We start from the raw sequence: 144,179 nt of genomic DNA on the forward strand, positions 1-144,179 counted from the left end.
ACACACTTCAACCTCTTCAAAAAAGACGAGACATGATATTGGCTTTTATTCAGTTCTTGTAGAATTACCATAGCCACACCAATAACCTCTTGCCTAACCTTAAATCAAGTATTCACCCTAAATTTTATTAATTTACTTTGAATCTCTGCAAATTAGCTGTGTAAACACATTTATGTCCCCACAACATGGGCAATACTTGTACACACACATCACAGGAATTCACACACCTCTTTTATGGCAACATTTGGTGCAGACAATAAAATCAGATCAACAGGGTGTCACTCTTCACTGGATCAGAAGGGCATTATTTCTTCTGAAACGGATGTCTTTTCCCCTGAGATTCCAAAGTTGAAAACAAAATAAATCATAAAGAGCTTTGGGCTGCACAGGACTGAAAGGTAAGAGCATGTTTCCTCTGTCTGTGTGCTTGCGTGCTGTATATAGCTTCTCTTCCTGTTCCTGTAGTTTGGTTCTTTCTAAGTTCTTCTGCAGGTTATCTTAGCACCAGGATACTTAAAAGTGACCACATTGCTGCACAAAAGTGTTTCCTGTTTATGTGGACATTTTTAGGCTTCGTGGGCCATATTTGAATTGGTCATTTTACAGTGTATTGCTAAATTGGAAAGCAGAGATAAAGAAGGAGATTTTGACAGCAGTATGGATTTTAGACTGATCTTTATCTTTAGACTGAGGTTAGCTTAGCTTGGAACAAAGTTTAAATATCCTGTTTAAACTTTTTAGTACATCCATCTGGTTGCTATACATTTAGCAAAATTAAGATTTCACTTTCAAGATGATGCATTGCAATAAATTGTGTTTTGCAATATTTGTAAAATTTTTAAACAAGAGAATAAGTGAAGGATAATAGGACAACACATGAGGTTATCTACCTTTCTATCTGTGCCTGAATGTCTTGGCATCACTCCACAAAATCAAAGATCAACTTAGGTTTGACAGTTATAAAAAAAGAAGTGTGCATACACACACATTAATGGCACAAAGCAATGAGTCAGTGAGTTAGGTTATTAAAGCTTAGGAATTTTTACAGCTACATTACATTTAGGTGTAACTGCTGTTGTCAGCATGGAAGAAAATAAAATGTGTCCAATTTAACCGTTGACTCAAGCAAGTGAACTGACAACTCAGTTTAATTTGCCTAGTCAGCTGATTAATCCTACCAAAGGGCAAATGATGAGTGAGGCTTAAATACTTAAAGGATCATTCTGCTTTATTTCAGTCTGGTTTATTGCCCCTATTCTGTTTCTCCTCTTGCTCTAAGGCTCTTTTTAACTTAGGCCATGCAATCACTTTGTGTCCGTCTCTGTTATTTGACTATCATGCATGTTATGCTTATTTTAAGCATTGCTTAAAAATCAGTGACTTCGACAAGTCAATCGCAATGTGTCAAAGAACCAGTGTAGTGCGACAGAGGCTCTAATAACCAAGAGGCACAAGAACACAAGGATGCATAAACAGAACTATGACACTTTCAACAGTAACAACTAAAGTCTTTCAGTTTGCATTTTTTTTGCCTTTAACCTGCAGACTGAAATGTTAAAAGCATTAACTGACACTCCTGTGTGCCACGGATGTGTCTGTCTGATATTACGCTCTCTGATGTGTTGCTGTTGTCCAAACTAGATCGCTCATGAAAATGTGTTTTTTACTTGTTTAAAGCTGTATAAAGTTAAAGCAAGAAAAGGTCAAGATCTGAAAACTGCGTGTGTTTGTGACTTTTAATGTTTTTCATGTTTAGCCCATCAGGATGGCGACAGAGGAGGATGGGGCTGGGAGAGTCCGACAGCTGCAGGAGCAGCGGATGGGAGTTCAAAAGAAAACGTTCACCAAGTGGATGAACAGTGTCTTCCACAAGAATGGGGTGAGATGGGAAGAAGAAATAATTCTAAGAAATAATTATGCATTGCATATGTAAGTTACAGTGGGGCAAAAAAGTATTTAGTCAGCCACCGATTGTGCAAGTTCCCCCACCTAAAATGATGACAGAGGTCAGTAATTTGCACCAGAGGTACACTTCAACTGTGAGAGACAGAATGTGAAAAAAAAAATCCATGAATCCACATGGTAGGATTTGTAAAGAATTTATTCGTAAATCAGGGTGGAAAATAAGTATTTGGTCAATAACAAAAATACAACTCAATACTTTGTAACATAATCTTTGTTGGCAATAACAGAGGTCAAACGTTTACTATAGGTCTTTACCAGGTTTGCACACACAGTAGCTGGTATTTTGGCCCATTCCTCCATGCAGATCTTCTCGAGAGCAGTGATGTTTTGGGGCTGTCGCCGAGCAACACGGACTTTCAACTCCCGCCACAGATTTTCTATGGGGTTGAGGTCTGGAGACTGGCTAGGCCACTCCAGGACTTTCAAATGCTTCTTACGGAGCCACTCCTTTGTTGCCCGGGCGGTGTGTTTTGGATCATTGTCATGTTGGAAGACCCAGCCTCGTTTCATCTTCAAAGTTCTCACTGATGGAAGGAGGTTTTGGCTCAAAATCTCACGATACATGGCCCCATTCATTCTGTCCTTAACACGGATCAGTCGTCCTGTCCCCTTGGCAGAAAAACAGCCCCATAGCATGATGTTTCCACCCCCATGCTTCACAGTAGGTATGGTGTTCTTGGGATGCAACTCAGTATTCTTCTTCCTCCAAACACGACGAGTTGAGTTTATACCAAAAAGTTCTACTTTGGTTTCATCTGACCACATGACATTCTCCCAATCCTCTGCTGTATCATCCATGTGCTCTCTGGCAAACTTCAGACGGGCCTGGACATGCACTGGCTTCAGCAGCGGAACACGTCTGGCACTGCGGGATTTGATTCCCTGCCGTTGTAGTGTGTTACTGATGGTGACCTTTGTTACTTTGGTCCCAGCTCTCTGCAGGTCATTCACCAGGTCCCCCCGTGTGGTTCTGGGATCTTTGCTCACCGTTCTCATGATCATTTTGACCCCACGGGATGAGATCTTGCGTGGAGCCCCAGATCGAGGGAGATTATCAGTGGTCTTGTATGTCTTCCATTTTCTGATGATTGCTCCCACAGTTGATTTTTTCACACCAAGCTGCTTGCCTATTGTAGATTCACTCTTCCCAGTCTGGTGCAGGTCTACAATACTTTTCCTGGTGTCCTTAGAAAGCTCTTTGGTCTTGGCCATGGCGGAGTTTGGAGTCTGACTGTTTGAGGCTGTGGACAGGTGTCTTTTATACAGATGATGAGTTCAAACAGGTGCCATTCATACAGGTAATGAGTGGGGGACAGAAAAGCTTCTTACAGAAGACGTTACAGGTCTGTGAGAGCCAGAGATTTTCCTTGTTTGAGGTGACCAAATACTTATTTTCCACCCTAATTTACGAATAAATTCTTTACAGATCCTACCATGTGGATTCATGGATTTTTTTTTCACATTCTGTCTCTCACAGTTGAAGTGTACCTCTGGTGCAAATTACTGACCTCTGTCATCATTTTAAGTGGGGGAACTTGCACAATCGGTGGCTGACTAAATACTTTTTTGCCCCACTGTAAATGAATTTATTTAACTTGCATACATGTTCCAGCACATTTGACTAAAGGTTGTTACACATAGTCGTAACTGTACGAGACATAATCAGGATGTTTGTATTATGAGGATGTGACAGTTACAAAGCGATGGGTGCAGTAAATATTATCTCTTAGTTCTTTTCAATGTAAACAACCAAATTTTCAAGCCAACATTAAATGATACGATCGTGGCTCAAGAGTTGAGAGTTCGCCTTATAATCGGAAGGTTGCCGGTTCGAGCCCCGGCTTGGACAGTCTTGGTTGTTGTGTCCTTGGGCAAGACACTTCACCCGTTGCCTACTGGTGGTGGTCAGAGGGCCCGGTGGCGCCAGTGTCCGGCAGCCTCGCCTCTGTCAGTGCGCCCCAGGGTGGCTGTGGCTACAATGTAGCTGCCATCACCAGTGTGTGAATGTGTGTGTGAATGGGTGGATGACTGGATATGTAAAGCGCTTTGGGGTCCTTAGGGACTAGTAAAGCGCTATATAAATACAGGCCATTTACCATTTCTTAAGACCGAAGGAAGGGAATTCCGGAGCAGAGCGGCTGAAAGCTCTGCTCCCCATAGTGATAAGACGAGCAGGAAGAACAACAAGATGAGCGCCAGATAAAGATCTGAGAGAGCGGGAAACAGTGGTGATATGAAACAAATCACAGAGATTAGGAGGGGCAAGATTATGGTTGCACCTGAGAAAGAGTCTTATCTTTTTCAACTTAAGCAAATAAGGAATTAAGGAAGGAATTAAAGTGTCTTTAATCCAGGTGCTGGAGATTTCTTTTTTTATTACAATTAGCCTCTTCATAAGAAGGGTCATAAAAGCTAAGGACCTTTGATTATTATTTTGTGTGTGTTCACACACTAACTACACTTTATTACTATATTAGATTTGACTTTACAATCTCAACAGCATTTGTGCATTTTATCCTTACATGCTTACACTTTCTTCTTACCCACTGCAAGGTTATCAAATATTTTTGAGGCCTCTATGTTGGCCAACTAGCTGTCATCTTAGAGCAAAGTGTGAAGTTGGAAACTAACAAATGCTAGGTTGGTTAGCAGGTTCAGTTCAGTCAGTTAAACCAAAAAAGAGGAAAACACAGACAGAGATGGCTGCTATTTAGTGGTAAGTAAAAGCAATTTATTTATGGACAGAATCCAAAGACAGATAGGCGGGCCAGTCCATATACATCACAGTGATAAAGTTATACTCACAGTCAGCACTTTTTAAAATGAAATGATAACGTTTGAAGCCATGCAAAATCTTACCTTCACACGATTAACGTTTTCTAAAATATAGGCCCTTAAATTACTGTCATGATTATTAATAGTAGAGCCAAAAATCATTTCATATCTATTAAAGATATTAAAAACATAAAAAAACAAACATTCTGCAGTCCCAACATTTTGACTTAAAGATTTTTTTATTTAAAAAAAGTTAATCACTGCAGTAATGTGCAAAATATTCAAAAATACTGCAGGGTGATAACATATGATACTGTATATAGCAGTTTAATACACAATTCTTATTCTTTAATACACACTTTTTGATCATTTGAGTACATTTCCTTACCTCTGTTACGCAGTAGAAAGTGCATTGTGGTATTAGTACTTTTACTTTAGTGAAGGACTTGCTTCACTGATTTTGTTCCAAACTTGTTACAATGTTACAAAAAAAAAAATATCCAAAGACAGAATTACGGTACAAGTTGATTCACAGCAGCTACACAGAAGACACATAATAGTGTAGAGGGAATTCCAGGAGTTGGTAATGGATAGAGAAAGAAATCTAAATTAGAGGTTACAACATACACAGGAAATGCAGTATCATCAAATACTTAAATGTTTAAGTGGAGAGGAAGGATTGAAAAGTAACTGATCTTAAACTGAATTCTCAAACCATTTGAGAATAAATCACACCACCTGTAGGCGTTTGTTTGGTCTAGCAAGTAGATAAAAGAATGGCACCCACACACTTAGACTAAGGTTACCAAATAACTGCAAGGTTTAGTAATATTTCTGATTTGCAAGCTTGAACAACGTGAACATCAAAAATCTGGTACAGTAACGGGGAGCTTCTATGTCAGGTTTGGCTTGTAACTGAAACTGTCCGGATCTCCTGCAGGAGAAATTGGAGCTGACTGACGTCTATACTGAACTTAAAACCGGAGAAGTTCTGATCCGTCTGCTGGAGTTCATCGCCAACGAGAAGTTGCCATCGCGGAGCCGAGGCAAGATGAGAGTCCACTTTCTGGAGAACAACAGCATTGCCATCAATTTCCTCAAAACCAAAGTAACCTACTTTTTGCTTTTTGGTGTCCTGAAAGTGATCCACCAAATTTACAAATATACAAAATTAATCTTATACACACAAACCTCAGTGTACAAGTGTATATGGTTATAGTATTATTCCTCATGAGGAGAACGGTCTTTTCTCAGTATATTTTAATCTTGATTAAATGTTAGTTCTAAAAAGCCAATCAGATTATCCTAAATGTCAAGGTAATGACTTTCAGTTCTTACTGGCAGCTGTAAAATGTTGAACTTCATAGCAGTCTCACGAACGACAGCTTCACACTGCTCTATGCTCTACTGTTAGATTCGGGTGGATTTAATTGGTCCAGAAAATGTGGTGGATGGGGATCGTACACTGATCCTGGGGCTGCTGTGGATCATCATCCTCAGGTTTCAGATTGGACATATTAACCTGGAAGAGGTATCGAATTAAAACTACAGCAGAATTAGTTATCTCCTTTAATTTAAACAATTTATTTATGAATTTAACATATTTAACATTTTCCCTCTTTTTTGGGGTATTTTCCTTTTCCCTTTCCTTTCCCTTGCTCCTCCACATTTTTACTTTTGTCTTTCCATCTTCTTGTCTTTTAAATTTTTTCCATTTTTGCCTTGTTCTCATTTCATCTCACCCCCTTCCCTCCTCCTCCTTCTCAGGGGAACAGCGTAGCTCATCGCTCAGCCAAGGAGGCTCTGCTGATCTGGTGTCAGAGGAAAACATCAGGCTACAATGGTGTTGACGTGCAGGACTTTTCCTCCAGCTGGAGGGATGGACTTGCCTTCAATGCTCTTATCCACGCCCACCGGTAGCATACTTGTGCACACGCATTTTTGTTGTATTTGTGAGGTCCCTCATAAAATATTTCCTAAAATATCCTCAAAAGTCAAAAACTCAAATGGAAACTCAAATCGCTTCTCACAGAGTAAACATACATGTGTCTGTCCATCCCAGACCTGACCTTTTTGACTACCACCGTTTCCATGGTGATAACCCCCAGCGTAATCTGGAGCATGCGTTCACTCTGGCAGAGCGGGAGTTCAGTATCATGCAGCTTCTGGAGGTGGATGACATCATGGTCGCTCATCCTGATGAAAAGTCCATCATGACCTACGTGTCTCTGTACTACCACTACTTTTCCAGGATGAAGCAGGGGCAGACCATCCAGAAGAGACTTGCCAGGGTTGGATTCAGCACAAACATAAACACAGCAGCATTGCATACAACAGAAAAAAAGATCAGTCAGATAATAAATAATATGACCATAATAGCATAATACATAATATTAATTGAAGCCCAAGTGATTCTAAATTTGTGTATAGATGAGTGCATATAAATATATACGACACATACAGACATGCACATGTTATAGATATTAAAGGTGACATATTTCTAATATAAGGCAGAATTGTTTCTGTTTAACTAAACGTGCAGTAAAAATAAAAAAGAGAAGCAATGGGGCAGAGAAAGAGTCTGTATCAGTCTGTCAGTCCATCTTTTCAGACTCAGTCGGCTCTTGTAACTTGATGTTGATTAGCAAAAACCGAGGCTGGTTACAATGGAAAATCTAATCTATAAGGCAGGTTTATTTGTCCCTAAACTCAGATTGTGGGTCATTTTTTTCTTTAAATAATGTGTTGCTTGACATAATGTCTGTCATACCGTTTATAGTGTGGACTGCTCTGCCCCATGTGGTATTGTAACCTGCTCTAAATAGTATAGATTACTGCTACAATGACAAGCTGCTGCTCACACAAAACACAAAACACAGCTGGTGGGATTTTTATTTTGGTAGATAAGAAGGTATTAGTAGCTCAAAGGAGAACCTTTCATAAAAGAGGGGCTGTGGATGTTAAGAATCACATCAGATCACATACAATGAGATGCTGCTGGAGGCAGCAGCAGGAACTCATTCAGAGAACCTCACACCTTTAACACACCGAAGCTACAAGCCTTTATCTGCTTCACACATGTTCCTTCTGCTGTACATGATAATAACCAAGTTAAACTGTTTTGGGGCTGAGTGTTGTCAGATGTTTTTTTAAGGTTTGCATTTTGTTTATTTGGACTGAGGGTTATGGTTGCAGGAGTGAAAGTGCTGTGACTGAACACTGATGCTGCTGTATTGCTTCTCATTCTTAAATAACAACCACATTAGTTAATGGGAGGTGAAACTAATATGTTTAATTTCTCATCTTAAGTCGCGTACACAATGGAAGTGATAACTACAGCTTTGAAAATTATGTTAGAAGCCACTTTTATATTTATTAGTATTTTTGCATTGATAGGTAGGCAACTATAAATCAAAAATTAAGCAAGCCAATCATGTGATGTAATATAACAGCCATGCATTTTAAAATCAACATTGGCTCATATAGCTTGTGATAGTGATAGTGCTCAGGTGCAGTGACCAGCATTTTCAGAATGCCAGGAAGTGACTGACAGCAGCCTTTTGCAATAAGATTGAGCAGTTTCAGATGGACACTTTTTTACCCCAGTGGGGTTGAGGGGACATCAAGAGGGGCAGGTGCAGGATGCAGAATTACAGTTTGCAGAATTAGAGTCAACCAGCAACAATGGGGATAGCCTATTAACAATGAAATCATTAAGAAGGCAAGATAGGTAATTTAAGGATTAATTTAAATGAGCAACTTTTCTTGGTTGCTAATTCTTTGGTTACGAACAATATTTTTGTCTTTGATTTGCCAGTCCAGATTCCATTTTAACATATCAAACCAAAACACCCAGAACACAAAAGTAGGACTTCATTCTTTTCTCCACAGATTGTTGGGATGCTCATGGAGCTGGATGGCATGAAGATCCAGTATGAAAGAATGGTCTCAGATCTGCTTCGCTGGATCAAAACTAAGGTAACAGGTCAATCCCAGAAAAAACACAGGAATATAAGACAAAAAAACAAAACAATTAATGAATTAAATTTGGTGATTATTTTTTGACTGAAGATGGTGCAGCTGAATGACAGAAGATTCCCAAACTCTTTGAGGGAGATGCAGAAACTGATGAGCGCTTTTAAGACCTACAGAACTGTGGAGAAACCTCCCAAATACCAGGTCAGATGACCCTCACATTTTAAATTCAGCGTCCTCCTTTGTTCATCTCCTTAAAGTTAAGTCTTGTTTTTCCAGGAGCGTGGGGCAATTGAGGCCCACTTGTTCAGTCTGAGGACTCAACTGGCAGCCAACAACCAATGGGCTTATAATCCTCCCGAAGGTACAGAACACTAACAGTCAATTATAATATAAGGGCTGCTATGACAAAGATCGCTCATGCTGTTGTGTATTTGTAAAGGTAAAACTCTGAATGACATCGAGAAGAGCTGGGCTATGCTGGAGAGGGCGGAACATGAACGAGAGCGAGCCCTACAGGAAACGCTGCTACGCCTGGAAAGCCTGGAGCAACTTGCACAGAAGTTTGCCAGGAAGGTAACGCCACTCTACTCATATGAATGTCTTTGTTACAAGTCTCCCAGTTTTGATCGTAATGTTATGGAGTTGCCTGACATACTCCTGAGTAAATTATAAAAACAACTTTGTGATTACAAATCACTGTGTTGTGCGTAGAAATAAATTTCAGTGAGTTTTGGTAATGTTAACCTCAAAATGGATGCGACCTTTTGACCACTCTTGTTCCGCTGGACATATATGCAAGATCTTGTTATTTGTTATTAACAACCCCACAGAAAAGTAGATACACACAACACAACAAAAAAGTATAATTTTGATTTAATTTTAAACCTTTTTCTTTATTAAAATAGGTATATCAGTTTGGAATCTGTTCAGAATGGAATACCCTTTACTTAAAGCTGGGAAATGGGGACAAACGTGTTGCTGTGATTTTGTGAATTTGTTTGTGTAATGTTAACTTAAAATGGAAACCACTTTTTGGCATCAGAAAGGTTAATCTATGCAGACAAACAGCATTCAAAACCCTGGATCTGATATTCAACTTTCTGCCTGTTTTTATGGCTCCTTAAAAAATCCCCAATAGACTGCAAAATCCTTCCTTTTTGTCTTCTCAGGCAGCTCTGAGGGAGGGCTATCTTGAGGACACACTGCGTCTGATCCGGAGGCAGGACATCCGAGGTCTGTCCACACTGGAGGAGGCTCAGGCAGCTGGCCGGCGTCTGGAGGCCTTGGCTACCGATGCACTGGCCAGGGAGCCACGCTTCACGGCCCTCAGAGACATGGCAAAATCCATCGAGAAAGGAAACTACCACAGCAAGGAGCAGGTCATTGGGAGGTGGGAGGATGAAAACAATGACTTTGTGTAACCTTAAGTCTTTCTCTTTTTGAAGGGAGAAGAACCAAGAAGTGACATTAATTAAAAAAAAAAACAACTTGTACTCTACATAATAATATATTTGTTTCTAAGGGAGGAGAACATTAGCCATCGATGGAAGGACCTGCTGCAGCAGCTCCAAGAACAGAGGATGCTTTTGGGAAATGTAGTTGAAACTCTGAGCATCCTGCGGGACATTGAGCTTGTCTCCCAGGAACTGAAAGAACTACAAGTGAGCTTATTATTCGAAATTTAGTTATAATGACGACACTGGAGTTTTACTTAGATTGTACTGTGAGAGAAGTGGGGTGACTTTAATATTACTGACTGTCCCCTCCCTTATCCCATCTTAGTCCCAAGCCAGTTCCTCTGAACTGGGGAAGCAGCTGACGGAGGTGGAGTCTCTTCTTCAGAAACAAGATCTCCTGGAAGCTCAGATCTCAACTCATGGTGAAACCATCACTGCAATCAGTAGCAGAGCTCTGAAGGTACGCTAATAATTGGCATCTCATGTCCTATTAGTTCACTGTTTGGGGAATTTGTAAGGGTGATTTCTGTCAGACTGACCCACCTCCTTTCTCTCACTCAGGCAAAAGTAAGGGATGGGCAGCAGATTCAGAGCAGAGTGAGAGCTCTTGACACTCAGTACAAATCGCTGGTGTCTCTCAGCAGCAGCAGGTTTGCTTTAGTTTTCTCATTTACAGCATGAGGGAAAAATCATTTATCAAGCAACAGGTCTAAACGTGTAACATTTCTTTGTATGTCCAAAATGGTGGAATAGAAAGTCTAATTAGTCTGATATTCTGTTGCTACATCTCTCACCTGTGCTCATCTTGCCTCACATCTTTCCTTTGCTGTGTCAGGAGGAGGCAGTTGGAGGCTCAGTTGAGGTTGTTTGAGTTCCTCTATGACTGTGAGGAGTTGGAGGCCTGGATCTATGAGCGCTGGTTAAAGCTGCAGACGGCTGGACTTGGAAGAGACCTCAACCACATCCAGGTGGCCGAACACAAGCACAAGGTGAGCCAGAAAGCTGTGTATACGGACACTTGAGCCCATAAGGTTCCATGCTTTGGACTTTGACACTGTGAAGAAGTTTTGTTTGCTTTTTTACACAGGCACGTGTGTTACAGTGGTTTAAGGGTGTTCTTTGTGAATGTGTTAGCTCTGAATTATGTGATGAAAAGTCAACTTTTTTGTGCCTCTTGTGAAAAACACAGGATTCATATTATTTTACAGATTGTCAAAACTTTAGAAATGTTACATTGTTATTCTTTATTAAAAAAAGAATAACAAAAGCTTATAAAGCAGATACATGTTTCTGTTTTTTTTTTAATGCCTTAAACTAAAGCAAGACAGGACTCTAAGTCAAAAGATTAACTTAAAGAGGCAGCTTTTATTTGCTGTGAAAACTAAAACCAAAATACATGAACACTGTCACTCGGCGCAGACTGAAATCACAGAAAACTGAATTTTATTTACACACTCCCGGTTCACTATACACAGGTGAAGGAGAAGGGGGCCAAGGTTCCCAGGGGTACAGGGAAGAATCAGGAAAAGTGTCCTCTCTTGCTCCGCTCCACACGAACAGAACAATGCACTTGGAAAGGTCCTTTCCTCACACACGCCACTCTCACTGCGGCACTCACGAACAGGCTTCGGTGTCCAAACTTCCAAACCGAGCACGAAGAATCTGTATACAGAGATCAGGAATTAACACGGAAAACTGTCACGAAGAGAGCTCAAAACTGGCTGAGGCTAAAGTAGCACTGACGAGCGTTACTCAATAGTCCAGCAGCGAGGTGCTCTCAGTCACTGCCTTAAGTAGCGAGAGCAAACAAGGTGAGGAGCCACAGGTGATTGCTTGCAGGTGGTGATGGCCAGGGGCGGGAGCCCACAATGAACTCCACCCAGGCAGCAAGTAGAGAGAGAGAGGAGAGAGAGAGGAGAGAGAGAGCGAGACAAAAGCAACACACATGTAGCCACACAGGGCCAGCCGGGCAGGCACCATGACAAACACTACACAAACAAAAGATAAACTAGAACTAACAACTGAACTGGACTAGACTTGACAACATGGAACTAACACCAGAACACAGCTTACATGGAGAACACGACAATGAACAGAGTGAGACTAAACACTTAAATACAGATGAAGGATAACAAGGGGATGGAAACAGGCGGGAACACAGCTAGGACTAATCAAACCTGAGAAGACAGGGAGGAAGCAAAACTAAATACACTGAATACAGGACAAAGGACTATCAAAATAACACAGGAAACAAGAGACACACATTAAGATGTAAACACAGGAAACGGGGGGAGCGAGGGTCATGAAGGGGAGACAGATAATAATGGATTGGATTTATATAGCGCTTTTCAAGGCACCCAAAGCGCTTTACAATACCGCGCCATCGGCCCAACACCAGTAGGCAAGTAGGGTAAAGTGTCTTGCCCAGGGACACAACGACCAGGACAGAGAGCCCAGGGATCGAACCGGCGACCTTCCGGTTACAGATGCGATTCCCAACCCCCTGAGCCACGGTCGCCCGATGAATCAACACGGAGAGAAAATTTAACATGCGCGAGAGACATGATAGACTACACAAGCAACAAGGACACAGGGGAGGCCAAGCACAGAACCATGAATAATATTAACCACAAGAATGTAGAATATTGTGTAAAACATAATCTTAAAAAGAAGAAAACATAAATCCTGAGCTCCGACTCACGGCCCTGACAATATAGAGTTGGACCTACAATAGGTTGCATGCTGTGTGGATTGTTGAGGGATTATGGACCTAAAACCAGGATGCAGGAAACAGTGACTAAACTCTAAGCAAGTTTTAATGGTGATAACCCAGAGAGTAAACCAAGCCAAAATCCAGAAGCTGAATACAAAAAGCAGGAAATCCAAAACATCAAGGGACACTTGGCATCAAGGACGACAGAGACAATACAAGAGGTAACGAGGTAAATGTTCGTCATGTGACAATTGAAACTAATCTTGAGACAAGCGAAGTAGGAATAAAAACAAAGCACAAGTGACAAAAGACTATAAAAATAAAACAGGAAGTAACAAAACACCAACACAATGACTCTAACAAACAAACAAACCGAAATAAGTGAAACAAAGGATTAAGTCATCGGGAATAACCAATCAAACTAAGACTTAAGAATTCAAAAATACACAAGCTGAAAAAAGTCCAAAGCCCAAGACCACGAAACAATATTTGCCAAGTTTTAAATGAAATGAAAATAACATAAACAAGAAACAGCAATGCAAAGAACAGAAGTGCATCTAAACAAAACAGACAAATAATAACATTTAAATTCTGGTTTAAGTCATGTAATCTGGTTAATCTGACTGTTTTTAGGCTGAACATGACCCCACCTTGAGAATAAAGGCAATTTAAATCTATCTTGACTCTAAATGCCACTTCAAATAAATCATAATTTGATAGGTGCTGGAGGCAGAGGTCCAGGCCCAGGAGTCTTTGTATAAAGGTGTCCTGGGTCGAGGTCAGGATCTGCTCTCCAAACAGAGTCAGGAGAATCAGCAAGCTGTTCAGAAGTGGATCAGGACTCTCAAGAAGCAGTGGAGCCACCTGACTGACGAGGTGACGGGACACCGCGACAGACTGCAGGCTGCCGCTACCATAAAGCAGGTGAATAATAGTGGCGAGCCGGCTCCTTATCGCAAGCCGTGGGTTTTTTCCCCCTTTCTCTCACCCTCTCTCTCACACACACTTTTTTCCCGCTTCACTCCGTACACGAGCCTTGTGCTTTGCGCTGGGCAGAGGGGGGAGGGGCGGTAGTTACACTCGCAGTAGCACAGGAACAGAGCGGGAGGGAGAGAGAGAGAAAGAGAGCCAGGGACAACAACGTCACATTAGAAAGGTATAGTAATCATCCACAACTATTTTCAGTTGCGGATGATAAAGGATTCAGAAAGTTTATTCATGCAGGCCCATATGACAGAGAATGTGCATCTTCTTTTTGTTTTCATATTTTTTCTTATTTATATTTAATTGTGTTGTGGTTTGCAGTGTTTTGTGTTGTTTCACTTTAAATTTGTTTAAAAGGAAAAAGCTGAAAATTTAAATAGTTAAAGTTGAAATGTGAATAGTTGTTTTTGTTTTATATGATTTATTTATTACATTTTATGTGGAGTGAATAAATAAAAGTATATTTAGGTAGCTCTGTTTTGAAGTTCAGTTAACGCTAGAAATGTGTTTTGGAGTTTGTACGTGCTTTTTCTCTAGGGGCCACTGTATATATTTATATTTATATATAAATAAAACCACTTTTTTTTTACATTAGTAATTCCTTTTGTGCATAATTTTATATTATTGTTAATAATAAATTAATTAAATCAACAAAACAACCTGAAGAGCCGGTTCGGAGCCGAAAGAGCCGGTTCTCTAAAAAGAGCCGGAAATCCCAACACTAGTGAATAATGTGTCATTAAAGGCAGAGAAGAAGAAGAGAAGATTGAAAAAAAGCTGTTTTTGTTTAGTGTAGCTTCTTTTTGTCTGTAAACTCCTATCTCTGCTCACAACAAACACATTTTTGAGGTATTACTGTTTTTTTACAGTTAGTCTAATTATTTTGCAGTCAGATTTTTACCTGTGTGCTGCTGTTATTGTGTAGGTTCTAACCATCCTGTCACGTATGTTATGTTTTATTTTCTTGTGTGGTCTTTTGGAACCTGCTCTTGATCTCTATAGACATGCTCTAAGACAGTAACCTTTATTTCTCTGACCAGTATTTTGCAGATGTGGAGGAGGCTAACTCCTGGCTAGGTGACAGGAAGCCACTGCTGATAAGCGAGGATCATGGGAAGGACGATTCCAGCACAGCATTGCTTCTTCAGCGCCACCTTCGTTTGGAGAAGGAGATGGCAGCGTATGCCTCAGAGATAAAGAGACTGTCAGAACAGTCAAAAACTGCAGCACAGCTGACGGCGCTGACTGCACAGCAGGTCATTCTGCATGCTTTATTCAGATATTGTTTCTGTCAGATAGATTTTCCTAACATTTCTTATGTGTAGTTATTAATGAGTCCTTACTAAAATAATATAACATAGTTGAAAGATGTTTCTCCTATGTGTTCCTTACTTTTTTAATCTTCATTTATTGGCTGTTGTAAACTGTGATATCAATAAACTGACAAATAGCTAATATTGGCTCTACAACACTGACTGTGATAGTAGATGCAAAGCTATAGGCAATATTTCCTCATCCCTTGTAGGCAGAGCCTCAGCAAGGCAAGATGATCCAATATAGCGATTCCTCTGGGGAAGAGGAGAAGGAGTGGCAAGGAGCACGAACCTCACTATCCAGTACCAGAGGTGGGAAGGGCCCTGTAAGCATCCCCCCTCAGAAAGAGGAAATCAAGGCCAAAGTCCGCTTCAGATACAGCAGAGGTACTGGAGTACTTAGTGTCACTGTTGTGTTGCATAGCATGATAAGGAGTGACTGCTACTCATACATGAAAACACAAGCCTATATTCTGCACTAAATAATCTGCCAGCACTACACTGTGTTATTTCATTTCTCATTTTGATACAGAATGCCCATTTTTCTCTTAAAACAGAAATCTTACTCAGGTCAGACCAAGTCACATAAAAAATATTCATTAAATATTTAGACAAATTTATAGAGATGCTCTTGTTTACAGAGAGGACCAGATAACAGGCCAATTTAAGAGGAAAAATATCATGCATTATGTCCTTCTCTATTAACCATGTCTGAAAGTGGCTTTACTCCAATTCGCTATTTTCTGTAACACAGGCCAGGTTAACACAGGTTTACTCTGTGGTTTACTATGAAGAGCAGTAATCTGTGCTAAAAAAAATGATGACAGAAAATAAGGAAAAGCAGATTATGTAAATTGTAACTGTTTTCATTTTTGCATTTCTAAAATGTAGCCAAGTGTGTTGTGATGAACAGACATGGGCTATATCTGAAATCACACAACAGAAAAACACATAGTAGATACTTTATTGAAATGTAAAGTATAAACTAACCTGATTTCAGGTCAGTTTCCGTGGGACCGCAATGAGATTGTGACCATCGTCAGCAGTGAGCCGGATGGAGACAGAGTTGTGGCCAGAGACAGTGGAGGAAACCAGCAGTCCATTCCCAAAACCTACCTGAATATGCTGCCATCCAGTGTATGATCAATACTGAACCAGTTCTTTGGTCAGATTATGAAAATATCACATCTCGTTAGTGGACATGCTTTGTTAGTGGGCAGTGTGAAAATAAATTATTATGTATTTTTTTAAAGTGTCAATAACTTTATCACACCCTCTTCAGGTTCCTCCACCCACTCCACCTGCCTCAGCCAATGATATGCCAGAAAGCTCAAGCAAGAAACTGAGTCGTCCAAGGCGAAAACGCTCTATGCGTCGCGGCACAGCTGAGATCCAAACCACATTACTGCCAGACCCCGAGTACCAGAGAGATACTGTGGAGAGCACACAGGGCAGGTTGGACCAAGAGTACAATTTCTTGTACAACCTGGTGAAGGTGAGAGAAAGGAGCAGTATACAGAATATAAACTGTTTACTTAGTTATGTGGGAGGTTGTATTAAGATGACAGATTATTATACAGAAAAGGACATTCAGAGTAGCTGTATTCTAAAATCAGATTTATATTTATATTGGTTTTCAGACAAAGACAAAGAGCCTGGAGGAGATACTGCGTCTTCATCGATTTTACAACAGCTGCCATGAGTTTGAGTCATGGATGGAGGATAAGGAGAACATCCTCAACACCTTCAGCACTGATGGTGACAATCTAGCAGTGGTTCAGGCCAAATATGAGGTGAAGACTTCTCCAGAAAAACATTTCCAAACATATCGTACAAGACTTATCCTACAAACTGAAAACAGGGGATCAACTCATCTGGGTGAAACAAATGTCCCAATACCTCATGATTTTTCTAATTTGTTTAATCCTTAAATGCATCTCTTAAAAAATATTAAGACTACGTCACAGCCCATCATTTTGTTCAGTTAAGATCTCAGCATAAACTGTAACAGCAGTCAGGTGTTTCCTTTTGCTGATGGTGGGAAATTTAGCCTTGTGGGTTTACTTATAAATGAGTAAATAATAGCACATGGTGTTGTCGAAGCTGGCTAGATGGATTCTGATACCAACAGATTTGTAGATGAAGATCAACCTTAAGTTAAGCTCATAAATCATATTATTTATTGGGAAGGAGAAACTTTTAACCTCTAAAGCCAGAAAATCACAGGGTAAATACTGGCTTCCAATTGTCACTTCTGTAGGTTAATCAGAAATGAAAAAATGTGGCTTTAGGTAGAATACATCTGATAAGGCAGCAGTTCATATTAAGTGCCACTGAGTTTTCACTGATTTTCTTCTGTAGCATCAATCTTTCGTTTCAGTGATTTTCACCCAAACAACAACTTTTTTTGTTGCTTTTTTAAATGATTAATTTGAGATTTTTTCTGACTTTTGGACATATTTAAGAGGCCTGATTTTTTTTATTTTCACTTCTTCAGAATAAACTCAGACAAACTCAGATTCATAAAATATCTGAATACTTTGACTCACCCTTGACTTTCTGTTTTAGAACTTTCTGACTGAGTTAGCGAGCGGACGAGGTCAGCTGGACGATATCATCAAAATGGCAGACGAGCTGGTGAAGAGCCAGCACAGTAAACAGAAAGAAATCCAATCCAGAAAGAGGAGTGTTTCCAAAAGGTGCAAAAAAAGTCCAAATCACTCAAATCAGCACAAGGACCCAGATACACAAACTAGATCCTGTGAAAAAGTGATGTCTCATTGTTACTGTTATTAAAATGACAACAGTGAAGGACCCAGTAACAACGGCTTGCTATTATAGCAACATGCTATAATAAAGTGCCTGGGCTGTAGGTTGAGTACAGGACAGCATTTTGGACAGTTTTGGGGCGCCAGAAGCTCCTGATGACTGTGTGACAACTGTGTGATAGTTCTGGGTTCTTGGTGTGTTGCAGGTGGGATTGGATTCAGCAGCTGAAGGATGACAAAGGAAAGGAGCTGCTGAGTACGGCAGATGTGCAGTCCTTCCTGCATAGCTGCGAGGAGGCTAAAGCTCAGCTGCAGGGTGAGCTGTCCCAGCTTGACGAAGTGGACGTGGGCTGCACCCCCTTCACTCTGCTTGCTGAGGAGAAGAACCAGATTCGGGCCCTTAGAGACATCAAGATGCTTGAGGGGAAGATTGCTTACCTGAAGAGCGTTGCAAAGATGTATGGTCTGATATAGTCTGTGGGATTTTGAGGTGTTCTGCAGTTGTCTCAGTAGTACTTAATTTAATCAAAAACACTTTAAAAGTAATTGATGGTTACAAATATGTTAAGCAACCAACCAATCAATCAATCAATCAAACAATCAATAATAATAATTTTAGAAATGTGTGTTGTAATTTGATAGAAATAAGTCATTGTTGTTTTGTATTTGATGTTCATAATGATTCATCAGTGATGTGATATATGTATATAAAGGAAATTAAAAGAGCCATAGACGTGACACTGAAGGTAGCTGCAGTTTTCCTGAGAATAGTTTTGTGAATTACTTTCACATGAATGGGCTCATGGATTGGCCTACACTGGTCTGTACCTTGGTACATGGGCTTTGATGTGTTCATGTGTTCACTGCTCTCCAAATATCTATTACAGATGATAATGGTATCTTAATTTACATTACGAATAACACAGAGCTGCATTAGTCTGAAAGGTTTCAAAGTTAAAACACTTTACATGAACTTCTAGCTAAAAGTGTTTTTTCTAAAGAAACTTCACGGTGGAGTACATCTCCATTCATCTCCACTCAATTTGCTCACATCCTGTGTTACAGGAAGCAGGACTGCAGTCCGGCAGAGAGTGCGGCCATTATGGAGGAGGTTCGAGGTTTGGAGGCTCTGCTGGATCAGGTGACATTTTCCTTCTTTGTTTTAGACTGACTGGAGTGTAGTAGCCAAGAGTGAAGGTGTTCAAACTTCAGTCTGTGTTCCTACAGAACATCTCTTTTGTGCTTGCAACATTTCGTGTTGATTTGCATTGACACTGACATACTCGACATCATTATTTTATTAATAAAAGTGAAGATCTCTTATTTTTTGTATGTACAAAGCAGGTGGTATAAGACTGAAAAGGTACAGCGTTTGGGTCATTATAATTAGGTTTGATATTCTGATGAACACAGACTCAGAGGCTGTTACTGTTTTATTATTGTTATATTATTATTAAATGTTTTGAGTAAAAAAATCTAAAATAAAACTACAAACTTAAAAAAAAGACATTTTTGTACAGGTGAAATGTCAAGCATCAGACAGACAGCACCAACTGGAGGAGGCCCGCAGGCTGCAAAGTTTCCAGCAGGAGGCCAAGGAGCTAGAGCGCTGGGGGGGTTCAGTTCAGGAACGGCTCCTGCAGGAGGAGACAGCGAGCGATGTGGCCTCGGCTGTCACGCTGCTGGAGCAACACCAGGAGCTGCAACTAGAAATGGAGACACAGAGGAGCAGGTAAATAGCAGAAACTGTGCACAGCATTCAGTGCTTAGTGTGTTGTTGTTCCATTCATTGAATTGCATTCATTTAATTCTATTTAATTCGAAATAAATTAAATCTGCAGCATCAGTAAATTTAAATGCAAAGTGTTTTAGCAGTGGTTAATAGGAATTTAAAAAAATTATGATGAAAATTATTATGATTAAAAATTATGCTAAAGAATGTTCAAATCATTAATCCTGTGCACGTATTTTTTTTTAACTACCATAACGCTTGTCCATAATGAAAGCCATTTCTATCCCCTTCTGACAAAGGGATTGAGAAGATTGGCTCATGGACATCATCATTTAAGTGGACTGTGTCTCTCCCACTGTGTGTGTTTTTGCCAGGCTGAAGGAGATGGAGAACTTAGGGAAATCTCTGCTGCAGGGATCATCCAATGGGAAAATAGGCGGTGTTGACATCCAACAAATCCTTGATAATCTCAGTGCTGAAAGGAGTAGGCTGGAGACGCTGTGGGCTAGTAGAAAGAAGCATTTGGAGCAGGGTGTGGAGCTCCAGAGGCTGAACCAAGAGGGAGACCGGATTGAAGCAGCATTGTCTGGACATGAAGCCCGACTAAAAGTCCAAGATCTTGGGGTGAGGGTGCTCATTTCTCACCTTTTTACATGGTCCAGCTCCTTGAAATGTTACCCTTAAATTTGAATCCTAAATAAGTATTTATAGAAATCTGTGAAATTGCTATAAGTAAAGATTATAAATAGGATGTTCTATCATAAAAATGTCAAAATAATGATTACATTTATTGATGCAGGACTCGGTAGACAGTGTGCACAGTCTACTGGGGCGACAAGATGAACTTGAAAGTCTTCTTATGGCTTTGGATCAAAGAGTGGATAAATTCGCTGAGCGCAGCAAGGAGCTTATCGACCAGCAGCACTTTGCTTCAATACAGTAAGAAAACACAGCAGAAATTGTTCCATAAAGTGGGCTGTCAACTCCATAATTTAATTCTTATGCTGTACTGGAGTAACTTTGCATATTTTGCTTTTAAAAATAATCCTTCTTTGTCTAATCTTAAACCTATTTATCATATACTGAGCCATGGCATAGTCCCGACATTCATCCATGTAAACAAGCTGATTTAGTTCCCTTTATGCCAACTTTCTTCTCATGGACTGTTCCCAGCATACAGAAGGTTTTAACAGGGTGGGTGGGACTAAAGAAATAAGAGTAGAAGAAGTTAGGGATAAATAGAATTGGTTCTATGAATTGGGTACTATCACTCTGTTTGTAAATCGTTCTACAAGTAGAACACACATCACTGCAAAATTAGCATAATGCAAATCTAAGCTCATCTGCTTGCTACTTCAACCTAACAGGAAAGCTTTGATGCAGTATGCACACAGTTTGCAGAGCACCAAGGCTGTTTCTTTTCCATACGACATGAAACCGTGCCATCTAGCTGTCAAATAAATTACAACACCACATGTATACCATCTCTGCTACTTTGATTAAATGGCTTGTGAGGGGTCATGCCAATCATCTTCTCAGGCAGATGGCGGGGAACTGTTTATATTATTAGTTAAATTGTCCCTCTAACAACCAATATGTTCAAGTCAATAACCTTAAAATAAACTGCGTCACCAATCTTTAAAACCTCAATGTTTTTCTTACAGCATTAAGGAACGGAGCAGGAGCATCCAAAAAGCCAACAGGAGGCTGAAAGAGAGCTGCAGGAAGAGGAGGAACCTACTGCTGGACTCCAAGAAATACCAAGTACTATTGTCAAAATGCTAAAAACAAGAAAACATACTTTACTTTATGTTGTTTATTGTGTCGAGTACCTGCACTGATCATAATATCTACAGGAGAGCGCTCAGATGAATGTTATAAGTTCTTTAATAATAATTATAAGGGTGAATTTGCCTGGTGTTTCGTGTGGCAGGAGTTCCAAAGAGATGCGGATGAGCTGCTGTTGTGGATGGAGGAGAAGTTTAAGGTGGCAGAAGACGAGTCCTACCGAGACCCCACAAACATCCTCTGGAAGCTGAAGAAACATGAAGCGGCTGAGAAGGAGATGCAGGCCAACCAAGTCTGGTTGGATAGACTTGTTCAGGTAAAACACCTCTAACTTTTCACCCAGCATGATGACTTCTGTAGAGGAAACAACAAGTGTTTGACAGTGACTCTGGCAACACATGCACAGTTGCATATATTGAAAAGACGACTTGCACTTTGGTGAGATGTCACTTTCAGTACATATGTGTGTGTTTGTGATAAGCTGGGAGAGGAGATGATTGCTGAAGAGCACTACAACAGTCAGAGCATCAGCAGGAAGTCTTCTCAGCTCACGAGTCGGTGGAAAAGACTACAAGACAAGATGGCTGACAGGGGGGACAGGCTGAGACAGGCGGGGCAGCAGGAGCAGCTGATGGAGCTTTTGCAGGTAAACTACTGATGGAGAAACTGGATAAGACGTTTGTGTGGTCCAGTTCAGTGATGTTGGTGCCTTTTATGGCTTTTTGAGGAAATTACCAGACAAATAATGCTGTCTGTGTAGCCCATCCAAGAAGTTTGTACTTCAGTCTTGATTTGTGAGATTGTAGCATTTATTAATGCTAGGTAATCAGTTAATTAGCACTAATATATGTATGAATGCACTTTGCCAACCTAGCCTACCTGCATTAATTGATAACTTTACACCCCAGCCTCTTGTATGCCTCAAATATGCTCACCACTGGCTCCCAAAAAAGCAAGAAGAACACAGCTTAACTTTGAGACTTCACAAGCCTTTAGGTGACACTATAACTGACCCCTGTCTTTTATATACAGTTCATAGTTTCTGGCCAAATTTAAATTTACACTAATTTTAGAGGTCAACTGGAGTAAAAAATTAAAGACCATCCTTCCCAGGAGAAGTAATTGCTGTCCAAACAGAGCTCCATTCTCAGAAAAATCTTGTACTTTTCCTCCACAGGATGCCAAGCTGAAGATTGAGGCCATCCAGTGGATGCTAAACAATGCTGCCAAAGGTCACGACCTGCGCTCCAGTCGACAGTTGCTGAAGGTGAGGACAGGCCTGCATTGATTTAATGATGCTGGGTTTTACAGTTAGACATCAGTGAGTACTTTGTGTGTGTGTGCTCATGCAGGAGCATCAGCAGCTGGAGCAGGAGGCCAAGGAACTGGCAGAGAAGATCAACTCTATTGTGAGCAGGGCCAAACACCTCGCTTCCAACCACTTTGACTCTCAAAGGATCCTCCAGGAGACAGACGCCTATCTCACTTTGTAAGTTACTTTGAATCTTCAAACAAATAGATATTTGCATTTATTGCATTTAGAGTAACTTCAGTGCATATAAAACCAAGTGCATGGTGAAGAAAAGAAAGGAGTACAAACAAGATCAGGTCAGGGTGTCTCAGCTAAGAAAACGATCTGTTGAAGTAAAATGACAAAAGGCAAAATAACAACAAAAATAAAAGTGGATGACAAGGACGCTCACACGGAGACAAAATCTGAAAGACACAGATACATAGAATACAATTTCCTATGTCACTTCAGGTTTTATCTGTCATTGTCTCCTTTGGGGTATTTTATTCTGTGTGTAATTAAAAAGTAATAACATAAATATAGTCCAGTGCTCACTTTAGGTTATCATCATCTTGACTTTATAACCTCTGTGTGGCAGATTCAAGTCCCTGCAGAAACCTCTGGACGAGCGTCGAGCACAACTGGAGGCATCTGTGTCGTTGTTTGGATTTTATCATGATGTGGATCTTGAGCTCAACTGGATCTCTGAGCATGTTCCTGCCTCTGGATCTACAGGATATGACAAATCTCTGGCTGGGGCCCTCAGCCTCATGCAGAAACACAAGGCACGAGCTGGGTTGCAGTTCTTTATCTATAAAACCTCCCCTTTTCCTTCATTTGTTAACTGAGCTGAGAGCTCAGTTGGAATTACAATGGACTCAAGTGATTTGACACATTCACAGGGCTGTGTTTTACTTAACATTTGCTCATGTACTCGTGTGTTAACCCAGGAGCTGCAGGCCGAAGTGAATGCACATAGAAAACACCTGAACCACATTCTGAAGAAAGGGCGCAGCCTAGCCAAATCCAACAAGTCAGAAAGAGAGGCGGTGCTGCAGAGGTGTGGTTGTTTTTTTTGTCATCAAAAAAAAGTTTCATGTGCATTGGTGCATTGTAGTGAATCTATCTTACGCTGACATTGCTTATAAAATGCATTAAAACTAGAAACCATCACAAAATAAGCATTTAATTAGACAAGGAAAATGGTATGTTAAAGAATAAGTTATAATATAATAAAATTGATAAAACATTATCAAACACATTACCTTAGTCCACCAAATAATGAGAACAAAATAGACACCATTGAATGATCTTGTCCAAATAGCTTGGTAATCACTCCTGTCTTTGAGGCCTAACACTGATGCAAAGATGGGATTGTTTTCAAAACCCAGCACACTGATCTGAAGGAATAAATTTAAATTTAATGACATTAAAACGACCAATTCCATGAGAGAAACTGGTCCTTTCTCTAAATGTAGGATTTTGGATTTTTAGACTGCAAAGATGCCATTGGCTCCAATGTATGCAAATGTTTCATAATTTTTGGGAGGGGTTATGTTATATAGCTGGGCACTTGACACAACTTTGAGAAGGTATTTGTCTGTACAGTTCAAGTGATCTGTAATAAGTACGGTTTCAGTTTGGACCAAATGTGTTCTGGCTTTGTGGAGCAGTGTAAATTTCTGCTGTTTTGCAGGTGCGACCACCTCAATACAGAGTGGGAGGAGCTTGAGGATGCCTGCAAAAAGAGAGCAGCTCACCTCAGCAAGGCTATTACCAGAGAACAGGTGAGATGGACAAGGATATTATATATTGGAGGGAAGTGAAAGTCTGATACTGACACTCCATCATCAAAATACTTTTAAGTAAGACACTTAGTTCTGCAGCTGTCTAACTGGTCATTTAGAGTTAAATTTTGAAGTATTTTATGCTAAACCCAACCAAAACAAAACATAAACTGCTACATTTTCTGTGTGTGCCTCATCTCTAGCTGCTGTTGGACTGCTCAGAGCTGGAGTCCAGACTCGCAGAGATGCTCAGTCTGGTGAACATCGACGACTATGGCAAAAACCAGCTGGCCACACAAAGCCTCATTACTAAACACCAGGTATATCACACACTCTCACTGTGTACACTTTGCTTAGTCGTAAAAAAAGGACCTCATATGATTCCCCTATCGATTCCTGACGAAGAAATCAAAGAACAGCGTGCAGATTGTACAACAACAGAATCAGTAAACAGTGTCCTTGTGTTCGTGCAGGTGCTGGAAGGACAACTGGAGGTGTTGGAAGCTGAAGTAGAGGCATTAGGAGACCAGGTAGAGCAGGCCATTCAGAACTGGAGCCTGGAGGAGCTCAGCAGACCCTACAGTCGAATCAGCAGCCTGAACCAGCAGCTGCAGCACCAGGCTGGACTCAGGTGAGCACACACTCATATTGTTGGATTACTTTCTCTGCTTTTCTCTCACAGATTGTTTTTTGAGTCTCTCTCTTTCGTGATATTTTTCCTAATCGTTGTTTGTTTATCTATTTACTGTGTTTTTTTCTTCTTTTTTTCCTTTTTTTGTTTGGAAAAAGTGCAATATTTACATAAGGCAGTTGTTAATTACAAAAAATGTAGAAAGAACATACGTATGTGACAGAGAGAAAGACTTATACAGTAAAGTGCTGATCTTTAATATCTTGACCTGCTTCTAGGTGATTTATATCATTTTTCTCCAAACAAAATGATATTAGTTCAGATGATCTGTCTCTGACTTAGCGGTTTTATTGTTGGCTTTTTTATTGTGTCTGTGTACTTGTGTGACTGACCACCCTAATGTCTCCTGTTAGGGGTCAGAAGCTGAAGGAGGTCCTTCAGCTCCATGAATTCAGGCGAGAGTCTTCAGAGCTGGAGGACTGGATGAACCAGCAGAGACAAACAGCTGAGTCTCAGGACCTGGGCAATGATTATCAGCATGTTCAGGTTACATTTCATTGCACAATGATTGTAAATATTAATTCTAGTGTGTTTTTGGAGGCTGAAGGTAGCTGTAGAGTTGTGTGTCTGTGGATTATGCTTGCAGTTGGTTCGAGGGAAGTTTGAAGGCTTCCTGAAGAAGCTGGAGGTTGGCGAGGAGAGACTACAGAACTGCAGAAACCTGGCTGTTCAGCTGATCCACAACAAACACCCACAGAGCTCTGCAATCAAAGACACTCTGCAGCAGCTTAGGTAATCACACAGCCACAGTAGTGAGTCAGTTATTTTATCTGTGAGGCATCCTATTCCTTTTCTTGTTTGTCTTAAATGCTGAAATTGTTGGTTTTGTGTTTCAGTAAGCAGTTTTTATCTGTGTCCGTCCATCCATTCATCTTCTTCCGCTTATCTGGGGTTGTCCCCAGTATCTCTCTGAATGCTGTTGAAGCTCTGCCGGAGGTGTGAGTTGAAGATCTCGTGGACTGGGGCCTAAGGCGTTCTCAGCAGACCCTCACTATATATTTAGGTGCGCCAGGTCTGTCCATAATCCTCCCCCGCCACCTGATCCAACTCACCACCAGTTGGTGGTCAGTTGACAGCTCAGCCCCTCTCTTGTGTCCAGAAAATATGACTGCAGGTCTGATGATACGTTTACAAAATCAATCACTGACCTTGGCCAGGGCCCAAGCTGTGTGTTGGGATGAGCCCGACTATATCTAGCTGGTATCTCACACATAACTCAGGCTCCTTCCCCACCAGAGAGGTGACATGCCATGTCCCAATCGCTAGTCTCGGTAGACTGGGATCGGTCCACCAGGGCCTCTGCTCCTGGCCGCCACCCAACACACATTTGCACCCGACCCTACGGTGCCTCTGGCGGGTGGTGGGCCCATATCCCTTTTTCCTGGCCAGGCCAGGGCTAAGACACTTGCCCTCGGGCACCCTGCCCTTGTCTGGTTCTAAGGCGGGGCCCTGGTAACCCTATCCCGGGAAGGGTGAACTGTTCCCTCGATCTTCCACTCATAGGGGTCCTTTGAATCGCTCTTTGTCCACCTTATGTTAGTTTTGATATTTATGTTTCTGCAGTGCATCCTGGGAAGATTTGAAAAGCTTGGCCAAGGAGCGTCAGGATCAGCTACAGAAAGCTGAGGAATGTCACCGCTTTTACCAAGACCTGAGTGATGCGCTAACTCTCATCCAGGTAGCTATGTTCATGTAGAAACTGCTGTCTGACTCCTAGACATGTCAGCTGGGTTTAGATCTAATTACTTTGAAGACATCAGATCCCATGAATGGATTATGGCATTGAAATATGGAAATATAAAATGGAAGATGGAAGACAGCACACCCATCAGAAGCACGCTCATTCAGTTTAGTTCAGTTCAGAAGAATGAAGAACTGTTAATAAGAGGAAGGGGACTGGCTGTCCTCCCCTAAATTATTATAGAAAATAAGACATTCTGATTTGGTTTTAGGATTATCTGTGAAAGATGGGAGATAAAGTGTACATCTATAGATGGAACCAAAGAAGGAAAACACTGCAGTGCTAAACTTTGAGATATCATTCAGATCACACAAATATAAAGCGTTTAGCTTGTTTGGCACGAACCTAACCAGCCCCGCCTCAGTAAACCACAATGAGAACAGGCCAAGAAACATGGAGGTGGGAGGGAGCTGACAGCTGGAGCTGTAAAAGTTTGAAAGGTGCAAAAGAGATTGCATTTATAGAAACGCTATGGTGTACAAAAACTAAACCCCATCCAGCAACATAGACACAGCTGTAAAGAATTTCACTTCATCTATTTGTCATTGTATCTGAAGTACAAAGAACAGAAGGAAGATTAAAAGTCCAGATCATAGACTATACATGAAATGTGAGCATCAAGTAAGTCTGGTTATCAATCTACATCAATAAATGGTATGGTTGCAACACAAGGATAGACATACAGTGTCTGTTGATTATTAGTAGCTAACAGACTAAAAACCACTCGACACAGCTGAATCCTATTTCACAGTTACACTACACATCTGTCATTTTCTACTTTATGGGATAATGTTTTTTTTATCGATTATGTTATTGATGGTCCCCTGTGCAACACTTAAAACTTCTGTTCCTGTCTCTCTCTGTAGGAGCGACACAAAAGCATCCCTGACGATGTGGCAAAGGATTTGCATGGAGTGACGTCACAGCTGAGGAAACATGAGGCCCTGCTCCTTGAGCTTGCCACCACAGAGGAACAGGTGATAAAGTGCTAAATTTGTTGACCAAGGACATCATATAGTTAAGAAAAGATGTTTAACATCTGATTCAGCTTAAATGAAAAGATCACCATGGAAACAGTCTCTTATGGGTTGTTAACAGGCTAGGGAGCATTTCTAAAGTGGTTTACAGTCAGTCTAACCTACAGAATGTATTTTTCTGCCCAGTGATACATAAAATCACTCTGAAGGGCGGCATTTCTGACATCATTACTATAGAAATGTAGCAGAAGGAAAATCTGTTCAATACTCACTGATGATGAGCTCAATAAGACAGAGTGGAAGATGCTGTCTGACAAAATGACAAAGTGCCATTGGCTGGAATGAGACATCTTAATGTATCTTATCTCTTTCATTTCTATAGTTTCAAGAGCAGCTGGACTCTGTTGACTCTGTCCTGGAGCTTTGCACGCCCGAACTGAGTGTTCGCCTACAGAAAGTGCAGGACGAGGTGGTGGAACGGTGGGAGGAGCTGCGACTTCTTGCTGAGAAGAGAGAAGAGGAGCTCAAGCGGGCTTCCCAGCGATATCAATTCCTTAGCATGGTGAGGACAGATAGATACAGGATGCAGGTCTGAAAGTCTAAAGTAGTACTTCCTTGAGTTGTTCAGTAGATGTTTTGCATCTTTTTGTGGAGGTTTTTCAAGTGTATTTAGGTATAAGGGGAATTTTATCCATTTGGATTTTGTCCCCAACAATGAGCTTACTTCTGTCATCTTCCCCACTCTTCTTCTTCAGGTGCAAGACTACTTCCTGTGGTGCAGCCAGCTGATCAGTGCAATGGCAGTTGAGGAAAGCATCAGTGATGTGGCTACCGCTGACCTCCAGCTGGCTCAACATCAGCAGTTATGGGCTGAGATGGAGGCAAGACAGGAGACCTACCAGCAAGCTCTGGACATGGGAGAAGAGCTGCAGACACAGGACAAAAGCAACCAGAAGGAGGTAAGGAGGAGAAGTAAGATTTTGGAGACTCTGGGGATAGCTATATGGCACTTTTCTCATTTTATGGAATACAAACAGAAAATAAAAGAAAGAAAAGTCTGCAAGACCAGAAAGCAGATTAAAAAATACAGCTGCAAAATACAGAAAATCACAACTTCATTGTACCCTTCAAGCACTGTCCAAAACACATTGTGTGCATGAAAGGATTTAGGATGCTGAAGCAAACTCATCTCTGGAGATCAGCTTGGCTTTAATCATTAAGCTCATCTGTTGTGGCCTAGAGTCATATTCTGATTGATTTCAGAAATAATCATAAAGTTACGGTTACCATTTACCTATTAATGAAGTCCATGTTTGATAAGTATAGAAAGAGTTTGTTATCCCAGGGTGAGGAGGGGGTTCGGGTCCTGGGATAACAAGGGATAACAGCTCTTTAAAAAAGAGCTTAACCTTAAGATGAGATGAATCTGAATTTTTTTTCCCCACTGTTGTAAGGTAGACATTGACACAGTCTAGTCAGAGAAATTAGACTTTTTGTTGGGTGATGATTCTCTTAGGTGTTGGAGAAGATGGACGCTCTCCAGTCAGAGAGAGAAAAACTGGAGGAGAACTGGAAGAAGAAACAGAGCTGGTTAGAAACTGTTCACCTGGAGCAGATCTTCTACAGAGACGTCAACAGCATGGAGAAGATGTCCAACTCACAGGAGGTACACCTGCTGTATTTGTTCAAGAAAAAAACCCTGCAAAATAATGATACCATTGATGGTGAAAACTTCTGTCATGTCTCCACAGATCCTGCTGAAGAACAGCACTCTGGGAAATACTGTGGATGAGACAGAAGGTTTGATCAAACGCCATGAAGCTTTTGAGAAGCTGCTCAGCTCGCAGGAGGACAAGGTCTGTACTCCTTCTGAGGGTTGGTCCTTTCCCCTACAGTTAAAACAAAATGCACAGCTTCTTTAAAGTCAATTGGAAAAACTAAACCATTTAGTGACATGCTGAGGTAGAGTGAATGATAATACTCTACATTTTATAGTAATTACCACTTTCTACCTTGGTTGAGCCCCTGCTCATTTAAATCTACACTTCCCGCTCTCTGTTCCAGCTGTCATCTCTGAAGGAGTTGGCTGAACGTCTGAGGAAACAGCTGAGCAAAAAGAAGAGCGGACAAGTCAAAACCAGACTTAAAGCTCTCCTCCAGAGACGAGAGAAAATTAAAGAGCTTTCTGCCAAACGTGGGGAAGAGCTGGAGCTTTCCAGGCGTCTGTGCATTTTCAACCGAGATGTCGCAGAGGTAACTTGCTAACCAGTCAGAACACTGGGCAATGTTTGGTAGCTGGATCCCCAAATATCTTTAAGGTTTTTACAGTGTTAAAAAATAAGGTGTGATTGACGATAACTGACAAATGAAAAAACTCAGGTCTGATTTCCAGTTCAATTCTCTGTTTATAACACTGTTTAACCGTCCATCTACTTCTGTTTCTGTGCGTCAGGCAGAGGAGTGGGTGTCTGAGCGGATGCAGAAGATGGCAGAGGACAGTAAAGCTGACCTCAGCAACCTGCAAACCAAGATGAAACTCCTGCAGAAACATCAGGTGTTTGAGGCTGAAATCCTGTCTCACCATGAGATCATCAGTAATGTACTTTTGGTAAGAACAGCTCGAGGGCCAGCAGTAGGGCAAATTAATATGAAACCACAATAACAGAAAAGATTCAGCGGGAGTGAAAAGATCTGGGAGTGATCTACTAAAAACGTGCAAACATATGAGCAGATTTCATTTCAGTAATAACTAACATGAACAGACCTGCTGAAGGTGTAAGTAATCTGCCAAAAGAATAGCTTTGTGAACACAACCCCCCCCCCCCCCCCCCCCCCCAAAAAACAAAACAAAACAAAACAAAACAAAAAAACAACAACACAAGAGCTGGTCATGTTGCACAGTTCTGTGTGTGCACATTGCTGAATAAAGACACAATTAATATTGCCATGTAGCTAATAGTAAATCTGACTCCAAGTGGAAAAAAGTGGAAAACATGTATAGCAGTAATGCCACTTAACTTTAGGTTTAGGATTGTTTGACGTGATTGGACACAAAGAGGTGAGATGATAAGATGAAATGTTAATATGGATCTTTTTTTTAATTTACCTTTCAGAATTACCACTTACAGACATGATTTAGTGAACCTGTCAGTGTTGGTTAGATTGCGTCTTCAGCTTTGTGCCTTTGTGTCAAACATCTACATGCAGCCTGCTTTGTTCTTTGCTTCTAGGCTGGGGAAGAACTTGTATCTCTTCACCTGAGGTCCAAAGAGGTAAAGAAGAGTGCAGCCACACTCGAGCTTCACTGGGAAGAGCTGAAGAAGGCTGTGGCCATCCGTGGCAAAGCTCTGGAAGATAACAGAGCCTTCCTGGAGTACCTCCAGAAGGTGGAGGAGGTGGAGGCCTGGATCAGACAAAAGGTAGAGCACAGATAAATGGATGGAAGTGCATTGCTGTTAACATGGGGACATTTGTTACTTTACGTCTGTGACTCTGTGTTTCAGGAGGTTATGATTAATGTTGGAGATGTTGGAAAGGACTATGAACATGGAGTCCAGCTGCTGAAGAAGCTCAGTGAGTTCAGGGGAAGTGAAGATAAGGTAAGTAAACTTATGTTGTTCCAACGTGAGCTGCGAGAAACTACAGCTATGCTAGGCTGCAATGATAGTTACACAAGACACAGAGCTCAGTGTTTGATGACTCAACCTTTTGATGGCAATAGTGAAGTCGGACAGGGCCTCTATATACCACAAACAGGGAGAAGATGAAGAACACTGCTTTTAAATGCTTTGCTCTCTAGTGTTCTCCTCAAACAGGATACGAAGAGCTTAACATGACTAACATTACTGATATTATAGAAGGAATAGCTCAAACTGACCACAAGCCACACTGTTTTAATATGTCTGAAAAGTGACAGCCAAATCTGTAATCTGCAGGACGTGACAGTGGATGATGCTCATATCAAAGCCATCAACAAACTGGCAGCCAAACTAGAAAAAAGACAGAGTGCTGAGGAACTGGTGACTGTGACAAAGAGGAGGCAGCAGCTCAATGAAAGGTAACGTGTCTGAAGATCTTCCACTCGCTTCCACTCATGTGTTTTTTTCCCACTCATCCAGATCAGGGTCACAGTGGGGCTGGAGCTAATTCCAGCTGCTCCACAAGAGGAAGGGCATATCCTGGACAGGTCACAAGTCTGTCACAGTCACAGGCTAACACAAGTGCCTACATGGGTACCCATGCAATTATAGGGAGAACATTCACAGAAGGCCCCAGCTGACTGGTGGATTTCAACCCAGAACTTTCTTGCTGTGAGGCAACAGTGTTGACCAGCGCACAAACAAAATAATGCATCAAAGTGGTTCTTCTCCTCCAGGTGGAGCAAATTTCACGTTGATCTGAATAATTACAAGAACCAGCTCGAAGAAGCTCTGGTGGTCCACAGTCTCATCAGAGAACTGGAGGAGGTCAGAGACAGAGCTAATGAAAAGGTCAGGCAACTGTTTTTTTAACCTTGATGCTGCACTTCTAAAACACAAAATTATTACACTGTAAAAAATTGCACACTGTGAAAAATGTCAGCAAAAACAGAATGCAGTGATTTGAAAATCTCAAACTCATACAGTATTCACAAAGGAACATGAAAACAACATTCATCTAAAACTCCAGCAAATGGTCTCCTCAGCTGCCAGATGGACTGTAGTTAAAAGAAGTCAGGATGCTGCACAGTGGTAAACATTGCAATGTTCTAACTGTGTTGAAATGCTGGACCTGAGCTGATGTACTCACCTTTAATCCTGTCCGTCCTTCGTCACTCCCAGTCAGAATCTTAACATCTTTTCTATTTTTTATTGTGAATAAAATATGGGCTAATGAGATTTGCCAGTCATTGCATTCTGTTTTATTTACATTTGACCCAGCATTGCAACTTTTTTGGAACTTGGTTGGTATTTTGAAAAGGTTCCTCCTCGCTCTCTTTAGATGCTGCTGCTGCAGGATCAGGATTGTGGCTGCGATGTGGACAGTGTAGAAAACCTGATTAGACGCCACGAGGAAATAGAGAGAGAGGCTGGAGTTATCCAAGATAGAGCAAAGGTGAGGCACCCAAGGCTGCAACTGACACGTTCATTCTTGACTTTAGGAATTGTAACTGGAAAGCTTGCATGTAAGCTTGGTACCTGTTCACAAAGATGGTCACAAGTAGATGTTAAATAGATTAAAAACAAGACAAAAAAGCAAACCTTGACAGATGGAAACAAAAATCAGATGAATCTAATCTTGTCTAATCTTTCATCAAAAAACTAAATGCAGTTTTATAAGTCCAGCTCATTTGCCAAATTACCACCTCTATGACTAAAATGACTGACTTACTTCTGTCTCATCAGTCTCTGGAAGAAGGCTTGTTGGGTGATGTGAGTGCTCAGTCAGTGATGAGCGACAAGCTGAAGACCAAACAGAAAGAAGTCCAGAAGACTCTGAAAACTTTGGACAAGGAACTCAAACACAGGTAACTTTAATCTACTATTAGAAGCAACAGTGATTTCAATTATTTTAATTGCTGAAAGTTTTCAAAGGTCAGAGCATTGGGTAATTAACAGTGAAATAACTATGTAGGCACCAATGAAGTTTGCCAATGTTTTCTTTGCCATCTCTATACCTTGTCTAAAATCAAGCAGTCTGGCAAATTCCTTGAATTCCTCGCAGGATTGTCACTCACCACTTTATCTAGGCTACCGAGCAGCTTTTGAATTATCTGTGTGATTGTTGTTGATGGAAAGTGTGGTATTTCCAAAACCACGGAGTAGCAATCTGTGATTATCAGGTTGTGTTGGTGCTTACCCTCACATTGATCCATAGCAACTTTTTCCAGGGTTGTTCTGGGAGCAGCTTGGATATTGAGTTTAGTTTAGTTAGTTTAGATATGAGAGGTTCTTTTGGTTGACTTTTCAATTCATAGCACACAGGTAGAGCACCGTCTTTACCTGTGCTCGTCTTTCGGTGCAGCTCTGTGTAGACAGCTGTTGTTTTATCGTTTCATCCATTTTGCTGGTGGGTGCAGGAATCCCGTCCAACACTAGCCACACAGCATGCCACATCGCACTGAGTGTTAGCCAGAGGGCTAGGTGACAGGTTGTGATAAGCGTTTTCACTTTAGCATACTCCTATACTGGATTCTCATGTCTAAAATCATGGGAACATGTTGGGACTGTAGTTGCACACTGTTCCAGGTGTGGTATGTAATGAGAGGTACTGGACTAGCTGAAGCTCGGTCTGTCTAAACTAGCTAGGCCATCGAGGTATCCCTCAAACTTTCTACAAGCCCACACACCTGCTAAAGGCTTTTTTTCCCTCTCACTAAGCATGCAACATGTTAACCACTGGACTTTTAGAGGCCCAACAGTGTTTTACATTAGTAAAAATCAAAAATACGGATAGTGATCAGAAGAACTCCCTCAGGAAAAACTCAAGAAGAAATGGTCTTTTTCAGAAAAGAAAAGCTGCAGGAGGCTCACCAGTTGCAGCTTTTCAAGGCTAACCAGCGCCTCCTGCTGGAGTGGAGTCTCAAACAAAGCAGTGAGATGGCAGAAAAGGGACTTCCCAAGACCAGAACAGAGGCTGACCGGCTCATTGTGGAGCATCAGGACTGGAGGGTGAGCACTGTGGCTTACTTAAACTTTACTACCTTAATGAAGTAAATGCCAATTTTAAACGTTGCTGTTTTTAGACGGAGATTGACGCTCGTGCTGAACGCATCGACTCTGTCAGGGACTTTGGTCTGGGTCTCATCCGGTCTGGTCACAGCTCTAAGTCAGAGATCCAAAAGGCTTTGAACCAGCTAGAGGAAGCTAAAGCTGGACTGGACCGAGCCTGGTTGAACCGTAACATAACCTTGGAGCAGGCCCGTACACTACAGGTGACACAGCAGCGGCCCCCAAAATAATTTAATATGACTTTTTGATGTGAATAATGAATTAATATAGTCTCATTCATATTTATAAGTATATTTGCAAAATTAATTTGCTGAATAAATCTCAGATTTAATTAAAATAAATATATTTCATGTATTGTAAGTTAACCTGGTCCTCTTAGCATTACACTGAATAATCCTTAATATAATTGACGAGATCAGACAAGATCGGGCGTTCTCAGGGTGGTATGGCTGTTCTGTGACTGCAGCTCAGGCGGTAGGGCAGGTCATCTACTGATCCTCCTTCAGTCTGCATGCCAAGTATCCTTGGGCAAGATACTAACCCCAGATTGCTCTCCCCAATGCTACATTTGCTATGAATGGTAGTTAGGAAGCACTAAGAACCTTAGCAGACAGTGCTTGTGTGATTGGATGAATGTGGCATGTTGTGTAGAGTGCTTTGAGTACTCTGGGAGAGTAGAAAAGTGCTATATAAGAATCAGTCCATTTACCACAATTGACACATATGATTGAGCTACTTTACATAACTGAAAAGTTTCAGCTACCTTAGCAAGGTGGATTTTGTGTCTTCTTGTAGTTAGACATAAGACAACTATGAGACACAGCTTTAGCAGTCAGATTAGCTTTTGCTGAGCTCTTCTCTGTATCCTTCAGATCTTCCTGACCTCTGTAGAACAATGTGAGAGCTGGCTCAACAACAGTGAAGCCTTCCTGTCTAATCAGGACCTCGGGGTACGGATGATTTGCTTCAGAATCATACATATATAGGAAAGTACTCTTATGCTGTGAAAGCAACCTATTCTTTTTGCAGAGCTCAGTGACAGAGGTAGAAACACTGCAGAGGAAGCAGATTCAGTTTGAGGAAGCCCTGGAGGCTCAGGGAGACCAGCTGGACCAGGTAGAGAAGCTGGCCCAGGAGATGATCCAACAAAAGCACTATGATGCCAACAACATCAGAGCAAAGAGCAAAGCACTGACCACCAGGTAGTCATCAGACATCTCAGCCACACACTTTCCAATTAAAGCAAGTACTGTAGCTGGAAATAATGTTTTGACTCCTGCTTGCTCACCTGCTGTGTTTGCGCAGGCGGAGTCAGTTGCAGCGGCAGAGTAGATCTCGTTACAAAGCTCTGGATCAATCCCTCCAGCTGCAGCAGTTCTTGTCCAGCAGCTACCAGGTAACTTTCTGAACTCTGCTGAAGCCTAATTTGTATTGTTCTTCAGGGGTCTATAGCAAATTTGTGTTTTCCAGGTATGTGTGTGGCTGAATGAGCGTAACGCCATAGCACTGGATGAAAACTGGAGGGAACCAAACAACCTTCAGGCAAAGCTGTTAAAACATCAGAGCTTTGAAGCAGAGATCCTCGGCAACCGCTACAGGGTGGAAACCCTCACTAAGGTGGATTTTCTTAAGTGTCTGTGTATTTCCCTGATTACAGCTCTAGCTGCAAGATGTCTTGGGCTGGACAGTTAACGGTTTATTCCTGAGAAGTGTCAAAAAGATTATCCCATCAGAATTTTTGTCCTATTTAGACCATCTCTTAGATTTTGCTAACATTTCAGACTTTATTGTTTGTTTACACCATTGGGAATATAAAATGTTGCCTATTGGGTGCTTTCCAGGAAGGAGAGAAGCTGCTGTCTGAGTCTCTGTCTGCTGAAGGAAAGGTTCGACCTCGACTCAGAGAGCTGACTGACAGCTGGGATACTCTGATCCACAACGGCAAGGAGAAGAAAACTAGACTGCAGGAGGCCTACCAGGTACTTGCCCAGTCATGTTTAATGTTGCCCTTAAAACTATAACTTAATTTCAACTTAAACCTACTCAACTTTAATCCTTAACTAAATCTTCATAGAAAACATTAAAGATTTCTTTCATGCTCATTGCCCTGGAATTGTAGGGAGGCACATAAAGTTCTCTGAATGCCCTTTGTGTGTTTAGGCATTGCAGTTCCAGCGTTCATTGGATGACATGGAGCAGTTCGTGGCGTCAGTGGAGAGGGAGCTGGCCAATGAGGACTGTGGCAGTGACCTACCCTCTGTGAACAGACTGCTGAAGGAACTGCAGGGGGTGGAAGAGGAGATGGATGGACACCAAGACCGAATCCAGGTGCAAGCGCGAGGGTGGACATAATGCTTAGTTGTTTTAAATCCTCATAATTTTGAGTTTTTAGTTTGATTTTTTTTCATTACTAATTATATCTAAGCTACATACTAGATTACTTCTATAATGATATTATAGCCGTCATGGTCCTGGGTCTTTGTCCCAGGGTTTATGCTATGGATTGTGTGAATCGGGTTAAAATGATATTCTAAGTTAGGCTAGGTTCTCTGATTGTTTCATGTTCGGTTTTCTTGTAATTCTGAGTTCTCATTCGATCATTTAGTTTCTGTTTAGTTTCTAGCTCTTAGTAAGTAAGCAAGTAAAATTTTATTTATATACCACCTTTCAAGACAAAGATCACAAAGTGCTTCACAAAGAAATACCAAGGCATTTAAAAGAAAAAACAGACGAAAAGGTTCTTAGTGATCATAGTTTTCCCTGCCTCTGAGTCTAATCTTCTCCTGTCAGTCAGTCTTGTCTCTGTGTTTATTCCTGTCTCCCCAATTGCTGCGTCTTGAGTTTCTGTCTGTGGGTTTCCTGTGTCCTGTGTCTAGTATATTCATTTTTGCTTCCTCCCTGTCCCATTATGCCAGTTAGCTTCCAGCTATGTTTCCCATCCCTTGTGTATTTAGTCCCCTGTTGTCCTCTGCCTGTTGTCGCGTCATTCCACATTGCTGCGTGTCTCTCCCATGGTCCTCGTTTCTCCTAGTGGTTCTAGTCTAGTTTCTCTGTTCCTAGTTTTCTAGCTTCATAGTTCTTTGTTTCCAGTTTTAAGTTATGTTTACATATATCCCGTGTCTCAGTGTTTACAGCAAAATAAAGCTGCCTCTTTTAGTTCATCACCTTTGTGGCAGCTCCTGCCTGCCACACAGCACACTCATGACAATTGCCCACCCTACTTCACAACAAACATTAATGTGAAATTTATTTTAAAAACCCCACCATATTGTTAACATCAGCTAAATGTTAGTGGAGACACATTATTCATGTTAATGACTATATGTTTAACTCAGTTTTAAGTCTAAAGGGAAAAATAACCTTACTTATACTTCTTTGGTTTCCAAACTGGCATGCCACACTAGAGTTGCCTGCCACCATCATGGAAAAAGAGCATTGTAGATTCACTAAAGTGTGACAAATGTCAGCTTGCTTTGTAAATCCACTGCATATATGAAGTATATGTAAATGTATATATTTTATATATCAGGGTCTGGTGGACACAGCAAAGAGCTTCCACTCTCAGGGTAACTTCCTGGCTGAGGAGATTCAGACCAGAGTGGCACACACCATCAACAGGTTTGTAAACAGTAGATCATTTGCACTGTGAAGAAATCTGGTTGTATACATAATGTAGCCGACTTCCTCATGTCTCTTTATAACCTTGGAAGAGGTTGATGCTCTTCCAAGGGTATAACAACTGTTATAAAAATTAAAATATCACTAAATGAGAAAAAAATGTTTGAAATGTATTTCACCGGTGTTGGTCTTTACTCTGACAGGTACAACAGTCTGGCGCAGCCCCTGCAGAGACGTAAGGAGAACTTGGAGGCCTGGCAAGTCCTGTTCCAGTTCTACAGAAATGTGGAGGAGGAAACGGCCTGGCTGAATGACAGACTGCCCTCCATCACTGCCAAAGACTTGGGCAGCTCCCTCAGCAGTAGCCAGCAGCTGCTCCACAAGCACCAGGTGACCACTTGCAGAGTTTACTGACAGTGAGGAAGGAAGAAAACATATCTAAATTAATTAATATTCATATTATTACAGACATCATAATTTTAATAAGACATTTATAACCTCCTGGACTTTATTTGTAGCTCCAAATTGCAATTGTTTTTATAGTTAAGGACATCTTTGATTACTTGTTTAGTGGTCTGGTCATAGGTTATTAAATAGCATCTATGGTTCAAATTGTTCCAGGTTTTGGGTTACTTTTGTTGTGTTTATTGAAAAATATAATTTGCAAATCATTTTTTAAAGACCTTGATGCAGGAGATCTCTGGACGCATGCCATTGGTCCAAGCAGTTCAGGAGGCGGGGCATAGTCTGGTAAGGATCTCTTTGATTTCGGCATTGTTATAGCTGGAATGTTTAAGAAATGATCCGGGAACCTTATGTGTTCTTCTCTCAGGTCAGGGGCCGACACTTTGCATCTCACGATATCCGGGAGCGTCTGGAGGACTTAAAGAGTCTGCATGAGAAGCTGACGGTAGAGGGTGAGAAGAAAGTGAAACTACTGCAGGAGGCAGTCAGCATACATGCCTTCCTCACAGAGGTAACAGACACATGACATAAAACTGAGATTTAACGTATAAAGGTCCCCCTTTTTAGATATATTATAAAATATCTGAAAAATAAGTTTTGTTTCAAGTATCATAAACCACAGACTGTAATCACTCACATCCTCAGACCATGCCGCAATGTTACCGACTGTGACTCCATCAACATGCTATGCTGCTCTTGTTCAAAAAATAAAAGTGGCGCCTTCGCCTCAAGGCGCTTTATATTGCAAGGTAGACCCTATAATTTTACATACAAACAAAAACCCAACAATCATATGACCCCCTATGAGCAAACATAACTCCCTTTTAACAGGAAGAAACCTCCGGCAGAACTAGGCTCAGGGAGGGGTCGCGGTCATCAGCCGTGACCGGTTAAATCCTGAATTGATATTTAAATAGAAATGTATTTTGCCAGAAATACCTTTAATAATATATTTCTGACTGTCTGAATCAAAATTGAATTGAATCAGAACCTCGTGGATGAAAATCAAATCCATTTTAGAAATCTGTGACAATACCCAGTCCTATGTATAACCGCTCATTACTAGCAACACTGTAGCTGACTGTATATAAAAGATTTAAGTCATACAATTGTACAAATTACCCTCTGAGCAGGTCACTATCACAGGAAGAGACAGAACACCATGTACTCTCACGGTCAATTTAGAATCAACAACTAATCTAACAAGCCTTTTTTGGACAGTTGGACTGGTTTAAGACATTATTTTATGTTATGTATATAATCACAACAAAAAAAACTGTAAAAGAAAAAAAAAAAACTTTACCTGTTATGTGCCTATTTTTGTGTGTTTGAAGGTTTCAGAGCTCCAACTGTGGTTAGAGGAGCAGCAGGTGGGTTTAGAGTCTCGAGACTGCGGGAGGAGTGAGGAGGTGACGGAAGCTATGCTGAGGAAATTGGACTCTGTGGCTGTAGAACTGGACAACCAGAGGAGGACAGTGGAGAAGCTGCAGGAGAACGGTGCATCGTTGCAACACCTTAGACACCCCAAGAGGTAAAGCGGTGTGTAGTACGATGCAGTATCATCATTCTGCTTGGGTTTTTTTTTTTACATTTTGAAACTTAAAAGAAAAGAATGTTTCTGTTTTTCAGCCACCTGGTCAGTGAGTCTCTCCCAGCTGTCGTTGAATGTTTTGAGATGCTCCTCAGACTTTCTGCATCCCGTCGTGCCGCTCTGGAAGATCAGCTCCGTCTCTATGTGTATGAGAGAGAGGCTAAAGAACTCCAAACATGGCTGACCTCCAAGAGAACGATGGTAGAGTCCACCGACTGTGGACAAGATCTGGAGAATGTGGAAGTGAGTCACGTAGAAAAATAATCATGGGTTTCTTGTGCTTCATAGTTTTTAAAAAGTAGAATGGTTGAGCCATCAGCTATCAATTGCTGCTCCTGTGAAACTAGCTCCCAGTTTGGGTTGTAAGATTAGATTTCCAACTTTCTTTTTGATGATGCTTATAGTCAGGGCTGGATCAGTTGATCCTAAACCAGCCCTTAGTTATCCTGTTATAAGCTCAGTCTGCCGGGTGACTTCCCATCATACACTGAGAATTTGTTCTGTACTCATTTATTTTCACTCCTCATGTGTTTATACACCACTACTGCATGGCATTAACTTTTCTCTTTCCCTTCACCTACTAACCAGTCATGGCAGCTGGTTGGCCTTTTTCTGCTGGAAGTCTCTTCCTGTGAAAAAGGAGTTTGTCATTCCCACTCTTGCCAAGTGATGCTCTTAGGGGATCAACTTAAAATGACTTTTGTTGGTGACTGTCGTTGTGAACTGGTGTTAAATAAATAACTAGCCTGTGCTAGTGCGCCATAGATATAGTCAGGCTTGCCTCAATTCACAGCTTGGGTTTAGGAACCAGTGTCCAGGAATAAGCCTGGACTCTAGTTTCCCTTAGTGAGAGGTAGCGGGCAGGGGTGGGTATACTTTTATCACTCTGGCTTGTTGCCTGTATGTTGGTTCACCAGTGCACAAGAGCATTGCTTTTCTGCACCTTCAGGTCGGGGAAACGGTCCAGAGACAGGAGCAGAGCTGTTAGTTGCTCACCATCTAGTGACCACTGAGGACACTGGAATGGACAGACCTGGCCCCCCAGATGTGTAGTGAGGGTGCATAAGCCGTGTCTGACAGTGGACGTATTCAGCTTTATTAGCTTGTGGGACTGTGGCTGATAGATATTGACAGGCCAAGCGGATTATGGCTCTGTCAGGAGCTGAACCAAAAGAGTTTGGAAAGAGTTTTGTGAGCCCACCGAACAAGACTTGATCTGCCTTAGTTGACCTCTCTTACCCAGGCAATTCCAGCAAAACATCAGGTGATTCTGGATGAACATGCAGCCCTCTTCTGGACTGCGCCCAGCTGAAGCTAAGCTCCAGTAATGCTCAGGTTGTCAGGAAATAAACAGCTCATCTGATTTCTCTGACTACAGCTGTTTTTTCCAAATATGTCCCCAAGGTCCCCGAGGGGCACAAGGTGTTAAAGCCCTGATACTCTGCTGAGTAAAATGGAGGTGGCTGAAATGCCAAGAGTTGGATTGTGGGGCATTTGTATGATGTCTCCAATTTTTATTTGTGTAGAAATTCATAAAGTCATTGCTAGTTAACGTTAAATGAGTACTCGGCTCAACAGAACTCTCTGTCACTCCGGTCCGGAAAGCTGGGGTTGTTCCTGTTTTCTTCAATCAGTGATAAATATTAGTTTTATGGAGGGCCCTTTTTTTTGGGGGGGGGGGGGGGGGGGGAGAGCCACTAATGGGAAAACCATTATTGGATTTTTTTGTATTTGAAATTTTGTTTTCTTTTTTCGTGATTTCTTTTTTTATGTTTTGGGCTTTAAGAAGTATAGAGAGTAGACAGGTAAGCAGGGAGTGATTTGGGAGAGGGATAATGTGACACAGAGAAAGGTCTGTGGTAGATTCAAACCCAGATGAGCTATAACAGCACCTATTGAACTAGTTTTTCTAACTGTAGAATCAGTGACGGGACTTTAAAAAATCTGTCCATCTTCTTATCTTGGGCGACCGTGGTTTGCCTGCACCAGTGTGTGAATGTGAGAATGAATGAATAGTGGAATTGTAAAGCACCTTGGGTGCCTAGAAAAGCGCTATATAAATGCAATCCATTATTATTATTATTATCCAATTCAGGGTAGCAGGAAGTTTGTTCAAACTTATGAAAACAGAGACTCCAAGTTATATTGATTGCATTTGTTTGGGTTTAGTTTCATATTTATTTATTGTAGCATATCAGTTTTTGGCTTGAAAAAATCTTAAAAAGGAAGAGACTTTACTGGCACACAAATAGAGAAAATGGTCAGTTTGTAGTAAATATTAAACCAATGTTCTACCAGGGTGTATATCTTCTGAAACTCTTAGGTCTCAAACTGCTAATATCTCCCTCTTTATTCATTTCTTAGCTTTTTGTCCCTTCTCTCCATCTATAGGTCCTTCAGAAGAAGCTGGAGGTTCTGGTTTCAGAAGTTTCCGGTTTGGGTCGCAGCCGACTGACCTCAGTACAGCAGCTTGGCCGAGGGCTGCAACAAGACGATCAGGCTCGCAGGAGGGATGATGCACTCAGCAGGCTGTGGGATGAGCTCAACAGTAGCATAAGGACCAGAGAACAGGTATAGATCTGATAGATCAAGCTACCTTTGGATGAGTTGATCTGGGTTAGAGGTTGTGAGAATGATGGTCTGTCCTGTGTCCTTCAGAATCTGCAGGCAGCAAGGGAGATTCATCAGTTTAACCACGATGTGGAAGAACTGAAGGGCTGGATGGCTGAGAAGGAAGCAGTACTGGACTCAGAGGACCTGGGCCACGACCTGCATTCCATCCAGACTCTGATGAGTCAACATGAAGCATTGGAGGTAGGAAATGTCCACCAAACACTGCATCAAAGCTAAGTGGTGGATGCATGACAGCTGAATGAATGTTCCTGCCTCGTTGTCTGTCTTTTCCATCAGAGGGACCTGGTTCGAATCTCTGAGGAAGTAACCAGGAGTAGAGAAGTAGGTCGCACACTGAGCAAATCCCAGCCTCAGGCCAGGTCCTCTGTGACTCAGCGGCTGGATGACCTAGAGGACTGCTGGACCAGTATCCAGGACAAGGCCTCCCTACGACGGGCCAGACTGGGCCAGGCAGAAGATGTGCAGAAATACCTTTCCCAGTGGACTGAACTCATGTAGGTTCTGTCAATGGAAAAAAAAATTATTCACACACTACCCAAAATTCAAAAACACTACAAATAGTATTAAGTAATTATTAAGTTTAGCTTTATTTTTCTATACAAACCCCCAAAGTATTTGTGTTTCAGCCTGGTCTCAAACCAGGGACCTTTCATGTGTTAGCCAAATGTGTAAATCACTACACTGTGGAGTCCAGTTGGTAAAGCTCATTGACATTGGATTAAACTGCTTTAGAATTTTTATCTGCAAGCGGCTTTACACCCCAGGTCTTCCTTTCATGTGATGTTTGACGACATCAGTTTCATATCAGTTGTCAGTTGTTGTCACCCGCTCTGTTCTGGGGTCATGTGCCCAACTCCACTTTCCATGTATGTGCACAGAAGAGTGTGCAGGTGCCAGAAAGCTACTCTGCCAGATATAAGCACAAATGAAAATAACAACCTCTTTGTTCCTACCAGCAGATTACCAGCTTTCTCTTTCAAAGAAGCAGTATTTTAAAGATTGCACATTGTCTTGTGTTCCAGGGCGTGGCTGAAGGAGATGCTGTCTCTGGTGAGAGGGGAGCCTCAGAGTGGTGAGGGAAGTGACCTGGAACAGCTCATTAAAAAGCATGATGAGTATCGCGTCCAGATTGACAGACAACTAATCAAATCACAGGCCGTCAAACAGAAAGGAAGTCGTCTGATTGAGGACGGAAACTTCATGTCTGAGAAGGTAGTTTGGCACATCAAACATCAACAACAATAGAAATGACTCCGAATGGCTGATATCCCTCTGTATATTCCTCCTCTCAGGTGGAGCAGCGTATCTGTGAACTAGAGGAGCTGGAGATGCGGGTGGAGAAGGTTTGGGAGGAAACCAGGCTGCTGTATCAGGAGGATCTGGAGATTGTCCTTCTGCAGAGAGAGCTGGAGCAGGCTGAGCGCTGGCTGAGCTCCTATGAAAGCACTCTGATGGCTGAGGAATACGGGGTATGCGAATGCTGAGAATTGGACAGAAAAGTGAAATGGACAGATGTCTCTATGGGTCAAGCACACTTTTCACTTTTCAACTCTTTTGTAGCGATTCATGGAAATTGTTGCCCTGTATCAGGGTATATTTTTGCCTGTAGTGTGTTAGTAATGCAGATAAATGCAGAGGTAGGAGGAAAAAAGATATCTAACATAAAATGATTTGCTCCTTGTTGTCCATCGTTCAATATGGATGCGTTTTTATTTTACCCCTGAAGGAAGGCCATGTTATACCTGTTATAATAATAGACTCAATACACCTGTTTGAAATAAACTGAAATTATTTTTGAAGGAAGATTTCAGAGGATGGAGTCCCCAAGACGTCACTCAGAACTCGTGGCATTAAAACGTCTCTTAACCAGAACATCTTCTGTGGTTCCTCCAGGATTCTGTGTCTGACGTTATGGAGCTCCTTAAGAGGCAGGAGGACTTGGAGGCCATGATCCAGGCCCAGAGTGACCGTTTCATTGCACTTCAGAAAAAGAAAACACAGGTAACATTAACAACAGGAAAGAATAGAGTTTCATAGACTAAATCAAAGGCTTTTTCCCCAAACACTGGTTTTCTCTTTCTTTATTAGGTACTGAGATCTTAAAAATGTCTTAAAACCATTTATTTAGATTTTTGTAGTGCATGAACCCTGTTAAAAACACTTTCTTTTTTATTGCAGAGGGAAAACAGACTGGGTCTTCATGGAAATGAGGAGAAGGACCTCCAGTACAGACAGCCTCCAGCTAGAGTTTCCTCCCTGAGAAGTAAACCATCAGAACTAAAGACCCCACGGATCTCCTCTAGAGACGTTCATGGGGCCAGCAGTGGCAGGCAGACAGACAGAACAATCAGACCATCCGTGCTGGAGAAGAAAGCAGAAGCTGTCTCTAGTTCTCCTAGCCCTCTTCTCAGCCCACCACTAGGACCTGGATCAGATTCAAAGATTATTAAAAAAGCAGAATCGGCTGACAGCTCTGATGAGTCCGATGAGTCCAGTCCCAGCCCGACAGTTAACGCCGGGAGAAGGCAAATCAAAAATTCACACCTAAATTCTAACACTCCCCTTGGAGAATCAGCGGATTCCTCTTCACAACCGCCTCCTCAGTCCCATTCACTAAAAGAGACTCGGCCTAGGTCCAAACCACCTGTGGCTCCAAAGCCCAGAATTTCCTTTTCAGAGCAGGCGTTTGGCTGCCGCTCTGATTCTCCGAACCTTCCAGAGAAACCCACCACTCCACCAAACTCACCTTCAGCAATCAGACGACTTGTTGCCCCCACTGAACCGCCACCACCTCCACCTGTGAAAGAAAGATGTATTCGCCCTAAATCACCAACATCAAGGCAGCCCGATGTGCCTGGCTCTCCTGCTCCACCTGCTGCTGATCACATTACACCACCCAACGCCCCGACGGCTGCACCAATCACAAAGGAGGATAAGACGTGAGCATGCCCCGTTTCCTGCTGCTTTGACATCGACTGGCTGATTCCTCAACTTAAAAAAAAAAAATGTTACTGCAGTGGTTTCATCTCATAGCAAGAAAATATATATTAATCATCCATGGGATCAGTATGCTGCGCTAAAGAAATTGCACACACATAATTATACAAAAAACATTAAAAAGTAAGTTAACTCATGGTTGACCTTATTCCCCCCTCTCCTAGACCTCAACAAAAGTCTTTAGATCTAGCAGAGGGGCAACCCGAACCTGAGGTATAAACTGTCTTATTCATTAAATTAATAAGCATCATCAACCACATGTTCTCACACCTGTCATACTTACTGCCAGGTCACACCTGGGGAGCCAATCAGAATGGAGGGCGTGTTGGAGATTAAGCTGAAACAAGGAGGAAACAAGGTGAGAGACATGTTACACATCTGTAACTGATGATATGATCTTTATAAAGATATCTAAAAACGAAATTTCATATTGGGCATGAAGTCAACGTGCTTCTTTGTTTGATACATTTTTAATTTTATTTACACATCTCTATCAAACTGGATGGACAACCTGATGGAAAAGGAGCTATTCGGCTTCCCAGTTGGATTTTCCAATTTTTATGTCTTGGTGGTTGCTAACACAGTATGAAATCATGCTCTTTATAAGGTATCCAGTTGTGATTTTGTTGCTGTACTGAGTAGCTGCTTAACGGAGGAAGATGCTGTACTCAGGATTGTTTCTAAAGGCTAAAGAAAATAATGTAACATTATAGTGTTGCCCACTTAAAGTGAGAGGAGATAAGCAGAGTGAATTGCTCTGTTGTTTTCCTCGTACATCCACACCCTGAAGACTGCAGAAGCTGATACACATTGGTGTATTTTTAATGCCATTAGCCAGTAAAATGAAGGTCTTTTATTACTTTTTGAAACCTACTTTGAGTACCTGGATGATTTATGCCAGTTTTCTTTTTGCCACTCTACCCTTCCATTAGCACCGGTGGTTTGAGAGACACCAGTGGTGCTCCTTTTATTTCCTTTTATTCCCGAGAACCTTTTTGGGTTATGGCAGCCTGTTTGTTGTGCCCACTGTTGAAGCATTGGCTGAGGCTCCTCTTTTGTTGCAGGGTCTGGAGCACTGGGAGGAGGTCTTTGCTGTTCTGCAGGGAGAGACTCTCAGCCTGTTTAAAGACACAGCAGCTGCTGCACAGGTAGAGAACATTAAAAAGCCACTGCATCACTGACAGCACTGCCTACATGACATGACAGCAGTTTGGGTAAAAACAATTAAGTCCTGTCCTGAGTGCGTTTAGCACCATAGCAGATGGACATGTTTGATGGTATCATGTGTCCTTGACACAGCGATCCCATTTACCTAGGCTCCCCTGAGGCTGGGTTTGTATCTTCTCCCAAAATCAAACTGAGGATCTTTCTTTCTTTTAAGATGAATGTGTGAGTGTATCCTGAGAAATGACGGGAAAAAGAAACTCAACAAAAAACAGCATTTATTTGTTTAAAGAAAACATTAAAAATAATAAAAAAATAATAAATTCACACATTTCTTTTTCTAACGTATTCAACAATGAAGCAAATAAGGGCTTCCATTAATAGAGATGGCAGTCATGATTCTCTTTTTTTCTAATTCAGTCCTCATTTAGAATTTGAAAATCTCTTCATGCTCTGAATAGACGCCACCATAATCAATGCAGAAGCTAACTTTAAAGGTTTTCAAAATATTTTGGTAACTTGAACAAGGGTTTTTGACTTTTATCCAAATCTGGAGATTTTTATTTTTTCTTTCAAAGTGTTTTTAGCATGATCATCTTTATTGGAAACATTTTCATATATTAAATTCAACTTCCTTAACTTCAAGTTGCTTTCAAACAATTATGTTTATGCAATGAAATGAAATGTCTGTTGGAGTCAAACTCAAAATATTCCAAAATTCAAAGGAACTTGCTGCCAAGGCTGCTGTTTTTGTGTTCTTCAGACACAGAATAATTACTCGCAGTTGAGCGTAGGTCGTGTCTAATGCATACTCAGTGTGTTACGAAAAGGAAAATATTGCAGCTTATTTTTCTACAGGAAGGATTATAACCACAGTGTTCTCCATCTGCCTCTGCACGTTCACTAATAATCTCAGTGAGGTTACACTGTTTAACTCTGTTGTGCTTTCACAGAGGACATCTAGGTGGCCTCCTATCAACGTAGTTGGAGCAGTTTGCAGGGAGAATCGCTACTACAGAAGCAAGGAGAACACTTTCAGACTAATGTAAGAGCTGCACGCTTCATGAACAGTGTAAACACAAGCACAACACAACATTGGAGCATTGGAAAGTTGACTTTAATGTTGTTGCTAAAGTTAGAAATCACAGCTTCTCTATGCTGTATGACTGTCTGATGTATAGGACATTCTGAAACTTCATATTTACACTTAAAATTGGCTACTATATTTTTTGGACTAAAGGCGCACTTAAAATCCTTTAATTTTCTCAAAAATCAACAGTGCAGCTTATAATCTGGTGCGCCATATGTATGAAGTTGATGGTTGATTGTTAAAGCATTGCGGCTACCGTAATCAGGAGCCTCGAGGATCCCTTCCAACATAAATGAATACAGAATACTAAACAGCAGTGACTTTTGTAGGGTTACTGAAGTTGGACTAGCTGGTATATAATGATGTGCTACATGATCGGTAGTGACACAGCTATGTTAGCATAACATAAACACAGTGAAGCTGGAGGATGAACGCTAACTTTTTTCCACTCGATAAAAGTTAAGGTGAGGGTTCCTGATGGTTAGAGACAAATGCAGTTGCATGGCAGGATGCTGTAAACGGAAACCTCAAACTTCAGTCAGGAGAACTGAGATAATCCATCCACACTATGAGGTTAGTCATTAATATACTGCAACAACATGGGAACAGAGCAGCTGTGAGAGAATTCAATGTTAATGAATCAATGGTACGGAAGTGGAGGAAGCAAGAAGAATGAAATGAGTAAAGTTTGACTTATCTGACTGCTTTGTTTCACTTATTGCGCCTTATGTATAAAAGCAGACCAGATCATTGACAGTGCGCCTTATGGTCTGAAAAATACGGTATTTGTTTCTTAGCACTGTGAAACTATATTATAATTTTGAAAATTTGTGGCTCACCACTGATCTTTCAAATAAATTCTGCCCGTGCCATACTTTGGTCTCAATTATGCATTTCTTTACATCATTATATGCCGTATTTTCTTATGCAAAACATTCTTAGGAAGACTTATTTTTCTGTACTTGTGTTGTGCTTTCTCTCTCTCAGACTGGAGGATGGCAGTCAGTATGTATTTACAGCATCAAGCAAGGAGCTCCAGCTCATCTGGATGAAAAAGCTCCAGAACTGTCCAGAATCTGCCAGCAGTGACTCTGACGACTCTGGGTGAGCGCTCACTCATGGTTGATCAATTTTAATAGACCTAAGACAAAGCTCTCTCTCTTTTGGATCATAAGTGATTACTCAGTTCAACTGGAGAATGTGAAATATTTGAGCTTAAGCAAAAAAAATAAAATAAAATAAAATAAAATAAAAGTTGTGTATCTCAAGGTTGCAAATGAGAACTGAAAGAATTAAAAGGAAAGACACAAGTGTTAATGTCAAACATGTAACCTCATCATCTACTGAAACAAGACTAGTGATATAACCTAAAATCACTATCACTCAATATCAATAAAAGCTGGTGATAACAACATATTTTTGGTGTTATTACACAAACCTTTATACGAATTGTTCAGTGTATTCCTACTCAGATGGTCCTAGGACAAGCTAGGGTGCTTCACCTCCTCTTGGATCTGTTGTCATACTTTGGAAAGTCCAATCACTTTAATAACAATAACAGGTTGTTTAAAATCAGAGTAACATAGAAGGCCTGTCTGTTTCTATTTTCGTTTTGATAACACTTTAAAATTAAGCTTGTTGATAAGAGAGCAAAACAAAAACAAAAAACAGAGAACAAGCGTGAGCCGTGAAGAAAACATGACACAAACGAGGCTTTCAGGATCAGTCTTGTGATGTATGCCACTAAGTGGCTGGGGAACTCTATGTGGTTGCACATCGATGAGAGGGGTTGGCCCCCAGTGCAAGATGTACATCATGTATTTGGAGCTGCTACCTGCTTTTATACCTCTCGAGCCCTTTTGTCCTGTTCTGGTCCAGCATGTCCTGGTCAGCACCGGTGTTACAACAGTGGTTTCTTGCATAAACATGCAGGTCAGGACATGCTCCCATCCCCTGTTAAAGCTGCCTCGCTCTCTGTTGTTATGGTGCAACATTCATTCTCTCTTGCCTCTTGAGAGGGCAGTTCAGTTAAAGGTTTGCTTTCAACTATGGTGGCAATGATCAAAACTGTGAGGGCTTAATCTACAACGGGTGTGTGTGTGCCTATGAATGGCAAGTGTAGGTGTGTTTTCTCTTTCCAGTGCTCTTTTACAAATGGAATGCAGCAGCCCTGTGAAGTCTCTGTGTCCTGTGATGTGCCACATAGTTTCATTAAACAGATTCAGGATGTTTGTCTGCTTTGCTGACAGCCAGGTATAAAGCTTTACATAAACAGATACACTGCCACTGGATTTTGGAGGCCATTTCCCTAGCATAAAGTACCAAAGGTCTCTCCTTGCCTCAGTGTGTGAGACCACATACCACCAGGGAATGGCAGCCTTATCTGTTCCATTTAAAAGGGTTTATATGTGACAAACCCAGAGGGTTCATATGAGAGGTTGACCCAAAAGCAGACTCAAGAGCTGACTTTTTGATCAGGCACCAAAACAAGGACTATCAGTACACACGTGCACACATACACACAAACACACGCCTGTGGAGAGATCTCTGGCAAGCAGTTGTGAAACAGAGGAAAGACTGAAATGGTAGAGGAAGGGTTTTTGTTGTATGAGAGCTGCAGGGCTGTTGAGGCTCTGCAGAAAAGGGTGGAACGTCAAGCTAATTAAGCAGTGAGCTAAGACCTTCTTCAATAGAGTGTATGAAGGTAGCCGTGGTTTGGGGGGTGCAGGACTGATCTGATTCTGGTGAGGACCAGTCTGCTTGAGGAGAGGAGGGCTGTAGAGGCTGTGCAAAGGGCCCAGGTTGGAGGTCGTTAAGTAGCGACATCATATTTTTTACAGTTTGGCTGAAGAAGGGAGGCGTTGGTTGGCATTCAGTGGGTGCAACAGAGGAGTCCAGCAATTTAGATGGAGAGGAGTTCTCCAGAGAAGCAGGGCTGTTCGGACTATATTTAGGAGTATTAGAACAGGAGAGTGTATCAGGCTGTGGAGTGACAGGGAGGATTGACCACATGTCATCCTGTCAGTGAAACCAATAGGCTCTTTTTGGTTTTTAAAGAATGTGTCAGGGGAGGCACATAATGTGGATAGAGAAGTATATACAGGAGAAGCAGGGTTGGTCTGATTTAACTGAGGACCAGTGAGTGGAGAGGAGGGCTGCTGGGATGGAGTCAAGCTGTTCCACCACTGACAGCAGTGCTTCATCAGTGTCACTGACAAAAGTGGCCTCTTTCTGGAGCTGAACGGGTGCAGCAGAGGAGACCAGTGATGCAGATGAGGCACCCCAACCGGTCGCAGCAGATGGCCGCCCCTCCCTGAGCCTGGTTCTGCCGGAGGTTTCTTCCTGTTAAAAGGGAGTTTTTCCTTCCCACTGTCGCCAAAGTGCTTGCTCATAGGGGGTCATATGATTGTTGGGTTTTTCTCTGTACCTATGAAGCGCCTTTTGTTTCAATTGAATTGAAATCCATATGAGAAGCTGGGAGGACCGGATTTACTTGACACACAGGCGCATCAGCTGCTGTCTGTGTGTTCTGCAGCTGCACACACGCTGACTGCTGATCAGGAAGGTTGGTAACAGCTGGCTGTCTCTGTGGCTGCTCAAGAGGCTCCTTCGCAACTGAATAGGAAGAAGATGGCTGTGTCTGAGCTGGCGTCACACAAAGCCTCTTGGCCTGTTGATCTTCCTGTTTAGGTTCAGATGCTGCACAAACAAACACAAACAAAAACACAGTAAGTCTTCTTTTGTTAACAGATTTCCGTCTTCTTTTCATCACATTTCACATGAAAAAACGTCGTAATTCCCAGAAATCTCCTCTCACCTGTGCTCAAGGTGCGATTTCGTGTTCTCTTCCTCTTTTTGCCCTAAAAACAAAAATATGAGAATTTTCATCAGTTGATCCAAACTCTGTGCACTGGTTGTTTCATAATTCAGTGCAGTGATGGGCACATGTATGAACTGCATGTTAGCACTTTGGACATACGTAGTTTTCTTTGGTGGACCAGTCTGGATGCTCTGTGGCGTGACGGCATCTCTCGCTTTCAGCCTGATCAAAATATTTCGCTTGTTGTTCTTTTGAGAGAGACCTCCACTGAAGACAGACAATCATGAGAACCCACTGTCAGCATAGATAAATACTCAGCTACACTGTTACTACAGGGCAGCTGGCACACATGCACAAACATAAGCATAAAGCATTAACAGATGCATAAATATATGCAGAGTTACACACTTACCCTCTTTGCCACAGCTGCATTTATGGCTGCACTGGCAGTTATATTCAGTTCCACCATCACCTTTGGCCTCTGCTCCTTCAGGTAAAGCATGAAGGCGTTTGGTGGCTTCTTTATGTACAGCCGGTCCGCATCCTGTTGGGCTTCACATTTCCTTTTTCTACAGGAATAAAACACAGAGTCAGTGCACATGTTAGCATTGTGTACAGCTGTGAGCAAAGTAGTTTAAAAACATGAGTAAAGCTGTGAAACTGAATGTAAGGAGGCACCATTAAAGGAAGTTGATTACAGTAATGCAAGCAAACATCTGCAGAAAAAAGACTGATATCTGGAGATAACTGACACAAAGCACCACAGAAACTTACTTTGGAGTGGAGGTGTTGGATGGGGGAGCAGGAGGGACAAAATCCCAGACTGGAACACCGTGCCTACACAGATGCAGAGACGGATACGAGATAACAGAGTTTATGAAGATACAGATGTTCAGCAGCTGTGTACACTGGTGTGTTTGTGTGTTTTACGTACAGTTCTCCAGCAGGATGCAGGTACTGGATCATGTTTTCTGGAATCCCGAGCACATTACGCTTGAAACACACAAAACACACAACAGATGATGAGAAAAGCTGGAATGCTATGATCTATCCACTCGGTGTAGGAAGTGATCAGTGGGAGGAGAAGATGTGCATAAAACTACATTCATACATAGCTGGACTTTGATCTCCTGCGTTATTCTTTGGAATTATGTTTCACTGGCAGCGACTAAGTTTACTGTTCAGCAAAGCTTCACACCACATTTATACAAAGGTGAAATACAAGGAAGCTGAGAGCAGAGTGATGAGTCCAACACTTTTAAACATCTTTATCAATAAAACTTCAATGAGACCTGTCACTACCTCTGGGTGTCTCAGCTGTCCCTGGCTGACTGTAGAGGTGAGCTGGTGCTGAGACCATGAGTGGAACCAGCTGCTGAGTCACAGGAGGAGCTGGTTCTGGGAGGATGTTGCTAAAGAATCCTCCAGTCTGAGGATCTGATGCTGGCTGAGGGGGAGCAGGTGTCCCAGAGGGTAGGATGTTTGCCCCAGAATGCCAACTTCAGGAGTGGAAGGCGCTTCTTCTGACTGCATTGTCTCTGAAATATGATTGTTTTCGTCCCTGAGGTCCATTTTAGAGACAGACGGGTTGAGGGGGTCGCTCAGAAGAATGACAACTTCTTCTCTCCGGGATCCTGTGGCACACATTCATAAAAGTGTTATATTTAAGTGTTATATTTGTAAAATAATTCAAACCAAACTGAGAAATACAAAAAAACTAACAAACTAATTAATACTTCAAACGATGCTAACCTCAAACTTTGTTAACTCTCATTACTTCGCTGCATTTATATAACAGCAATTGTTCTTACTTTGTAACAAACAGTTTAAAAAGATAATGCACTGTTTCACAATTACAGTTATATATAATATAATGAACAGGTTTCAGTTGTTTACCAAAAAAATGTAAATATCATATATATGTATATACAAGAATCTGCAATTCAACAACACTAACAAGGTACATGAGGACTTGGAATTTGATTTTTAAAAAATACATTTGCTGACTGACGGGTTTTAATTTTGCATCAGCTTAGCCAGTTACAACATTAAAATAATGACTTTTCTGATTTAAAACCTGATTAAGCTGACCTGTACTGCAGAAGGAAATAAAAAAAACTGTAGAAACAAGTTGCTCTGCAGATTCAAGTTTTACAGGCATTCGTGTTATGAATTAATACAATATGATGCATTGTTGAGATGAATTCACCCCAAAGTTTGATTAAAATGTAACAAGAATGTGCTGTATGAAGGCAGTTACTGCCTACAGGTTTATTTAAATACTGCAGATATATTTTAAAGTACATTTTTCTGATAATACCATTGCAGTTTTCATTTAAATTTTAATTCGATACTTGTTTTTTTTTTTTTTTTTACACGATGTGAATTACTTAGGCTACGTTCACACTGCAGGTCTTAATGCTCAATTCCGATTTTTTGATCAAATCGGACTTTTTTGTCTGCTTGTTCACACTACAAATAAAATGCGACCAGCAAACGCGCTCTAGTGTGAACGCTCAAAGCGGCCCGCATGCGCAAAAGAAGATGTCACACACAACGCGCTCTGTTTAGACCCAGAGCAAACAATATTGTTTGACTGATGGCCCTTAATATAAAGACTTCGGACTTTACGTTTCCCAATTTTTGCTTTAAGTTATTTTGTTATTTACATAATAATGTAGATAACCTAATAATGATCCTTATTGCTGTTTTAGAGGAGCGCTGCTTCAAAGGATAGCTGCAGATTTCTGTCAGAATCTGCAGATTATACAGTACAAATAAAATGTTCACGTTTCTCCAACGTTGTCTTCCCAACAGTTTCACTGACATCTACACAGGATGGCCAGGAAGCGTTCGCGATGTCTTCTCTGGCGCTGATAATTGGCGTCTGTCTTGTGTCAGTGACGTAAAAGACAGATTTAATGCGACATGACCGTTCAAACAGCAGTCGCTTTCTAAAACATCGGATATGTATCGGATTCATTACCACATACGAAAGTGACCCAGATCGGATTTGAAAACATCGGATTTGTGCCGTTCACACTGTCGGATACTGATCGGATATGGGTCACATAGGGTCAAAAAAGTCGGATTTGAAGCGCTTTCGCCTGCAGTGTGAGCGTAGCCTTAGTTCACTGCTGAATCACACAGTAGCTCGATAATTCAAACTTTAGTTTGTAGACTTTGTTTACACGTTGAGGGACACAGTAAAACAGGAAAAAGGCTTTTCTCAGGGACTCTGGGGCAGATAGTTTATGTTGGGCCCCGACTGAGCCCACAGTACATGTCAGGGTACTTATTCCCTTAGTAACCAAATTGTAAGCAGAGAGACAAAACCATGCTCAGAAAGGTTAACGCTTGTTTTCAGTTTTGAGTGTATTGAATATTTCTATTACAATATGCAAAAAGTCCATCAGTTATTGAAGGAAACAGCTGTCGGATGTTGCTTTACACTGTAAAAAAGAATTCTGTACAAAAACAGTAATGTGTTGTTTTTTTTTTAACGGAAGTTGAAAGACTTTCCTGTAAATGGTACAACGGAAAAATCGTCTTATTCTTAGTCACAATATATTTTCTGTGTCATTAATGGATTTTTTCTGTGAATAGAAAAACTGAAAATTCTGTTTCTATTACTATTTACAGTCACTTCTTTTAACTTTAACCCATTAAATGTACGTTTTTATATCCTTAACCATACATTTCTATACAATTACACCATTATACACCATTTGCTTGTAAATTAAAACTTCTTAAAATGATCTGTGCACAAGTAGTACACAACAACATTGGTACATTTAATGCTAAATATTCTTTTATTTTATTTTATATTGCTTGTTCTGATGAAGACTTTTAACCTGTCAACAGCAGCTAAGTGAATAAGGATTTGTGTCCATGAACCCTCAGCATTGACAACACTTAAATGCCATAGTTCAAAATCCTCAATCCACACCTTTTGTCCCCTGTGTTCAAAATGCTCTTAGCTGTTAAAGTAGAGGAGAAAAGTTTGACATATTTCACAGCCATTACATGTTCTCTCAAAAAGAGGGCACAGTTACTTCCCAAGCAAAAACCTCTGCTTGTGCTCACAAACCCTAAATCGCAACAAATTAGACAATAATAAGACAAGTGACTACAAAATGACACCGGAGGTTGGTGAAGAGCAAGCATGAAGTGAGAAATTGTGTGCACACTTTCTAGTGATACCTTCATTTACCTGTGTGATAAAGTCCTGAATGTAGCGTGGTAGTCCATTAAATTCCATCTGAGCTTTAAAGATCAATTTATTCTGAGGAAAAAAAGAAAAGAAAAGAAGTTTTAAGATGTTCATTTTTTGTTGCTATTGTTTACATTTAAGATTAAAAAAAGGAATAAAAATACAAAGTTTAGTATTAGGTGGAAAATGACTTGAAATAAACTGAACTTGTACACCTACCACTGAAAGCCAGCAAGAAAGAACAGAGTTTTGGTTTTGTTTAGATCTGCTGTGGATTATCATTATTAATTTTCCTAAAATAAATGTAGAGTTGCAAACACATAACAGCATTCCGTTGCAATATAAGCAGTTTATAATTAAAGTAACACGCAAACCTTCACAAACTAAATCAATCACAACATTAAACTCACCTTGTTTTTGTAGACAAGGTGATCAGGCTTTTTGATCCTCTCCTGAGACCAGCTGCACTGCACCATCAGCATCTTATATCTTCCTTTTTCACTCAGTAAAGTGTTTCCTTTTGTTGGCTCTGCACGTGCAAGTGTGTGATCACAGGTGAAATAAGGGATATTTTTCCATTGCAGGTTTAGAGTGTTTCATTTAGTGATAGCTGTTGATCCACTTTTCAAATAATCTCTAAGGATCTGAATTTTTAAGAAAGACACAAATGTCCCTGCTTATTATTAGCTTGATATAGACATAACAATTTACAATATGTCAGCAGCATCCCCACATGGCATATAACACCCCTGCAGACCAGCACTGCGCCTATATTATACTTTAGTCAACATATAGTTATAATTTAACTACAATTAGCTCAATGGGGTCACAAAAATTTCCCACATACTTGAAATGATCTACTCAGCATTACAAAAATTACATTTTCAAGAGAAGTTGGAGTAAAAATGTGTTTACAGGAAAAATGTGTCTGTCTACAAATATTAACTAAACATTTTATGTGCTACAAAATGGACATAATGATAAATGTGCTGAGGTGAAACGAAACTTTCAATAATATCACCACTATAGTTTGTTAACCAGGGGCGATTCTAGGATCAGAGCTTTGGGGGTGCTGAGCACCCAGAGAGCTGCCCAGCCAGCCAAGATACACTTTACTCGTCACAATGAGACTTCTTCCCTGTCTCTTTCGGTCCCTGCATCCTCCCTGTCCTCATCGTCTGTTGTCTTCGTCTCCTTTATCAGTCATCACAGTTTTACCCTCTCTGTGCAAGTCTGCAAATTTCTTTATTAAATCATAAGATTCTTAAATTCATCAAGTCTCTCTGTGCCTGGGTCCTCGTCACAAAACATGACATCACTGTTTTGTACATTTTAACACAATTGAATCCCACATTTGTGAAAGAAAAGCAAAACACTTTTTTGAAAAGTCTACAACAAAACCATCAAATCTGATAAAGGTTATTTAAATGCTGCAAAAGAAGAATGGATTGGAATAAAAAAAAAAAATACATATCCTAACCTTAATTACTGCGGGAGAATAATGAATGATGCTCATAGTGAGTAAGAAGTAAACTGAGTGCATTTTTTGGACAGAGATTAACTTTTAATGTGTTTGTATAATATAATACAGATACATAAAAAACACTCCCGAAACAGAATAAATTCTTACAAATACATTATTACAAAATATTAATAAAAACCTATAAAAATGGAGGCAACTTTGCCTGTGGTAGAATGTATACAATGTATGAAAAAATCTTTACTGCAGATACTAATTTTGTGTTGTAAGATTTCATGCTTTGGTACTTGAGAGAGCTTGACTTTTTTATCAGGTGGTACACACTGTAAAACGTTTGAGAAACACTGTATGTGTGATTAAGATTAAGGAACTGACCTCCCAGCCCATTATTCCGTCAGTGGGCTGGTTTCAGTCATTATGCTAATGTACTGTTTATAAGGTTGGGGAAACCTGCAGTCAGCTGAGACTGAAGAAGTCACTTGGATGGGTGACGAAACGTTTCTCCCACAAAACACTACGTCCAGATGAACAGAATCGACTTTTGGAGAAGTGTATGTGTGCTTTTGGAAAACATTTAAAGCTGCTGTACAGAATCTTTGAAACAAGCTTAAAACATTTTTAGAATATAAACAGAGCATCTGCTTCTCTTTGCAGCTCCTCACTCCACCAGGGCTGTTTGGCTCTTTCTGATAGTGTGCAAATGTGATGTACGTATTGCGGCAGTCATACAGACAACTGGACGGTCCAAAAGTTGGCCTACCTATTACTGGCTGAGGTTTTAGTAGAGTTTTGGCTGAACCACATAAAAATATATCATTAATTTTAATCTCCCCAATCCATTACAATGTTATGTCGGAATGTTGTTAAAGAGGGTCAAAAATGTTTCAACCCAGTTTGTTTTGCAGATTCTGTACAGCAGCTTTAATATAGAACCAAAATACATCAATGACCTCCTGACCCAGTATGAACCTTCCAGATCCCTCAGGTCATCTGGATCTGGTCTTTTATCAGTTCCCAGAGTCAGAACCAGACACGGAGAAGCTGCATTCAGCTTTTATGCTCCTTATATCTGGAACAAACTCCCAGAAAGCCTCAGATCAGCTGAAACACTCAGTTTATTTAAATCCAGGTTGAAGACTCACCTGTTCTCAGCTGCATTTGAATAAAGCACCAAATCCACACTTTTAAGCTTAAATTTCAAAACTAACATTTTAACTACTGATTTTATCTACTGTTCTGATTTTATCTGTTTTGATTTTATATACTGTTTTGTTTGTTTGTTTGTTTGTTAATTAGTTAGTTAGTTTGTTTGCTTGTTTTAATCAATTTTAAATCATGCTTTTTATTTGTTTTTGTTTCTAATGTCTCTGTAAAGCGCTTTGAATCACCTTGTTGTTGAATTGTGCTATACAAATAAACTTGCCTTGCCTTGCCTAGGGAGGACACAACTTCCAGATTGTGTGAGTAAAATCAGGTTTTTTCTCTTTGTCAGTTTAACAGTTTCTGTTGTGCCCGTCACTGTTCCCTGTCTGTTTTCTTACCTGGTTCTTCCTGGCCTTGTACTTTCTCTTCACGTTCCCCTCTTTCTTCTCTTTGGACTGACAATCATACACAAATAGATTGTATTCAATTAGATGCAAAAATTACATTATTATATAAAAAAAACTATTAAGATCACTAATAAAAAGTCCTCTCTCAGTGTACTTTCAACCGAAAGGCAAATAACCAAACCACATGAACATCTAATAAAAGATATAAACATTAAAACACTGATCCAACATTATTCTTGATTAACGGATCATTTGATTTTACACTTGTACCTGAATGTGGCTCCTTTTTTTGAAAAAACTTCCTTATATCCATTATGAACTTGGCTGTCTCTGTACACACACACACACACACACACACACACAACAGGAGTTATAAGGTTAATGGGCATTCAGTCAGTTAGCTAGTTAGTATCCATTTCAAACAGGACAGTGGTAACAACAGTAGGCTGCATTCAATTATAAGTTTTAGATTTTAAATAAGCTGTATAAATTTCAATGGGAGCAACAGGACGGTCAAATGTCGCTGATTTTACTACAGAGCAGGACGGATTATAGGGTAGCAAACATCATTGGAAAACACGTTTTCAACACTGCAGGTTACCTGGTGTAATGTTTTTCAGCTAAAAAGAAACATGGCCTGACTCCTACCTAACTATATAAAAAGTAACTTAGGGTTAAATGCAGCTAATATGTCCTGTTTTAAGCCAGGCATTTACCCCTCCGCTCCGCTGCGTCTCAGCCACCATCGCTCTGGCAGAAAGGGTGCTAGAGCCAGAGCAGGGGAAAAACGAGCTGTAACAACAAAGTTCTGTATGCTTTTTATATTTTTAGTAGTGTGTCACACAAACAGCAAATATTGTCAAAAAAGTAAGACATCTTTGGGGGTGCTTTGATTCAATCGCCCCTGCTGTTAACTATCAAATTAGTCTATGCTGGTCAGCTAGCTAAAAGTTTTTATGTTAGCAGCCTAAATCACAGGCTAACATTAGCATTTGTTAGCCAGTCAGGATGGTCTGAGGCTAAAACTAGAGTTAGTGTAACTTTGCCTGAAACCCTTTAAAGTCTTCAGTAGAGGCAACTGTAAAACATAGTTAGCTGTCATGTTAAATTTAAATAATAATCTAAATAATATGCAAATGTACTGTTTATAAGATTGGGGAAACCTGCAGTCAGCTGAGACTGAAAAAGTCACCTGGATGAGTGACGAAACGTTTCTCCCACTGAAAACGCTACGTCCAGATGAACAGAATCAACTTTTGGAGATTTACTTACCTGAATGATTGAGAATGCATCAAGACGATGACAGGGAAACTATTTCAATTCAGTTCAATTTTAATTATATAGCACCAAGTCACAACAACAGCTTTATATTCTAAGGTAAAGCCTCTACGATAATAGAGGGACAATGCCCTGTAAGCAAGCACTTGGCAACAGTTCTCCCTTTTAACAGGGAGAAACCTCCAGGAGCACCGGGCTCAAGGAGGGGTGGCAATTTCATGGGTTGGGAGTGAGCATTGGAAGACAGGACTAAAGACTAAATTGATCAGACTAAAACATACTCTTTGTGCTATCTGTCCACCTTCCTGGCTTGAGAACAGTAAAATATTACCTCTAATATACTTGATAATAGATATCTGAGATTCTATAGATTCTATATTCTGTAAATCACAGGTTTGTGCTAAATGTCTGTTTGTGTTGAGGACCAGGTATTGCTGAAAAAAATCAGTTCATGAGCTCCAAAGTGCTGGTGTACTTCTTCATTTTTCATAAAGTAAATTAAAAATATAACTTGTCCAGCTCCAGATGGACACCCTGTCAGAGACAATAGCACTTTCCTATGGCACTTAATTAAAAGCAGCTTTCAGCGACAATAGCCAACTGTGGCCACAAGATGGTAGTAATGTAAATGCTAGGTGCACATATTAATGAACATGCAAGGAACTTTATGACAGTGCTGTCTGAGCTGAAAGGAGAGAGATCGCTTTACTTTGGTACATTTTTATTGAAGTCTATTTTTAGATTTGACAGGGCAAAGATTCAGTTATTACAGACCTCCAAACCTCTTGTGATCTTCAGGTTGGCTCAAGTATGTAGCGAGCTTCACCTAATATGCTTCCATGGCCAAGCAGCTTTATCCAAACCTTACATGGTAAAATGGTCTGTATTTGTATAGCGCTTTACTTGGTCCTAAGGACCCCAAAGCGCTTTACACTATACGCAATCATCCACCCATTCACACACACATTCACACACTGGTGATGGCAAGCTACAATGTAGCCACAGCCACCCTGGGGCGCACTGACAGAGGCGAGCACCAAGCACAACACAAAGTGTCAGATGCACTGGTGTAAAGCACCTCTATCGGTCTCTGAAGCAGTGGAATACCTGATCTCTTCTCTGTCTGGTATGACAGTGTGAGCCGGAAGAACTGCACATGTCTGACAGCATTTTGCCGTGTGTGACCTTTCCTCAACCTCGTGGAAAGCCTTCACAGCAGAGTTCACAGCTGCAAAGTGTGACCTGACATCATATGAAACCCTATGGATCACACAAGTTCATATGTACTACTATGTACATATGATTTGGGGATATATAAATAAAACTGAATTCAATTGAAATGAAATTGAATATGCGTGTAAAGGCAGATGAGTGATTACTTTTGGCAATATAGTAAATGTCACCTGCCTTAATAGCGAGGTATTTTCAGCCAGGACATGCAGTGGCATGAGTAAGTAGTGATGTGACCAGCTAAGGATTCAAATAGTTGTAATAGTGAATAAACTGTCTTAATTAAAGTATATACATCAAGATAATGATAATATTAACAAACATATGAAACAACAAAGTCTTCATTCAGATGACATTAAATCATCCCGTAGTTATCCTGCTATGAGCTTATTACAGTGTTCTGTTGAATAAATAGGATTTTCTCTCTGTTAATTTTAAATAAATGTACCTCAAACTATTATGAGGCACAGCTTTCCTTTTAATATCAAAGTATTATTTAAAAACTATTTATTTTAGCTGTGTAAGCAGCCATAACATTTCTGCTTTGGTCCTGTGAATTCTGTTATTAAATTAAGTTGCTGGAATGGACAGAGTCCCTAATACAAAGCATTACAGGCATGGTTTTTGGGGTCAGAGAGGACGGTTGTCAGTCACACGTGTTTGATGGAGTTTCAGGCTGGAATGGTTTCCTTCAAACTGTGTAAGATAATTTGACTTTGACTTTCACATCTACCTATTCACACTGTGCACTGTGGGGACACTGGGCACCTCTGAGGTGGGTGAGAGGCCAAAGAAATGAAACTCCCCACCAACAGGATTTTTCTTTAATGAGATACTTGGACAAGGTGAATTACATTCAGCGGGCACACAATAGTGGAAAAACACACGGTGGCACAGGACACAGCTATGGCTCTATTCAGCCGTCATGCATTGCATCTGCTTTCGTTTGCTGCATGGTGATGAAATATGGAGCACTGCAGTGACTGCATGACTACAGCAGTCACAAAATACACTGACGAAGGGATTTCTGTGGGACAGATTGAGTACGTTTATTTAACAGGTACAGAAATTGACATGTAAAAAGGAAATGCTGTGGTTTTCACAGCAGTTAGTGGTGGGGTTATTTGTTGAGGAACTGAATGCTAAAGTCCTGAGCTCAGACTGGGATTGTTGTTTTGAACTGTGGACTAACCAAAGACTATTTTAAAAGATCTGGATGTAGTCTTTGGTCTAGATCGTAAATCCTATTGAATAACAATTCTTTACAATTCAATATCTGTAGATATTGTCCTCGTGTTCTGAGATCCATCTGCTTACTCCTTTCCAGCCTTATCCTCTTTTCTAATATGGCCACGTCTTTCCCCAAAAAACATGATAGTAACAGCCCAAATGCCAGACTTGAGGCTTCATAATGGTAGTCCACAAAGGAAGGATTGTGGCATGGAAACTGTGTGCTTGCTGGATAACAAGATATAGCTTTTAAATTAAATAAACTTGGGTTTTTGTTAATGCTGATTTGTTTTCCTAGTATTTGCCTGCTTCAAGGCTTTGTGTTAAGCTAGAGTGACCATGTAATATCCTAGTCCTGTCAGCCAAAAATTCACAGGATTTCTAGAGCATTCACAGGATTCCAGAACTAGATGTAATAAAAATGTAATGCATTATATAGTATATAATTGAGGCATAACATACTCAAAGTATAGGCAGTACAAGCACAAGCACTGGCTGGCGCCTCTCAGCAGGCTTTCAGAAGTTAGTCAGGTGGAAAGAGAAGAAGGAATTGAGTCTTCTAAGGGAGCGAAGCCTTAAAGAGACAGGTTGTTTCAGAGGATGAACCAGGGGCTGACTGTAGGGCTAGTCAATGATAAATAAGGAAGTAAGGATTTTTTTTTACCTGTCAGCCTGAAAGGCTTATGGGGATATTGTTCGTACCCTGCTGGGCGGCCAGGCAGCTATAGGCGAGAGGTGTGGATAATTCAAGAATGACGTGATATAGGATTTTCAACTTATCATAGGTGCATCTACTCAAAGTCTGACCTTCAATTTATTTGAGTTGGTTTTTTTTTAAAAATCTAGCACCAAATCACAATAACAGTCACTTTTATATGTACCCTACCATAATACAGAGAAAAGCCCAACAATCAATGACCCCTGTGAGCAAGCGTGTGGTGATGGTGTTAAGAAAAATTTAACAGGAAGAACCCTGGCAGAACCCGGCTCAGGGAGAAGCAGCCATCTGCTGTGACCAGTTGGGGGGTGATGGGAAGGAGACAGGACAAGAGGCATGCTGTGGAAGAGAGCCAGAGATTATTAATAACTAATGATTAAATGCAGAGTGACTTCTAAACACATAGTGAGTGAAAAAAAATGTGAGTCAAGAAAAAACCTCCACCTGACCTCAAAAACTTGACCTGAAAGTCATATGTCAAGGTTTCGGAAAATCTTGTGAACAAGGTAACGCCACCTAGGATTGTCAAACTGCTACTGAAAAGCTTGCATGAGTTTAAATATCCTCTAGCAAGATTGTCTAAAAGTTTTTATGAATGCAATAACTCAAGACATCACCTAGGAATTGTACATTTTTACCATATATGAGGCTGAGGGGTAGCACTGGTGGCCACCAGTATTTTTTTTTTGAGTGGCCTCGCAAGTAGAGACAGAAATGACTGTAATAGTTAGCCCTTTAAGTAGAAAGCTTGTATCTCAGATCTCCCCCTGAATGTTGCCAAAGACTAGTTTGAGAATCATGTAAAACAGTTACTCAGAGTCGCATGGAAGGGGTATAATAGATACACTAAAATTAAAGATGACTTGTTGCTACTCAGGAGAGCGTCATCTGTCAACCTCAGTTTGGAGAAGCTGGCTGAGTCTCCAGATGATTCCTCATCAACCAAACCTCTCAGCAGGAGAGCTGAGAGCCTGGAGAGACAGTTATCCTCAGAGGGCCAACCTCCACCCAAACCTCCCCATACCTACTACAGCAGACATAACTATCCTGATGGAGGGGAGGTCAGGACGGCAGGTGAGACGTCACAGCAAATTTAACTGGTTTTCAAACTTGTCTCAGTCAAGTTTCAGCTTCTGTCCCATGAGGGCCAAGAAAAAGGATAGACTGCTGTAAAATGTGCATTTAGAACCATGTTATGTTAGGCAAGTGTTACACCAGTGCCAGCTTATGTGCACACTGACTTTCACAGGATTTATTTGCACATCACTGCAGAAAACATACCTTAACGTTTGTTCCACATGGTTACACACTGTTTCAAGGATGGAGTTCATTTCCAGATATTGTTAATGCACGCATATTACAGGTTTCAAATGGAAATGCAACCTTGGAGTCAGAGTTGCTGAAGATTTTATCAACGCAAACTCCTTTTTTTCATTTTGTCAATCATTTGGATTTGTAATCCATGCATTACTATAGTTTTTAACGAAGCACTGAACAGCGCTTAGATGACTTCTATGTCAATAATTGGCCTGATTGTGACTTGATGCACTGCAGATCCACAGAGTCTCCAAAGCCAGCCGTCAGTGCCTCCTCCTGCTTCTCCTGACCCCCAGGACCCGCCAGCTGTGAGCCCCCAAGTAATAGAGGACCCTGTGAACAAAGACAAGCCAAAAATGAACGTCTTCAGAAAGTTTTTTTCTAAGAAGTAACACTTTGGTTTCCATCCATATATCTTGTGATGCTGTCCATCTCAGTCTCGTTTCAGATTTGGAATATTTTTGTTACCATCAACAATAAGGATACAAAGTCTTGACATGACTCTGCATGAAGTTTCATAGAAATCACATCATATACCAAATACAGATTTTCTTTTACAAGTACCTCCAGCAAATGAAAGGAGGTTATGCCCAGCACAGACGAAATGATAAAGTAACGGCTCATACCACTACTAGATTTGTGACTGGCTGCTTATTTTCCATATTTGCTGATTATCTGCTAGCAGCTGTGCAACCCACCTCCAGCCCAGCTCCTCTTTTTCATATTGTCTGACTTAATCTGTGCTTCTCTGTACTGTACTGGGTCTTACTGCTGCTCTCCCTGTCTCTGTCATTCTGTGTATACACATGGAAAGGTAACGTAAATAACTGCAAATGAAAATACCATAATCTTCTTTTACTATAGAAGTTCTAACTAAAGTAGCAATCAAATACAAAAAAAACCCCAGCAAAAAAAAAAAAAAAACTCCTTAAGAGATTTTTGGAGAAGCACTTTATGCCATGGCCACAGTAAGGAAGGATTTGAAGCAGCCAGCAGGTCAGCAGTTCTACAGACAGATGTTAATGATGTGTTTACATCACCTCTAATGAGAATCTGCTCTCGGCCTGATCCCAAACAGTTTAAAGTGACTCCATGTGAAGACTTTGACTGCACGACATGATCACTACTTTATCAAAATTGACACTTGCTCTCATACAGAATGATTGACAGCAAATCAATTCAAGCAAATTTGTCACATTTAACTGGAGAAAAGATTCGCGAAGATATCGTTCAGCAGAGATGACGCTCTGCATTTTCACACAAAGAACTTTGGCTAATGATTCAACTCCATTTATTTATTAATGAGCAACAAATCCAAACATCTCCAGTCTCATTTTCTCCTCCATTCAATCAGATCAATAAGTGAATCAATAAAAATAATGAGTCAGATTGAAACTTGAAGAAATCATTTGGCAAAAGAAATTAAACTCAGTTGAAGTGTTAAAGTGAGAGTCATTCAATAAAACTGAATCAAAAACGTGATGTAACTTCATCATTTATCTGTATCTGTTTCTGCAGATCAGACTTCGACAATGTTACTTATCTTTTTCTGTATTTGTTTGATTGCTCTAAGATTGTTTATTGATGTGTTTGAATTGCTTTAATAAAATGTATCCATGTTTCATTATCAACCATTATTGAGCTCTTTCTCTCACTGGAACTATGGTAACGATTGGCCACATGTTAAAACTTCATCAGTGTGTTGACTCACAGCACCAGTATGTTCACATGTTCAAAGGTCATCTGCCTGGACTTCAAGGGTCACGCAGAGAACATTTGACCATCGTCATCTTAGATTTGAACTCTGTGGCACTGGATTTTGGTGTTAAAGGAGGCAATTTAACTTTACTGAACACCATTTTAAATATCCAAATACTTAAATATCTAAAAAGAAAATGATTATTGCTAAATGTCATGCACCAACCTTTGGGACTGAGAATTAAGCTATTGATGATGTGCCAAAATCTCCACTGGCTGTTTGAGGCTGTCTCCAAAAGCAGTGGGAATGACAACATCTCAGCCACAAAGTGGTTGCCAGAGTAAAACCACAGAGCATGAGCATGCTGAAGCAAATTAATTCTTCAAAATTGCCAATGTTCTGAAAATGTGATCACTACAGACCTCCAAACTTCATGTAGCCTTCAGATTAGCTCAAGAACAGTGCATAAAGAGCTTCGTGAAATGTATTTCCGCTGCAACCAAGCATTATGCAAAGAGTCAGATGAAGTAGTGTAAAGCAAACTGCCACTGGACTCTAGAGCAGTGGAGACGTGGTCTGTGGAGTGACGAATCACGCTTCTCTGTCTGGCAATCTGATGGACGAATCTAGGATGGCGGTTGCCAGAAGAACTGCACATGTCTGACTGCATAGTGCCCTGTGTGACGTTTGTGGAGGTGGTGGTATGGGTGTTTGAGCTGGGCTTAGCCCCTTGCATACCAAAACACTTTGGACAACTTCATGCTCCCAACTTTGTGGTGATGGTTTTGGGATGGCCCCTTCCTGTTCCAACATAACTGTGCACCAGTGCACAAAGCCAGGTCCATAAAGACATGGATGAGCGAGTTTGGTGTGGAAGAGTTGAAGTTGTTGTAGCTGCAAAGGTGGCTGACATCATATTAAACCCCAATAGATTAAGAGTGAAATGTCCCTCAAGTTCCTATGCATGTGAAGACAGACGAGCAAAAACTTGCTTACGTTTTTCTGAATTCTGTTATTTTAGATATGTTACTAAATAGCCAACATCTGTTATGAGTTATTCGGAGCACATTAGTTGATAATATCATTTAAATTTAGTTCCTATTGGCTTCAAAAAACTGACAGCAGGTAAAACATTAACTGAGAAGCTGAAGCCTTTATATGTCAAGTCACATATGAATGTAGTCCCAAAATGTACATTTTAGGTTAAACATTTTTCATCAAGTATTTCCACCACATTTTTGATAAAATATAACAAAATCAGTAGTAGCAGTACTTTATTTGCCAAAACTAAAAGTTTGTGCTTTTTTCCTAGAAGTAGGTGAAATGATCGTTTCATTTCAATTCAATTCAATTTTATTTATATAGCGCCAAATCACAACAAAAGTCGCCTCGAGGCGCTTCATAGATACAGAGAAAAACCCGGTTCACTCTGGCACAGCTGCCTGCTGGCAGAGCCGGCGGGCACGCCGGTGCAGCCCCCTCTAGCTTCTGCTCGGTGGCTACTGGGTGACGCCTCGTCTGGGGATCCTCAGCCCTTCCCATGAGGGTGGCACGGATGCCCCTCCGGTGGTCCTCCTTGGGCTCTCGCACTCTGGATGTCTGGGGCCTGGATCTCCTCCATGCCTGCTTCATGCCCTGGGGGACGGGGCTATGGCTCTCTACATCCTCTTGCAGACCATTACATGTGGAAACCATTTGAATACAAGCGCGCTGATCCACACAGGTGTGCACACGGGTGTTCACTATTCGTAGACTTAAATTACACCTTTCTTGGCTGCTACTTCAAAGCACATTGTGCGCTGTCTGTCCTGCGTGCTGCACAACAACACTGAATATTTAGTATTTACTGCTGTTTACACTTAGCTAGATTAATGCGATGGTGTTGTGTTTAGTATGTTGCTTTGGTTTTTTTTTTGCTTGTTTTCTATTCTTTCTCTCTCAACAGGTGATCCAGGAGATTTTATTTTATTTTTTTAAATTTATTTATTTTTTCCCCTTTCTCACTGTCCCTCTCCCCTTCTGTTTTTCCTTTCCTTCCTCTTTCTTTCTCCCTTTCCTATCCCTCACTCATGTCTGTCCCGTCTGTAACAACTGAAAATAAAATAAAATAAATAATAAAAACAAAGGTCGATCAAATGGACCAATGCGGCAATGCCACGATGATCCATTTGGCAAAATAAATCCATTGGGTATTCTTGTTGGTCTTCAGACAACAATTCGGACGGCTAAAGAACCAAATGGGACAGGCAAAAAAAAAAAAAAAAAAAAAAAAGATACAGAGAAAAACCCAACAATCATATGACCCCCTATGAGCAAGCACTTTGGCAACAGTGGGAAGGAAAACTTCCCTTCAGTGATTCTTCTAAATTTAGATCTACATGTTGTGAACTATCCCATGAGTGTCATCTGCTGTGACAATACTCTTCCTACAGTGGCAGTAATATGAAGTGGAATGGCTAAACTGATCATGCCAGTCCCTTGTAAAGTTTGCACTGACAAATTGTGGGGTGGTTGCTCAGAGCAGGTCACCTACTAATCACAAATCAGCCACAGTTCTGTCTTCTTCTTGCTTGGTCTTAATATCAGCACAAAAACAGAGCCCACTTACTTTCCTGCCTCCCCTTGCAGTCAGCTCTGTTCCAGATCTGAGAGTCAGAGTGTAACCAAAAACCTTTTCTTTTATACTTTTTTTAAATTAATTCTAAATTATTTCAAAACCTTTTGTATACTCTGGGCAACTGAGCAGGTCAACAATGCAAAAAAGGCATGACATTTTGGGGGAGGAAAAAAACCCCTCCTTTCCTGGTAATGTTATAACAGTTTCTCTTTCATGTTGTTATTGTGTGATGGTAGCACAGCTGGTCTCATAGCAGGATGCTTCCTGGTTTCTACCTCCTGGCTGGCTGAGGCTTTTTCTGTGTGAAGTTTGCGTGTTCTCCCTCAGCTCAGATGGGTTACCGTCAGGTGCTCTGGTCCTCTTGCAATTCAAAGAGATGCATGTTGGGTTAGTTGGTGATTCTAAATGAACCACAGGATGTGAGTGTGTGTTTTTGTCTGTGTCTCTGTGTTGACCCTGCTACCTGTCTGCTGTGCATCGCAACTCTCGCCCTGTGAGCTTGGTCAGACTCCAGTCCCAACATGACCTTATGGTTGGATAAGAGCAGATGGACAGACGGGTCATGTCTTCCTGTCTGCAGAAACTCTCACTTGTGTGAAGCTCCTCTAACCGAAACGTCCTCTTGGTGTCGCTGTCGGTGCAGGAATGAGCCTCACACCGTGTCTGTCGTCCTCGTGGCGTGAACATGCGGCCTCCAGTCATCTGGTTGTATTCTTTTGAAGTCTGTTTTCAGCGTTTGTCATCGATTGAACCATTATATCATTTTGAAGTCCTCCGCACCAACACGTGGTGTTCGTCCACAACGAAAACCTTCCTTGAATAAAGCGCGAAGCGCGTTTAAAATAGATATAAACAGTCACTGAGCAGACTCCAAAAATATGGAAACAAATCGTGAACTTGTGTGCATCATATATCTGTTGTATTTGAATTGATTTTAATTGCACAGATTTTTCATTTAAAGGTTGCCCAAAAATGAGGAATGCGCTCATGATCACTTAATGAAAAAACTTAAAACGCAATTTATATGTTAAACAGCCAAATTAACGTGATCGAGCTCATATTTATTCCTTAATAAACGAAAAAGAGGGCATTTTATCAGTTGAATGGCTTTAAAGGTGTGACGTTTTCTTTAAATCTGTACATTTTTTGAAAGCCTATATTCGGCTTTATTTGTGGGGCTTCGAAACATTCAGCCAGTCCAAATTGTTTTTAGATGGGCTTCGTGCTGTTGGATTGTACTGCTAGTATAGAAGTATGTGACCGACCATCGGGCTTTACTGTTACCGTCCATTTTTGGTGGTGTTGGACCTATTTGTGTCCCTCCAGGCCTCCGTCTGATTCCCCCTTCAGCATTCAGCTCACGGCGCGACAGAAAGACAAGAGAAACCAGCAGAGAGCAGAAACAGCAGGAGCCCAAGGACAGGAACAGTGTGCAGAAACAAGTTGAACTTATCCAGAAACCAGATACTGACGATGGCATTTTAGCTCTCTCATTTAAACTTCATTGTGTTTCTGTGTTCGGCTCTAATGTTGCTTTTGACTGCGCGTCATAGGTGCTCTACTTTTTATACGTTAAAGGTGCTTTGGGCTATAGTAAAGTTTACTGTCATTCAGCTATTAGAGGGTGTTCTAAAGAAGAAAGAAATGCATCAACCTGCTTTTTTAAATTTATTGTTTAAAAAGAGCGCAGGTCTTACCTCTGTGAGTGGACTATTGCTTTTCACACTGAAGCTGCTTGCTGGTTTTAAAGGTTTATTTCCTTTCACCTTTTCCAAAGTAATCAAGAATTCTAATTCAATTTCCCTCATAGATAACTGAATAAATATATTAATATACACGAGAAATTATATATAAGAAATTATATATATATATATATATATATATATATATATATATATATATATATATATATATATATATATATATATATATATATATATATATATATATAAAATACAGGAGGTTAAAGTTCCGTCCGTATTTGAACTGTGCATTATACCCGGCTAGGTTTGCACATTTAAATATTGAATCTGATATTATTCCAGGTCAAATGTTTAGACGGCAAAAAGCAAGGTTAGGGTGACCAAGTGCTTCACTTTATGTGGGACTGCACAGCATTTTCATCACCTTGACCAATCTCTCCTCCTCCCCCTTTTCCACATACGATGTCCCACATTTTGATTGGCTGTAGTTTACTAAAGTCAGCAGTCAATCTCACAAGAAACGTGTGGCTCAAAAAGAAATCCACAGATCAGCGGACGCATCCAAACAGCGGATATAACAGCGGTGCCGCTACTGTGAAAAACAAAATACACTGATGTACAAAGAGAATATCATCAAATTATTAAAAACAAACAAACACGCATAATGTTGCAGTGCATACTGTTTGTGAGCTATTTGGAAAAAAAATGTATGAAATGAAACAGTGAATGAAATAAATGTGTAGCCTGTATAGTTGCATGTGAGCAGTTCAACCACCTCTGCAGCATCGTAACCCCACAGTCTCTGCTGCTGGTCGCTCTATGTGGAGGTTGTTCTCTATATTCCAGGTGATGAAAAAATCGTGTTTGTAAAAGTATATCTTGTTCACAATAGGCCTGATCCAAATAAACCTTTTATTCCTGTTAAAAACTCTTGAACTCGGCTTACTATAAAAAGAGACTTCCCAGCAGTTTAAACGGGGTTACTGTAAGATCATTACAGCTGTAACATCAACATGACACCAGATCTCCGTGTTAATGTAACAAAAGTAGCAAGATTGGTGTGTGAAAAAAGAGGGCGGTATACTATTAAAACCCAGCGCGCGGTGATGTCAGGATTTTATTGACTCACTTTAAAAATAAAGCGATATTTAAGTTACTTTCTCTCCTTTGCCACACTTTCCGCAGGGACGTTTTAATCAGTTTCACTCTCGCTTGAGTATTTATGGGATACACTGACATGATTTAAATATTTTATTGCATATTATCGCCTGCTGTTAGAACTTATATGTGAGCAGACGCAAGCAAGTTTGTCGTTTCAAACAATTTGGAATTTTCAACATTTACCAGAGAAAGTTTCAGGTGTTTGCTTTTTGCCATCACAGTCTCATTTTTATGTTTTCCAGACACGAACTTTTAATCACACTACTGCTTGAAAAAATAACGACGTTATAAGACTGCGCACGATAAACTGAGGCTCAATATGAATGCCAACAGGAAGAGTGGCATTTGTCTCGGTGCAGTTCCACTTTCCACTGCAGGGTGGCATCATCTCTCCTTCTTTGAGCTCTAAAGCCAATCAATGGCAATACTGATGTTAAGAAATCACACAGCGTCATGTGTTCAAACATTCACACTCTAAGGCAGTAAATTCTGCAGATTAGCTCCATCGTCTTTGTGTAGGATTTAAGGGAACACCGATTATTTTGGTCGATCCCCCCCCCCCCTCCCCCAACAAGGCATACTATAGGGGACAAAAATCAAATGCCCGTGTTTAAAAAAAACACTTTGGGAAAATTACTTTGTTCCCCAAAGGAAAAAGAAATACTTATTATCATTATCTAAATAGACTTGTGAACTAAAATGTCTCTCTGATATCCTCTGCTCCTTCTTATAGAGCTGCAACAAATCCCTGAAACCACAGTAAGACCCCCTAGAACTCACTTATGACTCCTTTTGATAACCAAAAGCCTTTACAAGAACCCAAGGAACCCTTTATTGACAGAATGCCCCATCCACCCCATAGACACCATTAACAAGCTCCCAGACTTTATTAAAACACCAGGTTTAACTTAAGAAAATCTGAAAGCCGTCAGCGCTTACTGAAAAAAAAATCGAACCACCTAAAAAACTCTTTATTGAATCACTCAGTGCCCAAATAAACAGTCTTTCCCCAAGAAGCAGCCCCAAAACCCCCTTTAACCATCTCTTTATATTCTGCTTAGCAACCCCACAAGAATTTCCAGATTCCTGATATGGAACCAGAAGTTCCTTAGTCACATTCCTGGACTGAACTATGGAACTTCAGGAACCCCCTTCATGCTTTTCTTGGTCTGAGCTTTTTCTTCTTTACTGTCCTCTTTCGGTTGGTATTTAGCGACTTTAAGAAGGTCTTGACCTTTATTAACCTCCCCTTAAACTCTTGAGCGCCAATGATCACCATTCCCCTCCTTAAGAAGCTCTTGGATCCCAAATAACAACTCTTGAGACCCTCATAATTGAACCCACTTCTACAGTAAGCAGCAAAAGAACCTTAAAACTTTCAGATCCCACTGAGTCCCCGAGGATGCCCTCAGAGACTACCAAAGCACCTTAATGCTTTGCAAGGTCAGAAGTATTTTATTATTTGTTGCCTCTCCCTTTCAATTCAACCAGAAACACTTAAAATGAATAAAACAAATGCTGAAAATATAATCTATAAGAATATAATCTTTTTCTTTTAGTGATGGCTGAAATCCTAATTATGATCAGACAGCTGGAGGTCGGAAGTCTCTTTTGCGTTTTTTTCGCTGTAAATATGCTTGTTTTTTTTGTTTTTTTTTTTTAAACTGATATATCATGAAAAGTAGAGCGATGCGCAAAAAGGTCATAATAAAAATATTTCAGTCTTCTAACAAGGTTTATTTAATGTTTCATATTCGTAAACGATTTAAGGATGTAAATGGAAACTTGTTCCCAACAGAATTAAATAAAAACAAAGAAGATTCACTTTAATCTCTTGCATAAGAAAGTTTCTGACGCTCCTATTTTGCCGGAAAATTTCAAAAAAGTTTATTTTGAGTTTCTATATTCAGAACTTAGCACTGAGTGTACTTTGATGGTTCTTTTTTATTTGTTATACTTTAAAAAAAAAAATTTCACGTTGTTTAAAGTGTTTCCCAAGTTGCTGAGGTCAAGTTTTACTGTATCTTATCCTTCATGAGGGCGTTTGCCCCCATAAAAGAACTCAATTTCGTTTTCAGTCCCCCTTGTTAATCAGCCGTTTTTCCACGACCTCTGGATTCTCCAAATAGTAACGCTCATATGGTTTTATTTGGAGTTTTACTTGTTGCCACTTTCTTCAATGCTTATTTTTGGCATTTTAAATTACAAGGACAATAACTGGATCCTGGTTTCATTTGAATGCCCCAGCTTTTTAATTTAAACACCAGCTGTTACCCGCCCAAGCAAATGTTAGAATTAGCATCTAAAAGTCGAGAAAAATTAGAAAGAAGCTGTTGTTACGTGAATTTATTTTTTATTAAAACAAACAGATTTACATCTGGAACCGCAGAAACTACCCCTCCTGGCCTCTCTCCGACGAATCCACCTGCTGCTTTTGTTTCAAGGGACAAAACGTGTCCTTAAATTTCTGAAACAGGCGCTTTGCTGAGATGCTTTTGGACAAACTAACACCAGAGAGCACCAATTTTTATTCATCCCTGTTTTTGTCCTTCTGAGACTGGATGGAGGGTTTTCTCTGCGGCTCCTCCTCCTCCACAACCTTCCCCTCCTCCTCCTCCTCAGGTCTGTTTGGATGCTGCAGAGTCTCACAGCCCGACAGACACAATCAGGAATTTACCTCAACACATACAGACACAACAAGGAAATACAGCGACAACACGGAAGCGCTGCAGAAAACATGCAAGCTGAGCCGAACAGTCCGCTCACATCCTGAGCTTCTCTGAGCAAACAGCCAGTATGTTCAGTTAACAGACAAGCTCATAAACAAACAGCACCGAGTTAGATTACGCTGTCAAAATAAAAGCATAATGGAGAAAAGAATGTCCCTCTAAATACATTTCCTTTATGCGCGCGTTTTTACGCACGAATAAAACTAGTGGGAAGAATGAGTATCAGTTTTTGGCACCTGCTTGCACTTGACCAACACCCTGAATCGTCTCATCATTGGTATTATTATTTGAAGGGAAAAAAAAGCATTACATGAAGCTGAATCTATCCTGTATTATAAAAACTATGGTAAGTGAATGAAAGATCCAAATGAAGAAAATAAAAAAATTAAAAAAATTACAGAACCTTTCCATGAACGTTTTCATCCAGCAAATTGTTCTTTTTGGTTCTGTTTATTGTAAAAGACCAGTCAATAATAATAATATGGCATTAAATCATACATATATGAAATGTTCATATAAAAAATTAAATTCGAATTTAAAAATGATTTATTTTTAGCAAAACAGATAAAACAAAAACAAAATATAAAGCTTCACAGACGGGAAATACCATAATAATAACATGACCGGTGATGAACCTTAATGGTTTATATAACAAAATAATTAAAAACAAAAAAAAGGAGATTCTGACAAACTGATGGAGTTTATTCAGACTTGTAGTTTCTGAGAATGTGTTCAGTGCTCAGTTTCTTCTTTGTGCGTTAAAAACCTTCCAGCCCGAAATAAACCCGCTCACTTTGCTACAAGTCTTCTCCTGCCTTGCTTCAGTGATGAGCGCCCGTCACTGACAGACTGCTTCACCTTTTCACAGAAAATAAATTCATATTTGTGGTTGTCTGAGAAGCGCAAACGCTTCCGTGACAATTCAGTGTTTCATGCGTAAAAACAGCGGAGCGTGTCCGAGCAGCTGGTTCATTTTTTATTAGAACTACACAAAGAATTACGTCAGGTGTATTTAATCCAGCGCGACTCTCTTAAAAGTCGCTCTTTGTTAATAAATGAGCTTTCTCCTCTTAAATTGTAGGTTTTCTGTGTGTCAGCAAGCTGAGTCACATTTCTGCCGAAAAGTCTCCACTTTGGATGAAAACTGTGAGTTGTTGGCAGATTTCCACATAATTCACGTAAAGTTAAGAAATTCAAAGTAAAATAAAAAATATGGAAAAATGTTCAATTAGCTTTATGTGGTTTCGTTTTGGACACCTCGATGCTCCAATGATGTCAAAAAAATGTGTGTGTGTGTGGGGAGGCTTACAATTTCGGTTGTCTTCCCCTCGCACACACTGACATCAAGATCCTCATACCACCTTAAACGTGTTAAATCAACTGTTGTGCACTTTACAGACTGACAGATTTGGCTGAGTGTGTCTCCCATTAAACTATTTAAGGTGGAATTACATTCTGAAAGGCTTTTATTTTGTAGACTTAACAGTTTTTTTTCCTTTTGTAATTATCTGTTCCAGACAACACGTGAGGGTGTTGTTGAGGGGGAACATAATATATTTATTTTTTGCGCTCATATGGAGAGAAAAACTTCATTGTAGTAGCAACAATACTTGTGATATCTGCATGGAAATATTACTATTACTGTGCTAATAACAGCGGTGTAGCTGTACTCATTTCGTCAGTAATGACAGTGAATCAATAAAAAAACCCCAGCAGTGCTACTAACAAGAGGTAGTTGTGTAGTTTCAGGGGCTGAAGCAGCTGCATATGGCTGGAAGTACTACAGGCGTATTTGAGTGGATAGTCGTGTAGTTGTTGTGGGAACACTTAGCAGTAGTTGCAGTTTATGCATGAATTAAATGAACTCCAGTGAGACCAGAAACAATATCTGACTCAAACAACAGCAACAACAACAAAGTGCGTAAATATTACTGCACAGTCCAATTCGTGTAGTATCTGTAAAGCCATATGTGTTCTTAGCGGTTTACTATTAACATACGATAATAATGTAAACATTTAACAATGTAAGAACAACAGCGGTATCTATTCACTAATTTCCTCTCCACTGTGACACTTTGAACTTTTTTCATTTCCTTTTCGCAATCATTTCTTCGCGGGCTGGCAACCAAATTCTGTTATAAATGTAAACACATCAACCCATAAACAGCGTCCCCGTCTTTAATTTTATGAACGTTAAAGCGGAGGCAGATAAGGCAGATATTGTGGACTTCATTGCCTACATCCCTCAGTGCCGTTAGAGCAGCAGTAAATGAAGGAGCAGGGGTGCCGTACCAGTCACAGTATATGCGTATAATTGCAACGTATCTTATTTTATTTTGTTTTATTTCTTCGAAGGAAAAAAAATTACATAAATCCCTATTTGAAATGTTGTGTTAAATTATTTCACATTTTTCTGTCGATGGCGGTTTAAAATAAAAATAAAAAATAAATCTGTGAATGCGGCTTGGTTCTAGCTCTCGGCGGCCCTCGGCTCTCCACCCTTTCCCACACTCCGAGTCTCTTCCTGCCTCCGGTTCACTTCGTGCTGTTGTTAAATTCTCCTCCGCTGGGAGGAAAGTAAGTGACTACTGAAACCTTCCTTAAAGTGGCAGATTGAAATGACACCGTGTTTATGCCCGGCACACATTTTACGCACGGAGAAGCGGCTTTTGGAGAAGCAGCCCCGCAGCCTTTCTGCGCAGCGCAGTCTGCTGCGATCTGACACATAAATCACCTCAGCCTGTCCTGACCGTGTCCGCGTGCCCTCCGGATCCCCTCTCCTCTGTTTATTTTCCCGGGATGTAAACAGTTTTGGAGACGCCGAAGGGGCAAATATTTGAATCGGAGGAGTGTAAATATGAGGAGCGGCGGGGATTTGGGTTTACGCATGCACGGTGTGTGTTTTCCAGCTATGGTTTTTTGGTTTAGGTGGGGGAGAGAGTGTGAGAGGGGAGGGATGAGGGGAAGGCACACGAATGTTGATAAGGGTGAGTGTGTTTTCTACGCTGTAAAAAGTGTCCGATTTGGCGGCGTAAAAAGGCTCTAAAGTTTCATTTTCTCTATAAAAAAAATGTCAGGTGAATAAACGAGTGGGTTTTAAAAAATCTCAATTTTTTTATTCGAGTTTAATCCGTTTACAGTTCAAGGGTATGATTTCGCAGATGAGATTAATACGAGGACAGGGAGCACGAGTTTGAAGAAGAATAGTCTAACATCCAACGAAAATTTCGAAGCAAACGATTCGCTTTGGAAACCATAAAAACAGACTAGTTCCTGTCGCAGTTCGATGTTCATTTTGATCAAATTTCGATTCGTTAGGACAGAAACCATGAAATGTATCGGGAAGGTGGGCATTTTTTGCAGCGTGCAAGGCATTGGTGGATGTGTGTGTTTCCCTGTGCGTCATGATTGGCTGAAAGCGCAGAGGACGCCTTAATATTTAATACTAATGTTCCCCTGGTTGGCTGAGGACTGGAAAGGTCCAACCAATGTTTTTTTACTTGCTTTAGTGGCTGTGGCTCCCTAATTAATTGCAGCTATCTGTCTCCTATCGATGTGTGTGTACATGTGTGTTGTGTGTGTGTTTCCTTTTTTCTCCCCAAACCGAACATGAAATAGTTTGTTGGGCTATACTTTCTTTCTTCCTATCTATCCCCCCTTCCTTCCTTCCCGTCCTGGTTCGCAGGCAGAGACAGGACAGATTGAAACCCAGCTGTGATCGTCGCTTTTGGTCGTTGCCATTTTCCCCCCTTATTGCCCGGTGATGTTGGATATGGGAGAGCGCAAAGAGGTGAAAATGATTCCTAAATCGTCGTTTAGTATAAACAGTTTGGTGCCCGAGGCCGTTCAAAGCGACAACAACAATCACCAGAACCAGCATCACCACCAAAACCACCTTCACCACCACCACCAGAACCACCACCACCGGCCCGGCGCCGCGGACGAAGCCGAGCAGAAAGCTCCTCTTCCCGTCGCGCAGCCGGACGTTAAGGCGGACTCTAAAAGTGACTCCTCGAGACAGGAGAGCTGCCCGGACGAGAAGGAGAAGCAGGAAGAGAAAAAGGACGCAAAGGACGGAGACGGCGGCGCTGGAGGGAAGGACGGAGAGAAGAAAAGCGGCAAGTATGAAAAACCTCCTTTTAGTTATAACGCTTTGATAATGATGGCCATCAGACAGAGTCCGGAGAAGCGGCTCACTCTGAACGGCATTTATGAATTCATCATGAAAAACTTCCCGTACTACCGGGAGAACAAACAGGGCTGGCAGAATTCCATCCGACACAATCTCAGCCTCAATAAATGCTTCGTCAAGGTGCCGCGGCACTACGACGACCCGGGCAAGGGGAACTACTGGATGCTGGACCCTAGCAGCGACGACGTTTTCATCGGCGGCACTACCGGGAAACTCCGACGGAGGTCCACCACGTCCCGAGCCAAGCTGGCCTTCAAGCGGGGTGCTCGGCTGACCTCTGGGCTGACCTTCATGGACCGAGCCGGCTCCTTGTACTGGCCCATGTCCCCCTTCCTCTCTCTACACCACCCGCGGGCAGGCGGCGCCCTCGGCTACAACGGGACCTCATCGGGATACCCGGGTCATCCCATGTCCTACAGCACCATGCTCACCCAGAACATGAGCAACAACCACTCGTCATTCCCATCCTCCAACGGGCTCAGCATGGACCGGCTGGTCGGGGGGGATCTCCCCTACGCGACGCACCACCTGACAGCGGCGGCCCTGGCGGCCTCGGCGGTACCCTGCGGCCTCTCCGTGCCTTGCTCCGGGGCCACTTACTCCCTGAACCCCTGCTCGGTGAATCTACTGGCCGGACAGACCAGTTACTTTTTCCCTCATGTCCCACACCCGTCCATGACCACGCAGTCCGGCGGCAGCGGCGGCACCTTGCAGGCCGCCCGGGCTTCGGCCTCCAATTCCCCGCAGGCTCCGTCCTCCTCCTCGCTGCCCTGTGACTCTCTTAGGCCCGCTCTGTCCGGCTCTCTGCCGGCCTTCTCCTCAGGACTTTCCGGGGGGTTGTCTGACTATTTTACGCATCAGAACCAGAGTTCAACCTCCAACCCGCTTATACACTAACACCCCAAACCCTCACCCCCAGCCTCACCCCTCCACTTTATCCCACCTCACCTCTCCATCCATGCATCCATCCCCTCATTCTGCCCTGAAGGAGTGAGAATCTTTAAGTGACTGGAACTGTAAGTTGAACATTTTACACTGAACATTTACATTGTACAAAAAATGACAAAATTATTATAAACTACCTACTATAGAAAAAAGAGAAGAGGCTTAAAACTGCAAAACAAAAAAGAGCAGCACTGAGAAACTAACAGAAAGCAGCCCTGAAGTTTCCAGGTATTTTTTATTATTATTATTATTATTATTATCTTAATTGTTATTATTATTATTATTATTATTGTTATTATTATTATTATTGCTTCTTCTTCTGCTCCATCTTCTCCAGCAGTTTTAATTTTTGTGTACATAATGTCTGTTCCTATAAGTGTCCGGGGTTTGTCTCTGTATAGTACTGTCAGTCAGCGACGTGCAATGTGATCTGAGATAAAAAAACAAAACAAAACAAACAAAAACACAAAAAACAGAGAGCGTGAGGAGAGCTGCAGGCTGATTTTTTCTGTTATTATTATTGGAGGAGGTATTACTTTTATAGAATATGTATTTAAAATAGTTTCGTCTAATTTTAAGATTTAAAAAGGTAAAATAATAATAATATCTCTGATAGCCTGTTTTGCCCGCATTTTTGCAGTATTATAAGTATCATGCGGGGTTGAAGAAAAGCGGCGGAGAGTGATTTTATTTTACAAAATTGAAACACATTTTTTATATATATTTTTTATTTTTTTGTTTCTAGCGACTCTGCCTCCCGCAGTTTAAAGTCCCGAGACTGTTTCTCCACTCGTTTAATTTCCCAGTTGAAAACTGCTAATGTACTTTCTATAGACCAAAGAATCGGTTTTTTAGGATTTTTAGAGTCAGTATTCAGCTGCATAACACTACAGGCCTAATGTGGAAAGAATTAAGGACTGAATGAATGGATGGGAGAAGGTGTGGATGACGGAGTGAATGATGCCTCCCTCACTGCAGAAAATATCCATTTAAACGAGATTTATATTGCTTTTTTGCAGTCTTTTTAAATTAGCTGAAACGTAAATGGAGTTTGGTGGCGCCGATTTTTTTCAGCGTCATCAGCGAAGGATTGTTAGTGCTGCTGGAGAGATTTTTTTTGCCTCCTGTTGCCTGTTTTTTTTTAAACCTTTTGAATTTAACTGCTCGTGCTATAGAAAATTCAGATTTCAAGGCTGAATATTGAGCACAAATTTCTCGTTTTGCTGATGGATATTTTCCGCAGTGCAACCTGTGATGTGCTTTCTTTGACTGTAAACGTGATCGCCGATAAAAACGGACGTTCACGCTTCTTTTCCTTTTATTTACTTTTTGTATTATTAGTAAAAAAAAAAAAAGCGAGCGAGAGAGAAATGTCTATTTGTAAGTTGAATGTGGGCTTTTGCTTTTCTGTTTTTCTATAAAAGGAGGAACGATGTAAAAACCCGTTTGTTTGACAAGAAAAAAAATGCCTCATTATCTAATACTACTTGGAATGATTGTCCTTTAATTGTCGTCTCTAAAAAAATTTTCATGGTTGTGATACTATTGTGGTCTTATTCTTATTCCCGTGTTTGTCGCTTACAAAAGTTTAAAAAAAGAACAAAAAAAGAAAAAAATAATCATAAAAAATAAAAATAAAAGAATAGGTTACATTCATAACTAATGAAAATCCTTTTGTCTTTTTTTATTCCTGCCGTCCGTGTTTTCACTGATTTCACTGAAAAGCACAAAAATCAATTTAGGATTATTATTGTTCTTTTTTTTTTTAACAGCAAAACCACCTTTTTTCTTCTTCTAGATTTTAACTTAAATTTTGGATTTTCTTAATCAGATTCTGAATTATGGTTTTATGGAGAGCAAACATCATTTGATTCATTTGTGGGCTAAGGTCGATATCCCACCTCATCCACACGAGTGTTTCCGTTTATGTTTTCCTGGAGTTTTAGTTGTTCTTGTTTACGCACACATCTGGGATTAAAAAAAAATTCAACCTGTGCGTTACAGCTTTTACACGTGCAGATTTATGCGCGTCTCGGTGAAAAAACTGTCAAATGATGCAACCGGAGGTCGCGTTAAGGCTGCTGAAGCCTGACTGTGTGAGGGTCTTTTGGTGTTTCAGGTTGTGACATTTTCTCCTTCTGAGCAGTGAAATCTGAGGCGCTGGAGGCTGTGGCCTCTGGGTTTGTGTGCAGCCCCCTCCACCCCCCCTCCCTAATAATGTCATCTTTGCACTGTTTTATCATCATATGTCTGTTTGGTTTAAACTGCTCACAGCTCAAACCACCGTACACTAGTTGTAAGGAGCTCCAGTTTTTTCAGTCTTTTTTTCCAAAGAAAAGTCAGGATGTGAGAGCAGATTTGAGCGCTGTGTCACTGATGCGTTTTAGTGTTTTAAATGCGGCTTTTCTTGCTCACTTTGCTCAGTTCTGTTTGTTTTTTTTAAGCCCCAGAGCAGAAACTTTCTGGATATTTTCCCCTTTACATTTTCAGATTTGACATCTTTCCTAAACAAGAGTCAGCTTTTGCAGGCTAATTGTGGTCACTGGTGTTCTTTCTTTGGCGCTGTGCAGTGTTTTCGTCTGTCTGTGGCTTTTTATGTGTTAACAGGTGATGACTTTGATGGTGAGATGACTCTTCTTCTCTGTTTTTTAATCATTCTGCCTCATCTGATTTTTTTTCTTTTTAAGAATCAGAAAAAGATGATTTTTTCCCCCTTAAATTTAGAGATTTGTGCATTTTTTTCTTGGTCAGGGGCCAAATGGTGATGGCGCGTTTTTTCCACTACAATTTCTGATATTTCCACCGTCAGGAGACTTTCTTTCTTCTTCCCCTTGGCGCTACTGTGGTTTAGATTTTGAGTATTTCAGATGCTGGTGGCCGGGTTTGCGCCTTCTTGAAGCTATTTTACAGCTGAAACTTAAACAAGGTTGAAAATTTACTTCTTAAGTTTGGAACTATTTAATGTTGTGTGAAGTTAATTATTTATTTTTGTGGTGTCATATTTGTACTATGCAACGATCGGTCTGAGATCCACATGTATGCTTCATGTATAGGTCGCAGATGCTTGGTTTGGTTTTTAAATCTCTCCAAATAAACACACACACACACACACACACACACACACACACACACACACACACACACACACACACACACACACACACACACACACACACACACCTTACATTTCAGATTGTGTTAATTCGGTTCTTCAGTAAACGGGTTCACATATCGGTTTTCAGTATTTTTGCGCTTCTGTGGAGAAGAAACATGAATTAAATCCAGCAGGGATGCACGTGCTGGTCGTGAAGTCTCACATTTGGAGATTTTCTCTCTTTGTTACCTGATGCTCTGCGTTTAATTCTGTGTGGCTGCAGCTTATGTGCCACTTTCTGTTTTGTTCTTTCGCTTTTTTGGGGGTGTTTGTGTGTTTCATTCAGGAAGTCTGATTCAAAGCTGAGCGTGTGCGTTTGTGTTGTGCTTTCTGCTGCTGCCGGGATCAGCTTCAGTGTCTTCTTTGAGGTGCTCTGATCGCTTTTTGTGCAGTTGTCGTGATTCCGAACTCAACCTGAAATCAGAATTCTACTTTCAGCCCTGAAAAAGAAAAGTGAGATCTGGATGTAGAGATGTGTTTGCGTCCTCCTCCTCAGCGCTTATGAGCAACGCCTAAAGACTCACAGTGTGTTCAGATGTCGCTGTGATCGCGTGGATGTTTGTTGTTGCAGCTGGTGTGATTTTGATCCGCGGCCTGCAGCTTTTCTTCCTCTCTCTCTCGCTCTCTCTCTATGCTGGTGCACAATCGCCACCTCACATTTTTTTTCTGCAGGTTTGTGGCGTAAAGCCGTAAACTGAGCCTCTCTGTCTGAGGCGCTGCAGGCCTTCCAGCTTATTCTTCGTGTTTTAACATTTCAGCACAGGCTGCACACCCATATACATTTTTTCTTTCTCCACTTTCAGGAGTTTAAATTCTCTAGAGTCCACTTTAGTTGGTGCCTCATGCTTTCTGAAGCCCGTTTTCTTGCAGTGTTGTTGCTAAATTCGAATAATGTTTGCTCAATTGAAGGAAAAAAACAAAACAAAAAACAAAACAAAAAAAGCTGTTTCGATGTGAGGATCGTCCTTCCTCACCTGACAACACGTTCTAACCTGAATGAGTCTCTGTTCGGTTTTGGATAAACGCTATCACGTGATTTGTCCTATAGTGGAGTATAGTAGGTCTATCCCCTCCATCCATCTTAAAGCTCCAATTTTCTGTCTCAGAAACAACAGGTCTTGGTGTTGTTGCAGAATGTTGTTTCCCGTCTTCCCTGTCGTTTGGTGGAAAGATAATTCATAATCCATGCAGATGTGAGAGTATTCTGCTCATACAATAAGCCTGCAAAGCAAACACTGAGTTTCTAATAGAGTCAGTGTGAGAAAAATGTGATATTTATCTTATTTAGTTAAAACAAACTCATAAAGAAACCTCACAACAACAACAACAACAACAACAACAACAACAGGTAGTGCAATTATTTCAAATAATGACAATGACAGAATAAGGATTATTGCCCTCATGCCTGTCTGCTGCCCACAGGTCAAAGGTTAAACCTCCATCCTTTTTTGTACTTTTCTTAATATGTGTTAAAATAGCAACCATCTTAAAATCTCTTCATTTCTTTCAGTGGAAATTATTCCAAAAAACAAAAACAAAAATCCCAAAAGAAACAAAACAGAGTTCATTATTATTATTGAATGTTTTTGCTTTTTAAACAAAATTCGTGTCCTATTAAGAGATTTTGGATCATGAAATATTTCACTGCTGCACCTGCAGTAACTAAAGCAGGAGGTCAAAGGTCAAACCTTCAGACTGCCTGCAGCTTCCACAGGACGCAAGTGCGACCCATGTGTAGCAGACGTGTAGTGCTTGTGTTGAACCTGCAATCAAAGTAGCAGAAAGTGGAACAAAAGAATGAAGATGCAATGACGCTAATAGTTGTGTCTTTCTGCTTTTATTTGATAATCATTTATTTTTTCTGTGCATCACCGCAGCGGCTGCTAGCTTCAGTCTGAGTGCAGATGGCTCAGGATCTCCTCCGCCTTTTTATCGCGCACAGATCTGTCGTTTGGAGTCGCTGAAAACCTTCGGCTGTTTGTGCTGTTTGCTGCTGCGGCTTTAGTGCTCAGTGGATCAAGTGTGATCTTTCATTCTACAGCTTCAGGGTTTATTTTGCGGCTCGATAGCTGGTGTTTTGCTACTCTGTCAGAGGCCTTATGCATGCTTGTTTCGGCTGCCTGGTGAACACATTTCATCCAGAAGGGCTCCTGGGTTTTCTATTTATTTATCAACTTATTTTTTTATGTCTTGATAATGATTATGATTTAAGTTATAGGAGACATTCATTTACTTATTTCTTCAGATCAGAAAAGACTCACTTTAAAGTGTTCAGCATGGCATTTTAAAGGCACAATAATGACTTTTGAGGGATTTTTTGCCTTGAGAAGAAGAGGAAAAGAAAATAGAATGAATGGAAATTTTAAAAAAAAAATGTGATTATTGGACAATCAGTCAGTCTGGCCTCTAAACCGCAAATCAGTCCTTTAATGGAGAAAGTTTGTTACACAGTAGCTCTTCTTCTAATCAGAAAAATCTCAATTATGTGAAGTTCTGAGCACATTTAGTCAACAGGTATAGAGCTTACATGTTTTTATGAGAAGAATAAAGCTTCTGAAAGAAAATTGCAGTAAAAAATAATTCCTGTCACACACACTACTCTGAATTTGGTTTAATTTGTGACAACGATTTACATTACATCTGGGCATCAAATCAGAGTTTTCCATCACCAACAAGAGGATAACATATGAAGAAAGCCCTAAATGTTTGAATTTGACTAAACAGATTGGACCATTTCACGAGAATCTCATTGTCAGTGATAAAACGCAACAAAATCAAACACTTTGAAATGTAGGTTTTTAAAACTCTAATTCCTTTGGCACTGAAATGAAACGCAGTTAAGGCGCTGAACAGTGTCGGCCTGTTGCCATCAAAACATCTGATTAAAAAACAGAAAGAGTCATTTCAGTGTGGACTCTGAGGGGCAGTAAAGTCCATGAGGACAACGAAATATTTTATTATTTGATATTAGAGATTTAAAGGATAAATGAACATTCCCAGTAGGTGTCTTCAAAATAGCAAAAATAACAACATTAATTTGTAAGGATTAAACATGTGATCTCATAATCCAGGATTTAATTGTAAGATTTAGCTTTATCATGAACGAAAATGGGAAATATTTTGAGAAACTAGATCTGGTGGTTAGGAGATTTTTACAGTCTGAAAAGTAGGAATAAAATTCAGAGTATCTTGGTAGTTTGGCATTAAATAGAAAAACACAAAGCTTGGCAACCCCCCCCCCCAAACCCCCCCCCCCCCCCCCCCCCCCGAAAAAACCCCCATCAGGCTTTAAAATCCCAGATTTCTTGCATAATCTGATATAGCTGTATTGATGTTATTCCTGCATCATCATAATAATGCTGATCACCATTGCAGCTGGTCGGTGAATCAATAGCCAAGAAGCTAGCTAATGCTTAAAAAGATCATTAGTAAACCAACATGAATGATCTAAATTTGGCTGCCAGCAAACCTAACTCGACACATTAATTTCCACACAAATAAGCTATGACATCACAACAGTATGATTGGTTAGTTGCAATGTCGATCCTGGACCAACATTTCATTACTATTTTATGGTGGTGCAGAACAACACAATGCAGAACAATGTTGTAAATCCACACTCACAGACATGGTCTGGAACCAAATTAGCAAATAGAAAACAGAATCACTGAAACACTATAATTCTGATCTCCAAGGATATTTATTTTTTAGAAAAAATAAAAAAGCACCCACATGATTGTTTTATTTGAGATTTTTATTTTCCCACTGTTCTCTCTAAAGGCTGATTTATAGAAATCTTAAGAGCTTAGATTGTAAAAAGTGAGTTTGCTACTTTGTGAAAGAAATAACTCGAGTTATCACAGATCAGGACTTTTAAAACCCACACCACAGGTCTGCTCAAACAACTAAATACTAAGGAGTTCTCTGTAAAATGTGGGTCATTAAATCTCAAATCAAGGTTTCAAATGTTCTGCTCCATGTTAATTATATAGAAACATAGCAGATATCTTACATTAGGAAATAGTTAAGGTCCAAACATCAGTATCTGAAACTCAAATCACTTCAAAACTGGATTCAGTTTTTTTTACCCCCTCAAAAGCTTGTATATTAGGCACCAAGTTTGATATACTAATAAAGTAACTGGGTGTTCTTGGTGACTACAGAATAAAAGTTTTTTGTGCTCTAAAATCCATTTCAGGAGCTCTTTTGTACCAAGTTATGACATTTCTGAAAAATACAATAAAATAAATAAATAAATCCAATGGGAGGGGGGTGATTTAGAGACTGAGTGTATATGTGACCAACACCCTGGATGTTTGGAAGCAGATTAGAACACACACCAAGTGCACCGTACTACCTTAAAGAAACCAGTGTGAACCTCTTTAACTCAAATCAAGGTTTGAGTTTTTTAGTCCCATAACACTCGAAAGCTTGATTCACAGCTTCTTCAAAGCCAGAAATCTTTGAACATTTAACTGCACGTTATCGGTGAGTGTTATTCAAAAATATGTTTGGGATGCAGTAGCAGGCTTTTTAGTGTAAAATAACACTCCAAATCTTATTTCGTGAGCATCTTCCTGGCACCGGAGTTTATGATTGAAAAACAAAATTGTCCAAATAAATATGTCAGCGGAGATTTTTAATGGCCCATAATCCTCCAAATCATTAAAAAAATCTTGTAAACTTGCTGGAAAATGTTAAAAAGAACAGCAGGTTATTGGTAAATACATGCCTCAGAATATCAGCATGGGCCTTCAAAACATCACAAATAGGAAAACCGAAAAGACACATGAAAGACACTGGCCTTGAAAAAACCCCATGTCTGATCAAACGATCTAAAAAAATAATAATTTTAAAAAAAGTGAACGTTTGTGGAGCAGCAGCAGCAGACGGTCGGTGTCTCGGTGTGTCGTGGTCTGATCCAAGCGCTGCTGTTCTCTGCAGGCTGTTTGGTGTTTGAGCCTCGGCTGCTCTCAGATCAGCCCACCATAACAACAAAGGCGGACTTTCAGCGGCAATTTGTTCGTTTCCTAAAAGAGGGCTGCGAGTTAAACGAGTCCCACTGTAACGCAAGAACTAACCCGTCCCCCCTCACCCCTCCTCACCCCCCAACAATGGAGCTGCCAGGGAACCCAATATCTGTCAGGCTGATGCTATCTGTCCCATGTTAAATGGGGTGACCAGCAGTCAAAAGACAAAAGAAGCAACAGAAGGACACAGGGGAGGAGGGGGAGGAAGTGAAGATAAACTTTCCCTCTTTCTTCCATTCCATTCCGTTCTCTTCCTTCTTTTCCTTTCTATCTTCTCCTATTTTCCTTCTTTCCTTCCTTGATTTTATTCCTTATTTCCTTCTCACACCATTCGGCCTTCCTTTCTAGGTTACCCTCTTTCCCTTTTATCTCTCCTTCCACCCCCCTCTTGATTTTCTTCATTCCTCCCCTTGTTCTTTCCCCCGTCTTTCCTACCTATCCTCTTTCCTCTTTTTATCTCTTCCCTTACTTCCACCCTTTCACTCGACTTCCTTCCTTCCTTCCCTTTCCTCCCTATTTTGCCATTTTCCTTCTTGTATTTTTTGTCTTCCTCTCCAGTCTTTCCTCCCTGCTTTAGATTAGGCTTAATCTTATTTTTTATCGGTGTCTCTAAAAGAACTTAAAAGAAATACACAAACGAAACTAAACCCAAAACACTGACGTAACATTTGGCATCACAGACGAAAACAGTAAAGACACAGCGGGACACGTTTGACTGCAGTTTGTAAAGATACCACAGATAACTGGCAAATATTGGCGACAAACAGAAAATTCAAATAATAAGGTAAAACGGATACAATAAAATGAAATAAAACGGATTGTATGTCAGTAGACCATATGACAGCAGTTTTTACTCGTGTTCAGTAGACCGCTTTTGTGGAAATGCAGAGATGTTTTATCTATCTGTTTATTTATTTTGTATCCGCCCAAAAAGTTCCCATTAGTTCAAACCAGTTTCTGCGACTGCTATAAATTCACCGACACTCACCACCTGTTATAGATAAGCAAACAATGTTAGGTTTATTCTTCTCTAGTTATCCTGAAATAGATCCTAAAGACGAGGAGCTTAATTTTAGAAATAGCCTGACTTTACTGGTGTGTGTGATCCTCCTCTCCATGGATCTGAATGGTTCAGACTGCAGGGATTGGCTCTTGGAGGGCGCACAGGATTAAATTCTCAGGGCGAAAAGGTCAGCTGACTGTGCCCCAGGGTCGGCACCAGAGCATATGAAGTGCATGGCCAGCCACCTTTGACAGAAGGCATTTGGCTTACGTCACTTTGCCATTTACAATAAAATAAAATAAAATAAATGTGCTTTCGCTCACACACTCTGTGCCCAGAGGTTACAAACCAAAATGCAGCAATACCCGTTAATATACATTTTACAGAATACTACGGGAGTCATCGGGCCACCTTCACAGGGAAACCACAAATCATGAACAGGTATACATAATAACTCTTTACGCGTAGTAGGCTCACTGATAAAAGTGGTTACAGTCAGAGAAGTGCAGAATCACGTGTCTTAGATTGCGCAGGCAGGAAACGAACAGGAGAGACCTTTTCTCTGGGCGCATGCGGAAGGAGATCAATGAACTCAGCACACACCGGGACAGTTTCCTGTGAGTGCAGTCAACACATTTCCATTTGTTTTCCCATTTTCGATAGGATCATGCTTCAGAACTGCACTGGCTGATGAATGACCCCTTTTTTAGCTTCATAGTGACATGAGGGCTGCTTCCCAAAATCTGAGCGATTACTGCAGAAGCTCGACTGTGAACTGGAATCGGAGATCTGTGCGTTTTTGGGGGAATTTATTATTATTATTATTATTATTATTATTATTATTATTATTATTATTATTATTATTATTATTGTTGTTGTTGTTGTTGTTGTTGTTTAATGAACAAACTACATGAATTAATGTATGTTGTAGTTGAAATATACCAGTAGGATGGCCTGGACCCCCGAGGCCCGCCCATGACGCCCACGCTGCTGTGCCCATTCACCATCTCTGTATGTCAGGGGAGAAGCTCCTTCCTGGAGCAGCTTTGTCCTTACCATTAGCGTCAAGTGTCATGTCTCCTTTTGACTCCCCAACAAACCAAGAGCCGGATATGGTGCCTTTACCCCGATATAGAGCTGAGATAAATAGTGGACCCAACTGGAGAAGTGTTAGAACTGACTTTGTTTAGGCAAATCCACGAAGGAAATCAATGGCCAACACTTTTGACAATCTAATAATAAAGAAAAACAAGAAGCCTTTCTCATATCCTCTGTGGAATACGTGAAGACACCGAGGCATTTTGAAGTTGCATTAACTTAATAAAACAGATCGTAGTGCGTCCTGCACCCCCCCCCCCCTTTTATTTTACAGTGTATAAAACACGCGGTCACACAGCAGCTGTGGTATGATATTCGTTGTGGTAGTTTGAATATAAAGAACTACATTTTAAACAGCTAAGAGGTACCACGCAGATGTTAATCAAGACGCTTAATGGAGATGATAAATTATATTTCTGTACTTTATAATTGTAGACAGAAACCAGTCACGAAAAAGGTCAATTCAAAGTAAATATAGAAAACAGAGGAATTCTCAATTTCTTTGGGGCCTATAGTTTAGCGAATATTCCAAACATGGCATCAGCAGCACACTGTGTATTAAAACCTGATATAAATGAAACAACAAAGTTTTTGTTGTTGTTGCTTGTTTTATTGACATTATGACTTTTATTAAAACACACCCAATATTCCAGGCTGATTTCTGCTGTTTCCACATTTTTTGGAAAAATATAAAAACCACAGCGCACATAATCATTAGAATTTTACTATTTTCAGTAACAGCTATTTAGTTTTTAAAACCAGTAACATTTGACAACATTTTACAGAACATATGCGTTTTTAATAATAGTTTGCTAATTGGCATTTTTTAATCAAATGTATGGCATATGAGCAGAAACAGAAACAATAATGAATACAAAAAGTGTTCCAAAACACTTAGGCAAATAAATAACAGGTTAATGAGTGTGTGTGCTTCAGAAGGTGACGCGATGGTCTCTCTCTCTCTCTCTCTCTCTCTCTCTCTCTCTCTCTCTCTCTCTCTCTCTCTCCCCGTGTGTGTGTGTTTAAAATGAAGCCTCTTCTTCTTTTTCTTAATTTGTGAAGCTGTTTACACGCTTTGCTTTCTTGTTTTCGTCTTTCTCTCATTTTCTACCCAAATATATATTCTGCTTTGGTGACTCGACCACCACGTGACCATATGTTCATCGGTTGCACCTGAACGCAGAGAGGAGGCGTGTGACGTGAGCGTCAGATAAATTCACAGCATTTTTTTTCAAATCCTCAGAGCGATTTTATACGCACCACCGAAACTCCGTGAATCAGTCCACTGTGTGTGTTTGCAGTCATGTTTACCGAGGAGGTGATGAAGCGATTACACAAATAAAAAATAAAATATTTTCTTTGCATGGAGCCAACTAGCTCATAATAAAACTTGCCATAGCGCTTTCTGTATTGTTCTCTCGTTCGCTGATGTATTTTTTAAAACATATTTTAAGATTCTCTGTCTCACACTTACTCAACAGCCTTCTGTCTTCCAATAAAGGTTCCCGTAATCTTCATAACTCATAGCTAGAGGACGAGCTCATTTGTCATTTTCTTGTATAGTCTTTTCATAATTTATGAGTTATTAATCAGATGTACGACACTTACGACTTAGGGGGAGGAAACATTTTCGGTCAATGTTTACATTAACAAATAAAGACAAAAAACCAACAAAAAACCCCCATATGTATTAAACATAAAAGTCACGTGAATGCCGGGCGTAAAATATCTGATCCTGAAAAGTTCCCTGAGGAGGACCACCAGACGATGAGTACTTCCATTTACTTACGCCTCTGTCAGTGCGCCCCAGGGCAGCTGTGGCTACAATGTAGCTTCCTGTCACCAGTGTGTGAATGACTGAATGTAGTGTAAAGCGCGTTGGGGTCCTTAGGGACTAAGTAAAGCGCTATGCAAATACATACGAGTTAATTTTCTGCAGTTATTCAATTCTTTTTATTTTCACTAAAACTTTTAAGAAGAGGTGTTTTGTGTTGTAAAGTAACCGTCGTACAATATGAGACAAAAGCAAGCAAAGAAAAACAAATAAAAGGAAAAGAAAAAACCAAAACCAACAAACAAACAAAATAAATAAATAAATCAGGGGCTATATGAGCAGCACTTGGCGACAGCGGGAGGGAAGAGCTCCCTTTTAATGCAGCAGAACCCACGCGGGAGGGGACAGGAATCTGCTCTGGGAGTGATTGGAAAGAGAAGAGAAAAAAAGCGAGCGCAGAGAGGCAAGAACAAACACAAACTATGGGACAGAGATGACAAATATTTATGGCATGTAGCAGTAAAACGCACTGGGGAGTGAAAAGAGGGAAGAGAAGAAATGCTCTGTCCATCACAGGAAGTCTCCCAGCAGCCTAAACCTATGGCAGTACGGCAGTAAGTAAGCAAGGCTTTAGCTGTGCAGTGGACGGAGAAGCTACGCAACCAAACATTACAACCGTACAATCAACTTGACGTGGTTACTTTAAAGGCTGGAACCAGGTCTGAGACCACTGACGATCAGGTGCATCAAGGTGGTGATAAAACGCAGATAAAACTGCTATAAGACTGAAGCAGTCTGCTCTCAGTTTTCAATTAAACTGGGTCAAGCCAGCACTCACATGGAGTTGGTTTGTAATATCGCAATCAATTGTGCAATCTTGTTCTCAAATATATTGCACTGTGTTGTAAATCTGTTGCATGTAGTTTCATACATTTATGGTAATTTTTCGTCCAGACAAATGAGAGGCGACGAAGAAGAATCAATATCTTTATAATAGAGCTCTTCTCTTAAATCAGGGGTCTCAAACTTAAATGAGCTGTGGGCCACTGCTGACACTATCATCTCATTGGAGGGCCACTTTAGTGTTCAAGTAGTACACCCCCCCCACCCCCAAAGAAACAAACAAACAAGAAAACACCCATAAATATGTCTGAAAATGTACTGTTTTTTTTTTTTAAATTCCAAATATTTTATAACAAGACAAAACAGAACTCTTAACTGAAGCCTTTCATTGAACTACCAAATAAACAAATTGATCCTCTCTTTCTGGCCAGACACGTGGCAGCACTTCTGCAATCATTTTGTTTGCATTTAACAAAATAAAAATGCAGACCTAAGTGTACACATTAGGCTTTGACTTTCTCACTGAACTAACACAGCCAATCCCTCCACATGTTTGTGCTCTCTGCTCACATTGCCTTGATACTAAATCATTTTTTGCTTTTAAAATAACTTATTTTAACATTGCACTCAACAACATAGAAATCCTCCCTAACAAAAAAGTAACTTCAAAGGCCAAATTGCGCTATATCTCTTCATGTCAATATACGGCTGCAAAGTAGGGGTGACATGGGCTGCAAGTTTGAGACCTCTGTCTTAGATGTATTGATGTAGACTGCAGACTGAATTAGAACAGAGATTTAGTACAGGGTTTATAGCGTTTTGCTTTATTACAAAGATTCCTCCATATAAACCCCAAAATTGTATATACCAGCTAATATGTATGATGTGTAAGTGAACAGAAACCATTATTTACTGCCTTCCCTGTTTTAATGACGATGCTGTCTTGTGCTGCGTGCATAAATACACCAATCTCTGTGTTTTTTAGTGCTGTGTGAACCTGAATTGAAGTTATTTAACAGAGTTGCTGTCACACAGCCTGCAGTTAGAATTTGCTATGAAGGCGTCTCTGAAGAAATGTTATGGGCAGTTTGTTGGCTTTGCAACTGATGGTGCAGCGCAGTGCTGTGCTGATAAAGAGAAGCAGCCCCACTCCTGAGTGAAAAAATCAACACTAACCTGACCATTATTCACTGTGCCAATTTTAGTTAGAACTTGCTGTCCATGGTGCTATAAAACAAGAATGTTGGCATTCTTTTCATATTAAATATTAAACTTAACTTGAACAGCTGGTCAAATAGTTGGAAGTTGACAAGGGATTTAATTCTGGCAGATGTTTGTGCTGCTGCATTTGATTGCAAGTATCTGAAGAGAAAAGACTGAGACTGGGAATATTGCGAATATTAATTTAATTAATGCTAATCCTAATATATTGGAACACTCTGACATTAAGCTGAAACACTAACAGTCTCACTGATAGCTACACTTTGACTGACATTTGTAACAGTACCTTTTTAGAGAAGTAAAAGAAACAAAGAAACATGAAGGTTGCTCTGTGTGTGCGCTGCTGAGAATAGGCAGGAAGAGATGTTGAAATTGTTGTAGTGATCTCTTAAAGCACAACACACTGGAATACTGTTAAAAGGAAAACGCTTCCTTACTTCCAAGCTTTGTTAAGTTGAATTCAGCTCTGTTTCAATAAATCCAAGGATTTTCCCTGAGCAGGAATGAGTGCAGCTCAGCTCTAAACACTATGAGCGAGACCTGAGTAAAGAGGGATATGACTGAGTGAAAGTTTTGGCACTTCACTTATAGGTTTGAGCCATATAACCCTGCCAATTATGCACTCATTTGGACAACATCTCCCCCTCTTCTTCTGAATAAATGAAGACTCCTAGAGACTGCTATGAAACACACATTAGGCACAAAACAACAACAGGCTTTTTGATGTTAAATTGCCTGCCCAAAACCTTAAAAACTCAAGTTTGTATGTTTCACTATATGATGAAGGATAGGAGTTGGCTCAGGGTCATGAGCTGCAACTACAGTAGGTCATAGAATGGTACTGTCATAGTAAGTAAGTAAGTAAGTAAGTAAGTAAGTAAGTAAGTAAGTAAGTAAGTAAGTCAGTTTGTGAAATTTCATTGGTCATATATTCCACATACACGCTACAATACTGTAGGAGGTATTATTGCAAAGTGGAAGTGTTTAGGAATCACAGCAAATGAGTCAAGTGGTAAGGTAGTGAAGTGGTAGGATGCTTAATGCTTAAACTCCAGTCAGCTAAGGCTGGATTTCCAAGCCTCATCTGGTGTTAACAGCAGCACAAGAACTATGAGCTTCATGGCATGGGTTCAAAGCAGGTCCTGTAGGTGTACGTTTGTCTATATGGTATATGATACTATGAGACACGATGAGGCCAGGATCAAGCTGGAGTTTGTATGTGAGATCTAAATTCAATTCTGGGTTTAAAAGGGAAACAATGACAAAAAACCTAAGGATGATTAAGGATGATTATTGGATGATTATAGAGAGTGTTGTTTAGCACACTGGTCCAAAACCTTCCATAAGTGATCAACTGGGCAGTGTACTCATGCCTCTTGGATGTGGCATCTGTATATGATCAACGCATGATAAAGGCGGTCACTCAGATCAGAATTTGGTTGAGCTGCAGTCACCCTTTCCTCTAAGGGGACAAGTGGACACAAAACATTGCAGAAAATGTATCTCACAGCACAACAGAGCCCCCACATCCCATAACTGTAGGAATCAAATGTTCAGCGTTTCCTTCTTTCCTCCAGCTGTTTTGATCTAATTTACAGATATTTGGGACAGCAGGCTAAATTCAGAAGTGTTTTCAGGCTCTGTACATACCTGCACATTTTTACTGTAAACTGAAGCTGTTTAAATAAATAAATAAATAAATAAATAAATAAATGAAGTATACTTTATTGATCCCCATGGGGAAATTCCTCTCTGCATTTAACCCACTCACTCAGTGAAGCAGCAGTTTCATAGGATTGACAGCACTGCAGTAAAAAAGTTTAAACTACTACATCCCAGTTTGACTCTAAAAAAAGGTATAGGTTCACATGTGACATATGAACATACAAGCAATCTGGGTTCATCATGTCCAGATAAAACCAAAACTTAGCTAATGTCTTTCATTCATGGCTAATTCTTTTTATAATAATTACATAGAAATGGTCTGAGCTGTTGTCTGGATTTATGCTTTCTGTTTGTTTATTTGTTGGCTCATTTCTTTCATTCCTTCTTTCCAAGCTGATTTTTTGATTTTTTGCCTTTGTTAAAAAGACAAAAGGGCCACAGTTTGGATCACTGGGATGAGCGGGCGACCATGGTGGGGAGCGGCCGGTTCCCCTCTTTCTCCTCCCAACTTTCCTGTCTGTCTTCACTGCACTGTCTAATAAAGGCAGTAAAAAGCCAAAAATAAAATATATAAAAAATTCTTGGCCACAGTTCAGTTTAAATAAAAAAATCTACCCATTTAATTCAATGTAATTTTGTTGCATAAACACAAATGTACCAGAATCTGGACAAATTAAATGTACTTGACTGCTGTACATTCACTTTGTATCAATCACATTTTCCTTAATGAGGATTTATTTGACTAAATAAACCCTTAATTTTATATATTTCAGTTTTATTTTACTCAAAATTATTGTTTCAGTGTAAAGAATCTTTTTTTGTGTGTGAGTGTAAATTGTCTTTACACCTGTTCTAGCTCCAAAAGGAGCTGCAGTGAAATGCTTAATGTTAAATATCCTTTTCATAGATTCAAATGAAATACTTAAAGCATGTTGTATTTTATTTAAAGATGTACGTAGACTTAGAAGCAGCACAGTGTAACTTTAGTTAAAAAGTTACTGGCACTTTAAGGAAACAGCAATGTTGCTTAGATACAAAATACTGTTCTATGAAATATTTATGTACCACAAGTAGTTTATTAATATTGCTGTGATTGTAAAAACTTTAAACCTGCAAATGTATACATTTTGATATGCAGTGTTTTGTTCCAGATGTTCTGCAGCTTTTTCTTGGAACGGACCGTGTGACTGATCGATCTCCCCAGAGAGCATTTATCTGTCAAACTGTGAGGGTACCCTCGAGTTCAGATGCAGTCTATGCTTCTGTATGTTTAGCAGGTTATGCTCAAATTCTTCTTCTTGTTTTGAATTTGAACAAACAGGAAACACTGCAAGGAAAATTTTCTGTGATAGACGGGCCCAATTGAGCCAAAACTGTCTTCTAGAGATTACACTTTGCACTTTGTTTACACCAGTGACTATAGAGACACCAAGGCGTCATGCACTAGAAAAAAAAAAAAGAAAAAAGTAATTGCATAAACATATCAAGCTTTAGTCATTGTACCTGAAAAATGAAGCCAAGGCAAATGTGCCAAAAAACTGCAGAGGCCCTTTGAGACTGGCTTCAAAAAGGAGTCCGTTCCCATAGACTCCTGTGATCAAATGTCCAATTCTACAACACTAAAAGCATGTTTAGAGCCTGGTACAAAACAGCTGTAGCCTCTATGGATAGTTTCCTGCTTTGTAACAACAAACTGAAGAAAAACCACCACTGAATGAAGGGAAATGAAAAAATAATAATCTTAAACTTAATAATCAAGGTAACAGATGCATAAACACGGAGAAAGGATCAATAAACAGACATAAGTGATGAATAAAAGACCTATAAACTGTGCACATGAAAGAATAAAAAACCAAAACATAATCGACGACACATTAATGATTGTTTGTTTTTCCCGATTCCTGTTTCCTTTTGCTATTGCTAGTTTTTCTTTTGCAAGGAGGTTACATGGCACCTTTTCTGTCTCTGTAACCATGGTCACAGTTAGCTCTTTCATGCTTACTGGTTTTTTATTGGTTTTAGTGATCAGGTTAGCCTGCAGGTGCCATGTGACCTCAGGGTAGAAAAAAAGATGATCTGAGGGCAAGAGAGATATAAATACCAAACGATAATTAGAATTATCATGTAGTGAGACCAAGTATGGTTTTGTGTGGATACAGTGGAAATATGTGTGTGTGTGTGTGTTTGCGTGTGTCTCAGAACCCACTCCATTATTTCTTTCAGCCACATATGGCCGGCTGCCAATCAACGACGATTAAGATTTGGGAATGTCAATGCGCTGTTTTTCTTTCTGCGTTAAATGGTTAATCTGGATTTGATTGGTACAGATGAGGCCTGGACACACAGACACACACACACACACACACACAGACACACACAGACACACACACACAGACACACACACACACACAGACACACACACACACACACACACACACACACACACACACACACACACACACACACAACAGGCGCTCAGAATGTTCAGTTAACATTCTTGTTGCTTAAATCACTGCAAATACTACACATTTTTTTGAGTCTCGTAAAACAAAAGTCCAGACTTATATGAATACAGCAACGCCACATAGTAGGCTGGAGTCAAGTGATTTGTTTGTTGTAAAGCACTCTAAAGAATGACCTATTTGCATGTTTAGGCAACCTATCTTACTAGCTGTTATTATCACAACCTAAGACAACACTCCAACTCTACTGTCTGAGAATCAGAGCCTCTAAAAGTAGCTTCAAAACTGTAAAAAAAAAAAAAAGCCTCACAATAAGAAGTTACTGGGTTTAAATCCAGCCCTGGGCTTTCTGTGTGGAATTTGCATGTTCTTCCCGCATCCAGTGTTGGCGTCGTTACTCAAAGTAATATATTTCAAATGACTTTTCTTAAAACGAATGCGGTGTATTGTTTCATTACTCACCAGAGCAAGTAATTTGTTACATTACTCACTACATTACTTTCATGTTACTCCATAAAATGACCTGAAACTCACTGTAACATATTTGAGTTTTTGTGTATGTACACAAAAGCCATAACATAAAACAAAGACGCCTATAGAGACTTTAAATTGATTAGCACAGTGATCCTACTGTTGAAACATGCGCAGGTGGAAATGGAGGCTGCACCAATGCTGTAAGTCGACTGCTAATCACTGCCTTTGTTATTTGTTGAAGTTCATGGTCTTGCTGCTGGGCTGGGGTCTGTATGCGGTCAGTCTTAACATTATTCTGCATTCTTGGCTAGCTTTGTGTTAGCAGATGTTTGCTTGTGTTAGCAGTATTAGCAGCGTTATGTTGTTGTTGAATTTCACCAACCCTTTTCTCTATTCCGCAAAGGCTGTAGATCACTCCACTGACTTTAGTACAGTTATGCGTTAAATTACAGCATAACTGAAAAATGCAATGTGATTATACAATAACCTGTTACAGCCAACGTTGCCTGTATAGATTCTCTCTCTTAGATTAGTTGGAGACTGTCAATTGACTTTAGCTGTGAATGTGGGTCTGTCTATATGTGTTAGTACTGGAACAAATTGGCAACCAGTCCAGGGCATACCCTGCCTCTCATACTATTACAGCTGGGGTAGTCTACAGCGCCCCCCATGACCTTGAACTGGGTAAGCCGAAGAAGAAGGATGGATGGATATAAGGGGTCTGTGTACTTTTTAAGGCTTGAGCTGAATGAGGGGCGGATACTGAGAGACACTTTCTGTTCAGGAGGTCAGGGCTTCTCAATCATAAACTAGTGATTGAGACCATATCCTCAGCAGGAAAGTGTTTACTGGGATTATAGGGAGCTCATTTTCCCATAGCCCTCTATATAATTCAAATTATTTTGTAACCAGTGATATCGCCCCCTGTAGACCATTAGGTTTAAAGGCACTTGTGAACTCGATTCCCTTTTCCCTTTTTTATATAAATGTAGTCAGTGAACACTGTGTTTAACCTTAGTGCTATGACCCATTCCTTTATGCAGTGCTTACAGAGATGTGGACTTTCAAACGTGTGTGTAAAGGGCTTAAATGTCTCATGCACTTGACAATTCGACCATATTTGTCTCTGGTTTGTGTTCCCCACACAAACCAATTATACTCTTCTAAAAGGAAGAACAAGAGCTATTTTGTTTGCATTTTATTAGACAACTCAAAAAGAGTAAACAGTGAGCAACCGTTCAACAGAAAGCATAGCAGAGACATCATGAAATATATACGGAGATCAAAACAAGTGCCTGGTGTTTTTTTTCTGGCATAAGCTCAGCAGACAGTCAATAATCCAGGACAGACTTACATCACCTACAGTATGTCTCTGACTTCAGATACCATACATCTAGGATTGTTTATTTTTAAACATTCACTATTGAGTCAGGGTGACGCTATAAACAGATAACAACACAATTTCATTTTTTAAATGAGGACAATGTGTAGGTGTAAGTAGTTCATCTGAGCAAATCCACAAACAAATAACAAACCAAAATACTGTCTTTATTGTTTCAAGAAAAAAAAACATTTTTGTAAAAATATTTTGGTTTCTCCACACTGCTTATGACCTTATATGGTTAGCAAGCGAACATTTTCGCCTCAACGTTGATGTGCTAGAAGTGGGAAAAACATGTAAGTGTAAAGTTAAAAAAGGATTTGAGCAAGTTTGACAAAGGCCAAATAGTGATGATCAGAACAGCTCCATAAAGGCAGCTTTTGTAGAGTGTTTCTGATCTGCTGTGAATGATATTTGTCAAAAGTTCTCCAAGGTAGAAAGTGGTGAACCAGCGACAGAGTCATGGGCACTCAAAGCTCACTGATGTGTGATTGGGGTCTTTAATAATCAGACCCCATTCTATCTTAATGACCTTGTAGTACCATATCACCCCATTAGAGCACTTCGCTCTCACACTGCAGGCCTACTTGTTGTTCCTAGAGTATTTAAAAGTAGAATGGGAGGCAGAGCCTTCAGTTTTCAGGCCCCTCTTCTGTGGAACCAGCTTCCAGTTTGGATTCAGGAGACAGACACTATCTCTACTTTTAAGAGTAGATTTAAAACTCATTTTTGCTAAAGCATATAGTTAGGGCTGGATCTGGTGACCCTGAATCCTCGCTTAGTTATTCTGCAATAGGCATAGGCTGCTGGGGGATTCCCATGATGCACTGAGCATTTCTTCTTCAGTCCGCTTTCTCACTCACTATGTGTTAATAAACCTCTCTGCATTGAATCATACTTGTTATTAATCTCTGTCTCTCTTCCACAGCATGTTTTTTTTTATTCTGTCTTCCTTCTCTCACCCCAACCGGTTGTGGCAGATGGCCCCGCCCCTCCCTGAGCCTGGTTCTGCCGGAGGTTTCTTCCTGTTAAAGGGTTTTTTTCCTTCCCACTGTCGCCAAAGTGCTTGCTCATAGGGGGTCATATGATTGTTGGGTTTTTACCTTACAATATAAAGTGCCTTGAGGTGACTGTTGTTGTGATTTGGCGCTGTATAAATTGAAATTGTAAAAACTGAATTGAATTGAAATGTGTGTGATGAGCAAAGGCTGGCCTGTGTGGTCTGATCCAAAAGACGAGCTACTCAGATTTCTGAAAAAGTTAACGTTGGTTCTGATAGAAAGGTGTCAGAACACACTGTGCATCATATCCGGTCTGACGTCATTAGCTGTGTCTGGGCCCAAGCTCCGCTGCAAGTTGCTAAGTCAAACGATCACTAACAGAGTTAGAAGTTAGCAAGGAGTTAGCTCACTAATTTCCATCTAAATACAATATATCATGTTCTGACTGAGAGATTTCTGAAACAAATTAAGACGTACAGCTCTGCTATCACTTCCGACATAAATGAACACAGGGAAGTAAACAGCAGTGACGTTTTGTAGGGTTACTGCCAGACAAAGGCTGGTATAAAACCATGTGCTGCGTGATCGCTAGCGACACAGCTATGTTAGCATAACACAAATGGTGACGCTGGAGGAAGAACGCTAACTTTTTTCCACTCGATAAAAGTTTCCGATGGTCAGGGACAAACGTAACTGTATTCCGGAATGCTGTAAACAGACCAAACTTCAACGAGGAAAACAACAGGTAATCCATCCACAATATGAGGTTAGTCATTAATATACTTCTGTATGGGCTGGGCTGTAGTTGCATAGTAAGGTTTTAAAAACTGAGCTTTAAAACGAATAATGGTAATAAAAACCGAGAGAGGCCAACAGTGATCGCTGACTGATTTTTAGATGCTTTTTGAGATTAATTAGAACAAGACATGAAGCATTAAAACATGTTAAAAACACAAAAGCCTTATTAAATGCAGGGTAGTTTGGGCCCTGAAGCAGGGTTCATCATGTCATCACTTAAAGACTGGATTTGTGTGCTGTTTAGCCAGCAAAAGGGGGGCCAACACTGTGTTAGGCAGGTGGTCATAATATTATAGTGGATTGGTGCATTATGCAACCATTTACTGAAAAATGGAGATTTCTCAGTAAATCTCCATTTATACCAAGTATACTTTACGTCAATATACTTTATTGACGTAAAGTATATACTTTACGTCAATAAAGTATAATATTAATAATATAATATTGTATAATAGTAATATAATAGTAATAATATCAGGATGTATTCAAACAGAACAGTTTGTACCCCATCTTTGATGACTATTGCTAGACTTTTATTTTACTGTTTCATTTTTATTTATTTATTTATTTTTGCTATTTAGTTTGGAAAAAGATTGAAGAAAGTACCATAAGCTGGGCTAAAATATAGTTTTTCCACAATGTTAATCAAACGTCTGAGGGAAAGCGTTTCCCAATTGCAACAACAGTCATATGGCATTGATGTTATATTTTTTCAAGTGTTATAAGACTTCTGATTACGTTTATGAGACTTTATTAGTTAAAACGTGGCTTCCAGGATTCCTGCTTAGGCATCATTGCTGTATGACACTCAAAAACAAACAGCTGACTTTCTTTGAAATGATAAAGAATAAGAATCATAAGGAATTACAGCAGAAACTTGATCATTTTGATGTCTGTGTTTTTGGCAAATAGCATGACAATTTTAGATACTATTGTAATCAAATCTTTTCTGTAAGAGTAAAACAGCATTAAACTAAAAAGTAAAGAACACAAGCACTGAAAAGTCCTTTAAAGGTAAAAATCAAATGTGACAAATGTTTTCTTTTTCCAGCTCTCCCACCTTGTTAAAGTCATCTCTTAATCAGTTCTGCTGTGTACCCATGCCCAAGTTGTGTTCAGTGATGTTGTCATTACTTGCTGTTAATGATAATATAGTTAATGATCATGATAAATTAACTGATTGGAAAACAGGTAAAAAAACAAAACAACACAAAAAAATCACCATTCAATCCAAACATCATCAAATATACTTTTTACGCTTTTGTCGCCCAATTGTTTCAGCTCACATTATTATAAATTGATGTTATAGGAGGAGTGAAGCATATGTGATACAGTATGCACACAATATACCTCAGTTTAAATAAAGATAACAGTAAAAGCTGTCCAGGTTTGAATTAAGCTGAAATGTAATACTGTGTGCTTTGGTGTGTTTTGGGAGGGGTGGTGGTGGTCGGTGGTGGTAGTTCATGTGAGCGAGCAAGAAAACACTCGACGGGTCGTGAATAATCGTTTTAATGAGTGTGTAAAAGCAGGCGGCTCAGTGAGGGCCTGTCGGGTTAAACAAACTCTCTAAATCCGATTGTCAAAATGAAAAGTGGTGTCGTTTCACCCCCCCCGTTTCCTTCTGGCTTCCTTTGGCCGACCCACTCCCCCCACCTCCCCACCCTTGCCTGGTTCAGTCATGCCAATTACAAGACATAATAATATTTTCTTAAACCCGGTGTGATCTTTGGTTTTGTTGTTTTAAAAAGCCCGCTGATCTTGGTGCGCTCCGCTGCTCTTTGTCAATGAAGCATCAACAGGGATGGCTCAGCAGCGAGCACTTCCTTTTTATCTGCTCACTGCACCGTTTCTTCTTTTCAGCAGCTCACAGCTATCTTTATCTCTGCACGTGTTATAGTTTTACAGTGTATAGCGAAATGTGGTTTGTGGAAGCAAAGTTTTTGGGTCAGGTCCATTTTTGTGACCTATAATGTGCTGAATGAGTTTCTAAATATTTTGAGGCTGTTATAATCTTAGAATAGATTTACCAATTTGGAATTAAGAGTACACTTTTAGTATAAAAAGTTAGAGGTCCACTATAGATTTCTACAGTACTTTCAACAGTCAGAACTGGTTAATGCACAGCTCCATTTGTGGGTGTGTGTGCAACCTGTATGCATAAACAAATCATACTGACTCCCAGATGGTAAGATTTGTCTGAAAGCTCCTGGAAAAAACAACTGTCTGGTGATGCTTTTACAAAAACTTAATGCAATGCTTTTATTTGTCTTTCAGTCAGGTTACACTGAAATTTGACTTTCTTCAATTAAATTTCATTTGGCTACTTTTATCTTAAGTGATCTAATTAACATCTTTTTAAATTCCCATAATGCCATAATATAATAAAGGTAGCAGAAAACCATGAAATACATTTTAGCCATAGTTTCTGCATGGCACACGGCACACTGTATAGAAGACAGCTGTAGAAAAAGGATTTGATTTGAATCCTCTGTTGCGACTTTTGCAACTCTCTTAGTCACTAGATGCCAATCTGATAGAGGAACGAGTCAAGACATAATTTAGGGGCACCTTCATTATACTCCATGCTATCTGTAAAGATATGAATAACACCGTGTGCTGCATACATAATTTGTACATATAATTATTGATAGACAAGACACAAGAGTTACACACTGATTTACTAGGCCACATAAAAAGAGAAGAATTGACTGCAGCTAATACAGAATGAATACTTTTGTATTCAATCATTCTGCCTGAAACAGCTAAACCTCCACCTTAACAGAGACAATATCACAATTATGGTAGGATTAGCAAATACAATATTAAAGGATCAAAGAAGACAGGCATATGGAGGTAAACAGGTGAAAAGCTGGTTTAGCTTTGTTGGTTAAATAATCAAAACCCCTCTGGTAAAAAAGGCTCATTAGATTAGCGTCAAAAGCTTGCTGAGAGTTTTCAAACAGAAAAGTCAGACTAAGGATCAGCAGCAAATGGGCGGTCAATGTGACACAGAAAGGAACCACAAATATAATGAGGTGCAATATAAATCTGTCAGCACACACCAGCAGCCTCTGCCTGCTTTATACTGGCTCACTGCATGTTTGGTCTGTATCCGTGTCTCTGTGTTGACGTTGTGTTTGCCGACTGTATGGCTAAACAAGGCCTGCTGTGTATTTTTAGCTAAACAGGCCTTAGTGTGTATCCTATGACCAATATGTTGGGAGTACACACTGCAGTACAGAAAATACATACACAAATACCAACACACTGCATTTATTTGAGGAGTTTCCAGAATGTTTGAGCTGTTATTTATGCATGGCCCTGTCTTAAAACCAAAATGTTCCTGCACATGTATTTTGCTCCCTTGTGAAAATTATCTTCAACTTTAGATATTATTGTTTTTTGCTCAAATGGAAAGGTCAAGTTTTTCTTTACAGGCTAAGAAAGTCCTCAATCATGATGACCTTAAGCTAGCCTGAACCTGTGCTTTCACACTATGTACCTATTTTTTTTTGTAAATGCAGGTTTCCCTTTTTTTTTTTTTTTTTTTTTTTTTTGCCAATTATAACAACAAAAACCAGTTTGATCCTGTTAAAAGGGAGTTTTTCCTTCTCACTGTCACTAAAGTGGTTGCTCACAGGGGGCATCTGATTGTTGGGATTTTCTCTGTTTTCTCTGTATTATTGCAGGGTCTTTACCTTACAATATAAAGTGCCTTGAAGCAACTGTGATATAGCACTGTATACTACAAAAAACAAACAAACAAACAAACAAACAAAAAAAACCCCCACAATTTGTGGCATTATATTAATATAATATTAATAAAATATATTAGTTAGATTTGATGCATTTAAACAAACAGCAGGGATTTGTATATTTTTTCAAATTTAATATGCATAAAACAGCTTCCTGTGTAAAACATTTTGTGGGATGTGATGAATTAATGTGATATAAGCATGTATAATTTTCACATATTACAAAAGCATAAATTCCAGTTTCAGATGTACTTAACTAATATTATAACTGAACAATATTCACGTGGGAATCATCAGGATGCTGCACACATTATTTTTTTACCGACTTCATGTTTTGGTCAGCATCATCTGGGTTATTTGGTCATTTTCAGATCAACAGTTAGACCTATACTGTAGCTATTGGTGAGGGAAGAATTCAGATTAATTTTGGATCATACTACACATTTTTATTACAAGTTTTAAAGAAGACATTGTTCTGCTCCACAGATGTATCCCACTGGTCCTCAAAAATTCAAGTTCTTGCAGGGAGGTAAGGCAGCTAGTTACAGACTGAGCTGTAGTACCACTTCAGCCATTATTCCTGAGGTGTGCCTGATGCTATAAAATAGCGTGCAAGTGGAGTTTGTTTGTGCCCATTTCCAATACCCGAGCTAATATAGATTTTTGTTAGTGAATTTTGAACTTACATCTTTATTTGGGTTATGGGAAGCATTTGCTAATCAAAGTAGCTACAAAGGCCAGCAGAACTAAAAAGGTGTAATTCCTGTCATATCTTCTCCTTGAACCAAGGATTCATCATATCTTCCTCAAGCCCTTACAGTTACTGTGCTCACAGTGTATAGTCTGTACAGTCAGAGATTTTGAGGAAGGGCATTTCACATGAACATTTTACTGACTTGGGCAAACTGACTATTTATGTCATGACGCAGACCCACCAAGACAAAACGGGACTTAATACAGAAAAATGGATTGTATTAGGAAAACAAAAAACAACTGAAAACAACAAATAAAAAACTTTTTTTTTCATTCAGATTTCCAAAAATGAGTTTCCATTAATATATACCAGTCTATATGTTTCATACTAGGTATAGTGTTCTGTGGACATGATGCAAACAGTCAGCCTCTCTGTGTGGACTGCACAACTTTCTGGATCTGTTGTTGAAGAATTACTTTCTTCCTGGATGAGAAGATCTTCCAGCTGTGCAGTGGTCAGTGGTTGTGGCTGCCTCTTATGAACATGTTGTGCAGCATGTCTTCAGGCCCATTTAGTACGAGCCATTTGGGACTAAATGGTGGCCAAGGAAGTGTCTGGACATGGTCCTGATAACCAAAGGCTGCTACTCTGGCAGTGTTGGGGAGGCCAGAGCGTTCCTGCAAGAACAGGTTGCAACACTTCATCTCAGCACCTCTGTCTAGTTTAGCTTTCCTGGAACAATCAGATCAGAAACTGCTCTCATGGACAAGGCTGCAGCAACAGTGTGGGCATATGTGGCAGCATGCAGCATGCTAATAGCCTGGCCTCAGTCATCTTCAGTCAGTTATGGCATGGTAGCATTGATAACAATGTTGCGGATACACCACCAAGAATGCAGAAAATCAAACCAATCCTGAGATTTGCAAGTGAGTTGATTTGTGTTTGGTAAACAAATTACTAAACCAACTATTAACTATAACCAGTCAACTGTAATGTAAAACATATATTTTGGTGTTTTCTAAGAGACTGTAGTAATGTACTGAGAGATGGATTTAAAACAAATAATGAAAATGTATTTATGTTTTTAATCTCTAAAACAATCTGTCAATGTTTTCCTCTATATCTGTATATATACTTTTAAAAATAATTCATACATCTGTAAAGCAGCGATTATTTTGAAGTTGTTAATGTTTAGCTAATGTAAAAACTAACTGTATAACTAAATGTAAAGTATAAAGAAAATACTGTAGTGCCCTAAATTATTAACAAATGTAGTTAGACTCCATCACTTGAAGTCTAAACCTTAATTTGTGGCTGATATTGGTATGAAGAGTGAAAATAAATCTGCTTTGTGGTTGAAAAATCTCAGAGTTTGAGGTCTGATTCCTGCAGAATCCTTTTGTTTAATATGCAACCCAAATCTGTAATGAAAAGTCAAGCAACAATTAATTAAAAGTCAATTTTTTCCTCTGTGGTGAAGCTGAAAAATCATCACACTGACCAGATAATAATATTGTGTCAGCAGTGATGGAGTGAGTATAAACTATGTGAGTCGCAGCTGCTGTGCATAATGACAAAAACAACCGCAGAGAAAGCTAAAAATGACACTTGTTTAAAAACAAAACAAAACAAAAAAAACCCCAAAACATTTTTTTCCAGACACAAACACAGAATGTCATGATTGAGGAAAGTCAGATGTTGGAGTGGTTAGCTGAACTATAATTGCATATGTATGTATGTGTGTGTGCGTGTGTGTATGTGTGTTTCTGTTTTTAGCTTTTCCTACTGATAAAAAAATACAGACATTTCTGTTATTTTCTATCAATGATAGAAACGTTTTCTTTAACCGAGAGTTCACTTTAAAAAACAAAACAAAAAGAGGATATTCTGTCAGTTAACAAAAACTATTTTTTTGTTAATGGATTTTCAGTTTTATAATTGCAGGATGGTCTGCACAGTCACCTAATATTAACTTTTCTTTAATTTGACACATTTGTTTCTTACAATTTAGGCACCAAGCAGCATTACTTTCTCATGTAGAAAAACTGAGATGTATTGTTGAAATTGCATTTCACTGGTTCAGCCCACTGGAGATCAGAGTGGGGTGTAGGTAGCCTACAGTGTAATATTAGTTTGGAATCCCCTTTGAGTGTTTTCTGTGTAAACTATTGCCCTTTGCATATAATGAAGTTTTTGACATCAAGACAAAATGAAATCAGTTTCCGTCACATAAAAACACTTTAGATATACAAGTTAAATAAAGCAAAAGAGATGTATAATAACTCATCTCTGATCTTCTTAAAAATACCATACAAAATCTGACATATGGTGCACTTATAATACGTATATAAAACAAGCTTCTCTCAAGTGAAACAGAACATAAACATCACCTATATCTCAACATTATAGCCCTTATATATCTCCAAAATATTTTTGCATATATATATATTTTGTAAATCTTCCATATAGAATAGATTGGTGACATATGTGGACTGTTCTGCTTTATTGGGGCTAGAAGTTTGTATCACTTCATCCAATTACAGAAAAAAACATAATTTTAGAATGTATAAGTCTACCTTTTCCTATTTTTTATTTAATTTAATTCCCAGTTGTTTACCATTTAAGGTTTCAAGAATGAATGAAAAAACAATGTGACATTTTTTTTTCATTTCACTGATAAAATATAAAGAACCTTAAAATGTCTAGATTTGACAAATGAAAAGTATAGGTGTTCAGTACCATGAGCATAAAACTAGTTTTGGATCTTCTTCTGTAATGTTATATTGAGCATTAGTTGTGTGAAACTTGAGTCATTTTCTTGATAAACTGCTTGTGGTTGGATTTTCCAGTTACAGTTAACTTCTCTGTGCACAACTGAAACCCGGTCTTTTCTGATGAGCAGCAATGTTTTTTCTGCCAGTCTTTGTCTGCAGTCTTTCTGCCTCTCTGTGGGAGAGGAGGAGGGGTGATGGGTGGTGGTTTGTTGCCCTCAATATGTTGTGATGGAAGACTTGGTTATCCAGAAGGAGTGTCCGCCTGGCCAGACAGGAACCATCATTGATCTGTTTGGCATCAGGCGTCTCCACAGCTTAGAGTGCTGATCAGGCTGCCGGTGGATCCACAGAGTCGGGCTCTGTTCGCACTGCAGCTGACAGCACACCCAAGTCTGCTCCTTTCTGTTCGTCGTGGGCAGATTTTTATCTTTCTCTGCTCAGTGTGAACCAGAAAAGCTGCAGAGTGTATGGAAGTGACAGAACATGATGAGGAGTCTCCATTTATGAAAACAACAGAAGTGGTGGGAAGCAGAGTGGGTTTCAAAATGAACAGTAAAATACTCATGACCCTGTTGAAAGGTTGACTGTTTCCCCCCCCAAATGTTACACATAACATTTCAGCAACACAGCAAGGGTACAATTAAATGAAGCTGTCTTTGACCAATGCTTGCTTATTATTACCCTTACTATTGGTTTAAATGATTAGTTCTTTTGTTTTATTTGAGCTCATCGACTCCCTGACCAACTTAGTATAGACCTACTATATGTATTAAGTCTTGCAAAAACAAATTTTAAATTTTATTTTATAATTTTTTTTAGCTAGTTAATACACAGACCAGAATGATTGCATGTGTGGAAGCAGAAGTGTTTCCAGGATATTTCCAGGAAAATAAGTATAATGGAAAGGTTGTTAGATAAGATTTAAACATGAATTGTTTGGGGCAGAATGTGTTTTGTATCTGCAAGAACCGTTTTACTCTGCTGGAGGGGGTAAAGCTAATCTCTTCCAACTTGTGTGCCCGATTTAGTTTAACAGGGTGGAAACAAAGGTGTGCACGAGAGAATCATGTTGCTGTAAACTGAGTGATGAGACGATGCTTTTTGGGATGATGAGAAAATCTGAGGCATGCAAAGAGCAAAATAACAAGAAAAAGTGGGATATCATTCTGGCTATTTAATAAGAATTATGAGAGCTCATAATTACAGTTTCGCGGGACCTTCACTTCCTAACTAGCATATTGTATTGGCATACTATGTTTTATGTGAGTTTTATTTTCCCTGAATGTATAGAAAAGCCTCCTCTCCATGTGAACTAGTTTCTCTTGATAAGGAGCAATGCACTGCACACATCTATTGGAATAATTACCTTTGCAAAGTGTTTTAAATGGTGCAAATCACTGTAATTTGACTCAAACCAAGATTATTTTGTTTGTTTTTGAAAGGAAAACTTGAAAAACAAAACTAGGAGTTTGTTTCTTCACTGTGGCACACACCAGTTTAATGCACAGATATGAATAAAAGGGAATCTTCTTAAAACAGGATTAGTAGTAGCTTGTCCAGACTTGTCATTCCCCCCAGAATACTTTATAAAGTTTCAAAGCCAAAGTTAAAATGCACCACTAACTCTACAAAGATACAGGTTAATTTCTAACTTCCCGACGTTACAGCAAGTTCTTAAATGCTAACACAAGTATAATAAAGTGAAAGCTAAATGTTAAGTGCTTGTATTAACTGCACAATCATAGCCAAATTCAAAATTCTAACTTTAACTTTCCACATTTACAGCTAAAGTTGAAATGGTAATTTTGACTTTATAGACAGAACTCATTTTTAAACCAACTTTAACTTCCCAAAGTTAAGCAAACATTTAAACTCCAGTATAAGCATAACAAAGCAAGTGCTGAAGCTTTGCACCCCTAACCTTAACTTGTTGAGATTAGAAATTTCAGCTGCTCCCCTATTTTCTAAGGGGTTACTACAGTGAATGAATATGTGATGAATAAGAAAAACTATTGTGTCAACTACTACACCACAGATCCATTTAAATTGGAACATTAGCTAAAAACTTTAAAATTAGACTGTACCTCATAACAGCCATGGCCGGCTGGTGTGTTTCTACTACTGTATAAAACAAAACATTTTTGTACACAGTACATATTAGGATATTTGAATAACATTAATCAGCATTAAATCAGGAAAACAAAAACTGATATGATCAATTAAAATTCAATTTAAACTTTTGCAATATTTTACATTTTTACTCCAGAGTCACCTCACAAACTCTGGCTACCGCTCATCTGTAGTGAGTGTAGTCAGACAGAAAAGTGACTCTAGACCAAATCCAGCTGTCAGTCTGCTTTTTATCTTAGCTGTCATTCCCAGGTGAGAAGCACCGCCTAAATTTACTCTAGGAGAGCCTGCAAACCTTTGCTAAAGGTTTACAGGCAGCTGTAAACTTCTGCTAGCTGCTGTTAGCCAGCGTTAGTGAAACAGTCTTTGCAGTGAATCTAAGGGTGGACTTTGACAGTTAGTGAATGAACTCTGATAAAATGAGAGAATGTAATCAAGCTGTTTATCAGAGGAAAAGTGTGCTTTTTAGGAAACTCCGATCTAACAATAGCTGGCATAATGTTAGCTTATAACCAGCTCTTGTGTTCTCTTCAGATGTACAGAGACGGGAGAGTTGCATGACGATCTGTGATAATAAGTAGCTGTGACAATATCGGGATAAATAAGCATGTTTGTGATGTTTTTCGTGTGTTAGAGCCCTGACCATTCAGGAGATGAGATCTGAGGTGAGGAGGAAGAGGATGACACTTTGTTAAGATGCCCGTGGCATTGTCTCTTTCCTTCATGTTTTCGCTTCTCTGGTGCAGGGGACCCCTTCGACAAAAAGGTGTATATCAACAGGAAAGCAGTGTCTTTAAGCATGTCATCTTAACAGAGCTTCCATTTTTCTCTAATTGAGATATAGGGACTACAATTCACTTTATTTGGGCCTGAAACCCCCATGAAATAGTCTCAAAAATATTGATGTCAAAACAAAGCAGTTTTTTCCTACATGATTAAGAATGACATTGAGAAAAGACACAGGCTCCAACCACAGGCTGGTGTAGTGTTGTTTTGCTCATGGTTTGTCTTTTATTATTACCCTTTAATTATAGATTTTACAAACCATTTTCTATCATCAAATTAACTGTCTGTGAAGCCTTTTGTGCATAGACTCTCTATGCATTTGCAGAGAGGTTCCAAACAAGTCTTTGGTGACTTTTGTATGATGTTTGCTCTCCATTGTAAAGATAAAATCCGAGGACAGACTCGCTGTTCTTTCTTGCGTAAACAGCTGATGCTGGTGCTTGCTGTCTGAGGCGTCATATTTTTTCAGTTTTCTGAGGCTGAATGCACTTGCCATCACTCTATTTTTGAACTCGAACAGCACACATTTCAGCCCTGCAGTGATGATGGTTGTTGTGTCACAGTTTAATGTTCCTTCCCAATTGCTGGAAAGCTTCTGGAGGCTTCAGGTGAGAATGTATTTTCAGGGATCAACAAGAATGTTACATGAAAAGAAGAAGAAAAAACACACAAGTGTAAAGGCTTTTTTTTCCCAGTGTATTTCTTTGTTGTCTTGAATTATTTCAAACACAGAAATGTCAAACCGAGATGAAAAGCCAAAAAATACAAAGAATGAAGCAGAGAGATTCTCCAAAGGTCGTTTGGAGATGTCTGGGGTTCATCTCCGAACACTAAGGACATGTAGTTATGATCCAAAATTGTTCTGGCAATCTGTGGTCTGACAAATGCCTTTCTGTAGGACTGTGCACAAAATGTTGGGGAAATGCTTTCTGGGCAGTATTAGCAAATAACTGATATGTTCGGAACTTTTAAAGGATGTTAGCGTACAAAAATATCAGTAGATGGACAAATATTGAGATGATGTAGTTCAATTTAACGGATTTTAGGACATGAACAACTTCATACACTGAATTGCAGATGCACTGTTCTAACTTAGATCAAGACACAAACGGAAAGTTTAACCTCTACAGGTGTATACCCTGACAGTGGACAGAGAAAGCATTTTAAACTAAGTAAAGAATGCTGCTGTTGTGTTGCTATCTTGTGAGACGATCCCTTTCAGAATACAGCGGCACCAGGATTTCCACCAACTGGGTAAGTTTAAAAAGATTCTTTTATATCGATAAAGCTCTGAATCATTCGATTCCACAACTAAACTTATTTATAAAATTCATCACTATGAGGTGACCTGTTAATAGAGAGGCTTATGACCTATTTTTTGCAATTTTTGCCTACTTTCCAGAAATTAAAAGATATTATATGTCATATATGTCAGTCTCATATTTTTGCATTATAGTTTTCTGTAAAAGATTTTAATTGTTTCTATTCCAAACGGGGAAAAATGATATAAAAAAAGGGTAGCTATCCCTCCTCCAAGCCTCGTCCTTATTCCCTATACCTTACATGGGTTAGTAATCTTCAGGTAGATGTTAAGAGTTTAAAATATATACCTAAATTGTTCAAATATGAAGAGTTTTGATGAGAGGTGTGTGATCTACAGAATGTCAAGCCTACTAGCAAAAGGAACAATAGTCACAATAAATAAATCTATTTCTTTGCATTCTTTATGTATACATACCCTGTTATAGCTTTTATCAATGCAGCTGTTTGTGTTAGTGATTTTTGAACATGCATAGGAATATTTTTTTCCATAACAGAATTTTAAGACATTAGTTCTGTGCCTAAGCCTTCTCTGTGTGAAGCCATTTGGTTTGGTTTGCTCAGGTATGGCTTACATCTCCAGTCCTGACTTCTCCTTGAGGTCTGTTTATGACCGCAAATGACCGTGTTTTGCCTCCTTGAACCGCCCACCCAGCTCAATCCTGCAGGAGGCCTGGATTTACCAACCATTAAGCGATCAAAAACCTTTGTTTGAAAAATATTTCTGTGGGCCTTTTACCTAATTGCCTGTCAAAATTGACTTAACTATCGTCCGTGTGCAGAAAAGAAAGCCATGTACGCCGTTCATTAATTCATACAGGTGCTATTGAAGGTGGATTTGGGTTTCACAACCTGCGGATAAAATACACCAACATGTTCGCACGAATGCTGAGTGATTTAAAAGGGAAAAAAAGAATCTGCTATTTTAAAATCACACTTGCCTTGACGTGATTTAATTTATAATTTTCATTCTAAAATCAATCAGCTCTAACTTGGTTGCTGGTTATGAAAACAGCTCCTAACAGCAACTATGGTTTTAACAAAGTCAAACAGAAAATAAGCAAATGGTTATAGTATGAACTGAAAATCTTAACTTTATATTTAAAGCAGCACTCTTTGAGATTGTTCTTTGTTTTCTCACTTGATGCAGTATTGTCACAGTGTTGTCACAGTGACAACAATAATAACACACTAATTTAAAAATGCTTGTTGTGCTGACTTCAAAAGGCTCTTTTACACACTGGTAAGTCTGAGGGCAGCCAGGGCCTCCCTCTCTCTGTAAGATGATCAGCTGGAAATGAACCTTGCTTGACCTCCACTTAACACAGAAGATGGGATCATGGGATCCCTCTCTCTCTCTCACTCTCTGTTTCTCTGTCCATTAAATATAACCATTAGAAGACAAAGATCCTGTCCGAAACACTGTGGATGGGTCAGTGCATCTGTAAGTTAATCTCACAACAAAAGTCAATAAACAAAGATCTAATGTGTTTTTTTGTTTGTCTGTTTGTTTGTTTTGCTTTGGATAAACTCTTTAAACATGTACCCAAATACGTCGAGTTTTGCTGCATATTTTGGAAATTTAAGGGGGGATATTTATGAAAAACACAGATTGAGGGAAAATTAGTGTATTTCTGTTTCTTTTTCTTGTCCTTGAACCTCTGAAATTTATATTGTGGATAAAGTTCATGATCAAAAGCTTAGCTACAAGGGATCAAAGAGGTCGAACATATCTAGAGTATTTAAAATAGCAGAAACTAATAAAACTGGACTACTGAACTTAAGTAGCTGATGGTAAATGGACTGATGTCTGGACCCTGTGCTTTGACATACTGGGATGGGTGCCAGCCAGCGCCGGAGGATAGGCTTTATTTTAGTAGGTGGAAGATTTCAGCATGCACACCTGCCTTTGCCAAAACTGACAAGGTTACTTCCTAACAGTTGGTGAGACTTTAGTTGAGGGAACAAACAGAGTTTATAGACCTCACTTCAGAATTATTTAAAATAAGGTTAATGTGACTAACTTTCATGACAGTGCTAATCTATTTTAGTACAATATTGAATAATGATGGTTCTATGTGGTTGTAAATGAAAAGACCGACAAACTCAGCTCAGATAGTCTCTTTCCACAGCAGTGCTATTGTACAGTAACAGAGAAGGAATGATTCATGGTTGTCTTTTCTATTGACACTTCAGATGTTGGCAGTAGAAGGTAAGAGATCACTTCAGCTCAATCAGTCATTTTAAAGATAATCAGTGCAGTTGTAGTCTGCCAACGTGTCCTCAAACAGCAGAAAAGCTGATTATGAAACAAACATGAGGAATGGTTTGCTGGCCATTTGCTGATTAACAGTCTGCCTATAATTTCCTCAGCTTTAAGATGACGATTAAGATCAAATCTCTAATTTGCTGCATCAGTAGCTGCAATTTTAGAATATATCATGTAGGAACAATTGTTTTTTTGTCTTTTTTTTTTACATTTTCATTGATTGTGACAAAACGTTTCACATGCAGTACAGAACAAAACAGTCCTAACTAGCATTGATAAGGCCAGCAATTGAGTTTTAAGTGACTGCTGACATTTACTGTTGGAAAATCAAATGACAACAGGTGCAATGTAACCACCGATTGACAAAATAATGGCAAACTGGAACAGATCACAAAAACTGCCATAAAAAGAACAAAATTTCCTTAAAACGCTGTTGAAAAAACAACAACAGGAACATGCAAAACAATCATGAACAAGACAGTATTTCTAGTTATTTTCCACATTTACTGGTGTCTTTTTTTTAGTGATTGGTTGTGACTGGTCTCTTTGTCATTGATGTGATTTAGGACATGCAAGACTTGTCACCTTGTCCATAAATGAAGAAGTTTGATAAATTGGAGCAAACCGATAATAATTTCATTTGGAATGTAGGTCAATGTTTGTCCAGTATTACCAAAGAAAGTGTCCAAACTGACCTTTCAAGGAGCAGGAGTTGTGCAGCACTTCAGAAGGAGGCAACCTTGAAGGAGTTAGCAGCCAAAGTTATATGAGGTATGGGTTGGCTGTTGATACTTGTTCAACTGAATATTAAAGCAAATTTGCTCAGAGTACTTAAAGTATTGTGTAGAGAGCTCTCTTGTTGTGTGTCTGTTATATAGCTGCATGTGTTGTACCTTTTAGGTTAAACAAAACATTTTAAATAGAAAATATCAAATGAAAATGCAAAACATTGTGCAAATCATTTTTTTAGTGATGCTCCATTAAAAAAAACTAATCTAATACAATTTGCATCATATTTTAGTAACATGTGACAATCTGTAGGTCTAGAGTTACAGGAAAAATAACAAATATTATGACATTTTTATCAAGAGTCTTTCCTAAGAGTTTTTTAGGGTTGTATGTACAGATATACGGGAGGACTCAATTAGAATTTTTTAACTCTTAGCAAGATGAACAAGAGTAAATGTCATTTTCGAAATGTCAAAGCCTTAAGCTTTTACTGTTATGTGATTTTTAAGTGTGGTGTCGTAAAATGATGTGATTGATTCTCATGAAGAAGCTGGGTTCCCCATCAGTGGGGAGGAGGCTGAGACATGTCTGAACAGAAATGTCATTTGCTGAACAATTGAGAAAACGTGCCACATAAAACACACACCTGCAGCCCAGGTTACAGAGCTGTGTGGTTCTGTGTTAATTAATTGGAAATGAGGTGACTAATTATCCAAACCTGTTTTACCTCTCACTTGCTGTTCGGTTTTTCTCTCCTCTCTTTGTATGGTGCAGTGGCATGCTTTCACTGTCAGGGCAGAAATCAGGTAACATGTTGGGGTTCAACTGCACATCAAATACCAGCTTTTTTCTGTGTGTCCTGTGTTTTTATTCAATGTTCTGCAGATGTTCTTCAAAGAAAATGCAAATTAAAGCCTGGTTAAGTCAATATTAACTTCATTGCCCGTTCTCCAGTCTGTAGACAAGAGAACACAATGATGTGATTAAAATAGTTTAAAAAAATGTCCATCCATTCACCCATTTTCTACTGCTTATCCAGGTACAGGGCAGCAGAAAAGACACTACCTCTATTGGGGAGGACACTGGCCTTCCCAAGCCAGCAGAGATACAATCTCGCCAGCGTGTCCTGGATGCGTTCTGGGGTCTCCTCCCAGTTGGACATGCCTGAAACACCTCACCTAGGAGTCAGTGTTTTGAACATACACAGAAAGTTTAGACTGTGTCAACTTAGTGCTTTCACCAGACACCTAAAACCCATTTACAGTCTCACCCTGTGGGAAAAATCCATAGTGCTGAACCCTTGAATGTTAAAAAGTAAGAATGACCAAGCGTGCTCCCAATCTTGTTACCTGACACACTGCCTTTGGGAATGGAAACCATGGATTCTTTGACTGAAAATTGCACAGTCCTAGCTTTAGACCCAGCTCTTATCACTTGCATGATTCTTTAAATGAATTTTGGGTCATGTTCAAAGTCATCATAACATTGCTGAGATGGAGATGAGCTGGAACGAGAGATGGTCACATTTAAAGTTCTTTGATTTGTATAGGACTGGTTGCTCTCTTCTAAAGAAATGAGCAGTCTCTAATTTTTATGGTAGTAATAGAGAGAGACAAAAAAACTCACATTACATAAAAGTTTTGATGATGATTTGAATATCACTGAGGAAAACATGTCTTAGTACTGTGGTGAAACAGAACACAGCGGTAAATAATACTTAAATAATTTTACTAACAATTGTCACCTTCTTACCAAGCTTCCTGCTGATGGTCTTGTAGCTCACTCCAATCGTGTGCAGCTCTAAAATCTTGGTCCTGATGCCCTTTGACAGCTCTTTGATCTTGACTGTGGTGGAAGATCTGATTCTGTGGACAGGTGTGCTTTATACACATGAGTTGTAATCAGGAGTATCTGTAATTGAATGATTCTGTTTATTTATATATATTTATATAGCGCCAAATCACCACAACAGTTGCCTCAAAGCGCTTTATATTGTCAGGTAGACCCTACAATAATACATAGAGAGAAACACCCAACAATCACACGACCCCCATGAGCAAGCACTTTGACGACAGTGGGAAGGAAAAACTCTCTTTTAACAGGAAGAAACCTCCGGCAGAACCAGGCTCAGGAAGTGGCGGCCGTCTGCTGCAACCGGTTGGGGTGAGAGAATGATCAATTGACTGATTACAGTGTGGCTCACAGTCAAACTGTGAGACCTAGAATTCTGACTGGTAGGGCAGAAAACAATGAAATATTTTAAAAAGCTCCCCGTTGGTCACATTTTTGCTTTTGTTCATCTTTGATCTCATGTGTGCTTAAAAACTCAGATTAGTGTGTTTGGTTTCTTATGTCCTCATTTATTTGAAATAAAGGGAAAAAAGAAATGCTTTTAAATATTCCCAGTGTGAGTAAACTCATGCAAACTTTTCATGGAAATCTTGCAGGACCTTATGGGAACTTTAAACTGTTGTCAGATTACAGAAAGCAGAACAGAAACCTTGATGACATTCATTAATCTTCCTCTGTCATGAAGCAGCTTTATTTATAATCTCTGGGCCACATTATCTCCGGTTTCATGTTTGTATTCTTATGCAGGTCTTTTGTTGCTCGTGCTCTATTTTCATAATGTTTATTATTGTTTGTGCACACTGTATTATCTTCACCACTGTCTGTTTGCTCTTTTCTTAGGTCTTATCAGTATCCAGTTCTCTGGTGCTGCTGTTGGGTGATCCCAGTTTTCCCCGAGGGATCATAAAACTTTGATCTAATCTCATCTGAATTCTTCTTCTTTTTGGGAGTTGTTTCATGACTGAGAATCTTCTTCTCCTTATTTTCCTCTTCTCTTTTATGCCTTCCTCCTTTCCGTCCTGCTTGTCTGTCAACCGACAGAGAGGCGACAGCAAGTCTCCACACCGTAAACTGATCCACCTCAGAGAGAGTGCAAGGCAAGGTGGGAGAGGATTCCTGATATGGATCTACCTCAGAATCTCAGCCAAACAAAGCCTCACCTGTTTTCACCACCCTACCTTGTTCCTCCTCCACCACCACCACCTCCACCGCCGCGGCTGCATGACCAGAGTCTGAAAACCTCCACTTTGTCAGTTTGTGCGTTTTCCTCTCTGGTTTTGTTTCCGTTGGGGATTGTGGAGGCTTTGATACACAGAAATACCTGTTAGTAGTTGGCGATCCTTTTCCCAAATACCTCCTCTTACTTCCTCGCCCTACCCCCTGGTCTCACCGGAACAGAAAATTACCCCATTTACCCTTCTCCCACCTCCTCCTCCCCCACCATTTTGGGTGTCCCAAATCAGGGCCCCTGGGGCAGATCCCAGACATAAAAGTTAGCATTGAGGAGCCGAGTGTCCGATATCAGTTAATGTGAGATACAACTAATTAGTCCATTATCGGGCCCCCGCTCTCACCGGCTCATAAATTGGAGCCACTCAACGGTCGTTTATTATTTATCAGAGTAGGTGAGGGAGGGGTGAGGAGGAAGGAGAGGGAGGTGGAGAGAGGATTGCTGCTGCTGTTGCAGCTTTGCTTGTTCAACATATCAAGATTAGTTTCAACTAGCCCTGCTGGATGACTGTAGCCTGCAAACACCACACACATATTATCTCTCTCTCACACACACACACACACACACACACACACACACACACACACACACACACACACACACACACACACGCATAAATATTAGCAAGTACCTTTAACCTTTTACTAGTATTGTTATTTCTGTGGTACCTGTAGGTTACTTTAATCGAGTTTTCTCCTTTAAAAAAAGATTGCTTTATTTTTGTTACATCTTATAAACATTTTGAGGTTGAGTATATGCATTTTTGTTTGGTTGTCATGGTTACAGGTTTTATGTGTGGTGAAGTTAACAGAAAAGAATGAAATAATCCATTTCTTACTTTTCTCATTTCTGTTCTCCGAAAGACTTTTTTAAAAATCCGTCCTACTCACCTGGCATTAGCATTAGCAGCTAGCTGCTCTTTCTGCTAAAGAGATCACGATTAAGAAGATGTCTCTTTGACTAGTTCAAGTCCTGTTCCCTATCTGACAGATCGCCGAGAACGCAAATGCACCGATGTTTTTAATGTGAACATCTCCAGTGCATGCTTTGGCATGTGGACACTGCCACAGAGACTCAAGAGATTGTGTTTAATATTTGGAGTTTTGCAATCCAAAACTAAATGCTGTGATTCTTCCTATGGGATGCTCTGCCAGGCCTTTACTGCGGCTGTCTTCAGTTAATGCTTTTTGTGAGCCTTTGTCTTCTCTCTTAGTTTTGTTTCTGTTAAAAGCATGCTTTGCTAGCTTCACCTACTTTGTCTTTAGCTTGACAAACTTGTTGATTTTGCACAATCCTTTCAGTCATGGCACAGTATAGTCCCGTACACTTCAGATTTCATCCCGCCAATTCTAGCAGCAGTCACATCATCCATGGGACTAGTCCTCCAGTTCCATTGGCAACCACACATGCCATACCATTGTCTCCACCATATTTAACAGATAATGTGGTATGCTTTGAATTTCTTAACCAATGAAAGGATTCATCCGCTTTAGTTGTCCTCTGTGGCATTACTGACCTTGTCAGTACATTCTTATTCTGTGAGATTAACATGAGTAGTTACTAAGCATTAAACAGAGAATCAAGAATGCAAAATTGGGCAACAGGTCAGTTTAAGGGTCTTATTAACCAGTTATGAATGTATTATAAATATTTTATGACAACTTGTTCTGCTATTCTGTCGCATTCTTCAAAGCATACAACCCAATAGATTAGAAAGACGCTGTTGGATGTGATTTAAATAGTTTTTTTTATAAGTAAACAACCGCTGAGAATCACAGTCAGTAAAGTAATACTGCAAAATTACTGGCGCGATAAAATAACTAAAAAGACGTATAAACTAAAAAAAAAAAGGAAAAATAGAGAACTGAACCTGATACAAAGACACACAAAATGACCAATAAAGTGATACAAAAAACTACAAAGGCACAAAGAATGAAAGACAAACTAACAAAATCAGTACAAGGAGAATTGTAAGACTATAAGGAGATGCAAAACATGTACAAAGGGACACAAATTCAATACAAAGAGACAAACCCACAACACAACAAACAGCAAAACAGCCTCACAAAGATCTTGAAAGAGATAGAAATTGGTTACAAAAAATTGAAATGACCAGAGAGGCAGAAATTGGGAAAAGAAAGAGAAGCAAAAGATTACAATGAGATGCAAAACATCCACAAAGAAATCCAAAACAGCTACAATGATTTCAAAAGTATCTCAAAGAAAGGCAAGACTATATAAATAAAACAATACAGCAACAAAAATGACTACAAAGAGGAACAAAACCGCCATAAATACACAATGCATCCAAATACAGATCTGCTTCCTGTCTGTGTCTTGTTCTTGTCTACCTGATATAGTGAACACTGACTTCATTATCTGAATCTGCAACTATCCTCTGATTCATGTGAAATGTGTGGCGGATAATTTGTCTTACTTTTCTCCCTCGTTTAAAGCAACGCTTTGTCAGGCCAACAATTTCACACAAACACCGACAGCAGTTTGCCGTCTTATGACCCTTCGCTGTCCGGACCAATTATTCCTGTTTTCGTCTTCATCTCAACAACAGGTATTTTAGTCAGAGCAGGTATCACGCTGCAGGAATTGTGTTACACAGCTGAGAGATTTATTGCTCAGCAAGGGAACGTGTCGTACTGCCATCGCTGTTGTTGTCTCCAGCTTTTCATCTGGGTGAGAAGCACAGAAAGGAGGCGGGGAGGGGGGCATGTGGGAGGAAGAGATACAGGACAGAGAAGCACTCGGAAAACACAAAAACATCTTTCTTTTGAATGCAAATTCCTTGAAAAAATTTGTATTTTTACTTGTAAAACATTTTCTCTGATGAAATATTTAGGAAAGATTTTCAAGGTAGGTCCTGTAAGATGCCCTCAAACATTTTAAATTGCAGTAGTATACTGTAAGTTGTACAGAGGACCTTCTATTTCGTTCGATTCCATAGATACAGCTTTAATGTGTGCCCCCAAATAACTGCCGAAATAAATGCTCAAAAGCAGCTGGCAAGGCTTGCTACTAGAAAGACATAGGAAGTCATATAATTTAATATGTAAATATGTAATTTTGCATAAGTGATGTAATTTATTAAATGCACGCTAATTATAATATTTCTGGTAAAATCAGGTTTTAATTTTATTGTTGTTTTTCATGATTTTTTCCCCCTTTAAATAACAAGAATATTTGATAAATATTTAAACTATCTCTTTATTGGGTTATTTTAACAAAAGAGTACATGATTGTTGATGAGAGGCAAATGTTTAGTAAATTATTAAAATCACATTTTTGCTATTCACCTTGTACTGTTTTATATCTTCTATTTTCATTTTATTTATTTTTGTTAAATAAAAATACTTAAAAATGCATTCCTGCTATCAGTAAAGCATTTCTTATGTTTTCATATTTTTATTTATCTTTATTTACTTCTGTGAAAGGAATAGCTTTCATTATTTTGAAATTATCAATTTAATATCCTTAAAAACAAACAGATGTATGAAATATAGATGAATATGTCCCGTCAGATTCTTCACATCTGTGATCAAATGGAGAGAGAAGTCCTTGAACGGTGTGAGAAGATGTCGGGAAGAATACATGCTGCAGCTTCTGCTGCTGGTTTTAGTTACATGTATCACATCTCAGCAGAGGACCATATTAACATAAAGTCATTATTATGATGTGATGGCATTTTCACATCTGTGCTCCTATAAAACCATAAATACACAAAAGAAAAAAAAATCAGAGAAACATTATCTCTTACAACTGCATTCATTAACACCTCGACACGACCCCGCTGACAGAGAGCAGATATACCCACAACACTTAGAGCTAAACAAAACCATAATAAGTGACGTTTTTTTCTATCAACAATGTTAAATTTAAATACAATCTCAGTTTTTCTGTTAAAGTTTCTCACATAGGGCTCTGCATGGTGAAGCACCCACCTACACCAGTGAACCTTTGCAGCCATATGTCACCAGTAATCTTCTGTTACTATTTTACAGATTTAAAACATAACTTCCACTACTTTATCATTATCATTATCGTATTAGAGCCACTCCCCCAACCACACCCCCGCCTCTTCCCTGGTTTGTTCTTCAAGAACAAGAACTTCTTGAACTTCTTTAGCTCACCTTTAAACCCCACCTCCACTCCCAAACCCCAGTTTAAAAACTCCCTGAAATGTCTCTGTACTATATTACAGTATGTCTAAATTGTTTTAGCATCTGTTGTATAGATCCAACAGTTTGTGTACCTCCAAATTGCTACAACCTTACTTTGTGTTCCTGAATGGAAATGACAGACGGAATTCGCAAAAAAAAAAAAAAAGAAAAAAAAAAAGGAAATGACAGAAGCTGCCCTGAGAAGACACTAAAAAGACAATACAATGAAATTGTTTGCTGGAAAAGGAACGGAAAGGAAAATGCACAATCTTTTCAAGGCAAGTGAATGCAGCACGGTTGTAATATGAAATTGCTGTTGGCAGGGTAAAAAAACCACAGACTATGCTGGTCTGCTACTGAAGACTGCAGCAGTGGCTCTGATGGTGAGTTTAACAATATGTTTAACTTCCAACAGCAGCAGTGCCACAAAGCCCACAAAGCCCTGATCCACTCAAACAATCCCTCTGATAGACCCTTAGCTAGATTTGTCTTTGTTCATTCCTTCAGTTAAAGCACACACACACACACACACACACACACACACACACACACACACACACACTGCGGTGAATTGCCTCACCCATGCTGTGTATTTACTACAGTAATCAAAGTCTGTGCAAGTGTTGTGTCTTTATGTTGTGGAGGTGCTATGTCATCTACATTCACAAACACACACACGCCCTCAGCGGGAGTCTCTGAAAAGTGATGACTAGAAGAAAACACTTGTTCGCTGTCTAGAACATTAAGCATTTTTAACTGTCTTTATATACTCAATTTTTTTAAAGACCAGAAACCTTCATCAGCTTAATCTAAAGCCCCTGCTGTACTTCATGCAATTTAACATGTTGGTCTGAACAAAGAGTTTTACAAAAAGATATGACATAAAGTTCCAGATTTGAACTTGAGTAGCTCGTTTATACCACAGCATGTCCTTTAGTGCACTTAGAGATCACTTGCAATAACCCAGTGCATCAAGGCATCAGCTTACTGACAAACTTTTTTTGCCGCTACCACCCCACCAACCTCCTAATGTTGACTCTCTGTTATCTAGGTAAGAGGCATCTGACAACAACATCATTAAATGTCACTTCCTGGGTGAGTAAATCCCGATTCATTGGATAAGCCAGACTGAAGAGTTGGTTCTAGAAATCCAAAACACACCAAAACTAAACAAAAGAAGTCCTGCATCAACACTCTCTCACTATGGAAATGTTCAGATCATTAAGAAACATCCTCTGGAGCAAATGAATTCAGGTATTAACTTTCATGTGAGCCAGGTTCTTGAGATATCTTTCACTGAACCAAAAACCTGTTATTGGCCCCATATATCAGTGGAATCCTGTGTGTGTGTATGTGTAGCTGTCTGTCATTGTCACAGTGTGAGAAAGCGTCCTCCTGTTTGCATCTAGGTGTCATTACAACAAGACAACAGTGCGTTAATAAAGAGAATGACTGGAGCGTGTGTGCTTTTGTTTTCCATGCTAATCAGCCAGCTGATGCTGCTGCTCTCTGCTTTGTTCCGCTGAAACAAACAGAGCAGCATCACTGTCAGCATCACGCTCAGAGCTGACATCTTTCCTCAAATCAATATTATTGTTTTCATTCATCCGCCTTTGTTTATCCAATAAAGGTTGGGCTTAGTTTGGAGACTGCCCGTAGAACCAGCCTTATGCTAAGGAGCTTCCAATGGATCATAAAGTCAATTGAGAAAGTTTTCACTGTGACTGAGAAATTCTTATGGGTTTTGGTTTGGGAGAAAAATGCTTCATGGGTTAAGAAAAGCATGACATTATGTTAAATTCATGCTACTTTGATAACATTTTGCGGCTTGATTAAGTGACATAATACTGTTCATCATTAAAAACATTGCAACTAGTGGTGTGACACAGTGCGAAGCAAATGGTCGCAGGAACTTTAAATATAATACGCTGTGATATGAAGCAATGACAATAAAACTCTATGGGAAAACAGTAATCCAGTTTGGAGTTATTCTACCCCTCTCTCTTTTTAAAGAGCCAATCACCTGCTTTAAAAGCAGTAGTAAAAACTGTTGGCAAATGTTGGGAGAAAAATGTTCTGAAACTTGCAACTTTCTAAACCTTATGTTAGTACAAACTCACTCAACTTTTAATGTGCATTTCTGGGAAGAATATGTAGGCACAGTGTTTAGAATGCTGCCGCATAGAAAGAAGGTTCTAGGTTGGAACATCCTGGTTAGCAGGAAACTTTCACCCTGGGTTTGTTCCAGGTATTGGCCCTGATGACCTGTCCAGAGCAATCCTTTCCTTTTCCGCTGTGTCAGTTGGGAACTGCTCCAGTTCCCCTGTGACCACAGGATCAATAAAGTGTTCGGAAAATGCATGGATGATCAGATTTGATTGATGACAAATGATATTTTTATTACCACCAAAATTAAGGTTGTGGCTTTGTTGTCATTCATTTAAAGGAGCTTAGTCTCATCAGCCCCAAATAACTGCCCAGAAGTATTATCAAAAGGAATGTCAAGTGGCCTGATTTCTTGATGGACTGTGTGTCATTATATTTCCATCATGTGATGCAACTTGCTTTTAGTAAGATGTAACACAAACAAAAACAATGTGACCAAACAAAATATACAAAATGTACAGTAACTTGAGACACCGTACCATGTGATCTAATTGTATGCAGTATGAATACAGTATGCTGTATCATTCCATTGCAATATAACGCAATGTAGCATTAGGCTAATGGCTAATTTGGCTAATAGGCTAATTAGGCTAATAATGGCAAAAAATAGCACAAACAGCAAAAAAGTTCTGGAAGGCATGGTTTATGATTCTCGTCATATGTATTTCTATTTTGTCTTTCCAAGTCTTTTTTTTTACACTCTTTCTCACTCTGTGTATGTGTTTGCCAGCCTGAGCTCTGGGCTTTCTGTTTTCCCAACAGCCTCACTGAGTTTACAGACACAAAGACTTTTGCAACAAATCCCCTCAGCTTCTCTTGTCTCTGGGGTTTATCTCTCTCTGTGTGTGTGTATGTGTGTGTGTGTGTGTGTTACTCACATTAGACAGCATATCACTGTTTCTTTGTGTGTCAACTTTGTGTTTGTGTGACGGTAATCAGGGGAATTCAGCAACTCTCCAACAGTCTGTCACTGTTTATGTCTATGTCTCTTTGTTGACTTCCTCCATTCGTTTTTATCATTTTCTTTGACACCTATCTTTCCCTTTAAAATATCCAATAATAATGTTCCCCTCAGCTTAAAGAATACGTCTGCTAAATGTACTTATTCCTACTTACGGTTCCTACTTTAGCTGTTTCTGCTACAGAGAAAAAACTTTATATATCTGCATGTACAGGTAACATATTTAGCAAAATTAATAAAACAAGGATGCTGCTGTTTTTTTTTCTTATTAAGCATCTTATTAATAAGCCATTTATGCTCTGGTGTATAACAATTTATCAAGCTCAAACCCAACATGTTTTCCTGTATCTAATGCTCCAGACTCTGCATTTTCCCAGGAAATAGCATTGACTTGGCATTTTTGTGTATGTGTATATTTACTTTTCCCAACACAAACTTTCATTAGCTTTAGTACAGAGACCTGGAGTGCGTCTTAGTAAAATGTACTCAATGTGCTCAAACTAATGGAGTGGTTTTTGAGGTTACATGCTTAAGATGAACCTGGTTGAAAATCTTTTGTTACACTGTTAAACAATATGAATGTCTAAGTGTCAAAACAATCCCCCATGTAAAACTACCGGAACAGTGTGAAAAGCTGTTTAACAAGAGCTTTTGAATGGCCCAAAGACAGACATGACTTCCTCACTAACCAGTTACTCTAGTGAACAAAGACATCAGTATGCAGACTGTAGCTGTAATATTACGTTACTCTGTGTTTGAGTTCCAGTTTTGCTGTTGAGTAAAAGGCGATGAGTGATTCCGTATAAATGCAACAAAACCAAGCAAGGTTTCACTCATGTGGGAACTTAACGTTTACATTTACTTAACTGACATGGATCAGTTCTGTAAGCTCTGTTGGCTCTTGCGTTTCTAGCAAAAACACTTCAATCAAATACTCCACTGCCCCTACCTTCAAATGGTGAACACTGGACCAAACTGGAGCTGAATCAGCAGAGCATATTAAACCATGTGACAGTATTCAAAGAAACAGTGAGCGTCATGAATAAAAGAAATGGACAAAACCAGGTTAAAAACATGTGAAAATACTAAACTGAGCTGCTAAACACTACCCAACACCCCCTGAAACGGTGTCTGTTTTGTATTGTTGGTGAAATAAAGAGAATAATGTGATGAGCTCAGTTTGGGCTCTGGGCAACATTTATGTATCAGAGATGTTACAGAAAATGTAAAAACTTTTTACAGCATTTGAGGATAGCGCCGCTATTTATACGTAAACCAAATTGGACATGAAAATTTTTATTTCATGCATACAAATCATGTTTAAAAGTACTGCTGAATATTAGGAGACAACTTATATTTTCATAAAGCCTGATGTTGGTGTGTTGGCCTGCAATAATTGGATATATATATTCCTATATACTTCTACTTGTGTATGCATGCTTGTTGCTTCTTTAAATTCATGCTATTTTATGTCCTATGCTTTCACAGTGACAGTGAACAAGAGGCTCTGACACAATTTTGAACTGATCCTAGTGTCCGTCACATTTATGACTCACAAATGGACATAAAAACATGTCAAAACAAAGAATAAAACACCATCTGTGCCATCACAGGAGAAAAATAACATGTTGTATGTTTTACGTGTGATATCTGCATTCAGTGTATCATCTAGTGCATGTGAAGTAGCAGTGTATAAATGCATCTGTGTCTTTGTGTGATGAGCGTGTGTGTTAATCACTGTCAGACTACCATCAGGCCAGGTGGTGTTGTCTTTAAATCCAAGCCCCAGCTGTACCTGCTCCACCTAATAAGTGTCGTGTGCGCCTGTGTGTGTGTGTGCGCCTGTGTGTGTGTGTGCGCCTGTGTGTGTGTGAGCATCCTGGGATGTGGTTGATGATCCAATTCACCAGAGGAGGCAGGCGCGGCGTTTCCCACTCCTCCCAAATCACACCTCCAAACCCTCAATACCCTCAACTCCGTATTAAATCTTGCCACTGTTGTTTGTGTTTGTGTATTTGTGAGTGTGTTTGTGTCATTCGTATGTGTGCGAATTTTCACAGACTGCCATTTCCCCCCATGAGCTCATTTTTTTTCTTGCTCTCTCATCGTCCATCACTCATCCTCCGTTCCTCCTTTTTGTCTGTGTTGTTTTCTCATGATGCCTTGGGAAATATCGTCGACAACAACAACAGATACAAACACACACCATGGCTGTGTGTATGTTTAGACAACAAGCTATTGTTATACAGAGAGATTTTCACACAAAGACTCGGACAAGACAGTTTTAATGCAGTGGGAGAGATCATATATGTGTATGTTTGTGGGCATTTTGTGTGCGTTTGGCCACTGATTGACAACCCATCAGGAGCAACTAGAACAATGGGAAAAGAGACAGAAAGACAAAGAAATGCATGAAAAGCCTGTCCAATTTATGGCTTTGTAACATGCAGGTTTTTTAATTCTTTACAGCTCAGTTACACTACACCAATGTACTAAACCAGGGTTTAAAGTACTGGAAACACTCTGTATGATCCAGACTAAAGTACTAGATAGCCATTGACCAAATCAGGACTTAGGAAATGTGAATGATGGTTTAACTTAAAGCTGGAGCAACAAAAAAAATATTTACCAACAGAGAATGAACCAGAATTAAAGAGATACCAGAGAATAACAGGCCAAGCCTGTGGTAAAACCACAATGAATAATGGTCCAAAGGAGGGCTTAAACACATGAAAGCACCAGAGAACACTAAACCAAATTAGGCTGAAGAAATTAGACAACACTGGACAGAGAGTTGAAACAGCATTATACAATACAATGCATTAAATTTGAATTCATTAGAAACTTCATTTCTGAGACATTTAAGGTCTTTAACATCTGCTGGATGATACTCCGGATGCTTAATGAGTCTGTAGTGGCTAGTTTTTGTCTTCTGTGTCCTCACTATACTCACTGTACTGGGGCAGCACAGTGGGTAACAGTTTCAATAAGCTGATCCACAAGTAAAATTGTGGGTGTGGAGCTTGACTCTCTGACAGTGGGTTTAGAAAGAAAGATGCTGTTCAAGTTAGGGGCAGTACTGGACAATCATTCACGCCCTCTCCATATTGTGCCAGATGGCCACAGGAGCCAGTCTTCAGCAAGACTCATTCAACCACGATGCACCATGGAACGCCACGGGAAATCATTCCTACCTCAGGTGATCAGACTTTATAAATCCTCCTTTTGACACCCGGACTATTTTCAATATCTTGCGTATACTCTACATGGTGTTTTAACTTTGAAATATTGAATTTTAATTTAATATTGTATATTTTCTATAAAGTACGTATATATTTATATCAACAAAACAATTGTTTTGTTATCATATATTATTAAATCTATATATTTATATATCTATATATCTATTTATCTAAATCTATCCATCTATCTATGTGTGTGTATAGATAGATAGATAGATAGATAGATAGATAGATAGATAGATAGATAGATAGATAGATAGATAGATAGATAGATAGATAGATAGATAGATGCTCCAGGGAAGGTAAGGGAGACGGAACTTCTCTGTTTTTATCTGCCAGATCAATCCGTCTCAGCAGTAAATGGAGATTATTAAACAGCAGGGGAGGGGGGGAATGCCAATCAACTCATGTCTCTTCCCCCTCCATCTTTACTGCCCTTGGTTTCCAAGGTAACCATCTCCAGGCCTACGACAGCTAAGGGATGCAGGTTTTTCTCTCTCTCTCTCTGTCTCTCATACATGAGTACAAATGGATGAACATGTGTGAACAAACACACAGTAAAACAGCAAACAGTATGATGACCAATGACATACCGGCATAAATGGAAAGAGATGTATATGTTAGCATGCAACTCATCCTTTAAATTACCTAAATTTATGTACATTTACAGTACTTTAAACCAGCACTTGCAATTAGACACTATGACACACACATGAAAAAATAAACAAATATGTGAACTGGGTCTTGAAAATAAACTCTCTCTTTCTCACGCACACACCTCCCCTACAATATACACAAACACACTCTGACACACACTGTCTCTCCACACTCACTGCCTGGTTATTAGTGTGTATATCTTTCTGTGTATTTGTGTTTGTGTGTCTGTGTTTGATGTCTTACTCTAGTAGACAGGGAAAAGCTGTTTCTGTCACTTCAACTAAACAAAGAAAAGGCTGTCAGCTCTGACACACACACACACACACACACACACACACACACACACACACACACACACACACACACACACACAGATACACACATGTGTGTGCTCACACACTGTTAAGACTTGGTGGAGAGGAAACCAGCTGATGGATGTGCTGTGAGCAGTGTGTATGCATTTGCTCGTGTGTTTTGTTCAGGTAGATATGTAGGTAAAAACGCAGGATGCCTGATGGAGGCTGGTTACCATGGTTACTGCTATGCTGCGGTAATGCTAATGCAGTACAGATGCAGGACAGGCAGGGAACTTCAATTAATAACTGCCGCACACTTTCAAACTAGTGCTACTCCAGTAATAACACCGTTTTTTTTGTCTCTTTCCAAGTAAAAACAATAATCCTGCCAAAAGATGATGGTGGCAGATCTGTAAAACTAATATAATAATATAATTACTTAGTAACTAATATAACTAATAAATGAAATCAACAGGTGTTTTTCCTCCAAGTTAGATGTTTGGCTAATCTCTGTCTCTTCCACAGCATGTCTTCTATCCTGTCTTCCTTCTCTCACCCCACCCCTCCCTGAGCCTGGTTCTGCGGAGGTTTCTTCCTGTTAAAAGAGTTTTTCCTTCCCACTGTCGTCAAAGTGCTTGCTTATAGGGGGTCATATGATTGTTGTTGTTTTTTCTCTGAATGTATTATTGTAGGGTCTACCTTGCAATATAAAGCGCCTTGAGGCGACTGTTGCTGTGACTTGGCGGTGTATAAATAAAACTGAATTGAATTGAATTGAATTGAAATTGTATCTGTATTTGGACATGGGTAATTTGCTGATGGATATTTATGACCCCAAGTGGGTGTAATGACTATGAAATAAATCTAAAAAGAATATTGCAGGAATTAAGGGGAAATTAAACCAAGTTAAAAAGCCAGTGAATGTGCTGAGAGTCTGACACAAGACTGGTTCTAATGTGGGCTAAATTCAGGGCTGCATTTCTGTGTGTACAGTTTGAGGACCACGCTCTTGTGGGCAGATTTTAAACCTTTGTGGGTACTTTTTCTACTACATATCGTCACTGCATCTGTCATTATAGCGATTCTATGTGCCTTTGAGGTCATTCTGTGTCTCAAGATTGACACAATTAGAAATGGTCACTGGTACTGCTGGTAAATCCTTGTATTCTTACAAACATGTTATTGTGTCTATTTCTTCATATCGTGTTGTGAAGTCAAGGTGAAATGAACTTTCTCAAACAGATAAAAATCTTACTTTATCGTGACAGCGTAACCATCTCTGGGGCATTTTGACCTTCCAGATTAGCACTCTGAGGCTGTCAGCTGAACATTCTGGAGAAACTGCGCGCGATCATACCCTTCTGCCAGTAAAACTGACATTAAACAGCAAAAATAAGCCCCAGGCCTTTCCTACTCTGACACAATCCCGCCATTATGAAGCTCCCTTTTTGTTTTCCCAGCTTTGCTCTCAAACAGTGAAAGCAGCGACACAAACTGTTTGTGTGGAGGCAAAATCGGCGTCCCATCAAGTCCAAATAGCTGCACTATCATCATCAGCATCATCATCATCATCATCGCCATCATCATCATCATGCTGCTATCACTATCACTCAGCTCTCTGCAACATGATGCCTACTTAGGATGCACTTGTGGGGATTTGGATGTTTCTCTGTCTGGCACCCATTTCCCCTCCTGTGTGAAGGCACTGACACCTGGGAAGATTGAACATCCTTCACACAGAAGCCCCTTTTGTCAGGCTGAATATGCTTCGCTATTTGCCGGCACCATTAGAGAGCAGCTTCTTCTTCTTTTTTCTTTTTTAGCATTGTTATTCTCAAAGTATTCATATCACTCTCCCTTTTTCTCTCTCTGTCAGCTGTAGTGAGGTGGGGAGGTGGCGGTGCTTGGGGGAGGCGCAGCGGCAGAGGGGCGATGCATTAGCTGCATTTTAGATGCGTCCGGGCTGACAGCAGATATTAGCAGCAGGGGAATTTCTCCTGTGTGGCTTTTGTCGGAGAACTGTCAGTCTATCAGCTTGGCTAAGTTCTGCAGGCTGTTAACTGGGTTTGCTGAAATTGGCTTGTGAGTATTAGGACAATAGCAACAGCATCGGGGATGGGAGGGGCCGACTGTCAGGGTGAGTTAAGTGGCTATGTTTTGAAGGAGATATATGTATGAGTGCTTACAGTGACAGAAAAAAAGGTTCTGTCTGATCTGAAGTGAAAGTCACGATTGTTCAGTTGAGCGCTAATGAGTCCAAAGATCTGCTGAAGACAGAATCAGAAGAAGCAGGATAGGATCATTGTAAAACAACATTTTTTTCTCCTTACTGTTTGTTCCTTTGTCCAGACTAAAACCATATTTTTCCTTTCTCGCAGATTGTGTACCAGCTTGGTGTAACGTGTTAAAGTTTAATAATACGCTGTCATATCACTGACAAAACAGTGTTTCTTAGAAAAATAGGAGAAAATACACGAATAAGTGCTAGAAAAACAACAACATAAAGGACATGAAAAACAAAAGACACAAAGAGCATGAAAAAGAACTGGAAAAAAATGAACAACAAAAATATTACCAACAACAAAGCTTTGTGTTCCAGTTCAACATTTACATGACTGAATATATATTTTTTTGTCTTCAAAGGAAATCCCAACAATATGACAGTGTACAGTGTCGAAAATAGAGATTTCCAAGGTGCATGGAGGAGAGCAGAAAGTGAGAGAAGGTTAGAAAGCAGCTATAGCAGTTGTGTCTAATAGCAATGTAACATCCATCCATCCACCCATCTTCTTCTGCTTATCTTCGGCCGTGTCATCAGGGTAGCAGCCTAAGGAGAGAAGCCCAGACCTCCTTCCCCTTTGCCACGCAGAGATGTTCCCCAGCCAGCCAAGAGATATAATCTCTCCAGAGTGTCCTGGATCTAGCCGGGGGCCTACTCCCAAGTAAGACATGTCCAGAACCCCTGATGCAGGAGGCATTATTGTCAGATTCCAGTGCACCTGAACTGGCTCCTACTCTGAGCCTGTCTTGACTGATTGAACTCCTCACTCTATCTCTAAAAGAGAGGCCAGCCTGGGAGAGATTTGTTGAAGGTGGTAACGTGGGATGAGGCTATTCACGCAACTACTGTAAGAAGGAAGGTCCGTTAAAGACATGTTCTTTATTTCTTTTTCTTTTTCTTTTTTTTAAAGGTAGTTTACCCCTCCATATATGATCAGGGATGGACTGTAAAGTGCTGACTGGACAGTAGTAAAAACCTAACGGCATGGGACCTGTAAAGAGGTGGAGGGGAGCTCCCCCAGGCCGAGTAGATCTGTGTGGTTCACTATGCCATTATGTTACTGTTAGAGCGTAGTATCTTTGTTAGTTTTGGATTGTTTTTTTTTTTCGGGGGGGGGGGGGGGGGGGGGGTGTTGAGTTTTTTGTTTTTTTTTGTTTGTTTGTGAAAAAAAAAAAAAATAAAACTCTTTATTTTTTAGTAATGATGGGAACAAACGGTAACATATAAACCTAGCTTTTTGTTTTTGCATCCCTATGCGACATTATCACGGTGTGGTTTATAAATATGTTTTCTGTGATTTTCATTAAAAATGAAATAAAGGGTTAAAAAAAATAAATAAATTAAAAAAATAAATAAAAGAGAGGCCAGCCACCCTTCAGAGAAACCTGATTTCTGCTGCTTGTATCTGAAATTTCATTCTTTTAGCTGATGACTCGCAAATTGACAGCTTTGTTTTTACACTCAGCTCTCTCTTCACCACTACGTACTAATGCAGACACGCCCACAATCCAAATGTCAATCTCCCCTTGTAGAAAGACTTGAGCTACTTAAAACCCTCCACTCGGGGCAGCAACTTGTCCCGCCACCCAGAATGGGCACTTGTTCCTTGCAACTTCTTACTCGGCTCAGAACAGTGTAACGTAATTTTTTTTTTTTTACGTTTTCCATGTGGGCCAAAGCTGTTGAGCAGTTGACCTACTCAGTGACTTGCAGAGTTACAACGAACTGTCACTGTGTGGCTAGAAATGCCTGCGCTCAGATTTCTTCCCTGTTTCATAGGAAATCCAAATAGTAAGAAGTTCATGTGTAGAAATTCTCAAATAAACAGAGGTCTCACAGCTTTGAGCTACTATGAAGGCAAAAATCAAAACAAATTCACAATCATGACATAACTTCAACACTTGACATAGTTTTTCAAGTTCCCTTGGGAATATTCACATTGCATTCATTTGTAGAAACACTAATTTACATTTCACACAAAACTGTCTCGGGTCAAATTTGCACAATATTTGCAAAAGGAGCTGTGTCACAGTGTACAAACTCAACAATTAGGAGGATGATGAACTGTTACAGCTAACAACAAAGGTGTGTTCAGATACTTTGCCTCTCAGTCTCAGGCCATGAGCCTCTTAGTTAATTGAGTCACAAAGAAAGGAATACAATTTACCACAAATGTCCTGAATATAAACTAGAAAATATTAACACAATGCCTCCCTTGGAAAATAAGGCCACTGCATGTCAGAGAGTTTGTGTGTGTGTGTGTGTGTGCGCCCTTGTGCTCTTTATGTATGATGTGATTAAACATATTTGTTGGAAAGCTGAGTTAAATTTCTCAAGCCACACCCAGACCTGATTACCGCCAGACCTATTGAATCAAGAAATCACTTAATTAGAACGTGTCTGACAGAGTGAAGTGGGCTTTATTAGCAACTTAAAGGCACACAAATTTGAAATTAGACAATTATTAGAGCTGTTGCTTTATAATCAGTTAAAAAATACATTAACTTAACTTCAACTGAGTGCACCTTGTACACTTAGATGTCTGTTGAAGGGACACAGAAACAGTAACAGCTGTGGTGGGATGAAGAGGAAAAAGCTGAGTGAAATAAATAAATAATGATATACATAGAAGTCTCGAGCTTTTGCTATTTTACTTCAAATTCTGTTAAAAAATTGAAACCTTAACTGACTCTTCTATTTATGGAGAGGAAAACTAGGAACCAGATGCTACTAAACAAATGGGTCCAAGTGTGAGAAATTTTATAAAAACATACATGTTGATGTTTTGCTGGTCTGAAGCATTCAAGTGTGTGTTAAAACAATGCCAAAGAGGAGAGACATCAACAGTGACTTTAGAGAAGCAATTGCTACTGTCCATCAGTCTGGAAAGGTTGGATCCCATTTCCGAACATTTATGAAGTCCATCATTATATAGTAAGACTGATAATTATTAGAATTAGAAAAGTTGCCAATCTTCTCTGGAAAAGACTGCCCAGCAAAATCCACCTGCAAGGTCAGACCAGGGTCAGAGCAGCTGCAAAAAAAACATGTCACCCTCTGTAAACATAGTTTACATAGTTAAAGTTCATGACAGTACAACTGAAAAAAGACCGACTTGAGAAATCTTCTAGTCTCTGAAAAAAAGAGCGTGATCTCACGGTAGGTTTAGAAAGTAGCATCTGAACAAACTATATGTAAGAATAATGAAACAATGTTCTTTAGAAAAATGAGACCAAATGAAGATACTTTGCCATGATGGTCACATTTGGAAAAAACACATGGTGGTGAAGGGGCGATTTGAGTGAGCCTGGTCGCCCTCTTTGTTAACCCCCCCCCCCCCCCCCCAAACTATTTATTTATTACTTTAAAAAAAAATCTGTTTCTTAATTATTTTGTTTCTTTTCACTCTGGGACCGTGTGTGCATAATTTCGTTCCACCTCATCTTAACATGTGATGTGAATGACAATAAAGCTCCTTGAATCCTTGTTTTGTAGTTCTGCTGTAGATTTGCTGGTCTGCTTAAGATTGCTGTCCTGTTGTGTGACCTAGTTTCTGACAGATGTGCCCACATTTGACTCCAGAATATTTTGCTATACTGCAGAGTTCATAAAAAGGAAAGAATAAAGATGTTGCAATGGCCCAGTGAAAGTCCAGACCTCAACCTGCAAGAAATACTGTGGTGGTACTCTCTGAGAGCTGTGCATAGACAAATGCCAGAAAACCTCAATGAACTGAAGCACTGTTGTAAAAAGGTTTGCACCAAGATTTCGTGACAATGAAGTGAGAGACTGATAAAGTTATGCAAAAAATAATTATGTCTGCTACTCTTTGTTTTCTTGTGTGCATTTTGCACAGAAAAGGAAACCTGAACACAAACACCAGTAACACCAGTACTGTTCATTTCAGTTTTGACTAGACCTTTTAATGATGTCTTTTGTATGCTTTTCTTCTGCAGTAATAGGACTTGAGATTCGGTTTTACCTACTGTTCAGATCTATAAACAATATCCATGAACAGCATTTTTTTTGTAACTAATATCTGCAAAAAGTTGTTAAAGTTAGGTTTAAAACTGCATTGCATCTGTATAGAAACATTTGTGTTTGCATATTTGTCTCAAGTCAGTCCAAGTCATTTAAAATTTGTACAAAATCCTAATTTCTTGGCACTGTTATGAAAGACCTTTGAAAGATGACAGAGTTTGTTGTTGTGGTGGTGACATATACGGTCTAGAAATGTGGACTTGGTGGATCCAAACTGAAATGAGTCACAGTTCCAGAGACAGAAAAAAACTGAAGAGGGAGGTCAAGCCAACACTGATGTATGATCCACTAATGAGCTGACCAATTGGCTGCTGACGGAGATGAGGAATATGGTTAACACACACACACACACACACACACACACACACACACACACACACACACACACACACACACACACACACACACTCTGTGTCCCTGGTGTGTGCTGAGTACGAGTCGGTGAAGGTTTGCTCCTAAACACTGTGACCAATAGATCAGATGGAACTGAAGTTTGACTCTAAACACTTGGAGCTTGCAGGGATCAGCTGGAGGTCGATCACTCTGTGCTCCAAACTTTACACTACCAACGATTAGAACCACAGAAGAAGAAGAGTGATTACCAACAGACAGACAACTATGTCTCATTTAGTTCTGGTGATTAAAGTTCTTCAGTAAATATTAAGACCAATCTATCAGACAGGGGGTTCACATTCTGTCTTACAACTACAACACATGTGTCCTGGGAAATGTGAGAGTGCAGAAAATGAACTGCTCTGTTCTAAGACTTTCTTGAAGTTCCACAGGTCTATCGCATCCACACAGACTGCTTTGGTTTGTGGAGGTCTATGTCTGAAGGTGTCCTAGCAGCATACCTTTTAATTCATGGAAGCTGCAACTTGTTCCAGCATATGCACATACACCCTGTGTCAAGGGCGGAGATTTGGTTTTGGCATTGGTGGGGACAGTTTCTTTTTTTTCCCCCTTTTTGTCTTTGCTTCTTGATAAATAAAGGAGAAATATACTTGCCTACATATGCTATTCTACATGCTTTTAAACCATTTAAAATTACAATTCATAGATTTATATGTGATTTATATAATGTTAAATTACTATTAAACAAATGACGGACTAAGTATTTTAGACTTTAGTTTACTTCAGCCATATTCCATATAAATCAGATAAATCAATAAATCAATAAAAGAATATGACTTTAAGGACTTAACAAAATTACTTCAGTTATATTACACCAACATCTCTTATACATTAGCACTAAAGGAATACTGAATGACCTGGCGGGTTTTGTCCATAAAACTACTCATCTAAGATTACCACAAAGTAAAAGATCCCTCAGCAAAATTTTGCAACATTTTTAGCCACACTATTGCCCCGATCAAATCAGTGAGCTGGGATGTTTTATTCTAAACACAAACTACTGTTACAGCAACAGACATGGACTACTGGTGCCCCACACAACAACTCAATGTCCACTATGTGAAGGAGTCAAACACATGCCTTCTCCTCTCATTAACTGAGATAAACTGCTGGAATATTTGTTTTACATCTTTACTGTCCAGTCTCTCCTGGTGGGCATGGCAACATGTTATTCATGGTTACATACAATATTAGACTGATGTGGGCCAAAGCCTAGCACATACTTGCCAACATTGAGAATTAGGGAGACATTCAAAAGGGCTAAAGTTAAACGTCACCGTTATTATTGTCCAGCCAGAAACAGGCTGGGGGTGTCCAAATTCAGAGCCTGCGACCACCTGAGGACCAGGTGTTGTTCCAAAAAGTAATTGTCTGCCAAAACGGATTTCCGGTATGTCCCAAAAACTGATTGCTTGTATTTAAACTGCTATAAATAACTTGTTTAGTCTATAATATGTGAAACATATGTCAAATATATCCCTCATGAATTATATCAAGTCATCTTGAGCAACAAACAACAGTCCTGTAACAAGGTAGAAGCCGTTTTTAGCAGTGACTTTTATGTATCTTTTATTTATGCAGTTAAAAAAAATTCTTGTTTAATTTTAAAAAGTCATCTCATCTAAAAGAATAATCTGGTCAAGAGGACAGCTGAAATTGCAACAAATGCAAAAAATAGTTCTGTAAACATATTTTAAGTGGACAAAAGGAAGCTGATTGATTATAATGTAAGTACAGTAACACAGATATTTGAAGTTTACACAGCTACATTCTCGCCTGAAAATATGTTAAAAGTTTATTTTGCGACCCAGAAAGAGTAAAAAGAGTAATATTAAAACTAAGTAATTCAATTCAATTCAATTCAATTCAATTCAATTTTATTTATATAGCGCCAAATCACAACAAAAGTCGCCTCAAGGCGCTTCATAGATACAGAGAAAAACCCAACAATCATATGACCCCCTATGACAACCCGTTCTCACTCCCAAAGCGTAACATTTTACGCTAGGTGACAAATCGTCACCATATTACGTTTTCGGCTACCCACCACGTTCCTAAATGACGACCTCGGAAAAAGAGGAAATATGAGAACCGTCTGGACTGAACCTACACATGTTCGCTCTTTTTCTTCAAATCGCTTAGAAACACGCTATTTAACATCATTAAAGTCCTGGTTACGGTCTGGAATAAGGTTATGGTTAGGGCTAGGGATAAGGTTAGGTTTAGGGCTGGAATACAGGGCTGGAACGTCTATTACCGCGGGAGCGTCATTGCACTGGATTCCAGCAATAACCCACCGCGTACCATAAGAACGCCGAAGGTCTCCTTTCGCGTTCCTCAGGAACGCCACGGGACGTGACAAAACGTCGACATGTTACGCCTCGGGAGTGAGAACGCTCTGCCTATGAGCAAGCACTTTGGCGACAGTGGGAAGGAAAAACTCCCTTTTAACAGGAAGAAACCTCCGGCAGAACCAGGCTCAGGGAGGGGCTGCAGTAATAGTCGCCATTGTTGGAAACTGGAATTGGCTGGGCGAATCTGGGATATGGTTTTTCAATTTTGTTGTCCGGGTGGAAAAATGGGAGAAATTTGGGAGATTTTCGGGAGGGGCACTCCCGGAAAAATGTGTTGGCATGTATGGCCCTAGCATAGCCTGTAACGTTATTACAACGGACACATTTTATGAGTGAACTTGGCTTTAAGTGACTTACAGGTTTCTTTGAAAAATACTTTCTTATATCCAAGTTCTTCCTTTTTGCTGCCATCCTCCTCTCTCCTTCTTGGAGGCAGTGTTGCCAACTCCTCAGTAAGGAAAATCGCTATTGGTTGTCCTAAGAGTCGCTAGAAGTCGCTAAATGACGTCATCGCCAAATTTGCATACTTGGTCATGCTAATCTAATTGTAACCTATGTTGTTGGAGAGAGAAATAACATCGTGGAAGAGACATAAAGTGAGTAAAAAACATCCTAGATGCATTTAGAGTTTATTTAGAACTACAAATTAAATTTCTTTTAGCAATTATTGTTTTTTTTTTAATGTAACAATTCCAACCCTGCTCCTTTATCCGGGCTTGGACCGGCAAAAGTGACCCAAAATAGGCACTCTGGTGGAGTTACTTTGTGTGTGTGTGTTTATAAGTAGTTTTAAACCTTGTGATCCAAAAAACAGCATAAGAGTAAAAGAAGAACTGACTGCGTTACAGCACCCACTGCTTGTTGAGAGTAAAAGCGATACGCTTTCACGTCTTTTTTAGCGTGAAAGCGTATCGCTCTCACGCTATACGTATCGCTTAGCGATTTCTTTTCTAAAAGAAAGTCGCTAAGGGGTCTGAAAACTCGCTAAATATAGCGACAAAGTCGCTAAGTTGGCAACACTGCTTGGAGATCCTGGCAGCGCAGGCTTGCCGCTGCCAAAACTAAACAGAGCTCCCTGAAAGGCACAGCCAATCACATTGGCCATATTTGTCACATGACATAGGACTCCAGTAGAGAACGTAATTTAACTCTTTCTGTACCACTGGGTGAATGGAACGTTGACAAATCTTCTTTTTTCTTTCTATCCGGTTTGTTTTTCTTTACTCGAAGAGATCAAATTATTGGTGGGGACATGTCCCTTCCGTCCATGCCAAATCTACGCCCTTGCCCTGTGTCCTTCTTATGGTTTGTCCCTCCTTCTCAGACCATTCTTGATAGACAAACTCCTTAAAGTTTCACACACGCTTCTCATGGACCCACATTTGGTCCCCGTCAAAGTGGCCCAGTTTTTCACACCTTTGCATTTCTCCCCATCCAGGAACTACAAGAACTGACTGTACTTTTACTGTAATATAGCTCTGCTGAACCTTCCTTACATTTTGAAATGTAGACCTTTTAGCGGTGGTACAGGGAGTGGCCTGTATTATTTAACTCCCCCAGATTTCCAGCCCAGTTGAAGGAGACCTATCGTGCGCCTTTGTAGCAACATATTTTTTATTTTTAGGAATAGCTTTGGATGATTCACAGTTCATTCATTCAAACAAGTACCAGTTTTATGTTCTCTTCAAGCAAACCTTTTCTTTGGCTGCTATTACAAACAAAAGATAAAAAAAAAACCCAGCTGAGCAGGGCTTCTGTGCTCATGGCCAGTGTGCAGCCGAGATGATCCTTTTATGCACTGCACCTCTTACTGACATCACTCTGTGTTAGTAACAGTTGCTTTGTAAAAAAAAAAGAGCACTGACAGCAGAATGAAGCTTAAACCTCTGAAACATAGGGGTTACTTATACATCCTTGTACAAAACCTCATTATTTGATACTTTGTCCACTTTAATAGCATACATTAATACAAGATAATACAGTGTATATGTCAGAAAGTAAGGAAAACCCTAATATGTGCACTTTAAATAAGAATTTGGCAACAATCATGACCATCTGTTGTGTTTATGATAAAATATTGATGTTGTGTATAAGATCTGGTTAGCTTCATGGAAGCAAGTAAGGCTAGGAGGTGCTTCCATCAGCCAATATGATTGCAGTAATAACATAAATTCGCCTTTGTTCCAGATTGTCATCATTTATACTGCTAATAAGCAGTCGAAATTACAAAAAGTAATTTATGCTTCACTTTTAGTGTATGAGAAACTTGGTACTGAGAAAGGCCCCATGTCTCCAACCAAGCAATAAATTAAAGGGAAATTAAATCAAGAAATGTCATCGTGGTCCCGAGACAACTGTTAATCACATTTTTCCTCTTCTCACAATTAAATTATAAAGATAAAGATCTCATAATCACGGGTAACCGTGTTAACAGTGTTAACAGTGCTGTGACATGATTAGCACTTGTTATAGTGAAAGCTAAGAGTGTTAGCCCAAAGTCACCCCACATCAAGAACCAGAACCAGAACGATTCCTACAAAGAACACACAAAACACTAAAACAGGATGTTTGCTGCTAAATTAAAATCTTTGTGTTTTCTCGTATATTCAGCAAAATCTAGTGTCACATCAGAGTGAAGTGTGCCAGCAGGGACTGACAGAGTGCAAATCTGAACTTACACAGAGACAGAAGTCACATGAATACATTTGCACTGCCAAAACACACTGTGTCATCTAACCTCAGAGGACATGTGTGATGGGATTTGAAGGTTTCCCTACGATATTTACCCACATATTCATACTAAAACACATACACACAGCAAGTCTATGCTGTTGTTTGCCAATGTATATTAATGTGTGAATGTGTAAAACCATGCATACATACATGTATATATAATATGCAGATATCTTTGCTTAAATTAGCATAAGATGTTAAGATGTCGTGTGCATGTGTAAAAATTTGTTTTACATATACACATACACACTGCAGTGGTCTATGCTGAAGGAAGCATTCAGGTTCTTTACTTACAAGATAATTCTATATTGTTAGCCTAGTGTATTTCCTCTTAATGTGTCTGTTGTGACACTTTGGCTACGTTCACACTGCAGGTCTTAATGCTCAATTCCAATTCTTTGATCAAATCTGATTTTTTGTCTGCTTGTTCACACTACAAATAAAATGTGACAGCAAATGCGCTCTAGTGTGAACCCTCAAACGGCCCGCATGCGCAAAAGAAGACGTCACACAGAATGCATATGGCCTAATAATGCTCCTTATTGCTGTTTTAGAGAGGAGCGGTGCTTCAAAGGATAGTTGCAGATTTCTGTCAGAATCTGCAGATTATACAGTACAAATACGTTTCTCCAACGCTGTCTTCCCAACAGTTTCACTAACATCTACACAGGAGGGCCAGGAAACATTCATGATGTCTTCTTGGGCGATTCTCTGGTGCTGATAATTGGCTTGTGTCAGTGACGTAAAAGATTTCATGCGACATGACCGTTCAAACAGCAGTCGCTTTCTAAAACATCAGATATTTATATCGGATTCAGTACCACATACGAAAGTGACCCAGGTCGGATTTGAAAATATCGGATTTGTGCCGTTCACACTGTCATACCATGATCGGATATGGGTCGCATAGGGTCAAAAAAGTCGGATTTGATGCGTTTTCACCTGCAGTGTGAACGTAGCCTACGTCCATGTAGTATCGTAATATTTTAAATGCCTGCATGCCTCTTTTCATGAAGAATCCTGTCAAGAGTCAGAAAATATGTAGTATGTAGTATGTGTGGTGGTGATCATACTTTCCTGTTCTGTTTTGTTTTTTTATCTACAGGCCGACTAAAAGGGTAAGTAAGGTAAGGTAAGGTAAGGTAACTTTATTTATACCTAAAGGCAAGGTAAATTTGCTTTACAGAAAAATGACAGCATTTGACATCCCTTTAAAAACACACAGGCAGATGCAGAGGTTATCATAACAACAGCAATTTTTTTATACTTATTCATTGCTCAATTTCAATTCCAGGCACTTTATAT

At 39.8% G+C, this 144,179-nt stretch overlaps 2 protein-coding genes across 4 annotated transcripts; both read left to right on the plus strand.

Annotated features, from left to right (window-relative positions):
- The first annotated feature begins 257 nt into the window (after positions 1 to 257).
- Positions 258 to 66,681, plus strand: sptbn5 (spectrin, beta, non-erythrocytic 5). Of its 2 annotated transcripts, XM_085257054.1 has the most exons (81): positions 258 to 398; positions 1,757 to 1,879; positions 5,681 to 5,848; positions 6,155 to 6,271; positions 6,508 to 6,656; positions 6,803 to 7,031; positions 8,632 to 8,718; positions 8,812 to 8,919; positions 8,995 to 9,079; positions 9,158 to 9,291; positions 9,888 to 10,108; positions 10,241 to 10,379; positions 10,501 to 10,635; positions 10,737 to 10,825; positions 11,011 to 11,164; positions 13,609 to 13,812; positions 14,913 to 15,128; positions 15,398 to 15,572; positions 16,186 to 16,322; positions 16,468 to 16,680; positions 16,826 to 16,978; positions 17,754 to 17,884; positions 18,160 to 18,411; positions 19,019 to 19,094; positions 19,474 to 19,685; positions 20,060 to 20,309; positions 20,485 to 20,624; positions 21,350 to 21,449; positions 21,619 to 21,789; positions 21,955 to 22,119; positions 22,651 to 22,740; positions 22,826 to 22,962; positions 23,363 to 23,549; positions 23,715 to 23,824; positions 24,461 to 24,551; positions 24,755 to 24,871; positions 25,025 to 25,182; positions 25,596 to 25,728; positions 25,829 to 25,974; positions 26,806 to 26,920; positions 27,850 to 27,960; positions 28,343 to 28,522; positions 28,716 to 28,919; positions 29,477 to 29,626; positions 29,712 to 29,816; positions 30,025 to 30,213; positions 30,413 to 30,568; positions 31,191 to 31,379; positions 31,464 to 31,559; positions 31,896 to 32,017; positions 32,336 to 32,450; positions 32,941 to 33,054; positions 33,345 to 33,466; positions 34,448 to 34,610; positions 34,685 to 34,873; positions 35,543 to 35,620; positions 35,700 to 35,872; positions 35,976 to 36,066; positions 36,141 to 36,287; positions 36,512 to 36,649; positions 36,831 to 36,998; positions 38,200 to 38,288; positions 38,492 to 38,678; positions 38,970 to 39,038; positions 39,121 to 39,264; positions 40,088 to 40,284; positions 40,383 to 40,587; positions 42,736 to 42,915; positions 43,003 to 43,158; positions 43,255 to 43,472; positions 44,001 to 44,190; positions 44,271 to 44,447; positions 44,872 to 44,979; positions 45,157 to 45,917; positions 46,140 to 46,188; positions 46,265 to 46,333; positions 47,040 to 47,123; positions 48,093 to 48,184; positions 49,217 to 49,333; positions 64,626 to 64,822; positions 65,303 to 66,681. In XM_085257054.1, the coding sequence occupies exons 2-81, from the start codon at positions 1,766 to 1,768 to the stop codon at positions 65,455 to 65,457; spliced, it is 12,252 nt and encodes a 4,083-aa protein (XP_085113180.1). In that variant the 5' UTR covers positions 258 to 398; positions 1,757 to 1,765; the 3' UTR covers positions 65,458 to 66,681. The 2 variants fall into 2 exon arrangements, with proteins under 2 accessions (XP_085113180.1, XP_085113181.1); XM_085257055.1 differs by lacking the exons at positions 258 to 398; positions 1,757 to 1,879; positions 5,681 to 5,848; ... (5 more) ...; positions 8,995 to 9,079; positions 9,158 to 9,291 and having other exon boundaries at positions 9,892 to 10,097.
- An 11,784-nt stretch (positions 66,682 to 78,465) lies between these two features.
- On the plus strand, positions 78,466 to 119,198 carry foxg1a (forkhead box G1a). 2 transcript variants are annotated; one of them, XR_014890014.1, is made up of 2 exons: positions 78,466 to 80,182; positions 119,167 to 119,198. XR_014890014.1 is itself a non-coding variant. In XM_085257839.1 (1 exon), exon 1 carries the CDS (start codon positions 78,738 to 78,740, stop codon positions 80,061 to 80,063), a length of 1,326 nt encoding a protein of 441 aa, XP_085113965.1. In that variant the 5' UTR covers positions 78,466 to 78,737; the 3' UTR covers positions 80,064 to 81,770. The 2 variants fall into 2 exon arrangements, 1 of the variants encoding a protein (XP_085113965.1); XM_085257839.1 differs by lacking the exon at positions 119,167 to 119,198 and having other exon boundaries at positions 78,466 to 81,770.
- Positions 119,199 to 144,179: the final 24,981 nt, after the last annotated feature.

The sequence above is a fragment of the Mchenga conophoros genome, linkage group LG19, assembly GCF_057382185.1.
Source record: "Mchenga conophoros isolate Kocher_MC1m ecotype Shallow Benthic linkage group LG19, M_conophoros_male_GT1.1, whole genome shotgun sequence".
NCBI lineage: Eukaryota > Metazoa > Chordata > Actinopteri > Cichliformes > Cichlidae > Mchenga > Mchenga conophoros.

Bases quoted from the DNA above. Each gene is read 5' to 3' on its own strand.
- sptbn5 (XM_085257054.1), top strand. From the start codon at position 1,766: ATGGCGACAGAGGAGGATGGGGCTGGGAGAGTCCGACAGCTGCAGGAG. The intron at 10,109-10,240 runs GTGGGAGGATGA...TTTGTTTCTAAG, and splicing joins AAGGAGCAGGTCATTGGGAG to GGAGGAGAACATTAGCCATC. The intron at 43,159-43,254 runs GTAGGAAATGTC...CTTTTCCATCAG, and splicing joins GTCAACATGAAGCATTGGAG to AGGGACCTGGTTCGAATCTC.
- foxg1a (XM_085257839.1), top strand. From the start codon at position 78,738: ATGTTGGATATGGGAGAGCGCAAAGAGGTGAAAATGATTCCTAAATCG.